The 135,265-nt window shown below is 54.8% G+C and overlaps 10 protein-coding genes and 1 long non-coding RNA gene across 36 annotated transcripts in view; 8 read left to right on the top strand and 3 right to left on the bottom strand.

Moving 5' to 3' along the window:
- The window catches only part of PGPEP1 (pyroglutamyl-peptidase I), a 27,650-nt gene extending 14,037 nt beyond the window's left edge, over positions 1-13,613 (bottom strand). Inside the window, exons 1-2 of one of the 3 annotated variants that reach the window (XM_032316088.1) lie at positions 13,491-13,613; positions 11,195-11,247 (exon numbers count right to left, since the gene is read on the bottom strand). In XM_032316088.1, the coding sequence (XP_032171979.1) occupies positions 11,195-11,247; positions 13,491-13,524 (87 nt within the window). In that variant the 5' untranslated portion in view covers positions 13,525-13,613. Of the gene's footprint in view, positions 1-8,569; positions 8,697-9,312; positions 9,409-11,194; positions 11,248-13,490 lie in introns of those variants that run through there. The other 2 variants (XM_032316103.1, XM_032316098.1) reach the window with 2 other exon arrangements.
- Positions 13,614-25,215: 11,602 nt separating this feature from the next.
- Positions 25,216-38,136, top strand: LSM4 (LSM4 homolog, U6 small nuclear RNA and mRNA degradation associated). 2 transcript variants are annotated; one of them, XM_032316047.1, is made up of 5 exons: positions 25,216-25,341; positions 30,058-30,099; positions 32,453-32,551; positions 35,549-35,732; positions 37,479-38,136. In XM_032316047.1, the coding sequence occupies exons 1-5, from the start codon at positions 25,339-25,341 to the stop codon at positions 37,568-37,570; spliced, it is 420 nt and encodes a 139-aa protein (XP_032171938.1). In that variant the 5' UTR covers positions 25,216-25,338; the 3' UTR covers positions 37,571-38,136. The 2 variants fall into 2 exon arrangements, with proteins under 2 accessions (XP_032171938.1, XP_032171947.1); XM_032316056.1 differs by lacking the exon at positions 25,216-25,341 and adding an exon at positions 29,677-29,747.
- Positions 29,049-35,553, bottom strand: LOC116575016. 2 transcript variants are annotated; one of them, XR_004279562.1, is made up of 4 exons: positions 35,065-35,553; positions 33,590-33,874; positions 30,199-30,273; positions 29,049-29,363 (listed from the first exon to the last, which is right to left on the bottom strand). It is a non-coding gene; the product is annotated as an uncharacterized LOC116575016 (long non-coding RNA). The 2 variants fall into 2 exon arrangements; XR_004279561.1 differs by having other exon boundaries at positions 33,590-35,553.
- Positions 38,137-53,643: 15,507 nt separating the features above from the next.
- JUND (JunD proto-oncogene, AP-1 transcription factor subunit) lies at positions 53,644-55,561 on the top strand. Its single transcript, XM_032316009.1, has one exon. It carries the CDS (start codon positions 53,801-53,803, stop codon positions 54,842-54,844), a length of 1,044 nt encoding a protein of 347 aa, XP_032171900.1. The 5' UTR covers positions 53,644-53,800; the 3' UTR covers positions 54,845-55,561.
- Positions 55,562-59,278: 3,717 nt separating this feature from the next.
- IQCN (IQ motif containing N) lies at positions 59,279-76,357 on the top strand. Of its 14 annotated transcripts, none has more exons than XM_032315675.1 (8): positions 59,279-60,078; positions 62,145-62,277; positions 63,409-69,852; positions 69,892-69,956; positions 70,113-70,385; positions 70,425-70,814; positions 70,932-71,360; positions 71,556-76,357. In XM_032315675.1, the coding sequence occupies exons 2-8, from the start codon at positions 62,265-62,267 to the stop codon at positions 76,263-76,265; spliced, it is 12,324 nt and encodes a 4,107-aa protein (XP_032171566.1). In that variant the 5' UTR covers positions 59,279-60,078; positions 62,145-62,264; the 3' UTR covers positions 76,266-76,357. The 14 variants fall into 14 exon arrangements, with proteins under 14 accessions (XP_032171566.1, XP_032171614.1, XP_032171596.1 ...); XM_032315723.1 differs by having other exon boundaries at positions 63,409-69,956; positions 70,932-71,048; positions 71,283-71,360; XM_032315705.1 differs by having other exon boundaries at positions 63,409-69,956; positions 70,932-71,048; positions 71,166-71,360.
- Positions 76,358-76,590: 233 nt separating this feature from the next.
- LOC116568487 (proline-rich receptor-like protein kinase PERK10) lies at positions 76,591-82,064 on the top strand. The gene is made up of 4 exons (XM_032303884.1): positions 76,591-76,685; positions 77,134-77,362; positions 80,241-80,559; positions 81,898-82,064. The coding sequence occupies exons 1-4, from the start codon at positions 76,591-76,593 to the stop codon at positions 82,035-82,037; spliced, it is 783 nt and encodes a 260-aa protein (XP_032159775.1). The 3' UTR covers positions 82,038-82,064.
- A 760-nt stretch (positions 82,065-82,824) lies between these two features.
- On the top strand, positions 82,825-88,578 carry LOC116568483 (proline-rich receptor-like protein kinase PERK10). Its single transcript, XM_032303868.1, has 5 exons — positions 82,825-82,979; positions 83,428-83,656; positions 86,521-86,839; positions 88,177-88,342; positions 88,432-88,578. Exons 1-4 carry the CDS (start codon positions 82,825-82,827, stop codon positions 88,314-88,316), a joined length of 843 nt encoding a protein of 280 aa, XP_032159759.1. The 3' UTR covers positions 88,317-88,342; positions 88,432-88,578.
- Positions 88,579-89,103: 525 nt separating this feature from the next.
- On the top strand, positions 89,104-94,862 carry LOC116568478 (proline-rich receptor-like protein kinase PERK10). Its single transcript, XM_032303853.1, has 5 exons — positions 89,104-89,258; positions 89,707-89,935; positions 92,802-93,120; positions 94,461-94,626; positions 94,716-94,862. Exons 1-4 carry the CDS (start codon positions 89,104-89,106, stop codon positions 94,598-94,600), a joined length of 843 nt encoding a protein of 280 aa, XP_032159744.1. The 3' UTR covers positions 94,601-94,626; positions 94,716-94,862.
- A 1,001-nt stretch (positions 94,863-95,863) lies between these two features.
- On the top strand, positions 95,864-122,613 carry PDE4C (phosphodiesterase 4C). 9 transcript variants are annotated; one of them, XM_032315970.1, is made up of 18 exons: positions 95,864-96,180; positions 97,046-97,106; positions 102,020-102,225; positions 113,242-113,433; positions 113,968-114,004; positions 114,095-114,168; positions 114,460-114,512; positions 114,867-114,979; positions 115,060-115,153; positions 115,682-115,845; positions 116,049-116,147; positions 116,579-116,743; positions 116,828-116,927; positions 117,791-117,945; positions 119,735-119,857; positions 120,112-120,294; positions 120,714-121,136; positions 122,416-122,613. In XM_032315970.1, the coding sequence occupies exons 1-17, from the start codon at positions 96,140-96,142 to the stop codon at positions 121,098-121,100; spliced, it is 2,247 nt and encodes a 748-aa protein (XP_032171861.1). In that variant the 5' UTR covers positions 95,864-96,139; the 3' UTR covers positions 121,101-121,136; positions 122,416-122,613. The 9 variants fall into 9 exon arrangements, 8 of the variants coding, with proteins under 8 accessions (XP_032171861.1, XP_032171850.1, XP_032171836.1 ...); XM_032315959.1 differs by having other exon boundaries at positions 95,865-96,180; positions 120,714-121,143; XR_004279552.1 differs by having other exon boundaries at positions 95,866-96,180; positions 120,714-122,047.
- Positions 122,614-126,459: 3,846 nt separating this feature from the next.
- RAB3A (RAB3A, member RAS oncogene family) lies at positions 126,460-131,639 on the top strand. The gene is made up of 5 exons (XM_032316022.1): positions 126,460-126,683; positions 127,808-128,035; positions 129,140-129,258; positions 129,767-129,891; positions 130,782-131,639. The coding sequence occupies exons 2-5, from the start codon at positions 127,808-127,810 to the stop codon at positions 130,970-130,972; spliced, it is 663 nt and encodes a 220-aa protein (XP_032171913.1). The 5' UTR covers positions 126,460-126,683; the 3' UTR covers positions 130,973-131,639.
- Positions 131,640-131,732: 93 nt separating this feature from the next.
- Positions 131,733-134,963, bottom strand: MPV17L2 (MPV17 mitochondrial inner membrane protein like 2). Its single transcript, XM_032316032.1, has 4 exons — positions 134,540-134,963; positions 133,747-133,917; positions 132,734-132,810; positions 131,733-132,625 (listed from the first exon to the last, which is right to left on the bottom strand). Exons 1-4 carry the CDS (start codon positions 134,724-134,726, stop codon positions 132,440-132,442), a joined length of 621 nt encoding a protein of 206 aa, XP_032171923.1. The 5' UTR covers positions 134,727-134,963; the 3' UTR covers positions 131,733-132,439.
- Positions 134,964-135,265: the final 302 nt, after the last annotated feature.

The following is a 135,265-nucleotide window of genomic DNA, read 5'->3' as shown; positions in this document are numbered from 1 at the left end:
TGAGGGTCTGAGAACTAATGGGCATATATAGGTGCGAGACCAGGGACAGAGCCACTTGAAAGCAGCAGAGGGGAAAACCCTCAGAGTTCACACAGGGTGTAAATACTTCCTGTTCCTCCCAGTCAGAGTGGAAAAACTTTTTAAGGAAGGGGGGAAAAATTAGCCCCAGAATAAAGGACTATTCTGGTCCTGCCTCGCAAAACTTAACAGCAAGGCTGGAAAGGATCAAACTATTTCCAGCAACTTTATTGTATCCCAGAACAAAGCTCAAGAACACGCAGAGGAAATTAAAAAGTATCCGGCGGGCCACAAGGTAAAATCCACTAGGTCTGGCATTAAACCAAAATTCACCAGAGAAGCAAAGAAGCAGAAAATTCAGACCCATAATGAGGAGAAAAATCAATTACTAGAAACATGCCCAGAAACAACAGAGATGCTAGAATTAATTAATATTTAAAGACATTAAAGCAGGGGTGCCTGGGTGGCTCAGTGGGTTAAAGCCTCTGCCTTCGGCTCAGGTCATGATCCCAGGGTCCTGGGATCAAGCCCCACATCGGGCTCTCTGCTCAGCGGGGAGCCTGCTTCCTCCTCTCTCTCTCTGCCTACTTGTGATCTCTCTCTGTCAAATAAATAAATAAAATCTTTAAAAAAAAAAAAAAAAAGCCTCTGCCTTCAGCTCAGGTCATGATCCCAGGGTCCTGGGATTGAGCCCCATAATGGGCTCTCTGCTCGGCAGGGAGCCTGCTTCCCCTGCCCCCTCTCTGCCTACTTGTGATCTCTATCAAATAAATAAATAAAATCTTAAAAAAAAAAAAGACATTAAAGCAGCATATTGAGGTGCCTGGGTAGCTCAGTGGGTTAAGCCTCTGCCTTCAGCTCGGGTCATGGTCTCAGGGTCCTGGGATCCAGCCCCACATCGGGCTCTCGGCTCAGTAGGGAGCCTGCTTCCTCTTCTCTCTCTGCCTGCTTCTCTGCCTACTTGTGATCTCTGTCTGTCAAATAAATAAATAAAATCTTTTTAAAAAAAAATGCAGCATAGGGGCACCTGGGTGGCTCAGTGGCTTAAACCTCTGCCTTCGGCTCAGGTCATGATCTCAGGGTCCTGGGATCAAGCCCGGCATCGGGCTCTCTGCTCAGCGGGGAGCCTGCTTCCTCCTCTCTCTCTCTCTCTGTCTGCCTCTCTGCCTACTTGTGATCTCTATCAAATAAATAAATAAATAAAATCTTTAAAAAAAATGCAGCATATTTAAAAAATCCATACAGATCAAGTCTGAGGAAACCCCGTCTAGATCTCATCCCCTGACTTCACCGGTAAGCACTGTAAACAGCACACACACCCGTTCAGACCTGAGAAAACACAGTATTCTTTGTACATCAACTGTATCCTTCAGCTTGTTTTCTCTACTCAGTCATTGTTGAAGAGGTCTAGCTAGATTGTTACAAGTAGATCTCTTTCCTTCCCTTTTCCCTGGAGCCCAGTACTCCATCTCAGACATGAGCTGCCGTGGATTTATATATTTTGCTACACTGGAATATTTAAGTGGTTTCCAAGTTTCCACAATTACAGGCCATGCCACCTCGAACATCCTGTGTACATTTCTTGCATCTGTGTGTGAGGCATCAATGCTAGTAAGAAGTGGCCTGGGGATGCCTGGGTGGCTCAGTCAGTTCAGCGTCTGCCTTTGGCTCGCATCATGATCCCAGGATCCTGGGATCGAGTCCCATGTCAGGCTCCCTGCTCTGTGGGGCCTGCTTCTCCCTCTGCTTCTGCCCCTCTCCCTCTCGCTCTCTCTGTCTCTCTTGAATAAATAAATAAAAATCTTTGGGGTTAAAAAAAAAATTGGAGGTTATCTGTGTAAACTCCAGGGTTTTGACACAGAAATGGGTACAGGTAAGGGTGTGTGTGTGTGTGTGTGTGTGTGTGTGAGTGTGAGTGGGTGTGTTTTCCACCTCTGCCCCCTGACAGAGCTCAAGAGGTAATGACACCCCAGTAGCAGTGAGCACACCCAGCCCCCAGCTCCTGGTTTTTAAATGTTATTACCGAAGACAAAAATGAAGGCTTTATGTCAAAATTGCTAATTTCAAGGCTGCAGCTGGGAAAGAACATGGGTGAACCTGGAGTTCCCATAGGACCTGTCCGTTCCCTTCCGACGCATATGTATACCCAAGAGAAATGAAAGCCTATGTCCATACAAAAATGTGTATGTGAATATCCACAGCAGCACCCTTCACAACAACCGGAAGGTGGAAAGAGCCCAAATATCCATCAGGGAATGAATGACTAGTCAAAATGCAGTACGTCCATAGAATGGAATATTACTCAGCCATAAAAAGGAATGAAGCTTGGACGTATACACACTACAGCATGGACAAGGCTTGAAAACATAACACTGAGTAAAAGAAGCCAGACATAAAAGGCTGCATGTCGTATGATTCCACATAAAATGTCCAGAACTCGCAAATCCATAGCGACAGAAAATAAATTAGTCATTACCAGGCATGGTGGAAAGGAGGAATGGGGAGTGACAGTTAATGGCATGGGGTTTCTTTCTGGAGCGATGAAAATGTTCTGGAATTAGATTAGTGGTGATGGTTATACAATTCTGTGAATATACTTAAAAAAACCCCACAAAAGTATTTATTTCAAAAGGGTGAATTTTATGGTATGTGATTATATTTCAATTAGATTATAGTTTGGTTTTTATTTAATTTTTAAAAAATTTTATTCATTCAAGAGAGAAGATAAGCCAGAAAGATTCTCAAGCAGACTCCATGCTGAGCAGGGAGCCTGGTTTCACAACCTTGAGGTCACACCCTGAGCCGTAACCAACAGTCAATGGCTTAATCCACTGAGCCACCCAGGCACCCCCTCGATCTTGTTTTTGTTTTTTTGTTTTGTTTTGTTTTGTTTTTAAAGATTTTATTTATTTATTTGACAGAGAGAGATCACAAGTAGATGGAGAGGCAGGTAGAGAGAGAGAGAGAGAGGGAAGCAGGCTCCCTGCTTAGCAGAGAGCCCGATGCGGGACTCGATCCCAGGACCCTGAGATCATGACCTGAGCCGAAGGCAGCAGCTTAACCCACTGAGCCACCCAGGCGCCCTTGTTTTTGTTTTTTAAATGACATGATGCACCTGATATCCAATACTTAGGTAGAAACCAGAAAGGAAAAAGGAAAGGGATGCCTGATAAATGCAGTGAAGAGACTGGATGAGATCATGGAACAGAAGAAGGACGTTGGTGGGAAAAATCCATGAAACCTGAATAAAGTCTAGACTTCAGTTTTAGTAATGGAGCAGCAGGGTTCTTCATTTTGCGAAATGTAGTAGTTAAAAGAGATGTTAACACCAGGGGAGATCAAGTGAGGCACAGACAAGAACTCTTTGTATTCTCTTTGTAATCTTTCTAAACTCCTAAATTAATCTCTAAAATTATTCTGAAATAAAGCTGATTTACAAAAAGTGAGCCTAGGACCAAAGAAAGAAAGATATGCACGGAAGAAGATAGGAACACAGCAAAAGGACACGGGAGCCAGCTGGAAGGGGCCGCCATGAGCCAAGTCTGGGACAATTTGAATATTAAAATAAGGACAGTAAGCAATTGTCACATATTGAGGACAGTAAGTATCCATGAGTCTACACGGATACAAATAGACTCCTACAGCAAAGGCCATAAAAAGTGTCAAAGGAAAGATGGAATTAGAGGCGCCTGGGTGGCTCAGTGGGTTAAAGCCTCTTCCTTTGGCTAGGTCATGATCTCAGGGTCCTGGGATGGAGCCCCGCATCTTAAAAAAAGAGAGAAAGAAAGAAAGAAAGAAAGAAAGATAGATGGATTAGAAAACCACCATTTGGTAATCATCAACTAAAATATAACAGATTCAGGGGTGCCTGGGTGGCTCAGTGGGTTAAAGCCTCTGCCTTTGGCTCAGGTCATGATCTTAAGGTCTTAGAATCGAGCCCCACATCGGGCTCTCTGCTCAGCAGGGAGCCTGCTTCCTCCTCTCTCTCTGCCTGCCTCTCTGCCTGCTTGTGATCTCTGTCTGTCAAATAAATAAATAAATAAAATCTTAAAAAAAAAAATAAAATATAACAGATTCAGGCAAGACTCAGCAAGAGATGCTAAAAGGAGTGTGGGGAAGTCTAAAGAAGTATTTGTATGGTACAAAGTATCATATGACAGGATACTTTTCAATTACAAAGCACAAGAAGAGAAAACTACCAGATCTCATCTTTTGTAGCAAGTGATCAAGGGCAACAACACCGCAATACTTCAAACTCTGATGCCTCCTGATACAATGCACCAAGAAAGACACAACACTTCTGTGGGATTCCTGCCAAAACCAACAGCCTCAGTACAATCACGAGGAAACAGCAAACCATCCATCCTGAAAGACACCACCAAGGAGTGAGCAGTTCCCAGCAAACCTCGTCATGTTTGACACAAAGACAGACTGAGGAAACTTCCAGATTACAGTGGATTAAAGAGGTAAACAACTGAACACAACATATGATAGAATTTTATCATTAATAAATCAATGATCAAGTGATGCATTAGTAATTAATCATTTATTAATAATTAAGTATTAATGATTTAGTAATAAATATTAAAAAGGTGTTGGTAAAATCTGAAGAAGACCTGTAGATTCTAGAATTGTATCTATGTTAAATGAGTCTGATTTTAATCACTGTGCTGAACCTGTGTTTTAGGAAAAACACAATGAATTATTTAGGGAGACAAGGGGTATCGTGTCTGTGGGGCGTCTGGTTGGCTCAGTCGTTGGGCGTCTGTGTTCGACTCAGGTCCTGATCCCAGCATCCTGGGATTAAGCCCCATGTTGGACTGCCTGCTCAGTGGGGAGCCTGCTTCTCCCTCTCCCTCTGCCCTTGCTTGTGTTCCCTCTCTCACTGTATCTCTGTCAAATAAATAAATAAATAAATAAATAAATAAATAAATAAAAAAAATCTTTAATTAAAAAAAAGGGGGGTATCATGTCTGCAATTGACCTTTAAGTGATTCAGAACAGGGGCGCCTGGCTGGCTCAGATGGTTAAGCCTCTGCCTTCAGCTCAGGTCATGATCTCAGGGTTCTAGAATCGAGCCCCACATCTGGCTCTTTGCTCGCAGGAAGCCTGCTTCTTCCTCACTCTCTGCCTGCAGCTCCCCTTGCTTATGCTCTCTCTTTCTCTCTCTCTCACTGTCAAATATATAAAATTAAAAAAAAAGAAGAAAAAAGAAATAAATGACTCAGAACAGGGGTGCCTGACTGTGGAGCATGTGGGTCTTGATCTTAGGGTCATGAGTTCAAGCCCCACACTGGGTGTAGAGACTGCATAAATAAATAAGCCTAAATAGATAGATAAATGAATGAATGAATGAATGAATGAATGAATGACTTGGAACAGGGCAATTCCTCAAACAATTAAACATTATTATAATATGATCCAGCAATTCCATTTCTGGGTGTATATTGAAAACAGCCTCTTGGGGCACCTGGGTGGCTCAGGGGGTTAAAGCTTCTGCCTTCCGCTCAGGTCATGATCTCAAGGTCCTGGGATCGAGCCCCGTATCGAATGGGGCTCTCTTCTCAGCAGGGAGCCTGCTTCCTCCTCTCTCTCTGCCTGCCTCTCTGCCTACTTGTGATCTCTGTCTGTCAAATAAATAAATAAAATCTTCAAAAAAAAAAAAAAAAGAAAGAAAGCAGCCTCTTAAATATTTGTATGCCCATGTTCGCAGCAGGGCTCGTCACTATAGCTAAGATATGGAAGCCACGCAGGTGTCTATCAGTGGATGCACGGGGATAAGCAAAAGGTGGTATAGCCACGCGGTGGCATATTATTCAGTCTTAAAAAAGGAAAAAAATTCTGACTGAGGCTACGTCATGGATGAACCTTGAGGACATTATGCTGCCTGAAATCAGCCAGTCGCAAGAGGACAAACCCTGTAATGTTCCACTGATAGGAGTCCCGAGAGTTGCCAGATTCATTACCGACAGGACACAGAAGGGAGGGGCTGGGGCTGAGGGAGGGCAACGGGGAAGTCAGCGTTTAATGGGGACCGAGCTTCAGTGTGGGAAGACGCGAAAGTTCTGGAGAGGGATCGTGGTGACGGTGGCACACCAGTGTGAATGTGTTTAATGCTGCCAAACTGTACGCTTAAAGATGGTTAAGATGGTAAATGTTATGTTATATATATTTTACCACAATAAAGTAAGATGACTTGGAAGTCAAAAAAAATTTTTTTTTACATTATACTTATCTATCTACCTCATTTATCCTTAGAGAAAGAGCAAATGTAATGTAATACGATGCTAACGTTTGAGGAAATCTGGTTACGGAAGGACTACTTCTCCGCCCTCTTCTATAACTGGTCAAAATTGTTCTTTCAGTGCAAGGAGAAGAGGGAAGGTTGCTTCTTCTGCCCCCAGGGCTGGGAGAGCCTCCAGCAAAGACTTTTATCTTGGTATGAGGTCGCTAATCTGTCTATCTTGACCTGCTCTCACCACGATTCCACTCTTTAGGACTCTCCCCCTCAACCCTTTTATTTTACTGTGGCTCTGGCAGACCTTTCAGGCAAGTGAAAATATGTTAAAAAGCCAGGAATTAAAAGAATCCATCTCTTGGACTTACACTGAGGACTTCAATGGATCACCTTTACTTGTTTGGGTCCAGCTGGGGAGCTGTCCCCAGTTAAGCCTGCTGTCCACGGACCAGGCTCCCCACAAGCCCAGGCACTGTACTTCGTGAAAACAAATCTGTGCACAGGGGGACTCAGGATGCCAACTCCATCAGTGACCAACCCAAGACACCTCTGGGGCACGGTAACCACACACGCCCCACTCCAGGTCACTATGACACGTGATGTGCTGGGGTCCCTGGGTGCTCAGTCATTAAGCGTCTGCCTTCAGCTCAGGTCATGATCCCAGGGTCCTGGGATCGAACCCCACATCGGGCTCTCTGCTCAGCGGGGAGCCTGCTTCTCCCTCTGTCTACCGCTCCCCCTGCTTGTGCTTACTCTCTCTCTCTGTCAATAAATAAATAAAATCTTAAAAAAAAAAAAAAAGACATGTGATATGCCAAGGCTGGATGCCTGGCTTGGAACAGCAAACCCTCCCACGGATCCTCTCTGCCTGGCAGAATGGGCAGTCCAATGGCGCTGAGCCACCTCCCTTGCCCGGAGTGACTTAACGGCTGTCCCCACTGGGTGATATTTCTTTGAGCATTAGTGGGATGGCCACACGCCCACATCAGTTCTCAGTAGTAGGAAATGAGCTGACATCACCAGGAGATCACAGACTGAGTCACCTTCTTTTTCCAACTTTTTTTTTTTTTAACGTAGGCTCCATGCCTCACTTGGGGCTTGAATTCCCGACTCTGAGATCAAGAGTCACGTCTCCTACTGACGAAGCCAGCCAGGTGCCCTGTGAGTCACCTTCTCATCCTAAACTTTGCTCCTCACGTCCTCTGGGCCCTCAGCTATGCTCCCCTCACCAGCGGAAAAAAAATCTAAACTAAGAAAACTGCCACCATAGGGGCGCCTGGGTGGTTCCGTGAGTTAAGCATCTGCCTTTCACTCAGATCATGATCCCAGGGGCTCCCTGCTCAGCGGGGAGCGTGTTTCCCCCCTCTTTCTCGCTTTCTCTGTTACTCTCTCTCTCAAATAAATAAATTAAAATTTTAAGAAAAAAACAAAATGAAACAGCCTCCAAAAATATATACCAGCACACCCACCCTGTGCTACCTCCCGCCCACAGCATCCCCACAGTGAGGCAAACCACCTGTTCATCAAACACCCGGAGAGGAGCATCTCTGTTCATTATGGAAGCCCCCCCCTGCCCGTGCCAATGGGAGTGGGAGTAGGGGGTCAGTAGGGAAAAGAGCCAGCTGCCCCCCCCACCCCAATTCAGGCTAAGCAAGTAGCAGCCGGCACCTGGGGGGGACACAGACTCCATGCCCGCCTGTCCACTGGCAGCTTGAGACCAGTCAAACTCCTCTAAGATGACGAGGTCAGGAGAGCAGCTGCCTCCCAGGCAGGGTGGGGAATGCTGGGGAAGGGGGGTGGGAGGGAACATTCCAGGTTGACGGAATCGTTCAGTATCCTCATTGAAGCAGAAGGGACTCTTCCCCGCAGTGACAGGGGTGCGGAGACCTGTCAGTATCACTTTATGCAAATTGCTTCCCAATTTTAAACCAGGCAACGGAGGGGAAGGAGCAAGCTATCCAAGTTCAGGGGGAGTTATCAGAAACGGGTGGTCTGTAATCTAGCTGAACTCTTGCCTCTGGACACTTTCTGATCCAAGAGAGCTGGGCGGTTCTCCTGCGGGAGGAGGCGGGTAGCAGCATCCCCCAAGTCCCACGACACGGCAGCGAGCGCACCGCAGCCAAGCACAGCCGCCCTGCACACATACCGTGAAAGGAACAGGGCTCACACGCCCCCAGACGGCGCATTGTCTATACTCCGGTCTACCTGACAAGACCCCGCCGCAAGGCAGCATCTGACCGATTCCCTTGACCCCACAACAAAGACCCCCTTTGTTCCCTGGTTAATATCCTTAGCAGGTCTGTCTAGACTCACTGTGGCAGTAATTGTCCCGTGATGTCACCAGGACCTGTGACCCAGCTCCTCCTCACTGTGCTTGGGCAGGGAACACTCCGGACGGCCAAACAAGGAGGTCCCGGCCCTTGACACCCACCTGAGCCTCCTAGGAAGAGAGAGACCTGTGGCCAGTGTCCCACATCCACCACCCTAGACCTAGAAGAAGACAGGACACTCCAAAAACGAAGTCCGTCCTGTGCGAGGTGCTTAGGGGCAGTGCCATGCTGGGGAACGAGGAAAAGGGGGTACCCTCTGTCTCTACACTCCCACCTCCCCAATGTAGCTGGTGGGAGACAGTTCATTCTGCACTAGAGCACAAGTTCACGCAAGGCGTTAAGAAGGAAGGTTAGATGAGAGAGGGACCAAGGAGGCGGGAGGGCCAGGGGAGAGAGGAGACAGTGACAGACAGAGACACAGAGAGATGGAGACATAAGGGGAGACAGACACGAAAAGAGAGAAACAGAGACCCACAGAAAGACCAAACGAAACTGAAAGAGGGGGACACAAGGGGAGAGAGACAGAGATGAAGAGTGCTACAGAGACATAAGGGGAGAGAGGGAGAGACCAGAGGGAGGCTCAGAGAGACAGAGACAGAAAGACAGATAGAGAAGGGGAGAAAAAAGAGAAATTAGTGGGTCCCTGAGAGAGGAGGTGTTCCTTCTACAGGGGACAGCTTGGGCTTCTGAAAAATCCATGGGGACAGGAAGTTAACTACTGCTCACTCTGGGAAACAAAACTCCCATCTTCAGCTTGAGGCGATCACCGTGAACTGCCACCTGATCTCACATCTGGATCCCACCAAGAACACTCCAAGCCATATTTTCCTGAGGGACAGATTGGACCCATCCAACTGGATGCCTTTTCATGCGCAAGTCTGTTTCATTCAGGTCAACTAAAACACACCAAGGGCAGCTCCTAGCAACCCCACAGACAGATCCCACAAACACTGTGCTTTGCTGAAGGCGACGGACCCAAGCACAAGTCCGCTGACGCCAAGTTCTAGAACAGGTGACACCCACGTGGCAGAAAAAAAAAAAGAGAGAAAGTCAGCAGAGATGTTTACACCTGGGGGGAAATAGCTAAGAAGGGCCACAAGGAGCTTCTGTGATGAGAAAGGGGCTAGGAATGTTCTAGATCTTGATCCAGATGCGGGTAGCACCGAGGTGCACATGCGTGAAATTTCATGGAGTTACATGAGGCAATCACTCAGCATATGTATGTGCAACTCTAGCTTTTGGTTTTGGTTTTAAGGGGAACAATCACATCTTGGGAAAGTTGGTGTCTTTTTTTTTTTTTTTTAAATCCATGGAATGGTAGAGAATCTTCTCTTATTGTTTCACAGGCTTGAGGTAGAAAATGGAAAGACTTCCAGAGGCAAGGTCTGGCAAGATGGGCAACCAAAATATCAGGGGCACTTCCCCTCCAGCAGCAGAATGAAAAAGCTGCCACCCTCCACCATCCGCATCCCAAAGCTCAGAGGGATTTCCAAAGATTGTTTAATTGATTTTTCTCCTATTTAGATGCAGATCGTAGTGTCTGGGGCCCAGGAATTCAGACACACGGCTTTGTGTCCACTCAGCCCCGTGAAGGCTCCTGTCTGAAACTCGCACAAAGCCAGACACACAACGTCTTCAGAAACACGCTGTTTCCTTTTTGTCTGGGGCTCCAGGGAGAGGGTACGACGAGCAGAGCCTGGGACACGCTCCCATCTGCAGGGTCCTGGGGACCCTGTCCCTCTGTCCTGCTCACAAAGTGGGGTGAAATGTTTTTTAATAGAAAAAGAAAAGCAGCCAAGATTTTGAGGTCTCTACTTGGGGTGATATAAAAAAGTGTGTGTTGGGGGGCAAAACTAGGGGTGGACACATGGAGGTTTCAACTTGGATTTTTCTCCAAATTCAGGGCTCTGGCATGAAAAGCAGGGGATGCTTTAAATCAAGCAGCTAATGGGCTAGGATTAACATGAGTTTGGCTCCGGTCTCTGCAGACCTGATTTATATAAGAAGAAAACGGTTCTCTCTTTCTCTCTCCCCATTGTTCCCGTCTGTCTCTCCAAATGCCCCATCTGACAAAGAAAGTGGAAGGCTCACAGGCTGACAACCTGCTCAGGACAGTGGGAAAGGCACCCCCTACCCCCCAGTCAGCAGCCTTCTCCTCCCACAACTGCTGGGAGGCAACAGTGAGGGTCACTATACCTTCTCTAAAAGGCTAATACAACCCCCCAACATCCCTGCCTGGTTTCCCCCAAAACCTGGCTGGGGCAGGGGACACTTTTGAGTCACTGCCACTCCCGTTTCCTGACTGTGTGACCTCAGATAACTCTCCGGGGACCCCTGGTTGCCCAATCAGGAACGTGGGCACAAGAATGAGTAAACCCAACCATGCAAAGGTTGTGAGGGAAATTCAGAGTGCTTTGTACACAGCAAGCCAACAAATGTGGTCATACTGGTCACCATCTGGAAAGGTGTGGATATCAGACTTAAATGTTTTGCTAGAAGCTTCAAGGGACCCGTTCTCTTTCATAGGCTCCTTCCTCTCTTTGGTGCCATATAAGTCCACGGGGAGCCCAGCCCTGAGTCTGATTCCTACCCTCCAGATCCAAGTTACCTGGACTGCAATCCAGCTGGCGTTCACGGTGTGTTCTCCGAAAGGGCCAAATCCTGAAAGAGAAAACAGGAGAAGCCACATATCACCATCCAGTGACCTCTTGTAGCCTGCCCAGGGTTGTGTTGCTGCCTCCACCCGGCGGAAAGGAACGGGGAACTTGGGCAGCAGCTGCCACCAGGGCCAATGTCAGAGGCCTGGTCCTGCTATCTGGGGCACACCCAGGGCCCTTCAGAGAGCCCCCCCATTTCTCACTCTTAACTGCTTTTATTATTATTTTTTAAAGATTTTATTTATTTATTTGACAGAGAGGGGGAGATCACAAGTAGGCAGAGCAGCAGGCAGAGAGAGGGAAAAGCAGGCTCCCTGCCAAGCAGAGAGCCCAATGCGGGACTTGATCTCAGGACTCTGAGATCATGACCTGAGCAGAAGGCAGAGGCTTAACACACTGAGCCACCCAGGCGCCCCTCTTAACTGCTTTTAACTGTCCCTTCTTATCTTCCCCTTTGCCCAACCCTCGTGCCTTCCAAGGGGCCAGTGGCCTCCTGTTGCCCCCAAAAGGGCTGGCCTTTTTCCCCCTTTAGATTTTTTCCACTATCCCTGATCCCCATCTATAATTATTTTACCACCGTCTTTGTGCAGGGCCTCTGTGCTCCGTGAATCACCACCAAGTGAGGAATGGCCCTTAAGGGATACATGTGGGTGTCTCCTAGGCCAGGCTGTCCAGACAACCTCCTGCCACCCTCTTCCCTGCTTGCTCGAACTCCAAGTCCCACTTACAAACTGAGGGAGTGGTCAGAGGATGCGTTAAGGGTTCTGCCTGCACTGTGGCCTTCAGCCTCCCTGAGTGCTTTTCAGGCAAGGCTGTTTCCTGCACCCCTTTTACAGGAGCAGGACTAAGGCACAGATAGGTGAAAACCACTGCCCAGGGTCACAGACCGAGAAGGCAGAAGAGCTGGGATTCGAAACCAGGCCCATGAGAGTTCACAACTCTTCTCTTCTAATCACCCTGTCCCCCTGCCTAGAAAGGAATATCTCCAAGAGAGGATGCCCTGGAACTGGGGGTCACTCCAGCTGTACTGAGGGTCCCAGGTGGTGTCGTGGCCTTGGGAGGGAAGCTGTACCTTGGAACAGCAGAGCCTCCCCCATAGTGGGGCAGGACCTCTCCACCCCTTATCTTCTCCTGTAGAGACTAAGTTTGAGTCCCAGCTCCACCACCTACAAACAGGGTGACCTCTGTAAGCCTCAGTTTCCTCTGTGCAAAATGGAGATGGTACAGATGTAATGAATTCATGCAAGGAAAATGCCCAGTCCAGTGGCTACCTACAGAGCCCAGCACTAGAGGAACAGATTACCAGATACAGGAGGGCTGGGGGGGGGGGGGGAGCAACTCTCCCTGCAATTACACACACCTGTTAAGTGAGTGCCTTCTTCCACCTTCCTGGGAATGCCAGGATCAGCCTCACCCTCCCCAGGCCAGAAAACACTTGTGGGAAGCTTAGCTGGATCTCCCACTCTGACCCCTCTAGAGAGCAGGCCAAAATGACCCCCCCCACCCCACTCCCCGCTCCAACCAGAGGCCAGCGGAAGTTGAGGTTCACGTGGCCCTGAGGCGGAGTCTTCCCCAGGAGGAACAGTTAGTTTCGGGGAGTTAGTGACAGCAGGCACGGGCTCACCCATAAACAGCTCGGGGCGGGGTGGGGGTGTGTGGAGATTTTTGACCCACACGGTCCTGGGGACAACAGAAACAGCAGCTGGCCACCCGAGGTTCCCCGACCTCCACCTGTTCTTGCCTCGGGAGAACAGCCCCCCCATTAGCACAGGGCTGGGGGAGCAGTGGCTGGCAGGAGGTTCATTTGTCACTGGGGCACTTCCTGCCCGCAAATCGGCCTTTGTCCCCTGGGGCCGTGGGTGGGGACAGAACCGACCTCGGGAGGGGCAGGGTGAAGTCCAGTCCTGCCCACCGGCTGGTCAGACGGAACAGACAGGTGCCCAGAGAACCACTGTCCTCACCCGGGCAAGGAAGGACGCCAGAGGGGCCTGTTCTGCGCGGGGCACTTGGCTGGACCCTCACACCCCTGCTTGCCCCGACCCCTGACAGTGGGGCCAGAGGGGCGCCCCTTCTCCACTTTCTACGTGTTGCGCGGAACGAGCTGGGCGATGACATCTTCCAAACCTGGGACGACTTCTAGCACCTGCCCCTGCCGGGCCACCGCGCCCCTACCAACCCCGCCGGCTCTGGAGCCGCCCAACCCGCCCCTGCCCGCGGTCGCTATCGCCGCGGCCGCCATCAGCGTACCCGTCACCACCACCGCCTTCCTGGGCTGCTCCATGGCGGGCTCGGGCGCCGCCTCTGACCCGCTCCAGTCGGGACTGGCAAGTCGGCCGCCGCAGCCGCCGGGACCCCGAGCCGCCCCGCCCCCGGGCCCGCCCCCAGCCCCGGCCCTGGCCCCGCCCCCAGCCGGGCCGCTCGGCGTGCGCGGGGGCGCGGCGTGCGCGCCCCGACTCCAACACGCGCCCTAGGGGCTCCGGACCCGCACCTTCCCCAAGTTCGGTTTCCCCCTTGTAAGATGGGGACAGTTTGTTTCGTACGATGTGGCCGCTTGAACTCACTTGAGTCAGGCGCTGCGACGAGCGCGTCATTTCATTCCGCGTGTTCACTGAGCGCCGCTGTCCGCCCACTCCTGGGGATAATCTGGCTCCCTCCCCCGCCACCTCCCGTAAGACTCGGTTATTCACTTCGTTTTGCAGAGGAAGAACCTGAAGCACGGTTCTAAGGGCTGCTCGACTAGAGCCTCCTGGAGTCAGAGAAGTGGCATGCATGAAGACCCGGAGGTTTAGAGGGGAACGGAATAAAGTGAAAACCCAACACCACAGTAAGATGTTGCCGGAGGTCCTCTGCAGGCTCCCATGTTGCAAAGAAGGAGGCTGATGTGGCGCCACAGACCTCGGCCTCCCCTCTCTCCATCTCCCCAACACTCAATTCACTTCTAGCCCCAACAGTACTTCAAGGGCCTAGCGGGGTCCCACCCCAGGGCCTTTGCACTTCCTGTTGCTTATGCCCGGAGCATGCCCTGCAGGTTATCTAGCTGCTTCTCTTCCTTCAAAGTTCAGCGGGACTTCACCTCTTCCTAGGGGTTCTACTTACCCTACCTGGCTGAGATCTCCCACCATACTTCTCATCCTCTGTGAACAGATCATCTCCTTTCCTTATTTCATCCTGTTTGTCACAGTGATCACACTCCATTATAGACACTGCTTTTCTGGTTTGTTTCCCATTTCTTCTGACATAGAGATTAGGACTTCCAGAGCAAGGATGTGTCTCCATTACAGCCATGTCAGTGCACCCAATATGTGCCTGGCATACAGTAAGTCAGCCACTAATGTTGATCAGATTTCTCCAAAACGGCCAGAAAAATAAGGCTGAGTGTCTGGCCACATCATCAGAAAACAGGGCTAGACCCTGGACTTGGGTCACTGACGTCTCATTCCAAGCAGCCTTGGCCCCGGATTAGCTAGGATGCCAACTCAAGAGCCATCTGCCTCTGGCCCTGGTCTCGGAATACCCAGGGCAGAGTTCAGTGGGCTGGCCTGGAGCCCTGGTCTGCGAGCACAGAACAGAGGTCACATACTCGGTGGCTATTTTGGTCTCTGGCAGCTTCAGGTAGAATTCAGAAAATCTGAGAGCCGGCCTGAACCAGCTGTGGGAGCAAGACCCAAGCCAAGTGGGAGAAGAGAACAGAACAAAAATCTCAGCAAGGATCAGGTTTCATAACTCCAACATGTAATAAGTGTCTGCACATGTTCCTGAAGCCAGGGTTGTGGAGGGAGGGAAGCCACATCATTTTCCCTCATCCTACCATACAAAAGGGAGGAAACCTATATAACATCCAGAGTGAGTGCTGATGGGGAGAAACTGAGTCGTACACTAGTGCTGAGACTGGATGGGAGAAAGGCTCAGATACACGGGTAGCCCACACCACACTCGGGCCCTGTCTGAGCACATCACTTGGGTTTTCTTTCTTAATCTCATAAACCCCTTCAAGGGAGGACTGTTCTGACCCCATTTTTCAAGTATGGAAACTGAAGCCCAGAGCAGCTCAGTCCTTTGTCCCAGGATCACATGTGCGAGGGACAGGGATTTGGAGCAGGAGTAAATAGGACTGTCCTTAGGGAGGACAAGCAGCCCCCAAAATATCCTGGCTGGTGCTTCCGAGGTCTGCACTCCAGGATCTGCTTTGCAACAGTGGCGGGCGGGATAGATGAAGAGATAGAGCGCACCTTAAAAAAATTTTTTTAAAAAGCAAGGTGGGGGGGCGCCTGGGTGGCTCAGTGGGTTAAAGCCTCTGCCTTCGGCTCGGGTCATGATCTCATGGGCCCGGGATCGAGCCCCACTTAGAACTCCGTGTTCAGCGGGAAATCTGCTTGAGGGTTCTCTCTCTTCCTCTTTCTTTGCCCAGCCCCCTGCTCATGTGCACTCTCTGTCTTTCTCAAATAAATAAGTCTTGAAAAAAAAAACAAGATGGTTATATTGGAAAGCCAAGTGCAATAAAGGGCTTCTGCTACATGGAAAAGCTTGGCAGTTCCTCAAGTTCAACATACTTACTGGACGACCAGCAATTCTACTCCTAGGCATAAACCCCAAATAATTGCAAAGAGGTTTTCAAACAAATACTTGTACGTGAGTGGTCATGACAATACTTAATTGTTGAAAGGTCAGTACCGGGACGCCTGGGTGACTCAGTGGGTTAAGCCTTTGCCTTCGGCTCAGGCCATGATCCCAGAGTCCTGGGATGGAGCCCCCACATCGGGCTCTTTGCTCAGCAGGGAGCCTGCTTCTCCCTCTCTCTCTGCCTGCCTCTCTGCCTACTTGTGATCTCTCTCTCTCACTGTCCAATAAATAAATAAATAAATAAAATATTTTAAAAAAGAAAAGGTCAGTACAAACAAACAAACGTCCATCGACAGATGAATGGGGAAGAAATAGGTCTATCCAGGAATGGAATATTACTCAGTTATACAAAGGGAGTTTTTTTTATACACGCATGGATGAACCTTGAAAACATCATGCCTAGTGAAGGAAGCCAGTTACAAAAGGCCACAGGGTGTAAGATTCCACTTACATGAATCCTCCAGAACAGGGAAGTCCGTAGACACAGAAGGGAGGTTAATGGTCACCAAGGGCTGGGGGAGGAGGGCAGGGAGTGACCATTCACGGGGATGGTGTTTGCTTTTAGGTGATGAAAATGTTCCAGAACTAGATAGAGGTGACAATTGCACAACACGGTGGATGTATTTAATGCCAATGAATTGTATACTTTAAAATGGTTTCAGTGTGGGGCGTCTGGGTGGCTCAGTGGGTTAAGCCTCTGCCTTTGGCTCCGGTCATGATCTCAGCGTCCTGGGATCAAGCCACGCATTGGGCTCTCTGCTCGGCAGGGGGCCTGCTTCCTCCTCTCTCTCTGCCTACTTGTGATCTCTCTCCTTGTCAAATAAATAAATAAAATCTTTAAAAAAGAAAAAAGAAAATTGGTTAAGTGTTAAATTTTATGTTATGTGAATTTTATAGAAAAAAAGAGGAAAGGAAGGAAGGAAAGAAAGGAAAAGAGAGAGAGAGAGAGAGAGAAAGGAAAGGAAAAAAAAGAAAGGAAAGGGGAGGAGAGGCTCCTGGCTGGCTCAGTGGGTAGAGTGTGGAACTCTTGATCTTGGGGTCCTAAGCTCAAGCTCCAAGTTTGGTGTAGTTTTACTTTAAAAATAAATAAATAAATAAATAAATAAAATATTTAAAAAGAAAAAGGAAAGCCAGCGTGGAAGCATTTACGGAATGAAAAGCTAATGTAAAGTTAGAAACACACACACAAATGTGTTTGCGAAGGCAGAAAATATCTCAGGAAGGAAAAGCAAGAAATTTGATAAGACTTTCCCGGAGAGAACCAGGATGAGGGAGGTGTGACAGTGGGGGCAGCAGAGGAGCCCTGCGAACGCTTCTTGCACGAGGTACATACACCCACTACAGGTGTCCGCTGCTGTCTGAAAGTAGAGCGTTTCTGTGAACCCTTATAGGAAGCAGAGATGGCGAGGAAGCAATTGCCGCTCATTTATATGGGAAACATTTTGAACATTCCCAGACACCCCCCGCCAAAATAACCTTTCTCAGGCTTTTCTGGTACCTGAGGGCACATTCTGTTAACAGATACACAAAATCAGTTAAAACGCAGACGCTCACAGCCACAGTTCAGTGCTCTGGTGGCTTGATGCCGGGATGCTGAGTGCAATTCTCAGAGAAGGACCTAGGCTAGCTCTATCAGGACTTGCTGAAGAATGAGCTCTGAAGGCTGTCTTTGCCCTTCACCCTTTCCTTAGAGCCAAAGCCCCTTCAGATGTTTTCCAATTAGGGAAAACAGATACTAATGTGTAGGTATTTTGTAAAAGCAAGTGACTTAACATGAACTTTCAAAAACTTGGGTATACCTGTGCTCATAAATAAATATAATTCAGAAACTTTTGCTTTTAAAAAATGCCACTAGGGAAGCCTGGGTGGCTCAGTAGGTTAAGCCTCTGCCTTCAGCTCAGGTCACGATCCCAGGGTCCTGGGATCGAGCCCTGCGTCAGGCTCTCTGCTCCACGGAGAGCCTGCTTCTCCCTCTCCTTCTGCTGCTTCCCTTGGTTGTGCTCTCTCGCTCTCTCTGTCAAATAAATAAATAAAATCTTTAAAAAAAAATGCCAGTAGACTTTTGGTGATATTGTTATTTTTAGGGGTAAAGGGAGAAAGAGAAACTTAAGCAGATTCCATGCCCAGTGCAGACCCTGATGTCAGCCTCGATCTCACAACCCTGAGATCATGACCTGAGTCAAAAATCAAGAGTCAGATGCCTAACTGACTGAGACACCCAGGTGCCCCAGTGTTTTTTCTTTAATTGTGGTAAAATACACATAAAATTTGTCATTTTTAAGTGTACCATTCAGTAGTGTGAAAAGTACATTCACGTTGTCATGCAACTTCAGAACTCTTTTCATCTTGTAAAATGAAAACTCTGTCCCCGTTAAACAGTAATTCCCCATTCCCTCTCCCCCAGCCCAGGCACCCACCATTCTACCTGACTACCTTAGGGACCTCATGTAAGTAGAATCATGCAGTCTTTGTCTATTTGTGACTGGCTTATTTCAGTTAGCAGCTTAAGGATGTGTTAAGGTTCATCCACGTTTTCACATCGGTCAGAATTTCCTTCCTGTTTAAGGCTGATAATAAACCCTTGCATGAATATACCACATTTAGTTTACCCACTCATCCACTCTTGGACACTTGGGTAGCTTCCCCCTTTTGGCCATCATGAATAGAGCTTCTAAGAACATGGGTGTACAAATATCTCTTCAAGACCCTGCTTTCAATTCTTTTGGCCACCTAGCTTTTATAACTTCTTATTACGAAATAGCTTAATAAGACTAATACAAAGTTGGAAAAATAGCATTTCCATGAACCTTTAACTCAGCTTCCCCCAGTGAACTGGTCTATCTTACTAAACTTTTGTCAAACAAGAAATTGACATTGGTATAATGTAATTGGCTCCGGAACCACACCTAATTTCCCAGAGTTGCTGGAAGATAAAAACAATTTCATTTGTAAATAATTGTTTCTTTTAAAATGTTTATGCAAGGGTGTGCCTGGGTGGCTCAGTGGTTTAAGCCTCTGCCTTTGGCTCAGGTCATGGTCTCAGGGTCCTGGGATCGAGCCCTGCATCGGGCCCTCTGCTCAGCAGGGAACCTGCTTCCCCCTCTCTCTCTGCCTGCTTCTCTGCCTACTTGTAATCTCTCGGTCAAATAAATAAATTAAATCTTTTAAAAAAACTAAAAAAAAATTCTATGCAAGGTGTGCCTGGGTGGCTCAGTCAATTAGTTAAACATGGCCTTTAGCTCAGGTGGTGATGACAGGGTACTGGGGTTGAGCCCCATATCAGGCTCCCTGCTTAACAGGGAACCTGCTTCTCCCTCTCCCCCTCCCATCACTAATGCCCTCTCTTGCTCTCTCTTGAATAAATAAATAAAATATTTTAAAAAATAAATAGAAGGGGCGCCTGGGTGCCTCAGTCCATAACCATCTGCCTTTGGCTCTGGGATCAAGCCCCGCACTGGGCTCCCTGCTTCTCCTTGTCCCATTCCCCTGCTTATATTACCTCTCTTGATGTCTCTCTCTCTCTGTCAAATAAATAAATAAGGGACGCCTGAGTGGTTCAGTTGGTTAAGGGACTGCCTTCAGCTCAGGTCATGATTCTAGGCTCCTGAGATGACATCCCACATTGAGCTCCTTGCTCAGCAGGGAACCTGCTTCTCTCTCTGCCTGCCACTCCCCCTGCTGTGTTCTCTCTCTCTCTGACAAATAAGTAAATAAAATCTTTAAAATAAATAAATAAATAAATAAATTCTTTTAAAAATAAATAAATAAAATGTTTATGCGATTTTCTTAGGGAGAGAATGGAAGACAGCAAGTGTGGTGGTTAGAGCCAGTTGGCTTGAGTTCAAATGCATGCCCTCAGATGAGCTACTTTCCCATTCCAAGCCTCAATTTCCTCTTCTGTAAAATGGGGATTACAGATTGTGGTGGGGGGGTACCTAGAGAGTACCGGGAGGGAAGGTAAAATCTAAAATAGGAATATTAGCATGGATAGCAATGTGGTCATACAGAATGGAGCATCTTTTTTTTTTTTTTTTAATAAAATGAAATTTGTATCTTTCCTTGCTGTTCATAACCTTAGCAGTTGTTTTGTTTTGTTTTGTTTTTTGGGTTTTTTTTTTAAAGGTTTTATTTATTTGGTAGAGAGAGAAAGAGCTCCCAAACAGGGGTGGGGGAGGAGACTCCCAATAGAGCAGGGAGCCCAACACAGGGCTCAAACCCAGGACCCTGAGATCATGACCTAAGCTGAAGGCAGATGCTTAACTGATTGAGGCAGCCAGGTGTCCCCTGCTTTTTTTAAACTAGACTCCATGCTGGGCTTGGAGGCTTGAACTCAAAAGCCCAAGATCAAGCCTGAGCTGAGATCAAGAGTCAGCTGCTTAACTGAGTGAGCTACCTAGGAACCCCATGACTTTAGCAGTCTTGAGGAAGCCTGGCCAGGTGTCCTGCGGGATGCCCCCGATCTGGGTCTGTTTGATGTTCTTGTTGTGATTGGAATGGGGCTTCGGGTGCTTGGGGAAGACCACAGAGGTGAGATGCCCCTTTTATCTCACCATATGAGGGGTTCTTGACATCCTCTCAATTTATCATAGTGGCGTAATCTGGATCCCTTGGTGCAGGTGGTGTATGAGTTTCCTGTGGCTTCTGTAACAAATGACCACAGACTTGGCTTAAAACAACATAAATTCATTCTCTTAGAGTTCAGGAGACCAGGAGTACAACATCAATGTGTCATCAGGGCCATATTCCCTCTGGAGGCTCCAGGGAGGAACCTTCTTTATATCTTCCAGGTTCTGCGGGTTCCTTAGCTTATATTAGCCTGGCTCCAACCCCTTGCCTCTGTTTTCTCCGTGTCTCAAATCTCCCTCTATGTTTCTCTTAGAAGGACATCAGTCATTTAGTTTTATTTCCAGCCTAAACTCCAGACAACCTCATCGCAGGATCCTTAACTTAAATCTGAAAGGACTCTTTCTCCAAATAAGGTCCCATTCACAGGTTCTGGAGCTAGGACGTGGGTATGTCTTTAGGGGCCTGCCCCTCAGCCCAATGCGTGTGGTAACTATCACAAGTCTCCGCTATCAAGTCACTATTTACCCCCTTTCTCTACTCTATTCGTTGAAAGTGAGTCACTGAGCCCAGCCCACCCTTGGTGATGGTGGTGAGGTTACATATAATTTTTAATGAATGGAAAATATTCTGTCTAGTGGGTAAACCATAGCTTACTCAACAAGTCCACTGCTGTTCTTTCTGCTCTTTTACAATTGGCAACATTGCTGCAAGGCCTTGACATCGAATGTTTCCCTTCATTTCCAAGACCTCCTTAGTATAAAATTTCAGAAATGGCTTACTGAGTTGAAGGGCATAACACTTTTATGGACTTTGAGACGTAATTGGCAGATCATGCCAATATTTTCCCCACTTAAAAAGAGATATATACGTCTACCAGTTTCACCACAAGTTTGACAACGTTGGGTCTTACACACACACACATACCTCCACATTTAGTGGAGGGTAGGGTGTTTTTGTTAATTTGATAGGTACATTGACCTTCACTCTTGAGGTTTCTGCTGTCAGAAATACACTTTATTTTATTTTTTAAAGATTTTATTTATTTATTTATAAATTTATTTATTAAATTTATTAATTATTTATAATTATAATCAATGATTATATTTATAATCAATTAATTATTTTATGATCATATTTATTATATATAATATATTATAATATTTTATAATTAATTAATAATTATAATTAATAATTAAATAAATAAAATTTAAAATAGATTTATTTATATCTCTCTCTCACAGAGAGAGATCACAAGTAGGCAAAGAGTCAGGCAGAAAGAGAAGGGGAAGCAGGCTCCCTGCTGAGCAGGGCTCGGTCCCAGGACACTAAGATCATGACCTAAGCCAAAGGCAGCGGCTTAATCCACTGAGCCACCCAGGCGCCCCCAGAAATACATTTTAAAGTGGATTTTTTAAATTGCACTATTCAAGGGATAAGGTAAGATGTGGATTTATGAAACATCAGGTACGGCTGGATCCAGGATTTAAAAGGGCCAAGATTCTGAAGAGACAGTATCTGTATCTGACTCACATTACTCCAGCTCTGCAGTTTCAAAAGAACCGGCCCAGGGAACCTCTCTGACTGGTTGATTCTGGGTCGTGTGTCCATAATGAGAGGGGGGAAGGAACTAGGCTGACAGCCACAAACTGGCCCATGCAAACTCTCATATTTGTAACACTGTTTCTACAAGTCAGAGTTGAGAAGGCTTAAACGTGCAAGCAATCAATGACAATGTGGCACAAACCAGGTAGCGATGAAAATCAGTGCAAGCTACTCAGGTTCGATGGATAAGAGAAGGAATGATTAGATTTGGGGGGCAGTCATTGAAGTGTTGTCAGAGCAGCTACGCTTTAGTGCACATTATGCCAATTGCCAGGGACAAAGTCCAGACTCCAAAATAATGAATAAAGGACAACTTCCTGGCCTCATGTAAATGGAATGCACGCCTACAGCTTCAGATATAGCTGGATCCGGGGGCTCACACCATGCCTCCTTTCCACAAAGCAGCTGTAATGTACGCTGGATTCACCCCGCAGAAAGCTTCATCCAGAAAATCAATCGGAGGCTTTCACTGCCTCAGTTCTAACAACCTCCTCAGCACCCTTTTCTACCGCCTCAGTATCCCTCCCAAGGGAGACCTAACTGCCCTTGGTTAGTTACAGGCTCCCCCTTTAACCAATCACTATGGCCAGGGGGATGGAAAACTCTGATTGGCCAGCCCTATGTTGAAAGAACTGACAAAAACTGCAGTGACCGCAGTCTGCCACATGGGGTCACCCAAGCAGAGTTTTCAAGGATGAATAGGAGTTTGCTAGCTCAGCGAAAGGAGAAAGAGGGCACCTAGAGAAGTCAAGAAAAGTCAGAAAGGAGTGTACCAGCACATGACGTTCTTCCTACTTCCACCACCATGTGGATGCTGAGACAGTTCGCTGTACCCCAGTTTCTGTAGTTTATAAATTAAGCTTCGCTGGTCCTTCCAATCCTTCTAACCCAGCTGGCATCACTATTTAGCCATCTACCAGGGTCCTGCACACATCCCAGATCTCACCAGCACCCCTAAGAGCAACCCAAAGCCAATGATAGATGGAACTTGAATAAATACCCCAGCTGCCCTGACCAGCTTTTATTCTGTCTCCATGAGGTCTCCAGTTGCCTACTGTGTTGCCTACTCATTGGTTCCCTCTGCAAAAATTCTTCCCTCCCTTTCTCAGGTGGAGATCTAGATTGTCCCCTTCCCCATCTCCAGTGGGGGCTTCTTAAGGTCACCCTCTGAATACTCTGTGCCCTTGAGTCTTCATTTCAGGGTTGGTTTCTGGGGGCAGGAAGACCCCAAACTAAGATATGAAGGACAATGGCCTGTTCAGGCCTACTGGGTACTTGGCACTTTATGTGAGTTCCACTTTTTTTTTTTTTTTTAAATGTGGGCTCCACATTTGATCAATTTGCATGGTAACCCTGGTTGGTAGAGACGATTCTTCCTGTTTTGGGGGAGGAGGAAAGGGAGAAACATGCCTGAGTCACTCAGCTCATTTATAGCAGAGCTGGGCATCCAGACCGCCCTCTCTTCACTAGATCCTGGAGGGGAAATATCAGTGCCTAAAACCTTTCTGGTGGGAAGCAGCTGTGGCCTGTGGGTTCTCATCTTCCTCTGCTTAGGTCTCTGAGGCCTGATGCAGGGGAATCTTTTACTGAGAAGGTGAGCATGAGGGCCTCCCCAAGCCAGCTCCAAGAAGCACAGGGTTTTTTCAGCTGGAAGAACTTGGCCCTGGTCTTGGTAAGGAAGGCTCTCTGGGCACCTGGGCGGCTCAGTCAGTTAACCGTCTGCCGTTGGCTCAGGTCATGATCCCAGGATCCTGGAATCAAGCTTCACAACAGGCTCCCTAAGCAGTGGAGAGTCTTCTTCTCTGCCTTCCCTGCTTGTGCATGCGCACGCTCTCTCTCTTGCTTTTTCTCTTGCTTTTTAATAAATAAAATATTTTTTTTTTAAAAAAAGGAAGGAGGAAGAAAGAGGGAGGGAAAGAAAGAAAGGCTCTCAAGCCAATGCTGACACTTGGGAGACCCGGAGGATAGCCACTGGTGGAGGGCACCTATTGCTTATTTGGGGGCTTGAAGGTCAAGGCAAAAGAAGGAACCCTTGATGGTCATCCAGTTGTTAATTACTTGATGTAATGGGTTGAGTAGTGTCCCCTAAAAAGATATGTTCTAACATAACATAGGTAAGCTCTAACCCCCATATCTGTGAATAGGACCTTTTTTGAAATAAAATCTTTGCAGATGTAATTAAGGATCTCAAGATGATTCTATCCTGGATTTAGGGTGGACATAATAAGATACTGTCCTTATAACAAAGTGAAACAAAGACTTGAGATAGGGAGACACACAAAGAAAACCATGTGAAGATAGTGGCAGAGATTTATGTTTCTGGGAGCCAAAGAACTGTGAGGACTGCTGACAGCCACCAGAAGCTAGGAGAGATGTGGAGGACACATTGTCCCTCAGAACCTTCAGAAGGAACCAACCCTGGCGATACCTTGATTTCAGACTCATGAATCAAGTTATATTGTTTTAAGCCATCCAATTTGTGGTAATTTGTTATGGCAGCCCAGGGAAACGAATACATTTGCCTATTTAGTTTGCTTACCATCTATCTCCCCACTGGGCTCCTAAGTCCCAGGAGGGCCCATTTTGTCTGGTTTACTGTTTCCAGGAACAGGCACATACCAGTTCCTCAATAACTATTGAACGCCTGGGTTCTAAGTGCTCCGTTTGTGCTAGACGCTTTTCTAAATGATTCTACCTGGCTTAACTCATTTCATCCTCACTACACCCTAGGACAGACACTATCATTAAACCAATTTTACAGAGGGGCAAACCGAGGCTCAGAGGGGCACAGTCAGTATTTCAACCCACCAAAAGGCATGCCCTGGATAAGGATCAACTACAATAATGAAAATCAGAAGTGAAGGAGCCCTAAGGGAGGCATTAAACACAACGCAATAACCACGGAGCCTCAATTCCTTCCTTTGCAAATTGTAGCAATATCCGGCTTTGCCCACAGTGTGGAGCCCAGGAGATCTGCGAGATTTTTCACCTGCGCATGCGTCTTTACCCACAAGGCCTCTAGGGCAGGCCCACTGGCTCCGCCCCCGCTTTTCAGCATTCACATCGACACTTTACGGCCCTTTCTCTTATTCCCTCCCGCGAGAACACAGCCAACCCTGCCCGTCGTGTCTAGTTGATCCCTCCCTACTCCGTGTGGATTGGTTGCTCTTCCCTCGAGCCCTGCTCTGACTGGCTCGTGTCGCTGCCACTTCATTTCAGCCTAAGTGGCGCGCGGCAGGGCGGCTACCGGCGGACGCGTGAGCGGCGGCGGCGGAAGTGGTCGGTGAGCCCGCTCCCCGCCGACAACATGGTGAGGGCAGGGAGGCGGCGAAGTCTCTCCGGGAGGCGGGGAACGTGGCCGCCGGGGACCCTCGCGGCGGGCGCTGAGGCAGGGGCGACGCGGAGTTGGCATGCAATCAGGGCCTCGGTTCTGCCCCCCGGCATGAGACGGGCATATTGAGGCCGGAGAGGGCATGGAGGTCTCCCAGAGCATCCAGCCTGTCAGTCCCGGAGGACTTAGAATCGGACGAACGTGTAATCATGTGTTAGCCTAGCTGCTGTCTTTCCACTTTGCAGATGGGGAACCGAGGCTTGAGAGTGGGGACCTGCCAAAGGGTCCGGTGAAAGCCGCAGAGTGAGTTCGGACAGGGGAGTGGCTCCGAGTGTATCCGTAGCGGTCTAACTTCATATTATTGAAAAGGGGCCGATTTGAGTTTTCAAATTAAACCAGGTTGAGAATTTCTTTTTTTTTTTTTTTTAAGATTTTATTTGTTTATTTGACAGACAGAGATCACAAGTAGGCAGAGAGTCAGGCAGAGAGAGAGAGAGGGAAGCAGGCTCCCCGCTGAGCAGAGAGCCCGATGCGGGACTCGATCCCAGGACCCCGAGATCATGACCTGAGCCGAAGGCAGCGGCTTAACCCACTGAGCCACCCAGGCGCCCCAGGTTGAGAATTTCAAGCCTTGCAAGGCACTTTAGAATGTTAGCACAATCTTCTCTGCCTCTCATTCTGAGGCTGAAAAAGCAGACCTAGAGAGGGGGTTTGGCTTCTCCCTGGATCACACTGGTTGTAGTTTCAGGAGAAGGGGCAGCATTTTGAGCCAGGAGTGGACTAACTGCATCCTTCCAGTTCAGTGAAGGAGAAATTGAGGCCCTGACGGGAGCCCTTTCCAGGACCATGCTGCTCTCCAATCTTGAAAGTTCTAGGTTTAGGTCAGAGAGTGCCTCGGTCTTCGGCGTTTAGGCAGGGAGTTGCGTCTGGCTGACTCAGTCGGTAGAGCCTGGAACTCTTGATCTCAACGTAGTGAGTTCAAGCCCCACGTTGGGCCTGGAGCGAGCTTAAGGAAAAAAAAAAATGTATGGAAGGGAAACAGGACCACACAAATTCAGAGCCAGGCCTCCTAGGAGAGATGCAGGAGAGTGCTTGGCCCATCAGCTCCAGAGTCACTCTGAAGGTCACTAACATGTTTTTCAGAGCTGAAGCTTAGTGGAGATTTGTTCTAAATACTGCTCTGCTGGCTGGCGCAGGAAATGAGAGAGGGGGTGGGTTCCTCTGTGCTGGAGGGGAGTTGGCCTGAGGGGATGGGTGGAACTGGAAGGTTCCTTCCTCCTTAAGCTCCTTGGAGACTGGACCTGTTATCTCTGATAAATTTCTGGAGTCTAGAACAGTGCTTGTGCAAAGAACAGACTCTGTCAGCCTGAAGAATAGCCAGGAAGGGACAAGGCATGGTACATTCCCAGTTCCCCAAGGTCATGATGGTGTCGGAAATAGGGGTCTGAGGGTGTGTATGGAGAGGAGATGGGTCTCCTTAACATCTTCTTGAATTGGGAGCCTCAGGAAGCCACATGGTCTAGATATAACAACCAGACCCCAGACATTCTGAAAAAGCCCAGAGAAAAGGCTGCTCTTTCCTGAAGCTTTTGATTTTCCCAACTCCAGATGGCCCTGTCTTCTCCTGAACAGTTTTCTAGCCAGTCCCATCTCAGCACCTTCAAGAACTTCCCCACCAAGTTTTTAAGTTCTTGGGGATCTTCCCCTTCTTCTCTCCTTCGTCTCCAACAGTTTGGGGGTGATGATCTGGAAAATGGCAAGATGTGAATGTTGCTCCAGACTGTTGCAGCCTTGGAGGACTGTCCCTCCCAAAACCACCTCTCCCCATCTGAGCCTCTCCTTTCTGATTCAATTTGATTTGATAGCCAGCACAAGCACGGAGAGGCAGGCAAAGGCAGAGGGAGAAGCAGGCTCCCTGCTGAGCAAGGACCCCCCCCCGCCCCCCCGCCGCCCCACACACTTGGGGCTCCATCCCAAGGCCCTGGGATCATGGGCTGAAGGCAGATGCTCAACTGACTGAGCCATCTAGGCGCCCCTGAGCCTCTCCTTTTCTTATCTGTGGGTTGGGGCAGGTTTCCCACCCATGCCATGTGCCTCCCTGGATGTTGTGTGCATTTTCTTGTGTATTTGTTCAACAAATATTTAGTGAGTCCCTCTCGAGTGCCTGGCCCCCGAGCTCGGCACTGGACAGAGTCCACACCCTCTTGAGTTTTCCAGTCTGGCGGGGAGACATAATAAACAAGATAATTAGAGACTGGTAGTGTCCTATAATGGAAGCAGCAGGGGGTGGCCCAGGTGGAAATCTCAACCCCTAGATGAGGTTATTATGAGGGCCTGGCCAAGCCAGTTAAGAGGTGACACGTGAGCAGCCACTGGCCTGGGGAAGGACAGCCCTTCTCCAGGCCGAGGGGACTGCAGGAACAAAGGTCAGAAGGCAGGATTGGGCGTGGCTAGTGAGAAACAGAAGGGGCTACTTCCTGGAGCTGGCTTGGCCTTGTGATTCTGTTGGGGGAGTGTTGGGAGCAGGTGTTGGTCACTTCTGTGTCTTAAACGTCCTTTCAGCTGTTTTGTGAATAGGGCGCTGCCAGTGACAATCAGGGAAGCCATGGGTTCTCCAGGGCAGGGAGAGGCCAGCACGGGCGCAGGAGCTGCACACACCACAAGAGGACCCCTGTGGGGCCCCTGCTGACATGCTTCAGCTTAATTTCGTGGGCTTTCTCAGGATCTTGCTGTGGTGTCCCTGGGAAGGTTCCTCCCACTCTGGCCATTGGTCCCTTGTCTAGAGGGGCCTTGGCTATACTTCTCTGCGGCTCACTGCTGAACCCATCCTCATTCTCACGTTCCAGGCCTTGTCCTGTCCCCTCTCAGGTGATCTGGAAGGACGACCCGTGTGTGTCATTGCCCTGGTCCACATTCCTGTCTTGGACACAAGAAAACAGGCTTGCTCAGGAAAGCCTGAGGCTTCGCAACAGTAAAAGGCGACTGAGGCTCATGGCCCCAGTGCGTGAGTGGGAGCCTCCTGGTTTTCCATGGCTCTCTGCTCGCAGGCACCCAGGTACCATCGCACAGATGATCTCCAAATGAGAGGGCTAGAGCCTCAGGTTGGTTAGGCTGGGGGCCCCAGCCTGCTTGCTGGTGGTCCTTTGAGCAGCCACCCCTTCTCCATGTTTCCCTTCTTCCTTTTTACCAGGAAGCCAGTGCAGGAAGTGGGCATGGGCCTGGCTTCCTGCAGCCACTGGACCTCCCCTAGGCAGCTCTTCTCAGGAAAGGCGGTGGGATGTGGGAATCCCCCTCGAGCCTTTCCTTGGCAGCTGTCCTGTGGGGGTTGAGGGCCATTTCTGGCCTTCAGTTCCCCCCATGTAGAGAAGCAGCCACCCTGCGTTGGGAGTGTGAGGGCAGGCTGAGACTGCCTTGTGGCGAGCTTCTGGGGGGATAGCTGACTGAGAATTCCAAAGCTGGGGCAAGGTGTGGTAAAGCTCCGTGCTCTCCGAGGCAGTGAGTGTCTCATCTGTGGGACCCTCAGACCAGAACCTTCATTTGACCTTGCTGGATGGGCTGTCATTGGATCCTGGACCTAAGCACTGCCACCCGAGTCATCTTCCTGGAGGCCGAGACGCAGGCCCCAGTGTTGTATGGACTGTGATTTGTGTTCCCAAAATGAAAAGAAAATTTTTTAGTATCTTGAAAGCTGACTTTATGTGGGTGAATTTTTAAAAATTGCATCTTTTATATGCCATCACATTTGTAGTAATGACAGATTTTTTCCCCCCTGGGATGTTTTTTCTCCTTTTCTGAAGAATTCTCTCTGAAAACCCAGCTCAGATGTAGCCACCATGGATCAAGGTTGATACTCCACTGCCTGGCAGAATCACTCTTGGTCCAGTCGGGGCTGCCCTTTGGGGCGTGGGCTTGGAATGAGCTGACTTCCAGCCAGTGGGGTTCTCTTTACTGACTGTAGTGCCGAGCGAGTTCCTCAGTCTCTTCAGCCTCGGTATCCCCATCTGTAAAGTAGGTGTGACAGTAACCGTATGAGGATGAAAATGAAAGCTGCATCTTAAAAAAAAAAAAAAAAAGATTTATTTATATGAGAGAGAGAGGGCCTGTGCATTGGAGCGGGGGGGCAAGGGATATGCAGACTGCCCATTGAGCACAGAGCCTGACTCGGGGCTCAATCCCAGTACCCCAAGATCACCACCTGAGCTGGAGTCCGATGCTTACCCTACTCAGCCACCCAGGCGTTCCAAAAAAGCTACATGTTTAATGTGGTTGCATCTCAGGGACATCAGTCGAACAAAAAAAGGAAGGCAGGAGAAGGACCCGTGTGCTGTGGTACTAATGACCAGCATGGAAGGCTAGGCCCTCTCCTGTCAAGGGTGTGGATATAGGTAGGTAACACGAGTTATAAGGAAACACCCAGAATGGGCAGCACCAAGACCAGATGACTGCTGCCTCTGAGATTGGGCACGGGGGAGTGTTCCAGGCTTTCTGTCCTAAACTGGGAGGCAGGTGTGTGTCTTGGGGCTGGGCCGAGTTAGGAGCGTGCGTTTTCTGTCAGGGGGTTAGGGCCATATGCCCCTGTATCCCCGCACAGCGATAAGGTGGCAGATTGGCGAGATTGGAGTCCCAGCCCCACCCTGGGGGCCGGCGTCCCTCAGTGCTGATCAGACAAGTTACGGGCCTCTGTTTCCCTTACAGCTTCCCTTGTCGCTGCTGAAGACGGCTCAGAATCATCCCATGGTGAGTACATGCCTGTCAAGGGCATCGAGTTTCAGTGGGGACCAGCCTCAGCGCAGGGACTGGAACACTGGGCCAAGGGTGAAGGGCCTCCAGCCATACCTGCGTCCCGCCTGCCCACAAAACAGCCGCTTGTCCTCTTCTCCCTCCTACGCGTGTCAGGACCTGTTTTTAGTTCTGCTTATAAAAGTAATACGTACTTATTAAAAATGTCAAACATTGGAGGTGCGTAGAAACTAGAAGCTCGTCATTACTCTTGCCAGCAAATTAACCACATCTTTGATATATGCTCGTTCCGGCTTTTTTTTTTTTCTTTTTCTTTTTAAAGTAAGCTCCGTGCCCAACATGGGGCTTGAACTCACAGAGCCAAGATCAAGAGTTGCACGCTTCACCAGCTGAGCCAGCCAGGTGCCTTGCACATCCAGGCTTAACATACGTGTAGAAATAGGAATCTGAGAGGGCGCCTGGCTGCCTCTGTTGTTAAGCGTCAGCCTTCGGCTCAGGTCATGGTCCCAGGGTCCTGGGATCGAACCCCACGTCAGGCTCCAGCAGGGAGCCTGCTTCTCCCTCTGCCTCTGCCCCTGCTTGTGTTTCCTCTCTCGCTGTTTCTCTCTTTGTCGAATAAATAAATAAAATCTTTAAAAAATAAATAAATAAAAAATAAAGATACGAATGTGACTTTTTAAAAACCCAAATGGGGGGCGCCTGGGTGGCTCAGTGGGTTAAAGCCTCTGCCTTCGGTTCAGGTCATGATCTCAGGGTCCTAAGATCGAGCCCCACATCGGGCTCTCTGCTCAGCAGGGAGCCTGCTTCCCCCCTCCTCTCTCTCTGCCTGCCTCTCTGCCTACTTGTGATCTCTATCTGTCAAATAAATAAATAAAATCTTTAAAAAAATAATAAAAAATAAAAATAAATAAATAAATAAATACCCAAATGGGATCACGTAACACACGTTATTCCCTAAATGACTTTTGCCATTAACGATAACAGTTTTTTTCTTCTGAAGTTCTTATTTATTCTTTTATTTAAGGCATCTCTGCACCCAACATGGGGCTTGAATTCATGATCCCAAGATCAAGATACACATGCTCTTCCCACTGAGCCCACCAGGCGCCTTTACAGTTCAGCCTTTTAACATATACAACTCAGGGGTATTTAGTACATTCACAGCATCATAAACCACCACCTCTGTGTAGTTCCAGAACATTCCATCACCCCAGAAGGAAACCCCATCCCTAGTAGCAGTCCCTATCCCCTTTCCCCAGTCCCTGGCAACCACTAATCTGCTTTTTGTCCATGGATTTGCTTGTTCTAAACATTGCCTGTAAATGGGATCATATAGTGTGTGGCCTTTTTTATGTGGCTTCTTCAACTCTGCATGTTTTTCGAGATTCAGCTACATTGTACCATGTGTCAGGGCTTCCTACCTGATGGCCTTGGCCAACGTACTGTGTGGACATACTACATTTTGTGTCTTCACTTGTCTGCTGGTGATGGACATTTGGGTGGTTTTTACTTCCTGTCTTTGAATATTTTGGTTGCCATGAACATTTGTGCACACATTTTTTTTTAAATTTTATTTTTCGTTTATTTCAAAGCGAAAAAGAGCACACAAGTGGGAGAAGGGGCAGAGGGAGAAGCAGACTCCCTGCTAAGCCAGGAGCCCAACCTGGGGCTCAATCCCTGGACCCCGGGATCATGACCTGAGCCCAAGGCAGATGCTTAACCAACTGAGCCCCCCAGGCGCCCTTTGTGCGCACATTTTTGCATGGATGTTTGCCTTTATTTCTCTTGGGGAGATACCTGAGTCGATTCTTTCTCAAGTCTCAGCGGAGCTTCAGATGATGAGCTACCTTTGTATTTTCCCAGAACACATTAGAATAGATGAGTATCTCTTGGACTGAAAAGGTGTTTCCGGACCACCAAGGCTTATACACATGCTGTCAGAGAACACCTGCCCCCAGGCCGCTGTCTGGACCAACTAAGACGTGTCGCCCTGGCTGTTCTGAGTCAGTGGCCACTGTTCCTCTAAACTCGCTCTTTCCTTTAAAGTTTTATAGAGGATATTTTTGTGGGTTTTTTTGCTTTTTTGTTTGCACAAAAAAATCTGGTTTCATCATAGAAGACCACAATGCCTAGCAAAATGTACAGAGGATGCCAAACATGTCGCCCGTAAGATGGCCCACTAGGGGCAGTAGAGGAGGAAGGGACAGTACTAGGCACCATGTGCTGTGGCCACACAGTCCCCTGAGGTCCCGTGTCTGGATGAGCCCCAGGTGGTAGTCACCCAGGACTTAGGGGTAGGGCTGCCCTTCCTTGGGACCCATGGCTGACTTGGGGTTCATTTCTCTTGCAGTTGGTGGAACTAAAAAATGGGGAGACATACAATGGGCATCTGGTGAGCTGTGATAACTGGATGAACATTAACCTTCGAGAGGTGATCTGCACATCCAGGGTAAGTGCCCTGTGCCCACCGCCTGAGGGCCCTCTGACCCACTAGGTCAGGCAGGGCCAGGCTGGCATAGGGACTGCGGGTGGTGTGGCCGCCAAGTGCAACCCAGACCCTCAGCATCCTCCGTGGAGTGAAGGCCCCTCCCTGCCCTTGTGGGAGGAGTGGGGAGGGGCATAGCTCAGCCAGGTCTTCCTACCACGGTGAGGCTTGATGGAATGGGTGGGGCTTAGGAGGGGCAGGGCCTGAGGGTCTGGGTGGGGGGTGCAGCCAGCAGAAGGACAGGGCTCCAAGTCCCTCTAGTGCCCTGGACTTTGTACCTGTGGGGATGCTGCCCCATGCCCCACTGCTGCTGCCAGTCCTAAACAAGAAGGACTTAGGCCTGGGGGGCACTTCTGGCTACAGATCCCTAGTGTACAGGTAGGAGTGGCCTCCAAGACAGGCCTGACCTTCCTTGTCAGCCCCTGCTGCCTTTGGTCGTGGCTGTGGACATCACCAGCCAACCAGGCCAGGGTGGTGTGGCCGTGGGATATCCAGGCCACCAGGGGGCGAGGGCAGCCCTGTGGCCCTGTGGACCAGGAGACTTGTTTACCTCCGGAGGCCTGAAATCAGGAAGTGTAGGGCCAGGAACACCACCTGGTGGGCCAGGGCTGGGGAACAGTTCTCAAGCTCAAGTTGCTTGGCTCTTGCCATGGAACACAGAGTAAGCTCTGGTTCCTGCAAACCCTCAGAGCAATGAGGACGAAGACCGTGGCAAAGGCAGGGCGCCCCCCTGTGAACCTGTGCTGGGGTGGGCTGGGGCTTGCCTCCTGCCTTGATTCCAGTCTCCAACCGCCTTGGCGACAGCCCCCTAGATTACAAGGGAGGAAAGTGCTCGCGGGCTCATCCAAGATGGGGCTGTCTTGAGCTCCTGGGCAGGTGTCCCTGAGGCTTGCCATACCAGAGTATAGCAGAGCCCTAGGAAGCCCATCTTGCCCCTGGTCTGTCCTCCTGGATGGCCCACATCCAGCAGGCAGACTGGTAAGTGTGACTGTCTCCCCTCACCTGTGAGGCTCTGTGCCCTGCATCTTGTGATGTATATTATGTGAGGTCTTCCACTAGAACCTTCCTCCTGGTTTGGCTACTGCACTTGTGGAGGCAGGGCTCTGGGCAGCTCCAGTGTGACTATAGCAGCCATTGCTGCAGTACGTAGCTGAGCGAGGGGCCAGTAGGTCTTTGTCCCTCTCTGGGACCCGGAAGCAACCACGGGTTTGCAGAGCAAGGTCGGCCGACCTTCATAGCCAGTGGAGACTGGACAGGTGGCTCATCTTGCGTAGTCCACCCTCTGACCTACTGGTTGCAAGGAGAGGCTGGTGTGAGGTTCAGTGTCACTTGGGCTGTCCGGCATCCTCCCCCATAAACGGGGTAGCAGCCTGTCCCCAGGGCAGCAGCCTGGGCAGGATGCAGACACGCAGGATTGAGAAAGCCCTGGAGAGCCAGGGTTGGTTGGAGAATGGTTAGCTCAAGTTACTTGGCTCTTGCCATGGAACACAGAGTAAGCTCTGGTTCCTGCAGGGAGTATGCTGGGCCCAGCTCGTCCTCGGCTAAGGGAGCGCCAAGCCCTGAGCTTCCCTGGAATCATTATGTATCTGTCAGGCTGTAAGTTTGCATCCCTGAGGACTTGGGCCTTTGCCTGCCCTTCCTGGGAAAGGAGTGCTCAAGACCTCATGGGGTTCCAGTGTAGGTTGGGGGCTTATGCACATTCCTGGGAAGAGTTGGCCTTTGAGCTTTCCCTTTGTCCTATTGAGTGTCTCTGCTGTGCCAGACCAGCCTGAGCCAGGCACTGCCAACGACTGTCATGCTTGAGGACTCTGGGCCTTTCAGGGTGGCTAGGAACAAGACCTATTGGGGGTCAGAGTTAGCCACACACAGAAAAGTGGGAACAGCATGTGCAAAGTGCTGGGGGCAAGATGCCCATTATATGCGTTCCAGAAATTTCCATCTGGAAAGCACGTCATGGAGAGCTGAGTGAGAGCAGCCAGGGTGGGGCTGGATCTTGGGCCCTTGGGAGCCACACTGAGGAGTTTGGACTTTGTCCTTGGGCCAAGGGGGCCCTGATTGGGTCCTAAGCAGGGAAATGTCTTGGTCTGATTTCTAGGGATGTGGAGAGCAGAGAGGGCTGCCAAGACTTCTGGCTCAGGGCACCAGGGGTGGGGCTGGAGAACGAAGAAGCCCTGGGCTCCTGCCCAAGGGCAGCAGGAGGGGCTGTGGAGGAAGGCCTTGTGCTGGTCACAGGGTACATGGCAGTGGGGGCTGGGGGGGGAGGTGATTGACGTCCTTGGACCTTCAGGGTTGGCATTGCTCCAGAATCTGTGACTTTGCAAGCCTCCTAATCTCTCTGGCCTTAATTAGCTCCCCTGAAAACTGGCATCATTGGTCACTGCCCCTGGCCAGCCATGGGCTCACCTCCCCACCCACCTCCCGCCCTCTTCACTGGTCACACATAGTCTCTATCCCACTTACCTGTGTCCCACACCCACCTCAGAGTCCATCAGGAGATAAGTGGATGAATGAATGAGTCAGGACACATAGAGAGGGTTCCAGAAGGTAGGTTCCAAAGGCTGGGGGCAGGAGGGTGGAGGAGCTGGGCTGTGGCTGGGCTGTTGCAGTACCTGGTGCGAAGGTCCCCAGCCTTTTCTCGGCTTTGGGCTGTAGGTAACAAACCTCATCCCACACTGGAGGACAGGCTGAGGATGAGGAAGCTAGCTGATGGGATTCTTTGCCCCTTCTTGGGTAACAGGGGACCACGAGTCTGGAGAGAGTCCCCTGGAAGACAGCTCCCCCACGCCCACATCAAGTCCGGGACTGAGAACTGTGCAGGGGGGATGCCAGGCACAGGCAGGCTAGGACAATGACCCAGGTGGGAACGGGGGCACGAAGGGACAGATGTGCCCTGGTTCTTGGCGCCCACCCTGCAGGGACCTCCCCCCACCCCCGATCCGAGACTCACCCCCTCTCACACAGGACGGGGACAAGTTTTGGCGGATGCCAGAGTGCTATATCCGCGGCAGCACCATCAAGTACCTGCGCATCCCCGACGAGATCATTGACATGGTCAAGGAGGAGGTGGTGGCCAAGGGCCGCGGCCGCGGTGGCCTGCAGCAGCAGAAGCAGCAGAAGGGCCGAGGCATGGGGGGCGCTGGGCGAGGTAGGTCCTTCTCTCCCCTCCTCTCCCTCCCCCCTACCCCACCCCTTGCCCAGCAGGCTAGGCCGAAGAGTCTGCCGGGGCCTTGCCGCTGAAGGGTGACTGCAGCACGTGGCAGCCATCCCGTCCCAGTGTTGACATTCCTGGGTGGTGCCGTCATGGTGCCACAGGCCTGGCTCTGAGCCCCCTCCACAGAGCTGGGGGTTATGACTCACAGGCCTCCTCTGGTGCGGGGCGGCCGTGCTGCTGCTCGCTGCCTGCCCCAGGCCCCGCAGCCCCAGCCCTGGAAGCCTCGTGTAGTCCCAGCGGGCAGTGCTGACTCCCCCCACTCCCCGGGCCCTGGTGCCCAGCAGCAGCCCTCCATGCTCCTGAGGCCTGGCTCTGGCCCAGCAGACAGACACTGGGCCCGTGCAGACTTGGGGCTTGAGCCCTCACCTGATGGCCGCCTGTGTCTCCTGGCAGGTGCTCGGAGAATGGCGTGCCACCTCCCCGGCTCGTTGCCCCTCTGCAGGGAGAGTCCGGTGGTCCCCGCCTCACCAAGGCTGCTGGCGGGGATCCTGGCTCAGGGCCTGGCACGAGCCCCTTCCCTGCTATCACTCCTTTTCACAAGGCCTAGTTCATGCCTTTTTGATAAACTCCCCTCACCCTACCCGCCCCCGCCCCGCACCACTGAGACTATAAATCTGGCATAAACTTGAGTTTATTGTGCAGTCAGCTGGGGATTGAGCCTAGAGGCCATCTGCAGACCCTCCTTCCCCCCTCACCCCCCTCCTCTTGGAGGGCCCCGGCTTTGTCTCTTCCATCTGGAGGAGCCTTCGGTGTGCCAGGCCCAGGCTCCCCCCTGGGGGCTCACAGGCAGGGCCAGGAAGGATACAAGAGCCGGCCCTGAGCTGAGGCTCACGTGACAGCCAGGAGGGCACTGCAGGTGGGGAGGTTGCCAAAAACTAGGGGTGAGCCAGGGCCCTTTCCATATCTAAGGGCCAGGCTCTTCATGCTGGGGGCCACCACTGTTGGGTGAGCTGCCCAGAGGAGCAGGGAGGGAGGGAGGAGTGATGGCTTGGGCCACTCTGAAGAGAGGCCATGGGGCCCTCGGCAGCAGGTGGAAATCTCACCCTGTGTGGCAGAGCTGCCCTTGGCTAAGCTGGGCTTGCCCCGGGGATGGCGAGGGCAGGCAGGGATGGGCCTCCCTTCTCGTGGGACCCACATCATGTTTGTGGTGGAAGGGCGACTGTGTGTGCCCTTCTGTGTCCCCATGCCACCCTGGTCCTCCTAGGACCTCCTGGGCTGGGGTGTGTTCTGTCCCTGATTACTCAGCCTCCCACACAGCTCCTACCTTGGGCTCCACGTATCTTAGAAGCACAGCTCCTTCACTGGCTGGCCGAGGTTAGAAGGCAGGGAGCTCCCCTGTCTCCACTCCTCGGCTGGACACACACAATCTCCCAGTTGTTTCTCTGTGGATGTGTACAGTGCTGGAGAAAGAGGGAAACCTTAGAGCTGGGGGCCTGTGGCTGGCCCCCTGGGCTCAGTCCTGCACCTATTCTGCCTCGTGCTCTCCTCTTCCGGGAAACCATCTGGCTTTGTCCTTTTGTTGACTGCCCCCTGACCTCTGTCCTCCCTGGCGTCCCTCATAGCCCTTCGGAGCTGGTCTTGTCCCTTGTTGACACTGAGAACTTTCTGGAGCACCACCCCCACGTTTTCAGCTGGGCTTCCAAACCCAGCTCTGCTGCAGCCCCCTCCTCTGTCTCACAGGTGTGTTTGGCGGCCGGGGCCGCGGTGGGATACCAGGCACAGGCAGAGGTCAGCCGGAAAAGAAGCCGGGCAGACAGGCGGGCAAACAGTGAGCCGCTCTCCGTTCCCCAGAGACTGAGCTGCCACACTGCTCGCCAAGGCTGTGTTTCTACTCTCTGGTTCACAAGTGTGTTCAGAACAAAAAGAAGCAGGTGTTGGGGAAGAGCCCCCATCTCCGCCTGTCATTCTGTGATCCTTTTTACGTAGAGTATCCCCCACCTTTTTTTTTAAGCCAGCAGTTCTGCAGTTGGATATGTTTGGTGTGTTTGGTTTTTCTGAAGCCGCAGCTGACTTGATTCCTGGAAGATTCCATGTTTAATGTGTCTTTAAAGCCCTCGCTCTTGTTTTAAGGGCGGGCACTTTCCAAGCAGGCTTGTTTTGCATTTTGAGTTGGATCCTCATGTGGTGAGCAGACCGGAGGTTTTTATTTTAAGCTCTTTGCACTGAGATTGACAGCCTTGGGAGTTCCCTGAAACACGGACCTCAGGATTGCCTTTTGAAAACAAACACATATGAACGTATGCCACAGAAGCTGCTCTGGGGACATTGCTGCGCCCTGCCCCTTTGCCTCCTCTCTCCCTGTTTGTGTTACAAAAATAAAAACACATACAACTACAAACTGCAAATTCTAATTCCTTTTGAGTCACTAGGCACATCTAAAGTGTGGTATCCTCAGGAAATCACAGCCCAGTAAGGGAAGTTTCCTTTCGAGGGTTGCTGTCTGTCTCGCCAAGGGGAAGTATTTCAACAGGACACTGGTTCCGTGTCCCTTGATGTCCTTTTAAGAACTATGAGGCTTTTGTCTGGGCAGTGGGAGTGGCCCTCCTGCACTAGGTTTGCCCGTAATCCCTGCGCCTTTGTAGAGAGAGTTGATGGGGGGCACGGGAGAGAAGGCCCAGGCAGGAGCCAGTGCAATACCCATGCAGCCCCTCCTTGTGACCAGTGTCCTGCCCGACATCCCTGCTTTGTAAGCAGCATTCACCCCAGAGTTCACAGAGAAGCTGTGACAAGCAGCTGCCTCAAGGAATGCACTGGAAGGCTCTTGCCGCCTCTCCGAGTTGGGTCACCGCCCGTACACACCATGATGATTTGCGAGGGATGTTGAGCCAGCACTTTTGTAAAATGTTTCTGTGACATTGTCCACGGGCTGCTTTTCCTCTTTTATTATAAGTGAGGGGCACTGCAGGATGGCCGGTTGTGGGGAGGTGAGATGGGGTGCCAGCAGGTTCTCATGGGAGCGGATTCTAATTGTCACTGTGTTGAGACCTGTTCTGAGGGGTGATCAGAATAAAAGGTGTTGCCCGAGAACTCCATTGTTGGAGCTGTCAAGCGCGCTAGCCGGGCGGTCTTACAGATACCCACATTTAAGACTCAGCCCGCCTCAAGAATGCGCTCTGCCCCTGGGCACCTCTCAGGGGACCTGCTGCAGCCAGAGGGCTTGCCTAGCGTCAGAGCAGCCCCCTGGCACAGGCTGGAGATAGGGCATGGGGTTTGAGTGGGACCTGGGAGCGTCTGAGAAGCCCCAGGCCTGGAGAAATCCCCTCTCAGAGATGCGGGCTGCTGGCCGGTATGGGTTTGAGGACCTGGGGGCAACAGGAGGGGCAGAAGCTAGAAGGGACCGGCGGCGGTGGCGGGGAGGGAGCTACCCGGGTCCTCAGCGCCCCTCCCCCAAGGCCCTGGACTCAACGGCCGGTAAAAGCCTCTGGGGCCCTGGTCTGACGAGGCTCTGATAAAAGCCGGGGTCAGGTGTCCAGCCCGGCGGCGGCGAACGGCCAGCCCTGGGGAGGCCCCGCCCCTTCCTGCTTCGGGCGGTTCGGGTTTTCCTCCCGGCTCCGCTGTGCTGGGAGATCGCCCGCGTCCTCCCGCCTTTCGCAGGCGTGGCCTTGGGCCCCCGCGGCGCCCGCCCTCCCTCCCTCCCTCCCTCGCCACCACTCCGGGCTGGGGCTCAGCTCCGGTCCCCGGTCCCCGGAGCCTGCGTGAGCCTGTGTGCGTAATCGCGGCTTCCCGCGTGTGTCGCCAGATACGCCAGCCGGCCCTGACCTTTCAGCCAGGCAGCCCGGGCTGGCGGTCCAGTCCCCTCCTCGCCTGCCGGTGACGTGAACCACCTCGCTGGCCCCTGGCTCCCAGGTGCAGTGGGCTTCCGGAAGGTTCTGTCCCTCTGAGCCAGCTGTCGGGACAACCCCGTTTTTCAGTCTTCTTCCTGGTTGGTTTCGAGAAACGAGGCCCAGCCCCCTCAACAAGAAAAGAAACCAAAATCACCCGTCTAGTTCCTAGACACTGGGCCTCGATCTTTCCACCCTTCTGATGGTTGTGCACTGGGGTCTGAGCCCTCATCAGCTGACTGGTGCGTGACTCGGGGCTGCAGGACCGCTCAAACGTAGGTGGTTCCCTGGAACCAGCAACCAGAGACCTCCTACCACCAGAGTTTGCTCCAGTTCCCTTCTGAGCAGAGGTGTGACTTAGCCTGGGGCCCAAGCTCTGCAGGGCCAGCCAGGACAGCCCCGGCCCCACTCTTGCCTGACCTGGAACCAAGAGCCCTTTTTGGAGACCCGGATGCAGCTGGCAAGCAGGAACAGCAGCCCCACTTGGTGGCAGTGGGAGGGCCTCTGGCTTGCCATCCTGCGTCATCCCTTCCTGCGCACATGTCCTCGGATTCCTCCTCTGCTGGGCCTCACCTGCTGCTCCCGGAGCAGCTCTGCCGGGAAGCCCTGTACCCACTGCGTCCACGTGGGCATGATGGCAGGTGTCCTCCCCACCCATCCATCTGGACCCCAGGGCCCAGCCTCTCCCGGTATCAGCAACATGGGTATCTTCAGTGGCTCAGTGCATGACCTGGTGTCCTCTGCTGTCCCTCAGGACAAAGGGCCACTTGGCCAGGGAGGGGTATAGGAGATGGCTTGATGTCCACTCAGACTACCTCTGTGGGAGAAGCCGCCCACCTCAGTGGAGCAGAGGGCTGGCCTCGAGGCGGAGGACCCGGGGCCGCAACCCAATTCCAGGGACTGGAGACTCAGCATGAATTAGGCAAAGAGCCCCAGCCCAGTGGCCCTTACCTTCCACAAGGTGACCTAGCAACAAACAAGCCCAGTGCATCAATGTGGAGAAAAAGAAAGCAAGGGTGGCAGAAAGGGGGGTCAGGGCAGGCAGAGGGTGACTGACATTTGAGGAAGGGGCTTGAGGAAGGCAAGGGAAGCAGCCATCTAGGAGAAGAGCATTTCAGATGAAGGGAACAGCCTGTGCAAGTGCCAAGGCCCTACACAGAGTGGTGACAGGAACAAAGGTTGGGAGGCGGGTAGGAAATGGGGCAGGTGCAGTCCCTGAGCAAGATGGGAAGCACAGAAGGTTCTGGAACAGATTAAGCTGCAAGATCAGGAGGAGGTGGGGCTGGGGGCTCAGCCCAGGGTAGAGGTCGAAGAGGTGGTGAAAGAAGAGGCAGGGGTGCCTTGAGGGCCTAGGCAGGAAGCCCAGGATGCTACGGATGGGAGCTTTCCAGAGTGGAAGGGGAGGCCTTGCCGAACGGGGCATGTTCAGACCAACTCCCAAGGTCAAGAAGTCATGGTCCGTGGGAAGAGAGCAGGAAACAGGTGGAGGGAACAGCAAATGAAAAGCCCCCGAGTTTCTGTGGCCTGCTCAGGTCAGGCAGAGATGGGGTCAGGAGTCCTCAGACCCAACATGATCCGAACAACAGCCTCATGTGTGCCTGGCAGCTCCTACGCTTGGGCACAGAGTGGGTGAGCCACCTGCCCAGGGTCACACAGCTTCAGAGGCCTCCTCAGAGCTCCTTCCTCTGATGCCTCCTTGAACTTGAAGGATCCATTTACCTTCTCTGGGTTCAGTTGTGTCAGGTGTAGAATCAGGAGTCAGGAGTCATGTGGGGTGGGGGCAGGTGAGGTCGTCATTGGTTTGAAAGTGTATTCCCCTGTTGAGGGACAAGGTTCGAGACACACAAAGTGCCTGGCAAGTTTTACCCCATTGTGCCTCAGTTTTCTTGCTGGTCAGAGGGGGCAGTAGCAGCCTCCACTTCACAGGGGTTGTTGGGAGGATTACTTGGGGTGGGGGAGGCTGGGTATACAGCAAGTGCTTCATACATACTTGCGCACCCCCTAAGAGCACTGCTTCATTCTTGGTTGATCACCTGTAGAGGGGCCGAAAACTCTCCTGGGAATCTCTCCATCTCTATCACTCTTGAGCTCAGCCCTAGCTACTCGCTTATTGTCTGGGAGGCTCCAGGCGACGGTGCCACAGGCTTGGCCTGCCCTGTGGTCAGTTGGCTGGGCCACTGTCCTCCATGCCCCAGAGGCCAGCCCTGGATGCCTTGCCCCAGCTGGTGAGTGGTCCCCTTGCAGGCCCCTGGTGCTGCCCTAAGAGCCCCCTGCCAGTCTGGGTCCAGACACCCAGCAGTGACTCACCCTTGCCTGCCCCGCCTCCACTGGAACCAGGCACCGAAATAGTCACCCTGCTCACCCTCGGGAGTGGCCGTGGAAATATTTTAGGGCTGCATTCAGTGCCTAAAAATACTCGGCGCGTCCTCCTGCGTCTTCCCCTCCCTCATTCCCTTCTCTGTTCCTTTGAAAACTGTCCCTGTAAGCACCCCTAGGGCCTTCCACCCTGTGTCCCTCCAGCCTGTTCAGTGTCCCTGGCAAGCAGGGCTCGGGGCTGTCCCCAAATGCCCAAGTGCGTGTGGATGAATGGTGAGGTGGCCTCCCTCCTCCCTCCTTCGCACCCTCCCGGTCACCATGGAGAGACTCAGACACAATTTCCCCCAGAACCTTCTAGAAAGGCTGTCTTTTCCAAAAACCCCCAGAAGACTCAGTTCCTGGGGCACAGTGATGCTGTCCAGGGAGATCTTCATTACTCAGCAATTTTCCTTAAAAATTTTTTTAAAAAATCCCTCTTGCTGTTTGTGTTCATGAGGCGGCTGGAAACAGAACATGGCCCCCAGCTGGACAGAATCCATTGCCTCTCCATTCCACTTGCTGCCGAACCCCACTAGCTTGTAGGGCTTTATCCCTCCCTGAGGGAGTGCAGACTGACCCTCCAAGGCACTCAAATGTCCTCAACATCATCTCTAAGCACCAAACACCTTGACCTTTCCTGCAATTGGAGGGGGCGGAGTGGGGTGAGCAAATGGAATCAGACTGCTGCTCAGCCCACCCAGGGTCTGATCCAGCTTTTCAGTTACCTGAAGCCTCAGCTCGATGGAGCAGCAGGTGCAAATGCCCAGGGGCAGGTGCATGCTGGCTTCTTGAAGACGCAGTAAGCTGATCGTTTTTGACTAAAGAGCACATTTTATTCAGATTGTCCTCAGGTTGTACCCACTGTGCTTTATTTTTTTTTTAAGATTTTATTTATTTATTTGATAGTGAGAGGGATCACAAGCAGGCAGAGAGGCAGGCAGAGGCGGGGGGAGGGGAAGCAGGCTCCCTGCTGAGCAGAGAGCCTGATGTGGGGCTTGATCCCAGGACCTCAAGATCATGACCTGAGCTGAAGGCAGAGGCTTAACCCACTGAGCCCACCAGGCGCCCCTGCAAAGTGCTTTTTATAAAATTATTATTGTGGTAAGATCCACTGACACAAAATTCACCATTTTATTTATTTTTATTTTAAAAAGATTTTATTTATTTATTTGACACAGAGAGAGAGAGACAGCAAGAGAGGTAACACAAGCAGGAGGAGTGAGAGAGAGAGAGAAGCAGGCTTCCCACTGAGTAGGGAGCCCAACATGGGGCTTGATCCCAGGACCCTAGGATCATGACCGGAGCCGAAGACAGACGCTTAACCACTGAGCCACCCAGGCGCCCCCAAATTCACCATCTTAAAGTGAACACTCCAGTGACTTTGATACCTTGCAGTGTTGTGAAACCAGCACTTGTGTTTAGTTCCAGAACATTTTCAGCACCCTAGAAAGAAACCCTGTTTTCCCCATGACCAGTCACCCTCCACCCTCTCCCTGAGACCCTGAACAACCATGAACTGGCTTTCTGTCTCTGTGGGTTTGCCTGCTCTGGACATTTCACATACATGGGATCCTACAACAGGTGGCCTCTTGGGTCTGGCTTCTTTCGCTTGGCGTGATATTTTCAAGGTTCATCCACGTAGTAGAGTGTGTCAGAGTTTTGTATAGCTCTGTGCTATTATGGCTGAGTACTATTCCACTGTACAGCCAGACCACATTTTATCCTTCATCGTTTGGACTCCTTGCCTTCCTCCCTCCTTCTCTTTCTTTCTTTTTAAAGAGATTTTATTTATTTATTTGACAGAGAGATACACAGTGAGAGATGGAACACAACCGGGCAGAGGGAGAGGGAGAAGCAGGCTTCCTGCTGAGCAGGGAGCCAGGATGCGGGCTGGATCCCAGGACCCTGGGATCATGACCTGAGTCCCAAAGTCAGAGGCTTAATGACTGAGCCAGCTGGGCGCCCCTGGACTATTTCTAAGAACGTGTTTGTTGAGCACTTACTCTGTGCCAGGGACATTTCTGAGGGCTTAATTCCTCCCCCCAACCCCTTCCGTAAAAGCCTTATTGTGAACACCATTCCCATCTGCCCATTTCACAGTGGGCGAAATGAAGGCAGAGATAGGCTAAGACAGGACACTAAAGGAACCGCAGGCCATCTCAGGTCTTTACACTCTGGAGATGGGGCTAGAGACAGATAATAAGGAAACCAAGAAATAAACAAGATAAATGGAGGTGAAAACCTTAAGGGTTTTCCAGATAGGGAGAGCAACATGTGCAAAGGCCCTGAGGTGCGAATGAGCTGATGTGTTAGTGGAAAAACACAGAGGCTTATGTGCCTGGAAGAGACAAATGAGGGGAAGAGAGGAAGGAGGCTACACAGTGGCTTTGGGGCCGGGGATAGAGGTGGGGAAGGGTCTGGGCTGTACTCAGAGATGGAGACAGACACTGAAATAGATACTGGGAGCAGGAGGGAGAGAAGGGACCTCAAGTTCTCAAGGTCGGGACTCAAGGGGACTCAGAGGCCTTGTCCTCCTCTGTATCCCTCCAGTCCAGATCCTCCATGGATACCATGACTGCTGGAGCAAGGGACAACTGTCCTGTGCTGAGAGCAAGGTGGGCGCACAGTGGGTACTCTATGACTAATGGATGAATGGGTAAATGGAGGGACGGACAGATTAGTGGGGGGTGGATGGATGGACCTATAAACAGATGAATGGGAAGATGGGTGTCCTGAAGGTGGGTGGGAGACGTGGCACCCAGCACCCGGGTAAGTGTGATAAAAGAGCATCTACCCCCTTCCAACAGGTGATTGGGTGGGTGAAGGAATTCATCCAGCCGCTCTGGGGTCTCACCCACCCCTCTCCAGTTTCAGAAGAGGTCCCCCAGAGTGGAGGCTGCAGGGTGGGTGTTGGGTGAGGTGCCAGGAGCACAGGGGTGGGCTGGCGGGGGCTAGATGCTGCTACCTGCCTCTGCCTCTGAGTCAGCATTGCCATGACAACGCAGGCCCTGCCGGATGCTCCTCCTGGCACATCCCCCGTCACCACAGCCACAGTCATGCCTCCTCCAAGGAGGCAGGTGTAGAGGGGCAGAGGGGACTGCGATTTTCCCCCCGGCTCAAGGACCGTGCTGCCCACCTTCCCCCATTCCCCCCAGCCCTGTCTCTTAAGCCAGCCCCCTCCTTGCCGAGGAGCCCGGGGCTGAGTGAGGGGCCCAGTGGGATTGGAGAGCTACCTGAGGGAGGGAAGGGGTTCCCACTGCCCCGAATGTCTCAGGAAGTGGATACTGCTGGTGAAGGAACATCACACCAATGTCAAGGGAGTCTGGATAATAGGACAGGCAGAGCTAGGGGGTAACGGGGAGCCACAGAGGGAGAGGGCAGTCCAGCGGGGCAACCACAGAGGGCAGAAGACAGGTCCCTATGACTCTGGGCAGCCCCAAGGCTCCCAAGACTCTGCTGTGCCCTCTGGAACATGGGCACTGGTGGGGAAACTGAGGCAGGGAGACACAGGGTCACAGGGTCCTCCTGGGCTGGCAAGGAGTCCAACTCCCACCCCCACCCCAGCTGCTGTTGGCCTGGGTGCCCCTGGGCTCCTTCTGCTCTTACCTTCCCTCCATGCCCCTTCACCTCACCCCACTTGGGCCTCCTCCTCGATTCCGCGCAGCACATCGTGCGTTCCTAGCTTGGGGCCTTAGCTCGTGCTATTCTGGCTCTCAGGAATCTACCCTTCCTGGTGCCCACTTTGTCTGCGGGTGTCGCTGGCCCTCTGCTCATCCCCCCCTCCCCATTCCTTCATAGCTCCTGCCAGGGCTTAACGTTAGAATACCTATTTTTCCAGTGGTTCCCACCCAAGAATGTTGGGTGCCTCTCAGATGTTCAGTTGGCCCAGCCCCACCACGGCAGGGGTCTGTGTGTGGAGGGAAGGGGGAGCCAGGCGGGGATAAGGGCTGTGTCTGGGTCCTCTCCACTTGACTCCACCTGACCCAGAGCTATAGATAGGCACGGGATGGAGACTTGGGGTGGCCTACAGCTGGCGCCTGGGCCTCGAATTACCCGTCCATCAAATGGGTTGTCCCAGGGCCCCGAGTCAGGGGCGGAGAGGAGCTGAGCGGCGTTGGCGCTTCCCTTCCTCAGCTCCGGGAAGCCCTCCAAGACCCGACGGGAAGGGGTTAACTGCGAGCCGCCCCCTCCCCCAGCTCTGCATTTAATTAGCGGACCCGCAGGGGCGCGGAGCTGGGCCAGTTGGGGGGATGGGAGAGGGAAAGGGGACTAGGGAATCGGGGAAAGTGGAGGGGTTAGACGCAGAGGGAGGGGGACGGGAGAGGGCGGAGGTAGGGAGGACAAAAGGAGGATCCGGAGCCAGCTGTGGATTCGAATCCCGTCTCGCTAGTGTTCCCCGACTCGTACCTCTCTCCTCTAGGCTGTCTCCCACGCCCCTCGGCGTGGGAATCCCCACCCACCCCACCGCTTCCCGAAGGCCGAGCAGTGCGCCGGCAGTGAAATGTCAGCTTGCCTTCATTGGTCCGTTTGAGGAAACTGAGGCCCACAAAGATGGAGTGATTTCCCAGGGCAGAGCTCTGGGACGCCCAGCGCTTAACTGGTAGGTTTTGTAGGGATTTGTCTACGTGCCGGGGGGGAAAACAAAACAAAACACAAAACACCAGTCTGACCCTGGGGCTATCACAGCGACGTAGGCCAACGTAAGCGAAAGAAAGGGAGAGGGCGACGGTGAGGGGAAAGAAGCGGCCTGAGGCTGAGGGCCGGGGACCTGGAGCCCTGGGGCCCAGCTTCGGTCTCGGCTAGGCCACTCGCCTCTCCGTGCCTCAGTTTCCCCTCTGCGCAGCGTCAGGACAGCTGGAGGGCGGACTCTGCCCACCACCACACCCACGACTTCCAGCGCTGCGTGGGGCACCGCCTGGGTGCCCGAATCCACGTGGCCCCGCCTCGCCTTGACGTCGGCGCTGACGCCACCCGCCTCCCTTGCCACCGAGTCTGGCCGCAGCGCGGGGTTAACTCCGCGGCTGCGGCTGGCGGCGCCGAGGCCCTCCAGATCCTTCCCCAACCCCCGCCGGAGGAGGGGCCAGGCTGGGGGGAGAGACAAGGGGCAGGTCCTGGGCAGGCCCAGCCGCCTGGCGAGGCGGGAGGTCCCGAGCAGCCGCCAGGCTTTGGCCTGCGCCGTTCCCTCCGCGTGGAATGCGCCTCCCGCCCCGGTCCAAGTCCATGTTTACAGCGACGTCTCTCCCTCCGGCGGGGCCCTGACCCCTCCGGGCCTGGGAGTGTCCTTATCGGGTTTGGTCTCCTTGGGCCTGGGGCGGAGTCCTTTCACCCAGCAACCCACTGTTTCAGGGTCGAGTTTCTTCCCCACCACGTTTCAGATGAGAACCATCGAAACTTAGGAGAATCGAACTTAGAGAGCTCACTCAACGAGGGTCCGCACCGCCCTGCCGGGCCCCAGCTGTTGGGGCTCCCAGCCCCCACTCCTGTCGGCACCCCCATCCTTGCGGCGGGGGGGGGACCCTGCAGGCCCCGCCCTGCCCCAGGGGAAGTGAGAATGGGGGGCCCTCCCCCGCACCCTCACCACTTCCTCCCGGGGAGAGGCGGTGGCGAAGGAAGGGGGGAAGCTGGCGGGCGAAGGAGTTCACGGTGGCGGCCTCAGGTTGCGAGTGTTGTGGGGCGGAGGGAATGTCTTTGGCTCCCCACGCCCAGGAGACGCAAGTCTGGTGTTTATGTGTCTCGCGTGCCGGGAGGCCCCCCAAACTCGCTCTTAACTTGGAGCCCCTTCCTAATCGACTGGGAGTCTGCCCGCTCCTCCCCGCTCCGGAGGCCCCGCCGCCACCGCTTCCCTGTCCTTGTCTGCTGCCCGCTTCGCCCCCGTTCAACCTACTCCCCCACTGGGGGGCCCGGCTCCTCTACTCGGCCCTCTGTCCTGCAGCTCACGGTGAGCGAGCGAGGCCACCTGTATTCCAGTCTGCGCTCTGAAAATGGGCATGGAGCCATGCTTGCTCAGAGCCTGTGTGTCCCTCTGAAAACCGTGGACAGATGTCCCTCTTAGCAGTGCTGGCGTGGGGCTATTAAGAAAAAATGTGGGGAGTGGGTTTCCCATCTTGGGGGCATGGATGCATCCTCTCATCCATTAATTAGCTCATCCATTCATTACTTCGCCAAATCATCCATTAACACCATTCACGCATTAATTCCTTTACTTATTTAATTCATACTTACTGATTCACACATTTTCCCCTCCCCAATCCCTGGGCAGCCTGGGCAGGACGTCAAGGGCCCACAGCTCATTGCAGAAGGCTGTCAGGGGACACAGGACCGTGGGTGGGGACACCCCCAAGGTCTTGAGGAGGAAGCAGGAGCTTCTACTTAACTGAATCAACCCGAAGTCTCCCCAGAGAGGCCCTGTGGGGGTTCCCCCCACAAGGAGCTGCTACCTGGCGCCACCACCATCATTTGTCCCAGAGAATAGGTCAGTAAACTTAAAGGCCCCCAGAAGCATGCTATGGGATGCAGGCAAACCCCATGTGTCGTAGGTGCTCACTGCCAAGGCTTGGCACATTACTGAGCACCTACTGTGTGCTGAGGCCCTTAGGGACAAAAACACCAGGTGGATCCCTGTGGCCCCTTCTTGGCTTGGCTTGGGGCTTCCCTGCCTTCAATGCTTTCTGGATATTTGGACATCCCAGAGCATCCCTTAGGAAGGAATTCCTGGGTTTTGCTCTCATTTCATCGTTTTTCAGTTTCTTTCTATTTATGGCAAGAGAAACTGGTTTTCCATTCTTGGTGGTGACATGGAAGTTTCCCTTTTGAAATATATTTGCTAAAGTAAAAACAGAAAAGGGGGTCGACCTAAAGGAGAAATAGTGACATCAGCCTAAAGCGTACTTCTTCATTTATGGTGGGTATTTCCTGTCTCATTCTGGACTATCAACTCAGGGGTTGATGAGGGATGGTGGAAAACCCTGGCCCAGCACACAGGGCAGGGCACACAGTAGGTACTCCGTAGAGGGTGGTGAACAGCTGAATGATGGTGCTGGAGGTTGGCTGAAAGATAAACAAAACCAAAGCAAATCAGCTTCTCAAGCTGGTTTAGCAAAGTCGAGCTCACCACCCTTGGATCCCCAAACCTTCAGGTTTCCCCGCGTCTGTCTGGGAAAGGGCCTAACGTGGGCCTGGGTACACAGCAGATGCACATTACATGTTCGCTGTATGAGCGCAGGAATCTTGCCCATCCTGGGGGTGGGGGAAGAAGGTGGTGGTGTGAAAAGTTGTTTTCTCCTTTGCCCGGGCGCCCTTCCGGGGTCACTGTGGCCCGTCGATCAATGAACACGGGGCTGGCCTGGGCCGCTCATCCGGGCCTGCGGGAGGCTGGGGACACTGCAGCCTCTGGGTGCAGTCATGAGGGCCACCGGTCGTAAAGCAGGCTGTCAGTCTGGTTCCATCCGGGCTGAAAGGAGCTGACGAAGCGTCAGTTTCCTCGTCGGTAAAATGGTCTCGTGAGACTGGAAAGCGCCAGTGCCGGCCCGGAGGACTGGGTGTGGGTACCCTCCCCCCCCCCCCCCGGCCGGCCAAGCACCTGCACAGGACGGGGGAGGTGACTGTGGTTCCTGCTCCCGGCGAGGGCGGAAGCGGGGCAGGAGGGGAGGGGAGGGGCCACCGCTTTGGCCGGTAACCCGATCCTTAGGAATGCGGGGAGGCCAGACGCGCCCCCGGCCCCAAGACTGCACCCCTTCCCCGGCCCCCTCGCGGGGTCCTGCCACCCGCGATGGTCCCCGCAAGCCCCACCCCCACCAGCCCATGGGTCCTAAGCGCCGGAGGACGTTCCCCATGAGCCCTACCCAGACCCGCGGGGTCGAGCGATCCCCCGCAAACCTCCCCCTTAAGAGGTTCCGCCGCCTTACCCCTTTCTGCTGCCCGCTTAACTCCTTTTTTTCTTTTTTTTCTCTTTCTTTGGGGCTTTGCATTTTTTCAAGTAAATTTGAGGTCCCTGGGTCTTCAAATAAAGACTAAACATGAAACCGACTTGCAGTTTGCTTTAAACAAGAAGCGTAACCTCGACGCTGGATCGAAAGACAGAGAGAGAGAGAGAGAGAGAAAGAGAGAGAAGAGAGAGGCCCCAGAGCGGAGGGGAGGAGATTCAAATCTCGCCTGGGGCGGGTGGTAGTTTCAGCTTTCCTTCGGAAGCTAGGATAGGGGTTGGGGACCGGGCTGAATTTTAGTTGGGCTGGTACTGTGCGACACCTCAGGGCAGGTTCCGCACCCTCCCTGGACTGCTCTGGAAAGTGAGATAATGTCGTGGAGCCGCTGGGAGAGTAAGGGTGGAAAAATCAGGGTCTAGGCTGAGGCCTGTGACCGATTTCTCCCTCAATCCCATCTTCCAGGGCCACTGCCACTACACTGGGCATACACTACCCAGGCTCCCATGGAAGCCTGCTTTCCTTTTCTCCATCTGGCTTCCCGGGGCTCACACAATCCAGCCCCACAGGCTGTCTCCATCAAAGTGGCCAGCCGCCCCAGGGCTTTTGCACTGGCTGTTCTGTCTGGGATGTTTGGCCTTCAAATTATCTCCAGCTCCTCCTTCATTCAGCATCACCTCTGGGGCACCCCACCCCAATTACCCAACTCTAAAACATACCCCCCCAGTCCACAGAGGGGGCACCATTCTCCTTGAAATTGTGTTTGAAGGTTCCTCCTTCAGAGCCTGTGCTGGGAAGGTGAGGGTCTTTGTGTCATTCCCATGTGTCCCCATCACTTGGCTCACAGTAGGAGCTCAGATAGTGTATACAGAATGAATGAATGAATGAATGAATGAATGGGAGTTATCCCTAATTCACTAGGTATGATTGGTTGGTGGATTTAGCTAGGCTCCCCTTGACCTGCCTGACTAGGTAGGGACAGGGTTGGTCCAAATGAAGAGCAGGTTAAGGTGTCCCAGAGCACTCCCTGGCTAGGAGGAAGGAGAAGGTAGGGAAAATTATTGGGTCAGAGGGAACAGCAAGTACACAGCAGTAGAGACTGAAGAAGCCAGGCCTTGAAAAGTAGCGCTGGCAGAGTCTGTCCAGGGCCACTCCTCATAGGAAGGGGCCAAGGCAGGTCCTCTCTATCCAGCCTCAAGAACCTTCCCCTCCCCCATCTGGGGTAAAAAGAGCCTGACAAAGATGGTGGGCAGGCTTAGCCAGATGGTTGGGGGTCACTTAGGGGATTCCTTGGGCGTCAGGTTAGGGAAGGCTTCTTGGAGGACAGGACATTGGGTTTGAAGCATGAGTAGGAATTTGCCTGGAGGGTAAGGAAGGGCACTTCAGCTAAGGGAACTCCAGACCAAACAACCATACACAATTAGGGTTGGCTTAATAATAATAATAATATTAATAGGGGCACCTGGGTGGCTCAGTGGGTTAAGCCTCTGCCTTTGGCTCAGGTTATGATCCCAGGGTCCTAGGATCAAGTCCCACATTGGGCTCTCTGCTCAGCAGGCAGCCTGTTTCCCCTCTCTCTATACCTACCTCTCTGCCTACTTGTAAACTCTGTCAAATAAAGTCTTTAAAAAAATAATAATAATGGAAAATACTTATAGAAAACATGGAGTTCTTACTATTTTTTCAAATCCAATGCAAATCACAATACTCCAGGCACCTGGCTGGGTTCATCAGTAGAGCATGCACTCTCTCGAATCTCAGGGTCCCCAGGTCCAGCCCCAGGATGGGGGTAGAGTTTACTTACTGAAAAAAAAAAAAAAAATCACAAGACTCCATGAGGTGGGTGAGATTATTCACTCCCATTTTCATGAGGAGGAAAACTTGAGTCAGAGAGACCTTGGACTCCTGGTGCCTCCATTTCCCAAGGCTTGTTTGCTGGTCAGTCTTTCAGCTCAGGCAGGTTCTGCCCATTGTTTACCAGACCATTCACCCACTTGTCAAGGTTAAGGCCCAAGGTCAGGGTGGAGGCTCCCTAAGCCACCCACTCACGTCCTGCCTTGGGGAGAAGCATGGCCCCATTTCCTCCAATCTAGCCCCATTGCATAGGCCTAGAGAGGGGGGGGGGTCTCAGAGCAGAGTTAGCAACAGGATGGAGGCTGGATCCCCTCTCATCAGGGGTCCCTTTGCTCAGGCTGGGACCTGAGAGGTCAGGTCTGGAGGACACAGAGACCACAGCAACCAGACCAGGCAGCGTTCTTCTTTAACACTGAGCCAGGTGCTCTACCAGATGTTGGAGACCCAGCAGGTTCAGGATAGACAAGGTCCTTGCCCTCCAGGAACTTTTGGTCACCCTGTCATTCTGAACTGCTTCCAAGGCTCTAATGGAAATAAGGTGAGTGGGAGGGGCCTCTCCAAGGATACAAGTTTGCCTTGGGGAAGGGAGCCTCACACAGAGGGCATAGCATATGCAAAGGGCCTGAGGCATCATGGGCTGAGAGGCCAAGGCTCAGAGAAGCTGAAAGGTTAGAGGGAGGTCTGTGGAGGAAGGGTCCTTAGCCTCTACCATCTGGCTGAGAAATTGTCTCTTATCCTGAGTGTGGTGGGAGGCAGGGAGGGGCTGTGTGAAGGAGCTGTCAGCCAGACCCAGATGTCCCGAGAATTCCTAGGGAGTGTTGGACAGGTTGTTCCCTCCCTCCTCCCTCATATTCCATCTCCAGCCAGCCTTTAGGGAGGCCCACTGAGCGCTGACTATAACCTAACAGTATTAAATAGTTAACAATTACCAGCTGGGATTCCGGCCTTAACAACAGGGAAGGGGAGGGACGCTAAGGAGGAAACTGGGGGGGGCCGGTAGTCAACCACCCTCACCTCAAGACCCACAGCAGGCCCTGTCAGATGCAGAGTAAAAAATACAGGTGGCCGCCCAGGAGCAGGAGGCCAGAGTTCTACCAGGTGAATGAGAGATCTGGCCGGGTCGCACCTTGCTGAGCCTCGGTTTCCTGCCTGTAAAGTCAGGAAGTCGGACTCGGTACTTTTATACTCCTCAGTGAGAAGTATCAGGCTCAAAGCGTTTCCAGCAACGTCTGGCAGCTCTCCTTTTCCCTCCCTCGTCTTTCTGGGGCAAACACATCACCGCAGATTTAGGGGTGAGGGTGAGACAGAGGTAGATCTGACCAAAACGCCCAGGAAGCCACCAGGATAAGCCCCCTCAGGCCTTCTGCCGCCAGCCCGTACCGAGCCAGGATGGAGGAACTCTAAGGAAGGCACTTGTAGGCGTAGTGGAGAGGGAGGTGCCTTGGAGTTATTTATCCATCCAGGCCCCATCCCCCGCCGGTCCCCGGAGGCCGGCACCGCCCCCGCCCCCGCCCCCGCCCCCGCCCAGCCGGGGCCCCACGCGCGGATACGGGGCGGGGCTTGGGGACCGGCAGGCGGCTGGTGGCCGGGCTCATCACGCCACCCGGGACGTGCCTTGGCGGGAGGCAGCACTGGGGGCATTGGTCGTACATCTCGCTCCCGGGGCGGGGTAACCGGGTTCGGCGTGGGACCCGCCCCCATGACGTCAACCCACAAGGCAGCGCGCTGTTGTGCGGTTTACCGCGCGTCACCCGGGCAACGGCAGCCAGGGGAGGGCGGTCGCGGCTTAGCCCCGCCCCACCATGCAAATGAGCGACGTCACCTACGCCCAATGGCGAGCGGGGGCAGTGAGCTCATCGCGCTGGGCCGAGGCTATAAGAGGGCGCGCGAAGTGCGCGGCGCAGGAGCCGCCGCCAGTGGAGGGCCGGGCGCAGCGGCCTCGGCCGGGGCGGGCGCACGGCCGAGCGGACGGGGGGGCGCAGGCCCCCCGGGCGGCCGCGGCCACTCCCCCCTCCCCCCCCACCCCAGGCCGGCGCGGCGGGGGAGGCGGAGGATGGAAACACCCTTCTACGGCGATGAGGCGCTGAGCGGCCTGGGCGGCGGCGTCAGTACCAGTGGCGGCGGTGGTAGCTTCGCGTCCCCGGGTCGCCTGTTCCCCGGGGCGCCCCCGACGGCGGCGACTGGCAGCATGATGAAGAAAGACGCGCTGACGCTGAGCCTGAGTGAGCAGGTGGCGGCGGCGCTCAAGCCCACGGCCGCGCCGCCCCCGGCCCCCCTGCGCACCGACGGCGCCCCAGGCACGGCGCCCCCCGACGGCCTGCTCGCGTCGCCCGACCTGGGGCTGCTCAAGCTCGCCTCGCCCGAGCTCGAGCGCCTCATCATCCAGTCCAACGGGCTGGTCACCACCACGCCGACGAGCACTCAGTTCCTCTACCCCAAGGTGGCGGCCAGCGAGGAGCAGGAGTTTGCCGAGGGCTTCGTCAAGGCCCTGGAGGACTTGCACAAGCAGAACCAGCTGGGCACGGGCGCGGCCTCCGCTGCTGCGGCCGCCGGGGGACCCTCGAGCACGGCTGCGGGCACCGCGCCTCCTGGCGAACTGGCCCCGGCGGCAGCCACGCCCGAGGCGCCCGTCTACGCGAACCTGAGCAGCTACGCGGGCGGCACCGGCGGGTCGGGGGGTGCTGCGACGGTCGCCTTCACCGCCGAGCCTGTACCCTTCCCTCCACCGCCTCCCCCAGGCGCGCTGGGGCCGCCCCGCCTGACCGCGCTCAAGGATGAGCCGCAGACGGTGCCCGACGTGCCAAGCTTCGGCGAGAGCCCGCCGTTGTCGCCCATCGACATGGACACGCAGGAGCGCATTAAGGCGGAGCGCAAGCGGCTGCGCAACCGCATCGCTGCCTCTAAGTGCCGCAAGCGCAAGCTGGAGCGCATCTCGCGCCTCGAGGAGAAAGTGAAGACGCTCAAGAGCCAGAACACGGAGCTGGCGTCCACAGCGAGTTTGCTGCGGGAGCAGGTGGCGCAGCTCAAGCAGAAGGTCCTCAGCCACGTCAACAGCGGCTGCCAGCTGCTGCCCCAGCACCAGGTGTCCGCGTACTGAGCCCGCGCGCGGGGCGCATGCGCGGCCCCCATCCCGGGGAGGCGGGCTCGAGTGGGGGGTGGACGTGGGCGCCCCGGACTCGAAGAGGGCGCGGCCCCGGGGACTCCCCCCCCCACACCCCGAGGGTGCCAGGATTCCGAGAGGGCGCGGTCCCTGAGGACCCCCCGAGGGTGCTCAGGACTCGAAGAGGGCGCCTCGGACTCGACAAGCTGGACCCCCTGCTCCTGGGGGCAAGCGCATGACACCCCCCCCCCCCGCCCTCGCGCTGCCTCTGTTCCCCGAGCGCGGCCACCCAGTGTTGCACAAACCCGCGCGCCCCGGCAGCCCCTTTGTACACACCACCGCAGAAGGGGGCTCCGTGGGGGCGCAGCCTCAAACCCTGCCTTTCCTTTTACTTTTTTTTTTTTTTTTTTTGCCTTTGGAAGAGAGAAGAACAGAGTGTTCGATTCTGCCCTATTTATGTTTCTACTTGGGAACAAACGTTGGTTGTGTGTGTGTGTTTTTTCTTGTGTTGGTTTTTTAAAGAAATGGGAAGAAGAAAAAAAAAAAAAACCTCCCTTCCCTTTCCTCGCTCTTGCTCACCCCCCCTTCCGTCCTTCCGACATCCCTCCTCCCGCCCTTTTTGTTCTGTTGTTTTGTTTTGCTACGAGTCCACATTCCTGTTTGTAATCCTTGGTTCGCCCGGTTTTCTGTTTTCAGTAAAGTCTCGTTACGCCAGCTCGGCTCTCTGCCTCCTTCTTCCCCCGCCGGGGCCTGATGGGCTGGGCAGGGCCTGGCTCACACGCTCCCCTCCCCCCTCCCGTGCCTCCTGGCCCCTCCTCCCTCTGCCTGTGCTCGGAGGAGGAGAGCGGGAGTACGGGAGGGGCCCCGAACATCTGGCGCTCAACGAGCGCCATCTAGGCGCTCCCGGGCTTGGGGCCCACCGGTGTCCAGGTTAGGTGAGGGATACTACGATCTCCAACCAGCATTTGGAACTAGCGAGCCCACGGGTGTCCCCTTTAGGACAGATAGACTACAAGATGGAAAGAGCACAGCCCAGCCCCAGGCGGGTAGGAAAAGGCAGAAACTTGAACCTCTGGGCATCACTTACCCTGTCTAAAATGGGCAGAACAGTTGTAAGCTTGCTCCGGAAAGTTGGAGGATTAACAGTTTGTTCCAGAGCCGCGCTTGGCCTATAGTTGGTGCTCAGCGTAAGCTTCTATTATTGTCGGGCGGATGGGGGTTGCTGAGTCTCAGGGCCGGAGGAACGTGGCGCAGGGTCGGACTGGAGCAGTCTTCCTCCAGTAGGGGTGGTGTAGCTACTCTCCATGATACTTCCCTAGCCATTCACTCGGAATCAGGATTTCCCAAGTACTCCCAGAAGACCTCTCCCTTCCCAACATCCTAGTATCCCATTTTGAGGAAACTCCTGTTCAGAGAGGTTGAGTGATGAGAGGTCACAGAGCCTGAAATTTTTAGGAGTTTGCAGGAATATCTGGACCTTGGGCTGTTCACCTCCAGAGCCTTGACCTCTGGGCTGCCTTCATCCCCTGCCTACCCTGACCCTTGCAGTTTTGTGGGCAAAAGACCCCAGGCCTTGGGTCTCTGTCTCACTTGGTGCCAGGAGGGACCTAAGCATCAGTGGTCAAGGACACGGGGCAAGTCGAACTGGTGCGCATGTGTTGAGCACCAGCTGTATACCCAGCCCTGTTAAGGAAGGCAGGTGAATTGTGCCTGTATACCCAGCCCTGTTAAGGCAGGTGAATTGTGCCTGTTTTACAGATGGGGGCACAGAGGTGCAAAGAAGGAACATGCCCACCGACCCTCTTGCCATTGAAAGGGTGGGGCCTCGCCATCTACCTGTTTCCTCTTCTTCCTGATCACCCTGGCTGCCTACTTTTCAAGGCTTCGAGAGCTGCTTTGGGGTTTGGTTTTTGACAGCATGACCTCACCTTGCACCGCTCTCACACTGGGAGGGACCCAGCAGTGCCCCGCCAAAGCTGAGGTGAGGGTGTCTTGACACAGGAGACCCTGAACCAGGCTTTGGGACCACAGCTTCACTCTTTAGAAGCCTGAGTCTCAGCTTGGGTGCCAATTTGCCCCTGTGTAACCTCAACCCAGCCCTCTCCCTATGCTATGAAATGGGTAAGTTCATGTCCAGGTAACAGCATCTCCCACAACAGTTTGGTGAATGAGTAATAATGATACTGAAGGGCTCTCCGTGCACCCCCAACCTACAGAGAAGGGGAGAGGCCCTGGAGGTCGGAAGATCTGCATCAGGCCCCCCAAACCGTTTTATTCATAATCCTGATGACAACTGTGTTGTGGGGGGGCGATTTCCCCACAGTCACCCGTTCTGAATTCTAGACATCACCCAGGTGTCCTATAATTCAGTTCTGACACTACCTGGAGTTTGCACAGACCCTACAGGCGGTGGGTTCTTAGTCCCACAACACCACCCCCATTTCAATGCCATTTGGAAGTCTCTGGTTGCCACCTGGATTTTGGGACAGTAAGCCCTAAACCAAGGATTTCCTCACCCCCCACGCCAGTCTTGATAATTTAGAACCGCTCACAGAAACTAGGAAAGTGTTTTATTTACTATTATTGGTTTATTTATTTACTTTCAAGATTTAATTAATTTATTTATTTGAGACAGGGAAAGAGAGCATGAGTGGTGGGAAGGGGCAGAGAGAGAGGGAGTAGTAGTCTGCCCGCTGAGCAGAGAGCCCGATGTGGATCTGAGCTGAAGGCAGACCCTTAACCAACTGAGCCACCCAGGTGCCCATATTACTGGCTTATAAAGGCTACAACTCAGGTACAGTTAGGTGGAGGAGACACAGAGGGAGGGCAAGGTACAGTGGAAGAGGCATTGGACTTTCATGCCCCGTGTGGGTGGGCCATGCTCCCAGTCTGTCCATGTTTTCATTAACTGAGAAGCTCTCCGACCCTAGCTGGTTTCATTCCATAGGTGTGATTGGTTAACTCACTGGCCTTTGGTGATTGGTTCAATCTCCAGTCCCTCTTCTCACTCAGGAGGTCTGGGAGGTGTGGCTGAAACCTCCAACCCTCTAATGCCTCTGTCTTTCTGGGGACCAGCCCCTATCCTGAAGCTATCTGCTGGTCCCCAGCCACCACTCATAGAAAAGATATTTACCAGGGCGCCTGGGTGGCTCAGTTGGTTAGGCATCCAGCTGGGTTTCGGCTCAGGTCATGATCTCAGGGCTGGGAGATGGAACCCCACACTGGGCTCTGGACTCAGAGTTTGCTTGGGAGTCTCTCTCCCTGTCCCCCTGTCCCTCCCACTTGTGCTAACTCTCACACGCGCTTCCTCTCAAATAAATCAATCTTCAGAAAGAAAGAAAAAAAAAGACCAGGAGACTTGGGTCTAAGTGGAGGCCCTATGTTTTCACTAGCATGTGACATGGGGCTTTTTGGAAACCACAGATATGACTCCCTACTTGAAACCTTTATGGAAAAAAGTCCTTGGGTGCATCTGGCCCTGGAAAGATCATTGTCGCTCCAGGCACCTCCCTACCCAAACTCTCCTTCCTTCCCCTTTGGCCTCAGGGCCTTTGCATGGCTACAACCCTGATAACACTTCTTCTCTCAACTACCCAGCTGATCTTCCTTCAAACTCAGGTGCTTTTGCCCTCCTGGTCCCCAGTAACCCCCCGGGCTGGGTCTTATTGCGTTCCAGTAGTACCCTGTGGTTCCATCATTACTGCCCTGACCCACTCTGGATTTGTGTTTAGCTCAAGGAGGGCATGGATGGGAGCTGTCCTGGTCGTTGCTGAAACCAAGGACATAAGTCCTGTCCAACTGTCATGTCTCTGATTTTGCCCAGAGCTACAGCCACAGCGTGGAGAAGATGAGGGGATCTCTGCCCCGTGAGGCTGGGTGTCTCCGCTTGCCGGCCTCCTGCTCTGGTGCCACCCAGTGGCTCCCCAGGGAAGCGAAGCTAAGGCTGCGGGCCAGGTGGTGTGGCTTTGGCAGGACCCTGCTGAACTGAGGCCAAGAAGTATGTCAGCTCCAGACTGGCCAGCAGTGATTCACCTCAGGCATCAGCCCAGCCCCAGGTGGTGGATGGGAATGGTGGCTTCACTTTCCCCTTAAGGACTGTGGCTCAGAGTTGATACCTACTGTTGCCAGGCCCATATGGGGATCCCAAGGGACTTTGGGCCCAGCCCTACCCTAAGGAGCCCCCATCCTCAGGGCCAGACACAGATACCCGCCTGGACTTCTAGGATGCGAATCAGAGTACAAACTATGCGTCTTTTTCTCTGGACCCTCTTGTGGCTCTGCCAGTGCCTTCTTGATAAAACCCACACTTTTTTTTTTTTTTTTTTTAGATTTTTATTTAGAAAACACAGCAGGGGGAGTGGCAGGCAGAGGGAGAGGGAGAAGCAGGCTCACCGTGCAGGGGGCCCGATGCGGGGCTCGATCCCAGGACTGTGGCTGGGATCATGACCTGAGCCCAAGGCAGGTGCTTAATGACAGAGCCACCCAGGAGCCACAAAACCCAAGCTCTTGGGACCTCTCTGAGGTCCCACCTATTCAGTACTCTGCCTCCTGGCCCTCTTGTCCCTTGCCTCCAACCACACCAGCCTCCACATTCCCTAATCGTGCCCAACTTGCTCTCACCTTGGGCCCTTTGCCCGTGCTGTGTCCTCCACCCGGGATGTCCCTCCCCTAGCTCTCCTGTGATTCTCCTTCTCCTCCTATGGAACTCAGCCCATCTACCCCTTCTTTGATTCCTGCCTAGCCATTTCACACCCCCAAATTATTTGAGTTGTGTGTGTCCCCAGGCCCAGATAAGGTCCCACTACCAAGTTAGGTGTTCAGAGGCACCCAGCAGGTTCGGTCAGCAGAGCACATGACTCTGCATTACGCAGCTGTAAGTTCGAGTCCCACGTTGAGCGTAGAGATTACTTAAAAGAAAAATCTTTAAAAAAAGACAAAAAGTGAGGTGTTCAACAAATACCTTGAGACACATGTAGGGGACGAATTTGGGGCCCCCTCTCTGCTCAGAGCTCTAATTTTCCGTTCAGGACAGGCAGGTAGTAGGAAGCAACAGCCATGACTGTCAGCGCTGATCTAGGCCCTGCCCCCCATGTTGGGTCAGCCTTCTAGAACCCCCTTCCCCCAGGAGCTGATAGGGATTGGCTGGAACTTGGCTGTGAGTCACAAAGCCATTGTGGCACCAGGGCCCCAAGGCTGGCCATTCGGGCTGGTGGGTTCAGCTTCAGGGGCAGGTGAGTGGGGCTGGTGGAGGGTTTGGTGGGGGGTACATGGAGACTGGGTTGTTCTCCTCTGGCCCCCAGCATCCTCAGAGCCCTTTTGGGACCTCCAGGCCACTTCAAGAAGTGGGTCAGCTTCTCAGCCCCTCAGAGCAGGGGCATTTGGGGATCCCCAAAACCTGATGGTGTGTTTGTCCATCTGGGATCCCAGTCTGGGGAGCCGAGGATGTTTCCTTGGGAGGCTGGGAAAGTGGTCTTAGCTTGTGTGACAAGGAAACTGAGACTCAGAGGGCTTTACTCAAAATTGCCAAGCCAGCCACTTGGCTTACATGTCTGGGGGCCCCTATTCCTTTTTCCTGTCCCCTGTAATCACATTCCTCTCACTCTGCTGTCTGTCTGTTCGCTCATTCTGGTTGAGTTCGTTTAAAGGGCTGAATCGGGGCGCCTGGGTGGCTCAGTGGGTTAAAGCCTCTGCCTTCGGCTCGGGTCATGATCCCAGGGTCCTGGGATCGAGCCCCACATGGGGCTCTCTGCTCAGCAGGGAGCCTGCTTCCTTTCCTCTCTCTCTGCCTGTCTCTCTGCCTACCTGTGATCACTGTCTGTCAAATAAATAAAATCTTAAAAAAAAAAAAATAAAGGGCGGAATCATGTGGTTGGTGAAACCGCAGAGTCTGGGATAGGCCACTTCAGATCCTGAAGCTGTTCTCTCTAAGATCTGAAGCTTGGATGGTACTCATCCAGCCAGCCAGCCATCCACCTGTCCACTCATCCATCTATCCATCCGTATGTCCATCTGTCCACTCATCCATTCACCCATGCATCTACCAATAAACATCTATTGAACATCTATTGTGTGTACTGTTCTAGGCACTGGAGATTCAACAGCAAACAAAAGAGACGGACATCCCTACCCATGTCCCACCATAGTTCAATGGGGGAGACAAATCAGAAATAACTTAAAGAAATAGGGGCATCTGGGTGGCTCAGAGGGTTAAAGTCTCTGCCTTCAGCTCAGGTCACGATCCCAGGGTTCTGGGATCAAGTCCCGCATTAGCCTCTCTGCTCAGTGAGGAACCTGCTTTTCCCCTCTCTCTCTGCCTGCTGCTCTGCCTACTTGTGATCTCTGTCAAATAAATAAAATCTTAAAAAAATGTAAGAAATATGATATGTGGCTTCTCTGGGCCTCAGGTTCCTCCTCTGTGATATGGGGACAATGACTGCCTACTTCCAGGAGAACCAGCCTCAGGCCCATTTGCTGTTACGATTCAGTTCACACTGATGCTTGTTCTGAATGAGCCCAGCCCATTTGGGGTTTGGGGTGAAGATGAGGCAGGGCAGGACATTCAGGCCATCACGTAGGTGAAGCTAGAACACTTATCGTGAAAGGAGGCAGCACATGGGTCTTTGAAAGCAAATCTATTTTGATCATCTTTGTCTTGAAGTGTTTAGTCTATTAGCACATCAGTCACTGATGTGGTTGAATTTAGATCTTCCGTCAGTGGGCATTTGGATGGTTTCTGGTTTGGGGTGAGTACCAACACTTGTACCTCTTGAATGTAAATATCAGGGTGGAATTAACAAGCTGCCTCTAAGATAGTGACAATTTCCCCAGGTGGCCATGATGTGTCCACTTTTCAATTTTAACCATTTTTGTGGATCTGGACACCATTTCTTTTTTTTTTTTTTTAAAGCTCAGTGGCTTTAACCCATTGAGCCACCCAGGCGCCCCTGGACACCATTTCTAATGGCTGGATAGTACACCACTGTATGAATGTTCTGTTTAATTTAAGCCACTGTGCATTTGAGTTGTTTTCAGTTTTAACTCTTCATAAACAGTACAGTGATGAACATCTTTGAACATCCTCCTTTAAACACTTATAACGGGTCCCCTAGCAATCACCTTTTTGGTTATTTCTAGTTGTTTTGCTTTTACATACAAAAGAACACAAGTGTAAACTTCTTTGTACATTCACCTTTGTGGACTTAAAAGTTTTTAGTTTCTGTTTTGAGATGTTAGGGTTCTTTTGTCCTTGTTTTTGTTTCTGTCTTAACATCTCTTCTCCCGTTGGTCTTGACGACAGAGTCAGCCAAGGGCAGTGTTGCTGCATGTTGCATAGGATGAAGGGCTGAATGAAGGCTGCATCCTCTTGCAAGCTGGCCTCTGAGATTGTACCTTCTCCTCCTGCTCCTCCTCCAACTCTATGGCCCTCCAAGGTATGAAGATGTCTGGGAAAGGAATCGGCTGTTTCAGCCAGAAAGAGGGTTGGGGTAGGGGTGGGGCTTCTGCCCAACAAGCACGTTATGCTCCAGGTGACGTATCAGGGCTGTTTGGCCGTATCCCAGTTCCCCCTGAACCGAGGTGCTTCTAGAAACCACAGTCACTCCCTCGTTCTTCTACCCATCCATCTGCCAGTGATGTACCCGTCGTCAGTCCTCCCCCGTCCATGCACAGGTCATCCAGCACACGTCAATCATGCACAGGTCATCCAGCACACGTCAATCATGCACAGATCATCCAGCACACGTCAATCATTCACTGATCTCTACACCAATTCCTTCAGCTCTCTCCATTCACATACTCCTTTATCGACTCAGATCTCATCCGTCCTCTACTCACTTGTCTGTCCGTCCATCCATTCCTCCCTCCATCCCCCTCCCTCCCCTTCATCCATCCACTCATTCATTCATTGATCCATCCCTCCATCCGTCCGTCCGTGTGTCCATTTCCTTATTCATTGATCTGCTCATCAATTCATTCATCAACCCCATCTCCCTACTTAGTCTTCCACACAGCCCTTTACCCATCTTTCCAACCCATCTAGCATTCCTTTAGCCAGATTTATCCATTCACTATCTAGTCATTCATCCTTCTATCCACCCAGCTCGGCCACACGTTTATGAAGTTAGCCGCCCACCCAGCACGCACCTGTTCCCAGCCCAGAACCAGGCCCTATGACTGAGCTGGGGACAAGGAAATGACTCAGACCTGGTTCCTGCCCTCTAGGAGATCACAGTAAATGGGGAGAGGCACTCACGCACACACAAATAGGAAATTTCCCAAATAGTGCGATCAGTGCTATAGTCACAAAGGAAATTCAAAAAGAAGGTGGTTGGCCATTCAGCTGAGAAGGCGCACTATTGCCAGTGTCAAAGTGGCCACAGGATCAAGAGGGAGACATAGGTGCCGAAGGCCACTTGGACAGGTGGCTGGGAGAGGGCGGGGCCTGTAAAGGTGAGGAGGAAGATTGTGAGGCGTCAGGAACGAGGAGCGCTTGCTCCAGCCAGGAGCCCTCTCGTCTGTACAATTCCCCTCTTTGTCCCTCTCTGTGCCACCCCTGCAAACAGAGCTGACTCGCCCAGAAACCAAGACAATGCAGGAAGCAGCACAGCTACCGTCGTCAACCGATGGGCAGAACGTCTACCAGCCCCAGTCTGTCTCCAGTCTCCAAGACAAAGCAGGGACACTGAGTCCGCAGCTTCAGCATGAGCCAGTTGAGTCCAGGGAGACCTTTCTGCAACAGCATGACAAGGATGTGACAGTACCTCGTCACATCCCACGTCTGCGGGCTGTGGTTGAGAGCCAGGCCTTCAAGAATGTGCTGGTGGATGAGATGGACATGATGCTGTCCCGGGCGGCCACCCTCATCCAAGCCAACTGGAGGGGCTACCGGCTCCGGCAGAAGCTGATCTCCCAGATGAAGGCAGCAAAGGCCATCCAGGAGGCCTGGCGACGCTTCAACACCAGGCGACTCCTCCGTTCTGGCAAGACCGTGGAAAAGAAAGTGAGTGTGGATGAGGGCGACATCCCTTACCACGCCCCCCAGCAGGTGCGGTTCCAGCCTCCAGGAGAGGTCAAGCCTCCCGTGGCCCAGCCGGTCATGGTGAGCAAGGAGACCCAGTTCCCTTCCTCCGACAACCTGGACACCTGCACCCACCAGCTGGCCCTGCTCCAGGCCCAGGGTGGTCCCCAGCCTGGCATGCAGGCACCTGGCTCCACTGGGGGACCCAGCGTCACCTTCCTGCCCCACCAGACCATTGCCATCAGACTGCCATGTCCGGTGAATCTAGACGCAAAGTGCCACCCGTGCCTGATGACGAGAACTGTCAGAAATGCTTGCCTTGTCCATGTAGAAGGGGACATGGTGAAGACCAAGCAAGTAACCACCAGAGCCAACAAGGCAGGAGCCCCGGGGCCGCCCCCATGTGGGAGGTATGCCCAGGCAGTTCACGGGTCCCTCAAGACCCAGACCCAGGGCCACGTGGAGACAGAGGTCCTCAAAGCCCCACCCCAGACAGGCCCAGCCCTTGTGATAAATAAGACCGCGCCCCAGATGTATCCGGTGACCACGATGACCAAGACCCCGCCCCAGCCATGCGCAGCAGCGCCCATGGTGACAATAGCCAAGACCCCACCCCAGGTATACCCAGCGGCCCGGATGACCAAAACCTCAACCCAGATGAACCCAGCGGCTGCCGTGACCAAGACCCCACCCCAGCCGTATCCTGCTGTTGCGATGCCCAAAAGCCCACTCCAGTCGTGCCTGGCGGCCATGATGAGCAAGACCCTGCCGCCGCCGTGTTCTGCGCCCACAGTAACGATAACCAAGGCCTCACCCCATACTTACCCGGTGGCCCCAATGGCCAAGAGCCCACCCCAGACGTGCCCGGTGGCTCCGATAGCCAAGGCTTCACCCCAGACATCCCAGCCAGCCACCATGATCAAGACCCCACTTCAGTCTGGCCTGGGGGGCATGGCGAACAAGACCCCAACCCAGCCATGCCCAGTAGCCCCGATGTCCAAGACCCCCACCCAGATGCGACCCACAGCCTCAATGACCAATGCTTCACCCCAGACACGACCAGCAGCCATGATGGCCAAGATCTCACCACATATATGCCTTTTGGCCTCTATGATCAAGCCCCAAACCCAGACACGGCCCATGGCCACCATGGGTAAGGCTCCACCCCAGACGTGCCCAGTGCCCACCATGGCCAAGACTCTGGCCCAGATGCGCCCGGCAGCCCCGATGACCAAGACCCCACTGCAGACATGTCCAGCCGCTGCCATGGCCAAGACTCCATCTCAGATGCTCCCGGGGACCTCCGTGACCAAGACCCCTCCCCAGACGCGTCTGGCAGCCATGGTCACCAAAACCCCAGCCCAATTTCGCTCCATGGCCGCCATCCTCAAGACCCTGTGCCTGCCACCTTCAGCAGCTGGAAATCTGAAGTCTTCTCCTCCGGCAACTGTGGCATCTGGGATTCCCAACGCCTCATCCCGCACGTGTCTGAACGGACCAAAGGCCAAGGCTATGGTGAACGCCAAGCAGACCACCGGGATGGTTCGGGTCTCTTCTCACTCCTACCTGGCTGAGGGAAAGGTCAAATACTTTAACGCACCACATCTGGGTGCTGGGACCCCCAAGGCTCCAGCCAGGCCTCCTTTGGAAGCTGAAAGAATGAAGGCCTTTTCCCAGAAGCAGGTGAAAATGGAAACAGTGTCCAGTTCCAGTGTGGCCATCGAAATGTCCCGGGCATCCCCCTGGGTGAAAATGGCCGAGGACAGGAACAAGTCCCTGTTACAGACATGCCCGAGGGCAGATGTTGTGAAGGTTCAGTCCCAGGTGTACGTGCCCATGGAAACGGCCGTGGTCCTGCCCCGGGCACAGCTGGCCCCATGTCCGACCAAGGTCCCACCCCAGACACATCTGGAGACCTGTCTGGCCAAAGGGCTGCCCCAGGAGCAGCTGGCCACCTGTACGACCACAGCCTCGTCCCAGGAGCAGCTGCTGGCCGAACTGACAGCAGCTCTGCCCCAGGCACACCCGGGCACGTGTCTGTCCAAGACCCTGTCCCAGGCCCATCCGCCCACCAAGCTGACCCCAACTCAGGCTCAGGCGCACCCGGGCACGTGTCTGTCCAAGGCCCTGTCCCAGGCCCATCCGCCCGCCAAGCTAACCAAGACCCCGTCCTTTGCACATCTGGGCACGTGTCTGACCAAGGTGCAGTCCCGGGCGCATCTGGCCAGCAGAGTGATAAAGGTCCAGTCCAAAGCACATCTGTCCACCGAGCTGACCAAGGCGCAGTCCCAGGCCCAGCTGGTCACAGAAACAGCCAAGTGCCTCTACACAGCCCAGCACTCGGCTGAGCTCAGCGGCAAGACCCAGTCGCAGCCACTCCTGGCCGGGTTCAAGGTCTCCACTCAGCCCTGCAAGCATACTGGTGCCCTTGGCAATCTGCCCCGAGCCAAGCCAGAGGACAGACTGACCCAGATCCAGCCCCACAGCTATGTGCAGGGCAAAGGCACCCAGGGCCCAAGCCAAGGGCCCTGCGAGACCAAGAGCATGCTGGTGCCTCTGGCGGCCTCTGCTGGACACCCCACCTGTAACGTTGAATCCTGGGGTGACAGTGGGGCCACCCGGGCCCAGTCACCGATGCCTGGCCCAGCCACACCCTGTCCAGAAGAGCTGGCTGCCTCCCAGCTCGCCTCCCTGTGCGCCGAGCTGGCCGCTGAGCTGGGATCCCAGGAGGACCTCCGCGCCCTATTGACCAAAGCCCTCTCCCAGGGGCAAGTGAGGGCAGCCCTGAACCAGGCCCTGTCCAAGAAAGCCCTGGGCTCCACGATGGCCAAGGCCCTGCCCCAGGGCAAGCTGGGAACGGCGCTGATGAAAGTGCTCTCCTGGGGCGAGCTGGGCCTTGCGTTGTCCCGCACCCTCTCCCCTGGTGAGCTGCGGGCAGAACTCACCAAGGCCAAGCAGGGTAAGCTGGCGGATGTGCTCAGCAAGGCCCTGACAGAGGAGGAGTGGGCCGCTCTGAGCCAGGCCCTGTGTCAGGGGGAGCTGGGTGCTGTCCTCAGCCAGTCTTTGTCTCAGGCAGCCCTGAGGACTGGCGTCGTCCTCCCCAAGGCCACCTCGAAAACAGCAGGAAGCAGGATGTCTGTGATTCCGGCCCCCGTGGAGGTGGACTGCAGGGGGAACCCAGCGGCCGCATGGGGGTCTGCCGTAGGCCCCGTGAGACCACAGCCCAGCAAGGTCAGGGTTCCCCAGGACGGGGCCTGGGAGGGCTTCTTCACAGGCTGGCCTGCCGGCTTCTTGGAAGAGATGGGGGATGGGGCCATGCTCGGGGGGTCACCCTGCTCGCCGGTGGTCTCTGTGGGTGCCTCCTTGGCCAGTAGAGTGATCTCTGCCATTCATCAGCATCCCCTGATCGCTGCCCTGGACCCCAGCAGGGGCGGCGGCTCAGACCTACATCTGAACCCTGCGGTCAGTGAGGAAAACGTGCGCCTGCCCCCAGGGGCCAGTGAATTAGCATCAGATCTCAACCCCGTGGAGAGTGACACGGGCCCCAGCTTACCTAAGCCACCCCACCTGCAGCCGCCCTCCAGTCTGTGGCAGCCGCTTATTGCCAATGGTGTGGGCCCAAGCACCAGCCAGCAGTCGGTGGTGGCTGGGGGCACAGCCCCGAGCTCCCATAGTCCACATGCGGTCAGCAGGGTGGCCCCGCGTCCGTGGGTGTCGTCAGGGGAGGGCCGGGCGGCCTCGGGTGTGCGCGTCGGGGCGGCGGGTAGGGGGAGCACTGCACACTCCCACCAGTGCGCCGCTGCCTATGGGGGATCTGTTTGTTGGTGTCAGTACCCTGGGGTCAACAAGGTGCCCTCCAGCATGTACCGAGCTTCAACCAAAGCTCGACGACAGCCATCTGTGCTCCAAGAGGAGACCATGCAGAAAACTCAGTCCCCAAATCACAAACGGGCCTCCGTAGACACTAGGGAGAGGATCAACAAGGCCACCCCAGGTGCACTGAGGGGTGCCAGTGGGAGCAAAGTGTCCCTAAGCCAACCCCAGACTCCCAAGACCGGTGACACAACCCTGGGTCTCTTGCCTAATTCCATGGCTCCTGGTCATCGCTGGGCACTCAAGACTCAGGCGGAGGCCGGCATGTTCCCAGCCTCCCCAGGGAGCAGGTCGGCACGCACCCTTTCCCGCACAGCCATCCCCAGGCAGGAGAGGACTCGAACCCTGGGTACCAATGCCGGGGTGCGCTGTGCTCCGGAGCAAGGGACTGGCCATATACTCAATGAAGTGGCCAGTTTGGCCCAGAGTCCCGACAATGACATGGCTGGAAGCCTCTCCCAGGGCTCCACAGACTATGGCCCAAATGTGAGTAATTCCCAGAGCTCGTTGCCTAGCGGCAGCTCACCCAGCCCCTCCACTATGTCTGTGGCCAGTCTGACGGCCGGGGACCTGGTGGAGGAGGAGTCCTGGGAGGCCAGCTTCGACACCGTCCTCTCTGGCGAGGCTGTGGGGAGTCCCCAGCGGCCTAGAGGCAGGGAAAAAACCAAGAGAGGAGGCCGGGGACATAGGTCTCCAAACCCCTACCCCCAGCCCTCTGCAGGCTCAGAGCTGATACCCATTCTGCACCATAGTTCAGTGTCTGGCCGCATGACCTTGAGTGTCCACTGGGGCTCAGATGACCAGGAGGAGAGGGATGAGTCCTCAGGCCAAAGCTCCATGGGTCTGACCGAAACATTGCCCCAGAAATCCTACAGGATGGGACTGACCAAAAGTTTGTCCTTGGATAATGTGGTCCCCACCATGTATCAGCAGCCATCTGCGGCCTCCAGGCTGACCTCAAGCCTATCCCAGCCACTGGTAGTCAGTAAGGTGGCCCCAAACCCAGGCCAGCCATCTGTGGTCAGTAAGGTCACCACCAGCCCATCTGAATTATCGATGGCTAGTAAGGTCATCCCCAGCCTAACTGAGCCATCTGTGTGTAATACAGTGAATCTCGGCCTGGACCAGAAATCCTGGACTAGTCAGATGAACCCCAGCCTCGCCCAGCCATATATGACCGGTGGGGTAGCCACAAACCTAGTCCAGCCATCTGTGACCGGTGAGGTAGCTCCCAGCCTAGCCCAGCCATCAGGGACCCATGGGTTAGCCCCCAACCTAGCCCAGACATCTATGACCAATGCTTTAGCCCCCAGCCTAACCCAGCCACCTGTGACTGGTAGGGTAGCTCCCAGTCTAGCCCAGGCCTCTGTGACCAGTGGGGTGGCTCCCAGCCTAGCATGGGGATCTGTGACTGGTGGGGTGGCCCCCAGCCTAGCCCAGGCATCTATGACTGATGGGGTGGCCCCTAGCCTAGCCCGGCCATCTGTGACCAGTGGGGTAGCCTCCAGCCTAGCCCAGGCATCTCTGACTGGTGTGGTGGCCCCCAGCCTAGCACGAGCATCGGTGACCAGTGGGGTGGCCCCCAGTCTAGCACGGGCATCTGTGACAGGTGGGGTAGCCCCCAGCCTAGTCCAGGCATCCATGACCAGTGGGGTGGCCCCTAGCCTAGCCAGGCCATCTGTGACAGGTGGAGTGGCCCCCAGCCTAGCCCAGGCATCCATGACCAGTGGGGTGGCCCCCAGCCTAGCCCGGCCATCTGTGACAGGTGGGGTGGCCCCCAGCCTACCCCAGGCATCTATGACTGGTGTGGTGGCCCCTAGTTTAGCCCGGCTATCTGTGACCAGTGGGGTGGCCCCCAACCTAGCACGGGCATCTATGACCAGTGGGGTGGCCTCCAACCTGGCCCAGGCATCTGTGACCGGTGGGGTGGCCCCTAGCCTAGCCCGGCTATCTGTGACCAGTGGGGTGGCCCCCAGCCTAGCCCAGCCACCTGTGACCAGTGTGGTGGCCCCCAGCCTAGATCAGGCATCTATGACCAGTGGGGTGGTCCCCAGCCTAGCACGGGTGTCTGTGACCAGTGGAGTTGCCCCCAGCCTAGCCTGGCCATCTGTAACAGGTGGGGTGGTCCCCAGCCTAGCCCAGGCATCTATGACTGGTGGGGTGGCCCCAAGTCTAGCCCAGGCATCTATGACCGGTGGGGTGTCCCCCAGCCTAGCCCAGGCATCTATGACCGGTGGGATGTCCCCCAGCCTAGCCCAGGCATCTATGACCGGTAGGGTGGCCCCCAGCCGAGCCCAGACATCTATGACCAGTGGGGTGGCTCCCAGCCTAGCCCGGCCATCAGTGACCAGCGTGGTGTCCCACAGCCTAGCCCAGCCATCTGTGACTGGTGGGGTGTCCCCCAGCCTAGCCCAGGCATCTATGACCGGTGGGGTGGCCCCCAGCCGAGCCCAGACATCTATGACCAGTGGGGTGGTTCCCAGCCTAGTCCGGCCATCAGTGACCGGTGGGGTGTCCCCCAGCCTAGCCCAGGCATCTGTGACCAGTGGGGTGTCCCCCAGCCTAGCCCAGGCATCTGTGACCGGTGGGGTGTCCCCCAGCCTAGCCCAGGCATCTGTGACCGGTGGGGGGTCCCCCAGCCTAGCCCAGGTGTCTGTGACCGGTGGGGTGGCCCCCAGCCTAGCCCAGGCATCTATGACCGGTAGGGTGGCCCCTAGCCGAGCCCAGACATCTATGACCGGTGGGGTGGTTCCCAGCCTAGCCCGGCCATCAGTGACCAGTGTGGTGTCCCCCAGCCTAGCCCAAGCATCTGTGACCGGTGGGGTGTCCCCCAGCCTAGCCCAGGCATCTATGACCGGTGGGGTGTCCCCCAGCCTAGCCCAGGTGTCTGTGACCGGTGGGGTGTCCCCCAGCCTAGCCCAGACATCTATGACCAGTGGGGTGTCCCCCAGCCTAGCCCAGGTGTCTGTGACCGGTGGGGTGTCCCCCAGCCTAGCCAAGGCATCTATGACCGGTGGGGTGTCCCCCAGCCTAGCCCAGGCATCTATGACCAGTGGGGTGGCCCCCAGCCTAGCCCAGGCATCTGTGACTGGTAGGGTGTCCCCCAGCCTAGCCCAGGCACCTATGACCGGTAGGATGTCCCCCAGCCTAGCCCAGGCATCTATGACTGGTGGGGTGTCTCCCAGCCTAGCCCAGGCATCTATGACCAGTGGGGTGTCCCCCAGCCTAGCCCAGGTGTCTGTGACCGGTGGGGTGGCCCCCAGCCTAGCCCAGGCATCTATGACCAGTGGGGTGTCCCCCAGCCTAGCCCAGGTGTCTGTGACCGGTGGGGTGGTTCCCAGCCTAGCCCGGCCATCAGTGACCAGTGTGGTGTCCCCCAACCTAGCCCAGGCATCTATGACCGGTGTGGTGTCCCCCAACCTAGCCCAGGCATCTATGACCGGTGGGGTGTCCCCCAGCCTAGCCCAGGCATCTGTGATCGGTAGGGTGTCCCCCAGCCTAGCCCAGACACCTATGACCGGTAGGGTGTCCCCCAGCCTAGTCCAGGCATCTATGACCGGTGGGGTGGCCCCCAGCCTAGCCCAGGCGTCTATGACCGGTGGGGTGGCCCCCAGCCTAGCCCAGGCATCTGTGACTGGTAGGGTGTCCACCAGCCTAGCCCAGGCACCTATGACCGGTGGGATGTCCCCCAGCCTAGCCCAGGCATCTATGACCGGTGGGGTGTCCCCCAGCCTAGCCCAGGCATCTGTGACTGGTAGGGTGTCCCCCAGCCTAGCCCAGGCATCTATGACCGGTGGGGTGTCCCCCAGCCTAGCCCAGGCATCTATGACCGGTGGGGTGGCCCCCAGCCTGGCTCGGACATCTGTGACCATTGGGGTGGCCCCCAGCCTAGCCCAGGCATCTATGACTGGTGGGGTGGCCCCCAGCTTAGCCCAGGCATCTATGACCGGTGGAGTGGCTCCCAGCTTGGCTCAGACATCTGTGACCGGTGGGGTGGCCCCCAGCCTAGCCCAGGCATCTGTGACTGGTGGGGTGGTTCCCAGCCTAGCCCGGTCATCGGTGACCAGTAGGGTGTCCCCCAGCCTAGCCCAGGCATCTATGACCCATGGGGTAGTCCCCAGCCTAGTCCAGGCATCTATGACCGGTGGGCTGGCCCCTCGCTTAGCCCGGCCATCAGTGACCAGTGTGGTGTCCCCCAGCCTAGCCCAGGCGTCTATGACCGGTGGGGTGTCCCCCAGCCTAACCCAGGCATCTGTGACCGGTAGGGTGTCCCCCAGCCTACCCCAGGCATCTGTGACCGGTGGGGTGGCCCCCAGACTTGCCCAGCCATCCGTGTCCAGTGGGGTAATGCCCAGCCTAGCTAAGCCATGTGTGGCCGATGCGATGACCCCCAGCTTAACCAAGCCATCTATGACTGATGGGGAGGGTCCCACTATAGCGCAGCCATCAGTGACTGGTGGGGTGACCCCCAGCCTAGCCCAAGCACCAGTGGCCTGTGTAGTGGCCCCCAGCCTACACCAGCCATCAGTGACCAGTGGAGAGGCTCCCAGCCTAGGCCAGTCATCAGTGGCCTGTGTGGTGGCTCCCAGTCTAGCCCCACCATCAGGGCCTTGTGTGGTGGTCTCCAGCCTAGGCCCGCCACCTATGACCGGTGGGGTGGCCCCCAGCCTAGCCCAGTCCTTTGTGGCCAATCGGGGGCCCCTCAGCCTCTTCCAGCCATCGGTAATTGCTGGTACCAATTGTGCAGCTGGTCAATCAGGTTGGGCCCCTAAGGTGGGTTCAAATCTACCCTCAAGGGTGAGTGCAGTGGCCCCCAGTCTGGGTCATCCGTCATTGGTCACTGAAGTCCCTTTGAGTTCATCATATTCTTATGCCGCTAGCAGCACGAGCCGAGACCTGAGCCAGTCACCTGTGGCCACCAGCATGGCCCCCTGTCAGGATCCCGTAATGGTTGATGGGGTAGCCCCGAACCCCCAGGCCCATGAGTTCAGCCAGGTGTCGCTAACGTTTCATCAGCCACTCGGAGTCAGCAGGGGGCACCCAAGCATCACTGAACATTCTGCTCTCCCTCTCTCAGCCCCAAATCTCTTCCAGGCATCTGGGGCTAGTGGTGAGGACTCTTGTCTAGACCAGGGAACCAATCCATGTCCTGGGTCTCTGTTCCCGGGTGTGCCTACAGGCATCGGTCTGGGCACTATGGCTGCTGGCATGTTCCCAAATATGTCTCGAGGGACCCTGGCTGCTGGTATGTTCCTGAGTATGTCTCCAGGGTCTCTGTCTCCGGGCATGACAGGGAGTGTGTGCCAGAGAAGTGTGGCGACTGGTATGGGCCCAAACCAGTTTCAGGAGGCCCGTGGCGTGGATCCCCGTGCATCTCTGGCCTCTGGGGCAGGTGCCCCTTTGATTCATGAGCAAGCCTCAGAGGTGGGCCCTGGTTTCTCTCGGGCTTCAGTGCCCAACAGACTGGGTACGAGTCCAATCAAGTTTTCTCAGGCCGACGCAGGCCCTAGCATGTCTCAGGTCAATGTTGATCTTCCAATATCTTTGAACCAGCAGCATCCTTCTGTGGCCACAATCGTGGCACCCGGTTATGAACAAGCAAAAGATTTCAATCAGGAGCCCGTAGTGGACACAGCTAGTGGCCTGGTACCAGGTTCTGTACCCAGTAGGATGACCACAGCCATGGCCCCAGGTACCGTGGCCAGTGGTACGGCCCCCAGCCTTGCCCCAGGGTCTGTGATCCGGGGCATGGGCCAGAGCCTGCCTCCGGGGTCTGTGATCAGTGGTGTGCCTCCCCACCTTCCGCCCGGTTTTGTGGTCAGTGGTGTGCCTCAGAACCTTCCCGAAGGGTCTGTGATCTATGGTATCAGCCACAGCCTTCCCCCAGGATCTGTGATCAGCGGCATGGGCCAGGGTCTTCCTCCAGATCCCGTGGCCAGTGCTGTGGCCCAGAACTTTCCTCCAGGTTCTGTGGCTAGTGGGATGCCCCCTAGTCTGATTGCAACATCTGGGGCTGGAGGGAAGGGACAAAGCTTTGTAAGACCCTCATTTAGTTTGACTGTTCCAAACCTGATCTCGGGTTCAGCGGCGGGTGGCATGGTCCCGGGTGTATCTGCCAGGCCTGTGACCTCTAGTGTGGTTCCAGCCATAGATTCTGGGGAACTGAATCAGGGCCTGATTCTGGAGTCCACGGATAATGTAGCTGGCCTGCCATCCACAGTGGGAAATGTGGCCCAGAGCCTTCCCCAGGGGTCCATGTTGATCGGGATCACTCCCCGTCCTTACCATGGAGCCCCGGCTAGGGAAGGGTCTACAGCCCCCTTCCAAGGATCCCATGTCACTGGCCTGGCTCAGCTGCATCCCCAGGCCTTGGAAGCTAGCAGCACAACCAGGAGAGTACACCGGGCGCCCACGGTTCTACAAAGGGCCACCCAGTTGAGCCACGCTCTTGAGATGATGTCATTTGAGACCACAGATGACCAGGTCATAAGGAAGCCAGACGACCTGAGCCAGGCTGTGTCCCGGGCGTCCGTATCCAGCGCGGAGTCCATGGTCCTTGATGCAACTCCATGGATGCCCCAGAATCCCCCGTCAGCTGACGTCAGCCACAGCCACAGCCACAGCCAGCAATTCTTTCCCGATGTCCAAAGGCCATTGTTGGAGATGGTTCCCAGCCAGACCAAGTCTCTGACCAGTGGCATGGCTCCTGTCCCGCCCCAGTCCCTGAGTTTTGCCAAGCCCTCGATGGCTGGGAACATCACCCCAACTCTGCTGCCGAGGTCAGCAACAAGCTGGGGGGCTCCCAGTTCCCACTTTGTGACTGCTAGCACAGCTTCCAGTGTGCACATAGAGTCTGTCAAGGCTGTTGGGGCCCCCTTGGCTCGACGGGCATCGGTGGCTCACATTGTGCCCCAGAGTCCCTCGGTGACTCACGTGGTGCCTCAGGGCCATCCCCACAAGATGGGGGCTTCTCCTGTAGCCTCAGCATCCCCCAAGCTGGCCCAAAGCCGTTCTAGGACCTTCAGTGTTCACCCAGGGTCTGTAGTGGGGGTAGGGACCCCAACCACTTCCCAGAAGTCCGGGACCACCTACAAGGCCTCTCAGGTGCTGTATCCACCCACGGCTGGTGGGGTGGGATCTGATGGCTTCCAGGTAGACGTGGTCCCCAGGGCCCACAAGAAGCCAGCACCTGAGGACCTGGCTCAGAGCAGCCACAAATCTCTTGGCTCCAGAAAATCCTATAGGTCCGTGCATGATTATCTTGTCTCAGACATGCTAGACAGTAATGTTGCCAGGGTGGTGCCCCTGTACGACGTGCAGGAGCAGGTCCCCAGGTCCTCTCAGGAGAGTCCCGGGCACGCTGAGAGCACCCCACCAGCCGTTACACCCATCATCCGCACCATGGATATGGCCCCCAATGTGGCTGCCCCTAGGCTGCACCAGGGGTTTCGGAGGGTGTCTCTGGGCTATGAGTCTTCACCTGACGGTTCCCGGAGGCCCCTTTTTACCCCGGAGTCAACGCCAGGCTCCTGGGATTTCCAGAGCGCTGTGGTTCCCTCAGGCTGTCGGAGGGTGTCCCTGACTCCCACTGTACTCCAGGGCCCTGTGGACGCTGGCATAGCTGGTGGCCAAGCGTGGAACTCTGCCGCCATCCCCAGTGGAGCGGCCGGGCCCACGACCAGCGCCATGGCCCCTGGCGGTGCGTGGGATCTGGCCAGGGCTTCGGAGCCCTGGGACACCGTGGGCAGAGAGACAGCAGTGGACTCCAAACAGTCGGGGGAACAGGTGGCGTCGCTGCAGGCTGTGGAGAAGGTCGTCACCCGTGCCGTGGTCACCATCCAGGCGTGCGCCCGCGGCTACCTCGTGCGCCGAACCATCAGGGTGTGGCACCAGTGGGCTGTCATCATCCAGGCCGCCTGGCGCGGCTACCGTGTGCGGCGGGACTTGGCCCGGCTCTCTCAAGCGGCCACCACCATCCAGGCCACATGGCGAGGCTTCCGCGCCCGCCGGATAGAGACCCAGCTGCAGTTGCTCCCCGGTGGATGGACCAAGGCGGACGACAGGACCAAGTCCACATCAGACCACCGCTGTTTCCAGTCCTGCCAGCCGCGCGTCTGTCCCTTCTGCCAGTCCCTGAGCCCCAGCCTGGGGAGCCCGCCCAGCGTGGTGATGCTCGTGGGCTCCAGCCCCCGCACCTGCCACATGTGCGGCCACACCCTGCCCACTCGGGTGGTGCACGGCATGGGTCGGGGCTCCAGGGTCCAGGCCAGCATGCCAGGGGGCTGCGACTCCCCAATGGCCTCCCAGAGCTCCCAACAGTCCCATCTCCAGAATAAGGCAGCCACGACCATCCAGTCAGCCTGGAGGGGCTTTGCCGTGCGCCGCCAGCTGAGGCAGCAGCAGATGGCCGCGAAGATGCTTCAGGCCAACTGGCGCGGCCACCACACCCGGGTCGGTCTCACTCCAGATGCACTTTTGGGAGCAGCAGCGTGGGACAACCCAGAGGACATGCAGTGGCCGGGCGTCTAGGACATTGGCTGGCTGGTGGGCGGCAGGGGGACGCCCAGGGAGGGGCAGTGTGGCTCTCTGGGTCTAACGAATAAAACCCTCCACAGCCTGGATCTTGGTCCAACTGTGCTCATGGGGATGTCTTGGGCCTGGTTTGGGGAGCGTGGGGTGGAATTTGGGAGGGTCTGGAACAGCCTGGATGGGAGCCTCCAACCAGGCACTTGATACATGGGGTCTGTGGCTGGGATGGGGACCCTAAGCCCTTTTCCGGAGGTCAGGGCCGAACATGGGACCCCACCTAGGTTGCTGTGTCTATCCACCGCTAGTAGGGTCCTGTCAGTTCCAGATGGAAGTTGTCCCCAGCACATTCCAGAAGCCAGTGTCTGGGGACCTGGCCTGGAATGGCTACTGTGAGTTCGTTGGCTCTGGAAAATCCTACAGGTGCATGCCTTGTTCAGGAAATGCTAGGGGGTCCCAGCCACTTCCTCATTTGGGAGGTGTACCCTACCTTTCTCTCTCACCGCCCACCACCCCACTCCGATCTAGGGGAGATCAAGGCAGATACAGATATACCCAGCCTGTAGGGGCAGGAACAGGGCAGAGAGGGAGGGAGGGAGAGGAGGGGGGAAGAAATGGGTGGCGGCATGGGTTTGGGGCAGCTGTGGAGGGGGCCACAGAGTGGAGGGGAAGGGGAACTGGGTGGGGGCAGGAAGTGTCTTGAAGGGAAAGGGCGAGTTTGAGGGCTTCAGAGTCATGGTCTAGGTGAGGTTTTTAGGAGAGGTGGGGGTTCCAGGTGGAGAGGGCGGCAGGAGAAGGCATCAGGGGCACCAAGGTGAGCACTAAGTAGCAGTGCCCCACCCCCACCCCCACCTCGCTTCCCCGCCCTCAGGGCCTCAGTCTGGAGGCCCCACCAGGGCGTAGTCCCACCGGCCCCCAGCAGGGTGTGCCTGCACCTGCGCCTGCAGATGCGGACGGCAGGCACCTGGCCGCACACCTGTGCAGAGCCCGCCTTCAGCCCTCCCTGTCCCAGAATGGCAGCCTCCCAGCTCCCCCCGCCACTTCTGCTGCTGGCTCTGGTGCTGCTGTCCGGGAATTTCTCTTCACTGCTGCATGTAAAGGTAAGAACAGGTCAGGAGGAGGCCTGGCTTCCAGGGAGCTGGAGCAGGGCCCATGGCTGAGCTCCACACCTGGCTTCTGGACCCCTCTCTCAGGCCACACTGGTCAGCCTGCCCCTCCTCTCGTCTTCCCTGCCCCCCCCCCCAAACCCGGAGGGCCGCTCCTCTCTGAAGCAAGGTGGGGCACTGGTGACAAGAGCTGGAGGGCCACCACAGCTGTAGCCCTCAGCCCCACCCAGCCCCGAAACTGCCCGTTCTGCCATCCCAGCGGGAGCTGGACCAGCCAGAGGCTAGAAGGGCCTCCATACCCAGTCCGAGGTTTTGTTTCAAACTTCAGTTTCTTGGAGCCCACCCCCACAGGGAGAGGAGTGAGGACACACACCCCCCCTGCCCCGGCCCTGGTGGAGTGGGGGTGTGGGGGGGAGACACCAGGGCTCACTTCCTGGTCACTTATGCTATTTATGGCTCCCAGGAGACATTCTTGGCACCTGAAATAATTTCCGTTTGCCGCCCTGTAAGACAGTTCCCAGACTGCAGAAGAGTTGAACTTGGATCCTTCTCCCCCAGTTCTCCGTCTCCCACCAAGTCATTGCTCTCTCTGAGCCCATCCCCCAGCCCCAAACCTGGACTCTCCTGAGTTGGGGGCCACCATGCATGGGACTCCTCCTGCGGGCAAGACCTGCGTTCCAAAGACCCCACACTTACCCTCTTCGAGGAGCTCAGGAAACAGCCTTAGGCAAGACGAGTCCCCCAGCTGTGCCAGCCCCAGATTGGAACCCGTTGATTTGGTTCTTGCCAGCCTCCTGGTCTAGGACTCTCGGGGCAAAGCGAACTCCCGGTACAGTGCATGGAAAGGACCCCACTTCACCTTCTGGTCGAGTCTCCCACACCCATAAGCACCTGCCTACTGGCAACCCTCAGAGATGGTGTCCCCCACACCCCCCACTCCTCAAGACCCACTGCTATTCTTCAGTTCACTTTAAAAGTTTGGCTCCCCGAGGGTCCTGAATTGGCTGGGGGTCCACCATGGCCCTGAGTCAACTTCTGATTTCAGCAGAAATTCCTCAGTGATGGGAAGCAGTTTGGGGAGGCTGGCCTCTTTGTCCCTGACTCCTCGGGGGTCCTCAGGGGCCCTCTTCCCACCTTCCCAGTCACCTGGGGCCAGACTCCCTACCCTCCTGAGCCTCAGTTCCCCATCTGAAAAATGAAAATGACATCACGCCAGCGCACGATGCCTCTTCAAGCCTTCCCTGGTCATCGCCACAGAGCCTAGGAGACCGGACAGAGAAATGGGGTGGGGCGAGCCCTGGATTTACTTCCTCATTTTTGCTACCTGGGATTAGGCAAGAGGGTCAGCAGACTTTTGCCCAGGCCAAAGTGGATGGGGTGGGGCAGGGAGCGGTTGACGAACAAACTGGCAAACTGTTAAAGAACTCGGGAGCCCAGAACTGGGAAGTCATTGTGGGAGGTGGCCCACAAAACCTTCACCCACTCTGTCTTGCTCCAGGGCTCAGTGCCTGGGGTGGGGTAGGAGCCAGGGAGCAGCTGGAACAAAGCAGGGTAGATTTCCAGAGGCCCAATCCACTGATTCTTCCTTCCCAGAGCCCAGGACTCTAAGCCAGGCCCTTATTTAAGGCTCTGAGTTTAGCCCTGGGGACCTTCCAGGTACCTAGCAAAGAAAATTAGGGGCTGATTCTCCCTGGGAGCTCAGAACTGCATCTGTACAGCTGAGCGTCACTGGGCACCCACGGGGCACCAGACCCGTGTGAGTGCTCAGAGGCCCTGACTTAACGTGATGTCCATTTTACAGGCAAACAGAGCCCCCAAAGGTTTAAAAGAGTTCCCCAGGGGGGGTGCGGCTGACTGGTTCAGTTGGTGGAGGTTGGGAATCTTGATCTTAGGGTCATGCGTTTAAGCCCCACATGGAGGGTAGAGTTTGCTGAATTGGAAGAAAGAAAGAAAGAAAGAAAGAAAGAAAGAAAGAAAGAAAAGAAAGAAAAGAAAAAGAGCGAGCTCCCCAGCATGCTGCCTGGGTTCAGAGGGCCTCTAGAATCCTAAAGCAAGGTTGGGGGCTGGAGAATCTGACCTGGCCTGGAACTCTGGCTGTGGGACTTCAGACAGGATGCCTTGCTTTCCCACTGAGCACTCAAGGTGATGCACTAAATTTTCCCTGTCTTGCTGAGCGGCAGGTGTTTACTATCTGGGATAATAAGGAAATTGACATCCAGAGAGACGCTGGGGCTGGGGCCTCCCACCTCGTCCCTAACCATCCCCTCCCCTCCAGGTCAGTGGCATTTTCCTTCCAAGCGTTATTTTTTGGGGGGGCTCTTGGAGAGCAGGATAGAGAAGCCAGCTTCGGCGCTACAGCCCTCCCTCGCCCAAGTTCAGTGGAAACCTCCACCAACCACTTCAGCCCCCTGAGTTCAGAGACAGGCTTTACCATCCACCCCAGAACCCTGAGTTTAGAGGCAGTCTTATTAAAACACAAAATCTAATGGAGTAAATTTGAAGATCTAAATGGCTTTATTCAATAATTCACAAATTGGGCAGGGGCCCATCTTAGCAGATAGAAAGGAGCTCCGAGGAACTGTACAAAATGGAAGCCTTTTATAGGCAGAGGGGGGAAGGGAAAGGAAGTTTCTGGCAAACGGTGGATTGTTTCAAGCAGGTGTACCTTCCTAGCGGGAAAAGTGGAGGAGAGGGAGTCTACCAGGCAGATTATCTCCCAAATCCTGACTGGGTCATTCCAGATTGACAGGGTAGAGGTCACACTTCAGTGAGAGGGGTGGACACTGCAATTAGATCAGGTAGTAAGTCTTGGTTTGGTGATGTGGGGCTTAGCACAAGTGACTCCATTTTGAACCTGTTTCTTTTTTAACAGACTCAACTGACCAGAGCCCATAGGTCAGGGGAAAACTACTTGAACCCCCACAACTCTTTAAATTCAGAGACATCGCCCTGCACCCAACCCAACCCCAGCCCCAACCCCCCAAATTCAGGGCTGGCGTCCGCCTCCTCACAACCCACTCACCCGAGTCCTGTCTCCCCTGGTTCAGAGCTTACCCCTTTCTCCCACTCCAGTCCCCCAAGTTCCTCCACCCTGACCCTACCTTGGAGCCCCACCTCTCTCAGCCCCAGAACAGAGCTCTCCTCCGTGCCCTCAGCCACCAGTGATGAGACATCTGTGACCACCTGCCCTGGTGAGTACCAAGAGGTTTGGGGGTTGGAGAAATGGATGGGGGTACCAGGCTGCAGTTCTGGGATTGACCACTAGGGAGAGACACAGACCTGAGAATATGTGGAGAAGGGCTTCTCCCCAGTCTCTACCAGGTCTCATCTTAGCCTTTCAGACCTTCCTTCTATGCACATTTATTAAGCACCTAGTGTGTATCACCAGGTACTGTGAAGGATAGCTTTGTCAGAAGACAGATTATAAGTAAATTATGTATTTTTTTATACAAGAACAAAATAGACAGGATAAGGGGCCAGAATGCCAATATAAGTGGATTGAATTTAAAAAAAATTTTTTTAAACCTTTTTTACTAAGTAATCTCTACCTGCATGTGGGGCTTGAACTCACAGCCCCGAGATCAAGAGCTGCATGGTAGGACTGACTTTTTTTTGTTTTGTTTTGTTTTTGAAAGATGTTTATTTATTTGTCGGGAGAGAGAGAAAGAGCACAAGCAGAGGGAGAAGCAGGCTCCCTGTTGAGCGAGGACCCTGATGCGGGACTAGATCTCAGGACCCTGGGTTCATGACCTGAGCCAAAGGCAGATGCTTCACTGACTGAGCTACCTGGGCGCCCCTAGGATTGAAATTTTTAAAGAATGGTCAGCAAATGTCTCCGTTTAAGGAGGTGAAGGAGGGAATCACCCAGGTATCTAGCAGGAGAGCAGTCCAGGCACAGCCTGCCAAAAGGTCTTGAGGTCAGACTGTGCCTGGTAGATCTTGGGGAGGGCGAAGTGGCTGGAATGGTTGGTTGGGGTGGATGAGTGGGTTGCGAGTGGATGGGGGGCAGCCAGGGTAGAGTAGTTGCAGAATGTGACCATACAGGGCCCCAGGGGTTCTGTAGAAGCCAAGTATTGTTAGGGAGTTTAGAAAAATCTGTCCTTCTAAATAATACGTCATCTCCAAAATGTTCAAAGAACGGTGTGAACACAAGTCACAGGATGCAAACCGCCTTCCCGAAGTGTCCATTTTTTTTTTCCGAAGTGTCAATTTTTATGTATATCCTCAGAGCATTTCTGCATTTGGAAATAGAATTCTAGATTCGATTTTTCTCACTTTGCAAGAACCCCCGCGAGTGGCCAGTGAGGGCAGTGAAAACACAGAGAACTGAACGAATTCCTTACAGATGGATGATATTCGCAAGGAAAAGGACAAAGCTGCTTTAAAAAAAAAAAAATTCACAGCACCAGCAGGAGGGGAAGGCAAGCACAGCTTCCTGGGAAAGGACTCAAAAAAGCTCCAGGCCCTGGTGGGTGTTTCAGCCTTGGGAGGGGTGGGGTCCACTGCTGACTCAGGCTTCCTCCCTTCAGCTCCAGGTGACTCTGGGGCCCCCGAGTTGCACAGGAACCCAGGCGTGGTGGTGGCTGTGTGTCTGGTGGTGTCTGTTTTGCTCATCGGGTCTGTGCTGATGGCTGTGAAGTGCCACCACCAGGGTGTGTCTGAGTTCTAGAAGCTGGATGACGTCTCCACGATGAGGTGGGGGCTGGGCTGGAGGGATGGCCTTCCCAAGTCCCTGCTGTAAACCCTGCTGGTGCCTGAATGTCTTTTGTGTGTCCCTCCTCCAGGGAGCTGTGAACCGAATGTCATCTTCAGCCCATTGCCTACCGGAGTGATCTCCACGGGGCTGAGAGAGAAGGGGGCTTGGATGGGGCAGAAGCACCTGTGGAGGGGCTATGCTTGCCAGAATAAAGCCCGTACCTTTCCTCTGTGTCCTCCTGAGTCATGGGCTTCTGTGACAAACGTTTCTGGGTGTCTACTTTGTGTTGGCGTCATAGTGGGGACCATTTCTCCACCCTCATGGGGCCCACAGTCTCAAAGGTGGGGATGGACAATAGCCAGGGGACCAAATGACATAATTTCGGGTGGAACGGAGGGTCATGGAGTCACAGATTGGGGCTGTGGCCATCTATCTGCCTAGGGGGGTACAGCGTGGTGACCAACTTTCCTGGAGCCTCCAGGGACCCCAGATGGCCACCCCTGAACTCCTGAGGCCACACCGCATGGGCTGTCCTATGAAGCACCTGGCTCTCTGGGTCTAAAGAATAAAACCCTCCACAGCCTGGATCTTGGTCCAACTGTGCTCATGGGGATGTCTTGGGCCTGGTTTGGGGAGCGTGGGGTGGAATTTGGGAGGGTCTGGAACAGCCTGGATGGGAGCCTCCAACCAGGCACTTGATACATGGGGTCTGTGGCTGGGATGGGGACCCTAAGCCCTTTTCCGGAGGTCAGGGCCGAACATGGGACCCCACCTAGGTTGCTGTGTCTATCCACCGCTAGTAGGGTCCCGTCAGTTCCAGATGGAAGTTGTCCCCAGCACATTCCAGAAGCCAGTGTCTGGGGACCTGGCCTGGAATGGCTACCGTGAGTTCGTTGGCTCTGGAAAATCCTACAGGTGCATGCCTTGTTCAGGAAATGCTAGGGGGTCCCAGCCACTTCCTCATTTGGGAGGTGTACCCTGCCTTTCTCTCTCACCGCCCACCACCCCACTCCGATCTAGGGGAGATCAAGGCAGATACAGATATACCCAGCCTGTAGGGGCAGGAACAGGGCAGAGAGGGAGGGAGGGAGAGGAGGGGGGAAGAAATGGGTGGCGGCATGGGTTTGGGGCAGCTGTGGAGGGGGCCACAGAGTGGAGGGGAAGGGGAACTGGGTGGGGGCAGGAAGTGTCTTGAAGGGAAAGGGCGAGTTTGAGGGCTTCAGAGTCATGGTCTAGGTGAGGTTTTTAGGAGAGGTGGGGGTTCCAGGTGGAGAGGGCGGCAGGAGAAGGCATCAGGGGCACCAAGGTGAGCACTAAGTAGCAGTGCCCCACCCCCACCCCCACCTCGCTTCCCCGCCCTCAGGGCCTCAGTCTGGAGGCCCCACCAGGGCGTAGTCCCACCGGCCCCCAGCAGGGTGTGCCTGCACCTGCGCCTGCAGATGCGGACGGCAGGCACCTGGCCGCACACCTGTGCAGAGCCCGCCTTCAGCCCTCCCTGTCCCAGAATGGCAGCCTCCCAGCTCCCCCCGCCACTTCTGCTGCTGGCTCTGGTGCTGCTGTCCGGGAATTTCTCTTCACTGCTGCATGTAAAGGTAAGAACAGGTCAGGAGGAGGCCTGGCTTCCAGGGAGCTGGAGCAGGGCCCATGGCTGAGCTCCACACCTGGCTTCTGGACCCCTCTCTCAGGCCACACTGGTCAGCCTGCCCCTCCTCTGGTCTTCCCTGCCCCCCCCCCAAACCCGGAGGGCTGCTCCTCTCTGAAGCAAGGTGGGGCACTGGTGACAAGAGCTGGAGGGCCACCACAGCTGTAGCCCTCAGCCCCACCCAGCCCCGAAACTGCCCGTTCTGCCATCCCAGCGGGAGCTGGACCAGCCAGAGGCTAGAAGGGCCTCCATACCCAGTCCGAGGTTTTGTTTCAAACTTCAGTTTCTTGGAGCCCACCCCCACAGGGAGAGGAGTGAGGACACCCCCCCCCCGCCCCGGCCCTGGTGGAGTGGGGGTGTGGGGGGGAGACACCAGGGCTCACTTCCTGGTCACTTATGCTATTTATGGCTCCCAGGAGACATTCTTGGCACCTGACTTAATTTCCGTTTGCCGCCCTGTAAGACAGTTCCCAGACTGCAGAAGAGTTGAACTTGGATCCTTCTCCCCCAGTTCTCCGTCTCCCACCAAGTCATTGCTCTCTCTGAGCCCATCCCCCAGCCCCAAACCTGGACTCTCCTGAGTTGGGGGCCACCATGCATGGGACTCCTCCTGCGGGCAAGACCTGCGTTCCAAAGACCCCACACTTACCCTCTTCGAGGAGCTCAGGAAACAGCCTTAGGCAAGACGAGTCCCCCAGCTGTGCCAGCCCCAGATTGGAACCCGTTGATTTGGTTCTCGCCAGCCTCCTGGTCTAGGACTCTCGGGGCAAAGCGAACTCCCGGTACAGTGCATGGAAAGGACCCCACTTCACCTTCTGGTCGAGTCTCCCACACCCATAAGCACCTGCCTACTGGCAACCCTCAGAGATGGTGTCCCCCACACCCCCCACTCCTCAAGACCCACTGCTATTCTTCAGTTCACTTTAAAAGTTTGGCTCCCCGAGGGTCCTGAATTGGCTGGGGGTCCACCATGGCCCTGAGTCAACTTCTGATTTCAGCAGAAATTCCTCAGTGATGGGAAGCAGTTTGGGGAGGCTGGCCTCTTTGTCCCTGACTCCTCGGGGGCCCTCAGGGGCCCTCTTCCCACCTTCCCAGTCACCTGGGGCCAGACTCCCTACCCTCCTGAGCCTCAGTTCCCCATCTGAAAAATGAAAATGACATCACGCCAGCGCACGATGCCTCTTCAAGCCTTCCCTGGTCATCGCCACAGAGCCTAGGAGACCGGACAGAGAAATGGGGTGGGGCGAGCCCTGGATTTACTTCCTCATTTTTGCTACCTGGGATTAGGCAAGAGGGTCAGCAGACTTTTGCCCAGGCCAAAGTGGATGGGGTGGGGCAGGGAGCGGTTGACGAACAAACTGGCAAACTGTTAAAGAACTCGGGAGCCCAGAACTGGGAAGTCATTGTGGGAGGTGGCCCACAAAACCTTCACCCACTCTGTCTTGCTCCAGGGCTCAGTGCCTGGGGTGGGGTAGGAGCCAGGGAGCAGCTGGAACAAAGCAGGGTAGATTTCCAGAGGCCCAATCCACTGATTCTTCCTTCCCAGAGCCCAGGACTCTAAGCCAGGCCCTTATTTAAGGCTCTGAGTTTAGCCCTGGGGACCTTCCAGGTACCTAGCAAAGAAAATTAGGGGCTGATTCTCCCTGGGAGCTCAGAACTGCATCTGTACAGCTGAGCGTCACTGGGCACCCACGGGGCACCAGACCTGTGTGAGTGCTCAGAGGCCCTGACTTAACGTGATGTCCATTTTACAGGCAAACAGAGCCCCCAAAGGTTTAAAAGAGTTCCCCAGGGGGGTGCGGCTGACTGGTTCAGTTGGTGGAGGTTGGGAATCTTGATCTTAGGGTCATGCGTTTAAGCCCCACATGGAGGGTAGAGTTTGCTGAATTGGAAGAAAGAAAGAAAGAAAGAAAAGAAAAGAAAAGAAAGAAAAGAAAAAGAGCGAGCTCCCCAGCATGCTGCCTGGGTTCAGAGGGCCTCTAGAATCCTAAAGCAAGGTTGGGGGCTGGAGAATCTGACCTGGCCTGGAACTCTGGCTGTGGGACTTCAGACAGGATGCCTTGCTTTCCCACTGAGCACTCAAGGTGATGCACTAAATTTTCCCTGTCTTGCTGAGCGGCAGGTGTTTACTATCTGGGATAATAAGGAAATTGACATCCAGAGAGACGCTGGGGCTGGGGCCTCCCACCTCGTCCCTAACCATCCCCTCCCCTCCAGGTCAGTGGCATTTTCCTTCCAAGCGTTATTTTTTGGGGGGGCTCTTGGAGAGCAGGATAGAGAAGCCAGCTTCGGCGCTACAGCCCTCCCTCGCCCAAGTTCAGTGGAAACCTCCACCAACCACTTCAGCCCCCTGAGTTCAGAGACAGGCTTTACCATCCACCCCAGAACCCTGAGTTTAGAGGCAGTCTTATTAAAACACAAAATCCAATGGAGTAAATTTGAAGATCTAAATGGCTTTATTCAATAATTCACAAATTGGGCAGGGGCCCATCTTAGCAGATAGAAAGGAGCTCCGAGGAACTGTACAAAATGGAAGCCTTTTATAGGCAGAGGGGGGAAGGGAAAGGAAGTTTCTGGCAAACGGTGGATTGTTTCAAGCAGGTGTACCTTCCTAGCGGGAAAAGTGGAGGAGAGGGAGTCTACCAGGCAGATTATCTCCCAAATCCTGACTGGGTCATTCCAGATTGACAGGGTAGAGGTCACACTTCAGTGAGAGGGGTGGACACTGCAATTAGATCAGGTAGTAAGTCTTGGTTTGGTGATGTGGGGCTTAGCACAAGTGACTCCATTTTGAACCTGTTTCTTTTTTAACAGACTCAACTGACCAGAGCCCATAGGTCAGGGGAAAACTACTTGAACCCCCACAACTCTTTAAATTCAGAGACATCGCCCTGCACCCAACCCAACCCCAGCCCCAACCCCCCAAATTCAGGGCTGGCGTCCGCCTCCTCACAACCCACTCACCCGAGTCCTGTCTCCCCTGGTTCAGAGCTTACCCCTTTCTCCCACTCCAGTCCCCCAAGTTCCTCCACCCTGACCCTACCTTGGAGCCCCACCTCTCTCAGCCCCAGAACAGAGCTCTCCTCCGTGCCCTCAGCCACCAGTGATGAGACATCTGTGACCACCTGCCCTGGTGAGTACCAAGAGGTTTGGGGGTTGGAGAAATGGATGGGGGTACCAGGCTGCAGTTCTGGGATTGACCACTAGGGAGAGACACAGACCTGAGAATATGTGGAGAAGGGCTTCTCCCCAGTCTCTACCAGGTCTCATCTTAGCCTTTCAGACCTTCCTTCTATGCACATTTATTAAGCACCTAGTGTGTATCACCAGGTACTGTGAAGGATAGCTTTGTCAGAAGACAGATTATAAGTAAATTATGTATTTTTTTATACAAGAACAAAATAGACAGGATAAGGGGCCAGAATGCCAATATAAGTGGATTGAATTTAAAAAAAATTTTTTTAAACCTTTTTTACTAAGTAATCTCTACCTGCATGTGGGGCTTGAACTCACAGCCCCGAGATCAAGAGCTGCATGGTAGGACTGACTTTTTTTTGTTTTGTTTTGTTTTTGAAAGATGTTTATTTATTTGTCGGGAGAGAGAGAAAGAGCACAAGCAGAGGGAGAAGCAGGCTCCCTGTTGAGCGAGGACCCTGATGCGGGACTAGATCTCAGGACCCTGGGTTCATGACCTGAGCCAAAGGCAGATGCTTCACTGACTGAGCTACCTGGGCGCCCCTAGGATTGAAATTTTTAAAGAATGGTCAGCAAATGTCTCCGTTTAAGGAGGTGAAGGAGGGAATCACCCAGGTATCTAGCAGGAGAGCAGTCCAGGCACAGCCTGCCAAAAGGTCTTGAGGTCAGACTGTGCCTGGTAGATCTTGGGGAGGGCGAAGTGGCTGGAATGGTTGGTTGGGGTGGATGAGTGGGTTGCGAGTGGATGGGGGGCAGCCAGGGTAGAGTAGTTGCAGAATGTGACCATACAGGGCCCCAGGGGTTCTGTAGAAGCCAAGTATTGTTAGGGAGTTTAGAAAAATCTGTCCTTCTAAATAATACGTCATCTCCAAAATGTTCAAAGAACGGTGTGAACACAAGTCACAGGATGCAAACCGCCTTCCCGAAGTGTCCATTTTTTTTTTCCGAAGTGTCAATTTTTATGTATATCCTCAGAGCATTTCTGCATTTGGAAATAGAATTCTAGATTCGATTTTTCTCACTTTGCAAGAACCCCCGCGAGTGGCCAGTGAGGGCAGTGAAAACACAGAGAACTGAACGAATTCCTTACAGATGGATGATATTCGCAAGGAAAAGGACAAAGCTGCTTTAAAAAAAAAAAATTCACAGCACCAGCAGGAGGGGAAGGCAAGCACAGCTTCCTGGGAAAGGACTCAAAAAAGCTCCAGGCCCTGGTGGGTGTTTCAGCCTTGGGAGGGGTGGGGTCCACTGCTGACTCAGGCTTCCTCCCTTCAGCTCCAGGTGACTCTGGGGCCCCCGAGTTGCACAGGAACCCAGGCGTGGTGGTGGCTGTGTGTCTGGTGGTGTCTGTTTTGCTCATCGGGTCTGTGCTGATGGCTGTGAAGTGCCACCACCAGGGTGTGTCTGAGTTCTAGAAGCTGGATGACGTCTCCACGATGAGGTGGGGGCTGGGCTGGAGGGATGGCCTTCCCAAGTCCCTGCTGTAAACCCTGCTGGTGCCTGAATGTCTTTTGTGTGTCCCTCCTCCAGGGAGCTGTGAACCGAATGTCATCTTCAGCCCATTGCCTACCGGAGTGATCTCCACGGGGCTGAGAGAGAAGGGGGCTTGGATGGGGCAGAAGCACCTGTGGAGGGGCTATGCTTGCCAGAATAAAGCCCGTACCTTTCCTCTGTGTCCTCCTGAGTCATGGGCTTCTGTGACAAACGTTTCTGGGTGTCTACTTTGTGCTGGCGTCATAGTGGGGACCATTTCTCCACCCTCATGGGGCCCACAGTCTCAAAGGTGGGGATGGACAATAGCCAGGGGACCAAATGACATAATTTCGGGTGGAACAGAGGGTCATGGAGTCACAGATTGGGGCTGTGGCCATCTATCTGCCTAGGGGGGTACAGCGTGGTGACCAACTTTCCTGGAGCCTCCAGGGACCCCAGACGGCCACCCCTGAACTCCTGAGGCCACACCGCATGGGCTGTCCTATGAAGCACCTGGCTCTCTGGGTCTAAAGAATAAAACCCTCCACAGCCTGGATCTTGGTCCAACTGTGCTCATGGGGATGTCTTGGGCCTGGTTTGGGGAGCGTGGGGTGGAATTTGGGAGGGTCTGGAACAGCCTGGATGGGAGCCTCCAACCAGGCACTTGATACATGGGGTCTGTGGCTGGGATGGGGACCCTAAGCCCTTTTCCGGAGGTCAGGGCCGAACATGGGACCCCACCTAGGTTGCTGTGTCTATCCACCGCTAGTAGGGTCCCGTCAGTTCCAGATGGAAGTTGTCCCCAGCACATTCCAGAAGCCAGTGTCTGGGGACCTGGCCTGGAATGGCTACCGTGAGTTCGTTGGCTCTGGAAAATCCTACAGGTGCATGCCTTGTTCAGGAAATGCTAGGGGGTCCCAGCCACTTCCTCATTTGGGAGGTGTACCCTGCCTTTCTCTCTCACCGCCCACCACCCCACTCCGATCTAGGGGAGATCAAGGCAGATACAGATATACCCAGCCTGTAGGGGCAGGAACAGGGCAGAGAGGGAGGGAGGGAGAGGAGGGGGGAAGAAATGGGTGGCGGCATGGGTTTGGGGCAGCTGTGGAGGGGGCCACAGAGTGGAGGGGAAGGGGAACTGGGTGGGGGCAGGAAGTGTCTTGAAGGGAAAGGGCGAGTTTGAGGGCTTCAGAGTCATGGTCTAGGTGAGGTTTTTAGGAGAGGTGGGGGTTCCAGGTGGAGAGGGCGGCAGGAGAAGGCATCAGGGGCACCAAGGTGAGCACTAAGTAGCAGTGCCCCACCCCCACCCCCACCTCGCTTCCCCGCCCTCAGGGCCTCAGTCTGGAGGCCCCACCAGGGCGTAGTCCCACCGGCCCCCAGCAGGGTGTGCCTGCACCTGCGCCTGCAGATGCGGACGGCAGGCACCTGGCCGCACACCTGTGCAGAGCCCGCCTTCAGCCCTCCCTGTCCCAGAATGGCAGCCTCCCAGCTCCCCCCGCCACTTCTGCTGCTGGCTCTGGTGCTGCTGTCCGGGAATTTCTCTTCACTGCTGCATGTAAAGGTAAGAACAGGTCAGGAGGAGGCCTGGCTTCCAGGGAGCTGGAGCAGGGCCCATGGCTGAGCTCCACACCTGGCTTCTGGACCCCTCTCTCAGGCCACACTGGTCAGCCTGCCCCTCCTCTCGTCTTCCCTGCCCCCCCCCCCAAACCCGGAGGGCTGCTCCTCTCTGAAGCAAGGTGGGGCACTGGTGACAAGAGCTGGAGGGCCACCACAGCTGTAGCCCTCAGCCCCACCCAGCCCCGAAACTGCCCGTTCTGCCATCCCAGCGGGAGCTGGACCAGCCAGAGGCTAGAAGGGCCTCCATACCCAGTCCGAGGTTTTGTTTCAAACTTCAGTTTCTTGGAGCCCACCCCCACAGGGAGAGGAGTGAGGACACACACCCCCCCTGCCCCGGCCCTGGTGGAGTGGGGGTGTGGGGGGGAGACACCAGGGCTCACTTCCTGGTCACTTATGCTATTTATGGCTCCCAGGAGACATTCTTGGCACCTGACTTAATTTCCGTTTGCCGCCCTGTAAGACAGTTCCCAGACTGCAGAAGAGTTGAACTTGGATCCTTCTCCCCCAGTTCTCCGTCTCCCACCAAGTCATTGCTCTCTCTGAGCCCATCCCCCAGCCCCAAACCTGGACTCTCCTGAGTTGGGGGCCACCATGCATGGGACTCCTCCTGCGGGCAAGACCTGCGTTCCAAAGACCCCACACTTACCCTCTTCGAGGTGCTCAGGAAACAGCCTTAGGCAAGACGAGTCCCCCAGCTGTGCCAGCCCCGATTGGAACCCATTGATTTGGCTCTCGCCAGCCTCCTGGTCTAGGACTCTCGGGGCAAAGCGAACTCCCGGTACAGTGCATGGAAAGGACCCCACTTCACCTTCTGGTCGAGTCTCCCACACCCATAAGCACCTGCCTACTGGCAACCCTCAGAGATGGTGTCCCCCACACCCCCCACTCCTCAAGACCCACTGCTATTCTTCAGTTCACTTTAAAAGTTTGGCTCCCCGAGGGTCCTGAATTGGCTGGGGGTCCACCATGGCCCTGAGTCAACTTCTGATTTCAGCAGAAATTCCTCAGTGATGGGAAGCAGTTTGGGGAGGCTGGCCTCTTTGTCCCTGACTCCTCGGGGGCCCTCAGGGGCCCTCTTCCCACCTTCCCAGTCACCTGGGGCCAGACTCCCTACCCTCCTGAGCCTCAGTTCCCCATCTGAAAAATGAAAATGACATCACGCCAGCGCACGATGCCTCTTCAAGCCTTCCCTGGTCATCGCCACAGAGCCTAGGAGACCGGACAGAGAAATGGGGTGGGGCGAGCCCTGGATTTACTTCCTCATTTTTGCTACCTGGGATTAGGCAAGAGGGTCAGCAGACTTTTGCCCAGGCCAAAGTGGATGGGGTGGGGCAGGGAGCGGTTGACGAACAAACTGGCAAACTGTTAAAGAACTCGGGAGCCCAGAACTGGGAAGTCATTGTGGGAGGTGGCCCACAAAACCTTCACCCACTCTGTCTTGCTCCAGGGCTCAGTGCCTGGGGTGGGGTAGGAGCCAGGGAGCAGCTGGAACAAAGCAGGGTAGATTTCCAGAGGCCCAATCCACTGATTCTTCCTTCCCAGAGCCCAGGACTCTAAGCCAGGCCCTTATTTAAGGCTCTGAGTTTAGCCCTGGGGACCTTCCAGGTACCTAGCAAAGAAAATTAGGGGCTGATTCTCCCTGGGAGCTCAGAACTGCATCTGTACAGCTGAGCGTCACTGGGCACCCACGGGGCACCAGACCTGTGTGAGTGCTCAGAGGCCCTGACTTAACGTGATGTCCATTTTACAGGCAAACAGAGCCCCCAAAGGTTTAAAAGAGTTCCCCAGGGGGGTGCGGCTGACTGGTTCAGTTGGTGGAGGTTGGGAATCTTGATCTTAGGGTCATGCGTTTAAGCCCCACATGGAGGGTAGAGTTTGCTGAATTGGAAGAAAGAAAGAAAGAAAGAAAAGAAAAGAAAAGAAAGAAAAGAAAAAGAGCGAGCTCCCCAGCATGCTGCCTGGGTTCAGAGGGCCTCTAGAATCCTAAAGCAAGGTTGGGGGCTGGAGAATCTGACCTGGCCTGGAACTCTGGCTGTGGGACTTCAGACAGGATGCCTTGCTTTCCCACTGAGCACTCAAGGTGATGCACTAAATTTTCCCTGTCTTGCTGAGCGGCAGGTGTTTACTATCTGGGATAATAAGGAAATTGACATCCAGAGAGACGCTGGGGCTGGGGCCTCCCACCTCGTCCCTAACCATCCCCTCCCCTCCAGGTCAGTGGCATTTTCCTTCCAAGCGTTATTTTTTGGGGGGGCTCTTGGAGAGCAGGATAGAGAAGCCAGCTTCGGCGCTACAGCCCTCCCTCGCCCAAGTTCAGTGGAAACCTCCACCAACCACTTCAGCCCCCTGAGTTCAGAGACAGGCTTTACCATCCACCCCAGAACCCTGAGTTTAGAGGCAGTCTTATTAAAACACAAAATCCAATGGAGTAAATTTGAAGATCTAAATGGCTTTATTCAATAATTCACAAATTGGGCAGGGGCCCATCTTAGCAGATAGAAAGGAGCTCCGAGGAACTGTACAAAATGGAAGCCTTTTATAGGCAGAGGGGGGAAGGGAAAGGAAGTTTCTGGCAAACGGTGGATTGTTTCAAGCAGGTGTACCTTCCTAGCGGGAAAAGTGGAGGAGAGGGAGTCTACCAGGCAGATTATCTCCCAAATCCTGACTGGGTCATTCCAGATTGACAGGGTAGAGGTCACACTTCAGTGAGAGGGGTGGACACTGCAATTAGATCAGGTAGTAAGTCTTGGTTTGGTGATGTGGGGCTTAGCACAAGTGACTCCATTTTGAACCTGTTTCTTTTTTAACAGACTCAACTGACCAGAGCCCATAGGTCAGGGGAAAACTACTTGAACCCCCACAACTCTTTAAATTCAGAGACATCGCCCTGCACCCAACCCAACCCCAGCCCCAACCCCCCAAATTCAGGGCTGGCGTCCGCCTCCTCACAACCCACTCACCCGAGTCCTGTCTCCCCTGGTTCAGAGCTTACCCCTTTCTCCCACTCCAGTCCCCCAAGTTCCTCCACCCTGACCCTACCTTGGAGCCCCACCTCTCTCAGCCCCAGAACAGAGCTCTCCTCCGTGCCCTCAGCCACCAGTGATGAGACATCTGTGACCACCTGCCCTGGTGAGTACCAAGAGGTTTGGGGGTTGGAGAAATGGATGGGGGTACCAGGCTGCAGTTCTGGGATTGACCACTAGGGAGAGACACAGACCTGAGAATATGTGGAGAAGGGCTTCTCCCCAGTCTCTACCAGGTTTCATCTTAGCCTTTCAGACCTTCCTTCTATGCACATTTATTAAGCACCTAGTGTGTATCACCAGGTACTGTGAAGGATAGCTTTGTCAGAAGACAGATTATAAGTAAATTATGTATTTTTTTATACAAGAACAAAATAGACAGGATAAGGGGCCAGAATGCCAATATAAGTGGATTGAATTTAAAAAAAAATTTTTTTTAAACCTTTTTTACTAAGTAATCTCTACCTGCATGTGGGGCTTGAACTCACAGCCCCGAGATCAAGAGCTGCATGGTAGGACTGACTTTTTTTTGTTTTGTTTTGTTTTTGAAAGATGTTTATTTATTTGTCGGGAGAGAGAGAAAGAGCACAAGCAGAGGGAGAAGCAGGCTCCCTGTTGAGCGAGGACCCTGATGCGGGACTAGATCTCAGGACCCTGGGTTCATGACCTGAGCCAAAGGCAGATGCTTCACTGACTGAGCTACCTGGGCGCCCCTAGGATTGAAATTTTTAAAGAATGGCCAGCAAATGTCTCCGTTTAAGGAGGTGAAGGAGGGAATCACCCAGGTATCTAGCAGGAGAGCAGTCCAGGCACAGCCTGCCAAAAGGTCTTGAGGTCAGACTGTGCCTGGTAGATCTTGGGGAGGGCGAAGTGGCTGGAATGGTTGGTTGGGGTGGATGAGTGGGTTGCGAGTGGATGGGGGGCAGCCAGGGTAGAGTAGTTGCAGAATGTGACCATACAGGGCCCCAGGGGTTCTGTAGAAGCCAAGTATTGTTAGGGAGTTTAGAAAAATCTGTCCTTCTAAATAATACGTCATCTCCAAAATGTTCAAAGAACGGTGTGAACACAAGTCACAGGATGCAAACCGCCTTCCCGAAGTGTCCATTTTTTTTTTCCGAAGTGTCAATTTTTATGTATATCCTCAGAGCATTTCTGCATTTGGAAATAGAATTCTAGATTCGATTTTTCTCACTTTGCAAGAACCCCCGCGAGTGGCCAGTGAGGGCAGTGAAAACACAGAGAACTGAACGAATTCCTTACAGATGGATGATATTCGCAAGGAAAAGGACAAAGCTGCTTTAAAAAGAAAAAAAATTCACAGCACCAGCAGGAGGGGAAGGCAGCACAGCTTCCTGGGAAAGGACTCAAAAAAGCTCCAGGCCCTGGTGGGTGTTTCAGCCTTGGGAGGGGTGGGGTCCACTGCTGACTCAGGCTTCCTCCCTTCAGCTCCAGGTGACTCTGGGGCCCCCGAGTTGCACAGGAACCCAGGCGTGGTGGTGGCTGTGTGTCTGGTGGTGTCTGTTTTGCTCATCGGGTCTGTGCTGATGGCTGTGAAGTGCCACCACCAGGGTGTGTCTGAGTTCTAGAAGCTGGATGACGTCTCCACGATGAGGTGGGGGCTGGGCTGGAGGGATGGCCTTCCCAAGTCCCTGCTGTAAACCCTGCTGGTGCCTGAATGTCTTTTGTGTGTCCCTCCTCCAGGGAGCTGTGAACCGAATGTCATCTTCAGCCCATTGCCTACCGGAGTGATCTCCACGGGGCTGAGAGAGAAGGGGGCTTGGATGGGGCAGAAGCACCTGTGGAGGGGCTATGCTTGCCAGAATAAAGCCCGTACCTTTCCTCTGTGTCCTCCTGAGTCATGGGCTTCTGTGACAAATGTTTCTGGGTGTCTACTTTGTGCTGGCGTCATAGTGGGGACCATTTCTCCACCCTCATGGGGCCCACAGTCTCAAAGGTGGGGATGGACAATAGCCAGGGGACCAAATGACATCATTTCGGGTGGAACGGAGGGTCATGGAGTCACAGATTGGGGCTGTGGCCAAATCCCAAGGGCCCACGTGTCCAGGTTTTCTGAGACGGCAGGGAGGTCTCTCTGGGAAGGTAATATTTGAACTAAGACCTGAAAGGTGGGAAGGAGCCACCCTGGAGAAAGCTAGGAGGGTGTCGCAGGAAGCAGGCACAGCAAGTGTAAAGGCTCTGTGGTAGGAAGAACTTGAGATGTTTGGGAAACAACAAATAAATGAGTGGCGTCAGAGTAGGGTGAGCGATTGGTGACTGTGGGGGCTGCACTGACTGTGAGCAAGAGTGTGGGTTTTAGCTCAAACATCAAAGGGTAGTGTCCAGCCAGCAAATTCCACAATCTAGTAGATCTTCCTTCAAGTGTTCAGGAGGGCAAATCAGCAGGGGGAGAAGGCAGTCCAGGAGGCAAGGAAAGCACCAGAAATGGCTCCCCCATCTTGTCTCAGTCCTGTTTCCCAGAGTCTGAGCCCGGTCCCCCACCTTCTCCCCCTCATCGCATAGGAATGAAAATAGTGCAGGGAGGGGCAGGCCTTTGCCTGGGAACCTTTGGTGGGTTAGCGGGTTCTTCCTGCGTCACACCCACCCTGTGCCCACCCCCCGCACCCCGCCCCGCCGAAACTTCCAGGCTTCTCCAGTGGAGTGGGACGTGGAGGCTCCAGGCTGTGCCTTGGCCAGGACTCTGGCCTGGAACCCCCTTCAAAGCTGGGTTTACCCTTCCGTGAAATGGGTGGTGACAGAGGTGGGGGGTCAAGGTCACACAGCACATGGGGATGAAGCCTGTTGGGCAGGGATGGGGGAGGTCATGCTCTAATGATTTTCGGGGGCAGAGGGATGGCGGGGCCTCCTGGGCAGGCAGCCATTCCAGTGAAACATTAACTTTCAGTAGCTCCCAAGGGTTCAGAGCCACATAGCCCCTTTCCTCTGGTTACAGGACCACCCCCCCCATGCCCCCCACCCCCTGTGGTTCCAGTCGCGGCTGTTTGTGAGGACTGCATTGAGCAGAGAGGGTCATCTACCTGCCTAGGGGGGTACAGCGTGGTGACCAACTTTCCTGGAGCCTCCAGGGACCCCAGACGGCCACCCCTGAACTCCTGAGGCCACACCGCATGGGCTGTCCTATGAAGCACCTGTCTCAGACCCTGAGCTGGTAAAATCTTTCCATTCTTAACCTCAAATCTGCACCTCCTTCTGTCTCCCTCTCTCTCTCTTCGTGTCTCTCCAGGTCTCTCCCTTTCTCTCTCTTTCTCTTTGGCTCTTCGTGTTTCCACCTCTCTCTTACAAGCGCACGAATATTTAAACTTAACACCCGCTCACCCTGAGCCTCCCTCCCCACTCACACACACTCCCTGCCGCTCTCCCACCCGTGTAGGGGACATGCTCCCCCCCTCCCCTCACTCAGAACTAGGTGTGCTATGTGGGTGTGTCCCGTCCATCTGAGCCTGGCACTCAGGTAGTTAAGGGGCTCTGCGGGGTGGGGGGGCGGGGGGGAGCAGCTGGGGGGGACTTTGGGCCACCCACTTGGGCAGGTCCAGTCCTCCCCTCCTCTGCTCCCAGGGAGGTCACGGGACTCAGACCTGAGGGCCTCAGCGGTGGCAGGGAGTTCCAGGCCTGCCTGAGTCCAGCCGATCCTGTATGAGTTGGGGGCAGAGGAGGAGGTTCTGAGGCACTGGGCCCAGAATCCACCGGGAACTGTGCTGGAAGGTGAATGGAGTCCCCGAAGGGGCCCAGGGCCAGGGGATTTCTTCCTGAAGGTCCTGATGCTCCAAGGCTGCGGACCCTGGCATGGAGGGGGCAGGAGGCTTGGGTAGGGTGCCTAGGCTCCAGGAGCCCCTGCAGAGCTCCGGGGGCTGTCCCACAGCGGTGCCTGTGGTATGGCCCGGGATCCCTTGATTGAGCATCTGTGGGCACCAGGAGAGGGTACAGGGTGTGGGATGAGCTCCTTGTCTAGGGGGAGTCTCATGGGAGCACAGCTGGATTCCAGGGCCTGAGGGGTCTCACATCTGTCCCCACAGGCTCAGAGATGCCTGCAGCATGCGGCGCAGTGGGACAGCCCTCTCCTTCCTGCTAAGCGAGGTGAGTGGGGGTGGGGCTGGGCTGTCCAGGCCATGGGGGTGGGGCTCACAGTACCTCTCCTAGTGGAAAAATCCAGAGCTGTCTGGGGACCTATTTACAGACAGGGAAACTGAGTCCCAGAATGGTTACTGGGAGTCTGGGACTCAATCCCACTCCACTGTCCAGCCCAGGGCTGCAGCCTTGGCTTTTAGGGGCAGGAGTGGGCAGTGGAGGAGGAGGGAGCAGAGGGACCCTTTGGGCTCTAGATGCAAGGTTTTGATGGCCCAATGAGAGGAGGCTTGGATGCCCCCAGTCCAGGGAGCGCATGTGAGGTCACACCTTTGGGGCAGAGCCAATGACCTCATTCTGGGGAACTGAGATAGTGAGCAGAGAACCCAGCAGGAGCTGACTTTAATTGGAGCCCAGCCTGGTCACCAATGCCGGAGTGACTGATAACCTCTCTGGGGCCCTGTTTGCTCAGATAAAGAAAAGGGGCTAACATTGTGTGGGTTAAGGGAGGTCTGGATGCGCTAGTACCTGTAGTCAGCAAGGTCCCACATGCGTTGGTTGACTCATTGATCCACACCTCAGCTGTCTATGCAAGGAGAATAAAGATGAGGGTAGTCCCAGTTTACAGATGAGGAAACTGAGGCACAGAGAGGCTAGCCCGCCCTCAAAGTGAGGGGCCAATGGAGATTTGAGCCTGGGCCTTCAGGACCCTTGTCTGTGCTCTGAACCCCACTGCTGAGCTCCCCCAACTGCTTCAACCACCCAAGATCCTTCCTGTTCCTCCTTTTTTTTCCCCTAAGATTTTATTCATTTATTTGACAGAGAGAGAGTGCAAGCAGGCAGAGAGGCAGGCAGAGGGAGAGGGAGAAGCAGGCTCCCTGCTGAGCCAGAGCCCAATATGGGGCTCAATCCCAGGACCATGGGATCATGACCTAAGGCAAAAGCATATGCTTAACTGAGCCACCCAGGTGCCCCCCGTTCCTCCTTTTTAACATGGTGTGTTGTGAGGCCCTGGTCAGGCAGCCCTGATGAGCCCTGGCAGCCAGCATCTTCTCTGAGCCATAACTTCTTCCTCGGTAAAGTGGGGACCCCTTAGAGCTCCCCTCAAATACTCAATTTACAGCATCAGTCATTCTACTTGTCCATGGAACGCCCACTAAGTTTGGGGCCCAGCTTTGGGCATGGGGGCCATGGAGGCTCATAGGCTGTGGTGACAGATGTTCAACTAAGGAAAAGGATAAAATCTGGGGATGAATGAGACTGCCCAAGCTGGGCAGGAAGGTGACATTTAAAGTTTTTTTTTTTTTTTTGGACAGAGATCACAAGTAGGCAGAGAGGCAGGCAGAGAGAGAAGGGTGGGGGGGAGGAAGCAGGCTCCCCGCTGAACAGAGAGCCCAATGCAGGACTTGATCCCAGGACCCTGGGATCATGACCTGAGCCGAAACAAAGCCAGAGGCTTTAACTGAGCCACCCAGGTGCCCCGGAATATGACTTTTAAAAGAGTAGATGAAAACAGGCAGCCACTTAGGGGGAAGAGCTGGGGGCAGGGCTTTCCCTGTAGAGGGCCTAGCTCCTGCAAAGGCCCTGAGGCAGGTATAGTTGGGGCTGGGGCTGGGGAGGTGGAGCTAGGGAAGATGGAGGAAGGTGAGAGGCAGCTGTGGGCGGGGACTCGGCAGTTAGGGTTGGTCCTAGAGGCTGGACTTGGTTGCACCCAGGGCTAGCACACATGAAGATCTTGGGGACAGGCAAGATGGACAAATCAAAAGGCAGCTGCTCAGTGTCCCTCCAAGCCCTTCCCCCTCCTCCCCTCCTGCCCCCACCCCCACTCCTGGGCTTTCTGTCCCCACTCCAACCTCTCAACAGGGAAAGCAATCAGTCTGGAGTGGCAGATTGATTAACGCTGCCGCTGAGAGGCGTGGGGGTGGGGGGTGACCCTCCGCTCTCCCGCCTGCAGCTCTCAGAGTGCCGCATCCTTACCCCAGCCTCAGTCCAGATGGGGGAGGGTCAGTCAACTGCTCCCCACAGGGCCTGTCTTACCTGTTTCACCCTAAAACCAGCCTGGCCCCCCACAAGCCCAGACCCAAACATCCAGCTGCCTCCGCTGGCTCTGTTGGGGGGGGGGGTCACATGATGATTAAACCAAGCCCTAATTTTTTAAAAAGATTTTATTTATTTGTGGGGGGAGAGATAGAGGGAGAGGGAGAAGCAGACTCTCCGCTGAGCAGGGAGCCCGATGCGGGGCTTGACCCCAGGACTCTGGGGTGCCTAGGTGGCTCATTTGGTTAAGCGTCTGCTTTTGGCTCAGGTCATGATCCCAGGATCCTGGAATCGAGCCCTGCATCAGGCTCCTTGCTCAGCGGGGAGTCTGCTTCTCTCTCTCCCTCTGCCTGCTGTTACACCTGCTTGTGCTCTCGCTCTCTCTGCCAAATACATAAATAAAATTTATTAAAGAAAAACAAGGGGCGCCTGGGTGGCTCAGGGGTTAAGCCTCTGCCTTCAGCTCAGGTCATGATCTCAGGGTCCTGGGATGGAGCCCCACATCGGGCTCTGTGCTCCGCAGGGAGCCTGCTTCCCCCTCTCTCTCTGCTTGCCTCTCTGCCTACGTGTGATCTCTGTCTGTCAAATAAATAAATAAAATCTTAAAAAAAAAAAAAGAAAAGAGAAACAAAAACAAAAAACCAAAGTTACCTCTTCAGAAAGGCCCCTACCTCTGCCGTGACAACATTATCAGTGGCCCTTCCATCACCGGCCAGGCTCCTACACGGTTTAATTTTCTTTCTAGTACGATGTGCTTGACCTATCATTTTGTATCTGTATCTGAATAAACAAGTGAGTAGGAACGTAGGGAAGTGGTTTCCCCATCTGGAACTCACCTTCCGCAAGAAGACAGCCGGCAGTTGATAGCTCAGGGGGGCCTCCTGTTCTGGGAGGGGCCCCCTGTAGCCACACACTCCACCTTCTGCTTTCCTGCACATCCTCCCAGCTGCCAGGAACCCTCCCAGGGGAGGCCTAGTGTTGAACACTTAGATTTCTACATTAGAACTCAGCTACTCCTGGAAGAGGGTTATGTTCCTATGAGGCTGGGAGTGGGAGGACCGGTTAAGCATCCTGGGTCCTAGAAGGATCAGATCCGTGCAAAGAGCTAAGTGGGGTTGCGGGGAACTGAGTGGTTCCCAGTTGTGTGACTCTCAGCAGAGCATTTCCTCTTCTCCTGTGAAGAAATGCCCTGTAGAAATACGCCCCTCGGAGCCTGAACTGACATGTGTTCCTCATACCTTCTTTGCGGAACCCCCTTGCCTTAGCTCTGACCCTAATTAGCCATATTTTCTTGGACCTTGGTTTTCCCATCTGAATGATCTGATTACTGAGACAGATTAATCTATAAGGTTCAGTGGCAGAGCAAGAGAAGGCGGGCCTGCCCCTCTGAGATCCACCTCTCCCACAGCCCATTTGCTCCTTTGACACTCCCCCAGCACAGCCCCGCGTCCCCTCCCCAACGTAGTGAATTTTAAGTCCTAGGGTCAGCACCACTGACAGCTCTCAGCCTGGGACTGGAACATCTAGGGGTCTGTCCTTATATTACTAACAACCCCAAGTAGTTGGTACCATTTTCATCCCATTTCATAGACAGGAAAACTGAGGTGGGCTTTTCCTACACCACACGGCATGGGCTGAACCCAGTTCTGCTGGGCTGGAAAGGTCATGTTGCTGACTCATCAATTCATCCCGATTCTATCTGATTTTCAAATGTCTCAAGTGTTTACTCAGGGCGCGATTGCCAGCATCATCTTATTTAATGTCTCCTGCTCAGTTCTTCCTTCAAGAATTGAGGCAGTAGGGGCACCTGGGTGGCTCAGTGGGTTAAGCCTCTGCCTTTGGCTCAGGTCATGATCCCAGGGTCCTGGGATCGAGCCCTGCATCAGGCTCTCTGCCCAGCAGGGAGCCTGCTTCCTCCCTCTCTCTCTGCCTGCCTCTCTGCCTACTTGTGGTCTCTATCTGTCAAATAAATAAATTTTAAAAATTTTTGATAAAATGAGGATAATGGTATAAAATAGCCTTATTGTGCCCTTATGACCTGATCTATGAGGGATTCCCTAGAACAGTGCCGATGGAGCGTCCATGTGCAAGAAGGGTTAGCTGTTGGTACTGCTGTTATTATCCACTTGTTTACTTATTGCATATTTTATTTTTATATTTTTAAAAGATTTTACTTATTTATTTGACAGACAGATCACAAGTAGGCAGAGAAGGAGGCAGAGAGAGAGGGGGAAGCAGGCTCCCCGCTGAGCACAGAGTCACCCAGGTGTCCCTTATTTTTATATTTTAATACAAATATAATATGATACAATACTGTCAGAGGGAGTGTTATTATAATAAATAGCAGTATATATCATAATGTTATAAATATGAATATACAATGTACTAACTGATTAATAAATATTTCTGCAATGCCTACTGTGGACCAGGCACTGTTCATATCCTGCAAGTTTGAGATCCACATCCCCATTTCTTAGATGAGGAAGCTGAGGCTCAGAAAGGTAAATTCATTCAGGGAGAAAGAAGCACTCAGGGTTTCCTGGGAGGTTCAGTTGGTTAAGCATCTGCCTTTGGCTCAAGTCATGGTCTCAATGGTCCTGGGATAGAGCCCCAAGGGCCCCACTGAGCCCCACGTGGGTCTCCCTGCTCAGCAGGGACTTTGTTTCTCCTTTTCCCTCTGCCCTGCCACCACTCATGCTCCCTCTCTCTCTCTCAAATAAATAAATAAATGAAATCTAAAGAAAGACACACAGACAGACAGACTCAGATACTCCGGTCCAGACTAGGAATCTGGGTGAGGGAATCTTGGAGCTTCCCCCTGGTCCCCCATGTCCCAGAGAGGCTCCCTGCCTGGAACTTGCTTATGTCTCGCCACTGTCTCTCCTCAGAGGGTCCGGGAGCCAGTGGATTCTGGTTTGGTCCCCATGAGCCCACTTGGCAGTGGTGTCATCCGGAGAAGATTTTCAGGGACTCCATTGCTGCCACCGCTGTCAAGCCGCCTTGGAACCCCTGGAGAGGTTGAGCCCAGTGCCTGTGTGGTGTTCACTATCGAGTCTCAAGGGGCAGAGCAAAGCCACAATCCATACCCAGGAAGGTGAGGAGGCAGATTGGGATCAAGGGGACCAGTCTTAGGTGAGAGAGCATGCCCTGTCTAGCTGAACTTTTCTCTAACTTGTTCAGAAAACGTTTATTAAATGCCTACTGTGTGCTGGGCCCTGTACTAGAATCACAGCCATGGGCAAGCAGGTGCTCAGAGGCTGATGAGGGAAAGAGACTCATATCAGGTGGAGAGATCAAGGTGTCTTGGGAACCCAGAGGGGACTTCTGGCCCAGCGTTGGGGAGTATAAGGTGAGGAAAGGACCACTTGGAAGAGGTGGCATCTAAGATTAGCTTGAAGGATGAAGATAAGTCAACCATAGACGTTCAGGGACGCCTATGCCAATTAGAAGGAACAGATTGTACAAAGCCTTGGACGCAAGAAGATCAGGTATATGAAGAATTTAACACAGATCAGTGTGACTGGAGAGGAGCCTGGGGATGTGGGCAGGAGCTGGACCACACAAGACCTTATGGGATACAATGGGAAGCCATGGAGAGGTTTTCAAGAGAGTGAGTTGATCAGATTGGCATTAGAAAAATTCTCTGTGATGACTGGGATTGTCAAGGCTTGGGCAGTTCTGGGCAGGAGATGGATGGATCAAGGTGGAGAGAAGTAGGCAGATTTAGAAGTTATTTATGAGGTAGACACAGCAGGTATTGGTGGGCACGAGCAGGGGGTAAAAGAGAGGGGGTACTGGTGTGGACAGCTCCTGGTCTTTGAGTCTTCGGCTGTGACACCCCTTTTCATCCTTCCAACAATGCCAAGATGTGGGACACCATCATTATCCCCATTTTTCAGAATAGAAAACAGGCTTAGAAGGGGGGAGCGACAGCCAGCCAGTGGCATAACCCATGTTCCCCACCAGTGTACCAAGTGGTCTCCCACATCTTTGGAGGGTAGGGGGCTAAGAGGAAGGGCAGTGACTGAGCCATGAAAGTAAAGGATAGAGCAAGAGTCATTTGTTTTCCATCACCCAGCAAGATGTGGCAGTCCTTGTTGAGCAAGATGAGCGCAGTCAGCCTGACCCAAACATTTCCCATTTCTCCAACCTGGGGACACAACTAGGGTAGAGGGTGGATAATCTCCATGAGAAATAGTCTTGAAATATCCTTCTGAGATCGTGGCTCTTCCTGCCCCCAAACCTACTGCACCAAGTGTCTCCAAATGCCTCCCTGCCCCAGCCCAGAGCCCACACCCACCCACCCAGCCCTGCTCCTATGCATATCTGCTTCTGTTAACCATAATAGAGAATGTTCTCACCCTCCCTTTGCCACCTACCAGGAAATTACCCCTGAGATTAGGATGCCTGGTGGGCAGGGCCTTGAGTTTCTAGAACTGGAGAAGGGAGGGGCAGGTCCGGGATTTGAGGGCAGGAATCGTGCCTGTGAGGTGGGGCCCAAGGCATAATGGGACGAATGAGATCCCGCCATTTCCGCTGAGGGTCTGGGCGTTGGTATGGCTATAAAAGCGTGCCCCTCTCTACCCACCCCCACCGTTGGCAGCCCCGACTAGACGCAGATTCTCTGTGCCCACCCTAGGGATGCGAAGACCCTGTTACAGCCCTCCCCATTTCTCTGCCCTTCTTGGATCCCTGCTCTGTGCGAGTGGGGGTTTTAGGGCTCCAAAGAGACCCCATCTGGGGCTGAATCGCTAAGCCTACCTTCCTCAGCTTGGCAGAGAAACACCATCCGTGCCTACCTCTGAAGATCAGAGCCCTTGACTCTGCTTCCAGACTCCTTGCTACGGTCACTGGGGAGGGTTGAGGACCCGCCGCTGCTCAGCTTTCAGCACCTCCTGGGCAGACGACGCTCTGGTGTGGAGGTGCTCCCGAACCCCTGTCTCTCCGTGCTTCCTGCAGCTAGCTTCTCGCGTCTCATCCACCCGGAGCCCCTGAATCTACCTGCTTCCCTTTCAGCACCAGGAGAAGGGACAGAGTCTTAGAGCTGGGGGGTCTTCAGAGTCCCTTCCTCCCTGGTCTTCATTCGGCATCAACAGGGAGGACAATTTCTGTCGTCTCCCCTCCAAGCTCGTGTCTTGACCCTCCTTCATCCAGCACTACAGGGGACAGCAAACCATTCTCTCCTCTGGGGTTGTCCCTAGCCCCGGTTTCCAACATCTACCCCAAGTTCTTTTTCCCTTGCTACCCTTCTGCACCATCTGGCACGGACAGCTCTCGGTGTCAGCCCCACCTTGAGCCCCTGTTTCTACCTTCTCCCGCCTCAGCACCTCCGGCGCGGACAGCTCCTCGCTGTCGCCTCCACCCCCGGTCCTGGCCGGACCCCGGCGCAGATACTCTTGGTTCCCAGGGACGGCTCCCGCGCCCTGTTCTCTTTGCTCCCTGCTCTCCCCGCTCCCTTCTTCTGGCGCATGGAGACCTCAGGGGTCCAAGAAGGGGCGGAGGCATCCAGCGAGCTGAGTCGCGCTCGCAGCCGGCAAGGCATAGCCAGACCCCCGAAGCACTTGTGGCGTCAGCCCCGGCGCCCCATCCGCATCCAGCAGCGCTTCTACTCGGACCCGGACAAGTCCGCGGGCCGCAGTGAGCGGGACCGGAGCCCGCGGTTGGGGCTCGAGAAGTCTCGGCGCTCCTGGCCCACCTCCTACAGGCGGTAGGTGGGCGGGGGCAGGGCACTCCCGAGCCGTGGGGGAGGGGCGCGCGGGGCCTGGCGGGAGTGGGGGAGGGTCCTCGCTTCTCCCAGGGCGGAGGGTCTCTGCCGCTTGGCTGGAAGGCGGTTCTTTGGAGGAAGAGAGCTGTTTTCATGTGGGGTGGAGCTGGCGGGTGGTGGTGTCATGATGGCTTATGTGATTGGGTGTGCTGAGGTGCTGTCGCTTCTGAGTGTGTGTGAGTCTGAGCAGCTGCCGGCCGTGTGTGCTCCGACCCGTGGTGTGAGTGCCCACAGCCAGCTGTGTCTCTGCGTGACTGGATGTGTCTGGGTGTGTGTACACCAGTTGTGTACGTCCCTTTGTGTTTCCGCTTGTGGTGCCCATGGGCTTGTGACTGGGCGTTACTTCACTCTGACCCAGTTAGGTGTCCAAGGGTCTTCCAGATCTTGGAATGTCCTGGGATGTTTGCGGGGTTTGTGGCCATCATGAGTATCTGAGGGCACCTTGCAGAGGATGTATGAGGACCAGGGCGGGCCAGCCACAGCACTGGGGAAGGAGCCTTCTCTGTGGTCCGTCTGGGCCCATGTCACTTGGGGAGGAGTGGAAGCCTCTTGGGGAGCCTGAGCACAGGATGTTTTTTCCACATCAGAAGAGATGGAATGGAGAAGGGGGGAGTCGGGGTGGGGAGGGCTGCGCCTCCTTTTTCATATAAACCCAGGAGGGCAGACAGGAGAATAAGAGACCAAAAAGAAACACAGAGAGAGAAAACAGGGGACTTAGAGGGACCAGAGATGGGAGTCCCAGGGCTGGAAGACTGGATCTAGGAGTCCCAGGCCCTCCTTGGAGAGGAGGGGGAGCCATCTAGGCGAGATCTGGAGTCTGGGGTTTGAGGTTAGGCTGGTTGACGTCAGGGAAGTTCCTTTCCTCTCTGGATCTTGGTTTTCATTTTCTCCCACCTTGGTCCGTGGACCTTTTGGGGCCAGTGACTTCTTACTTAATCAACAACCCTGACCTAACACTCCCAGCCTGGTCCTCAGCGCCCTCCCCCCCATTCCTCATCTCCTCCTGCCCCCACTCCCAGTGACTCATGATTTTCCATCTTCAAGAAAGAACAAACAGACAGGTTTGCGCCCGTCTTAGGAGGAGACCCCAAGTGACTCTGGAAGGCAGGAGATCGTGTTCCTGTGAGTGTGCACACATGTGTGTGTGCATGTATATGCTGGTGTGGGGGGAGGGACTCAGCCCTCAGAGAAGCCGGGTTTAAGGACAGCCTACTGTGTGGTCCCGAAAAAGTGACAGTGCTTCTCTGAACATCAGTGTTGACAGTGAGATGCAAACATGAATCTGGTATTTTCTACATTTTGTCTTGAACTTTCTATGTGGAAGCCTGGTTCCCAGATCTGGCTTCCCTCCCCACTGGCCCAGGCAGATCATGTGGTCTGGGATCCTAGCATTTTGTTCAGCAAGCACTTATTAAGCATCTACTCTGTGCCAGGCCCTGTACTGGAGACCCAGCAGTGGACAAGCAGGTGTGGACAGGCTCATGGTGGAGACACTTATAGCAGGTGGAGATAGCACAGTGTGATCTGTGTTTTGATGGGGAGAACTTAGAGAACCAGGGGAGCCCAGAGGAGGTTTCTGATCCAGCACTGGGCGAGGAGGAGGTGGGAAAAGATGGGAAAAGATGGCTTGAAAGAGGTGACATCTAAGCTTAAACTGAAGGATTTTTTTATTTATTATTTTTAAAGATTTTATTTATTCATTTGACAGAGACATAGCAAGAGAGGCAACACAAGCAGGGGGAGTGGGAGAGGGAGAAGCAGGCTTCCTGCTGAGCAGGGAGCCCAATGTGGGGCTTGATCCCAGGACCTTGGGATCATGACCTGAGCCGAAGATGGACACTTACAGACTGAGCCACCCAGGCGCCCCAAACAGAAAGATTTAAACTGAAGAAAATTTAGCCAGGAGGACTGAAGGGAAGGGTGTACCGAGCAGAATGAACAGAATGTGCAAAGACTCAGAGTCAAGAGGATCAGGTGTACAAACAGCTGACTACAGATCACTGTGGCTGAAGGGTGGGAGGAGGAGGCTCTCTATTGACTTCCAAGGGTTTATTGAGCACCTACAAGTGTCAGACACTGAGGGCGCAGCTGTGAGCAAACGCAGGTCCTGCCTTAGAGGGCCTGGTGGGCCAGGCAGATCCAGATCAGGTGGTCATGACAAGGAAATGTGAAATTGTGCCCATGAGAGAAGGGTGCTCTGAGAATATTTACCCAGCTGGTCAGGGAGGGCTTCCTGGAGGGGTCATGCTCCAGCTGTGACCTGAAACATGAAGAGTCAGCAGGAGAAGAACATATGGGCAAGGGCAGGGGATGGCATGAACCTGGCTGGTTCAAAGAAAAGTAAGGAGGGGGCTGAGTCTGGAGCAGAGTGAGCAAAGAGGAAGGGGTCAGGGAGGGTCAGACCTCAAAACCTCAGAGAGGTATGGATTGAGAAGGAAGGCAAAAGAGGGCCATGGGAAGGGCCTGGAGCAGAGGAGGGTGAGATCTGACCCATGTGAGCATCTATACATTAACTCAGCCCCTGCTCTCCTCTCGGTCTAGATTCTCCATGGGGGCGGGGCCGGGGGGAGGCACGCCTGGGTGGCTCAGTCAGTTAAGCGTTTGCCTTCAGTTCAAGTCATGATCCCAGGGTCCTAGGATCCAGTCCCTGCTCAACAGGAAGCCTGCTTCTTCTCCCTCTCCGTTTACACCTTCCTGCTGCTCATGCTCTCTGTTTCTCCCTCTCAAACAAATAAACTCTTTTCGAAAAATAGACTCTCCATGGGGACTTGGGCAAGTCATCTCTCCTCTCCAGACCTGTTTACTTGTCTGTAAAATGGGCATAACAACACCCACCTCCCACCTCATTGGGGCCACTTGGTGGCAGAGGAGGAAAGCATCTGCCAAAAGAAGAACTGTTTCAATGGAAATTCGAGACAGTGCTAAGGACACTAGACTGCTGGGCACTTCCTCAGGTCAGGCAGGACACAGGGATAAAGTTGGGATGAGGGTCCTCTTTCCACCCCTCCTTCAGCCTTAGCCCCTTCCCGGGCTGGGTTTGGGGCCTCCCAGAGTCAAGCAGACCAGGCTTCAAATGCTGAGTCTTGGCTCTGTGGCTCATTTTCTCCATCCCAAAAGTTATTAATAGAACATTACTGTTAAAACTTTTAATAAAATATTTAAAGTTGAATCTATTAATGTTTCAAACCATTAAACTATTAAAACTCTTGATAAAACATTAATGTCAGAGTAGCCTCTGGGACTTCAGAGGGGATGGAGTCAGTTAAGCATTAAGTGGGAGAGGGGTCAGGCTAGGGAGCCCTCTAGGCTGGGCTTGAATGACCCTGGCACTGCCACTCAGGGCTATGTGACCCCGAGCGAGTGACCATCACCTCCCTGTGCCTCAATTTCCCCATCCACAAAATGAGCGTGATAGTCCCCATTTTGCAGAGTTGCTCTGAAAATCAAATTACTTTTACATGCTCTGCCCTGGGCTCAGCTCCAGGCAAGTAGGAAGCTGTCTGTATTGATGCATTTTGTCTTAGTTTTCCATTTCATGTCTGTGACTTCCGGGGAGCAACTGAATCTCTCCGTACCTCAGTTTCTCCTTGAGGACATGGGACCCTTACAAGCCCCTCCCATGGGGCTGAGGTGGTATGGAGGCTCCTCTGACCCTGTCCCCAGTGCCTCCACCAGACGGATCCTGGCAGCCTCTATCCCCTGGGGACTGGCTATAATTAGGTCCAGCCACAGCAACTAGAGATGGTATTTTTGACTTTGGGACAGCGAGTCTGGTTCCCACCAGGTGTCCGGTTGCAGGGCCATGGGGGCAGAAGAAGGTTCCCAGCCAGGTCCTTGAAACTGTCTGCACTCCTGGGCCCCAATGTGCCCCTTCTCTGAGCCTCCATTTTCTTACCTGTACAATGGGGACAATGGGATGGTTGGGAGTCAGGAGAGAGTCAGAGTCTCCTCCCTGTGGCATCTCAGGTTCCCCCACTGAAGCTCTAATCACCCCCATTGTATATCACATTCCCCTCAGAGTGGCAGAAGTGTGGGTGCCATTTGCCTAGGGACCCCCAAAAATGCATGAAGTCCCCTGGGATAAAGTCCAGGCTGGGGAGGGGGTGTCATCCCACAGCAGGGACATAGTTGGACTTAGAGCTTCTGTGTGGCCTCAGCTGAGAGGCCCAGCCTCCTTGGTCCTCGGCTGCCTCTGCCTAAGACATAGGCATTCAAGGTCCTGCCCTCAGGTGTGACATCCTGAGACTTGCTATCCTTTTCTGTGGCATGGGGCAGGGCCACCCCAAAGCCATTCAGAGGATAGAGCACCTGCTACAAACCCCAGAAAACCCTCCAGAATCTCCCTTTCCAGGCCCCCTGTGTCCTTCCCGAGGCAGGGGGAGAGGCGGCTGATGCTTCACAGACGGAAGAGCTGGCGGGAGTGGAGTGCGGATGTTTGTTCAGTAGAGACAGCGGGAGAAGGAAAAGGATCCAGAGACAGGGCCTGGGGAATGTCAGAGCGGGTGGGGGTCACGTTAGGACTTGTGGAGGGGGACTGGGAAAGGGGAAGCTGGGTTCAAACCCCTGCTGTCCTGCAGCAAAGCCACGTGCCTGTTACTGCCTCTCTCCCAGCCTCAGTTTCCCCACCTGGTAAAGGGTTAAGGGTTTGTAGTTTGAGGAGCAGCCCCTGGTGGCTTCAGGCCTCATTTTCTCCATATGGAAAATGGGCAAAGCGATATTGGAAACACTGCGTGGGATCTGGGCAGCCCCTCAGCAAACTCCGTGCCTCGGTGACCCTCTCGCAATGGAGGCCACTTCCCTTTCTGACTTCCGCATTTCACTCTCCAGCCAAGTTGTCAACCCAACAAGCTGCCCTAATTAGGGCGATGTTGACAGAGAGAAGTGTCTAAGATCCGGGTTCTGGGACCCACAGGGCCACCCTCAAAGGGAGGGAGCAAAGAGTCGCGTCCAGCCCAGTGCCTCAGTTTCCCCATTTGTCCCGGTAGGGGCATCCAGGAGAGGTCCAGCGGCGAGGCGGAGCCGGTGCGCCCTCTGCCCCCTCCCCGCCGGGCCCCGCCCCCGCGGCCGTCCAGAAAAGGTCCCGCGCAGCCTGCGCTGGGTTCAGCCTCCACGCGGTCTTGGCGATGCAGGGACCCCCCGCGCCCGCCCCGGCCCCGGGGCCCAGCTCCCCTCGGGGATCCCCGCGCGGCTCCCCCGGGCTCTTCAGGAAACTCCTGGTGAACCAGAGCATCCGCCTGCAGCGGCGCTTCACTGTGGCCCATCCGCTGTGGTGAGGCGAGACGGAGGGCCTGCCGGGGGTCACCAGAACGGCTAGGCTGGAGGTGGGAAGGGCAAAGTCAGGGACAGCTGGAGCCGGGTCGCGAATCAGGGTAGGGACGCTCTGCCCTGCCCTCTCTTTCTCGGTATCTCTCTCCTCCAGCCCTATCTCCGTCTCCCGTACTTGGAGACTCTGTCTTTCTCTATCTCTGTCTCCCTCCACCCCTCCACCGCCCTCCACCCGCTGCTCGTACAAATGCCCGGGGGACCAGCGTCTGTCCCTTTCCAGCTGTATGGCCCAGAGCAGGACGGGCTGAGGCTCACGTCTCCTCCTGACCCTTTGCCTGCCAGGGGCAGGCGGGCTGAACGCCCTGCGAGTGAGGGGAGGAGGGAGTGACTCCTCCCCTTGTTGTCGCTCCCCAATCAATCCCGGAGCCCGCAAGGAGATGGCCCCGGGGGTCAAACACTAAGCCTCCGGTGTCCACAGGGGAGGACCGGATTTGACTGGGGGCCTTCGAAGTAGGCTGTTCGCAGTGTAAGAGCGCGAGTTGCGTGTCCCACGCAGAAAGTGGACCCGCGTTGACTGGGAGCCGGTTCCTCGCAGCCCCACGCGGTTGCGTCCTAGAAAGACTGCATCCATCGTTCTGGGTTCTAATCCCGACCCCTTCAGGAAGCTGTGACCTCGTGGGGCGCGGGGGCGAGGCTGGGGTCGGAGGTGTGGCCTTGTGGGCGCCGACCACTGTCTGGCGCTTTGCTCTGGATTCGTGCCACATTGGCATCCACTTGATAATTTGGCACCTGCCGGCTCAGGGACTGAAGGTCCCTTCGCCAAGGTCACACGGCCAGTGACAGCTGGCAGGGTGGAGGCAGTCGTGACGGTGGTCCTTGAAGGCGCCCTTTCAGTCCGAGAGGGGCGCGGTGTCCCAGGTCCCAGAGAGCGCCGGCAGGGCACCAGACACCTGCGAAGAGGGGTCCCTGCGCGGAGGGTTCCGGACAGAGTTCAGGGGCGTCGGTGGTGAGCCCTCGGTCCCAGAAGGTGAGGCTGGAAGAGGGTGGGTCCCTCTGAGGCCCCCTTGCCTCAGTTTACCTATCCAGTCGGAAGACAGACGCACGGTTCCCACAGTGCGCGCGACCTCGTCCCGCGCCGCCCGCGTCATGGAACCACGGTCTGACCCCACCGCTCCCGGCTAAGTTTAGAGCAGAAAGAAAAACAGCTTTTCTCGCGGCGCGAAAATCCCTGCCTGGCCCTTAAGCCTCCGCACCCATTACCTGGATTCTAATCCAGCACCCTGTTGCCTCTCCTCAGTTTCCCTATTGATCCATATGTTTGCTCTTCCAGAAACTTTGGGGAGAGGCAAGGGAGGTGTAGGGAGTCGCCACTCCCAGGGCTCCCCCTCCGAGCAGGTTTGGGTATCCGCTGCCGCTAGCCCTCCTGGGCGTCTCTTTGCTAGCTTCCGAGCCCCGGCCTGGGCAGGGTAGGGTTAAGAGGCACCCGCTCTTCAGGGTGACGTCAGGAAGCGGGCTCGGAAGCCCCAGCTGTCAGGGGATTCTCTGGGAAGCGCCGAATTCGAAAAGGCTCGAGAGCAGCCGGACATAGCCGACTATTTCCGAAAATACCCGAGTGAGACCGGAAGAAGCCGAATATGCCCGATTCGTGCCGAGGACTACACGGGCTTGCTCCGAAACCTAGCGCAGCGGGATTTCGGCGAAGATGCCCGTATGCATCCGAACCTGCCTGAGCACCGTCGGGCGACGTAGCCGGACCTTACCGAATTCGCGAGACCAAACCTGTCAGGATCAGGGCAAACATGTGTGATGAGACCCAACTCAGGTCAAACGTGGCTCTACGTGACCGGGACGGACCGAATCCAGTCGAACTGGGCAGAATCCTGTCGGAATTCCCCACTCCCACTGCCATCTGACCGAATCCCCTGCCCCGAGTCTTCTGGCAGGTGCCAATCCCGGCCGGTGGACTGGGATGGGGTCGCTTGACAGGGGACCAGGGGTACACTGGCCCTTGGCCAGGAGCCCTGTGTCTTGGGCGGTCCCAGGTGTCTTGCTGGTTTCGCCTCTCCTGTCTATCCCCTTCTCCCTTCTCAAAAGCCAATGACTCCCACACAGGCAGCTCCTCTCCCCGGTTGCTAAGTCTTCTCTCTCCTACTAACTCCTCTCCTGAACTTCTGTTTCCTCCCGCCCCTCCCACTTTTTCTCTGATCTGTAATCCCAGAGGATAGGGGTATAGTTCCCCCTTACCCAGTTCGGGCGTGGTGTGGCCTGACAGAGACACCGGGCTGAGAGTTGGGAAGGGGTGTCGGGGTTTATGGCAACAAGGGGCACTGGGGGGAGGATAGCGCTGCGGGCAGAGGGCACAGCCTGTGAAAGGCCCGGAGGTAAAAGATAATAGGCAGATCCTTTGGGCCTAAAATGAAGCAGTGGTGGGGAAACTGAGGACAAGACCAAGTGAGCTTGGAGCGTAGTGACACAATTGGGACAGGGCCATACAGAATGAGTGTGGGGGCCTGGAAGCTGGGGGAGAGGACAAGTGATCCGGAACATGGCCAAAGAGGGCTGGGAGAGGCTTGGAACATGTCAGATCCAAGCTGGACCCAGGCCCCCTCTAGAAAGGAAAGCCCAGGAAGTCGTTTCCAGTCCCAGTGAATTTATCATGTGATACAGATCTTAGTTTACTCAGTAGTACAGGCCCACAGCCGCAGTCTGCTCGTCTAAAAACACTCTCGGAGAAGGAGTATGCCACATCTATATTAGAGAGCAAGTGGTTGATGTCCAGAGAAAGGCCTAAACCTACCCGTGGTCACACAGCCACTTGGGGACAGACCTGAAACTCATGTTCTGGGGTCCAGATTGGTCCCAGGGGGAAGGGCTCTGGGGTACAGATGTGGAGACAGAGGAATGACGGGCACAGGGTCCCTGGGGGGCGGGGTGCGACTGTGGGGCAGGTGGACAACCTGGAGGCTACTTCTGTCCAACCCACCAAAGCTCCAGGGAGGATGTGACACAACGGGTGTGGGCCACAGCCAGGCATCTGCACGCCTGGACCCGCGGCTCTGACCAAGCCTAATCTGCCTTCAGCTTTGACCTGGAAAATGGATTCTCATGCGGCAGAAGCACCCTGGACCCTCAGGCTGGGCCTGGTCTTGGCCGGGTCATCCAGGCCGCTGCTCAGCACAGCCAGAGGCGAGAGTCCTTCCTGTACCGATCCGACAGTGACTACGAACTCTCGCCCAAGGCCATGTCCCGGAACTCCTCTGCAGCTAGCGATCTGTGAGTCCAAGCCTGGCGGGATGACACCTCCCGTTTCCTCCCTCCTTCCTTAATTCCTCCACTCTGCACACCTCCTTCAAATGGTCATTTGAACTGGGCTTTGAGGTTTAAGGAGGTGTTTTCCAGACAGCTCACTCATGCCGTGGAATATGGGGAGAATGATATCCGAGAATTATCTGTGTGACTTGCCTCTGGGGTTGGGTGGCAATCTGGAGACATTAAACCCAGTTAGAGGCAACCGAAAAACATCTTGGTCTGAGATCCTTGGTAGCCATAATGAAAAGAGAAATACAATAATTTCCGCTCTGCCTCTATTAAGATCTCTGCCGCCCCTGGAGATGGGAATTGGCCAGAGGAGATGCTTTCAGAGAAGAGTTAGATGAGGGGAGCTTAGGGACTAAAAGGACACCCAAAGGAGAGTCATGAGGGGAGGATGCGCTCAGCGGAGGTCATAGTATGGGTAAAAGCTGGAAGATGGGAACCAGCGTGAGGGTTTCTCCTGGCCGCCCTTCCTGATGTCCCGTCTCCCTTCAGACACGGAGAAGACATGATTGTGACGCCCTTTGCCCAGGTGGGTGCCCACCCTTTGTCCCTCCTCCCGTGAGCCAAGCTGGCAGAGCCGACCCCTGCTTTCCATCGCTGATCGCGACCCTTCCGACAGGTCCTAGCCAGTCTGAGGACCGTTCGGAGCAACGTCGCAGCCCTCGCCCACCTGCAAGGCCGCGGGGCAGTCAAGTACGCAGGGAGCGGGGTGGGGGCGGGGCCTGGCGGAGAGAGGTGGGGCCGACGGGCACAGGCATCGGGGCGGGGCCTGCATTAGAGATGGGCGGGGCTGGCGGAGGGGTGGAACCAGGCCTAGAAGGGCGGGGCCTGAAGACAAGGGGAGGCAGGCTGAGGCGGGGCCCGACCCGAAAGAACGCGGCCAGCAACCCTGGGGTGGAAGGGATGGGGTATGCTGGGTGGGGGCGGGGCCTCGGAGACTTGAAGGCGGGGCTGTATGAGTGACGTAGGCCACCTCTACCGCAGGCAGGCATCGGTTGAGAACCCCCCAACTGGCAGTCAGCCCCCTCCACCTACAGGTAATGTGCCTGCTCCCACTCCCTCCTCCCACTGCTGGACAGCTGTGAACCTCCTCTCCATGGTGACCTACTCCGCGCATGAGTCCTTAGGCTTTGCTAATTGTAGTCCCCAAAACACCCTTGGGGATGGAGTCTTCCACGCCCATATTACAGATGGGGAGGCCGAGGCCCAGGGCGGGCAGAGACCTGCTCACAGTCACACAGCTACTTGGGGATAGATCTATCACTCAGATCTTGGGGTCCTTAATGGCCTTATTGGGAAGGGCTCCAGGGTCCAGATGTAGAGATAGAGGCATGAGGGGCGCAGGGACCCCCAGGGGGGTTGAGGCAGCCCCTGACCAGCTTGGCCCCCAGAGGACACTGGGCAGAAGCTGGCTTTGGAGACACTGGACGAGCTGGACTGGTGTCTGGATCAGCTGGAGACACTGCAGACACGGCACTCAGTGGGGGAAATGGCCTCCAACAAGGTGAGGAGGACCAGATAGCCGAGATCATTTGCCTCTGCCCACAGTGTCCCCATCATCACTGCCCTCACCTTCCCCTGCAGTTCAAGCGGATGCTGAACCGGGAGTTAACTCACCTGTCCGAAACCAGCCGCTCTGGGAACCAGGTGTCCGAGTACATCTCTCAAACCTTCCTGGGTGAGCTGTGGTGGGTCACTGCTTGGGCAAGATTATAGAGGTAGGAAGGAGGAAGAAAAAGAAAGATTTGTAATACAGATCTCAATCTGAGGAAGACAGAGCCAGACATGAACACCTCTGACCCCACGGGTCAGAGACGGACCGCAGGGAAGAACAGAGGGAACTTTCAGGAGGAGGAGGAGATTAAAGCTAGGGTAGAAGTTTTCCAAGGGGGACATGGAGTGAACATGGAGACAGCTAGGTCTCCAGTTTGGGAGATGGAAAGAACATTTGGCTGTTTGGGGGAACTACTGAATCCCAGGTACCCAAGGGCAATGTCAAACAGAAGGGGGTCCCTGAAGTCAGCCATGAATGGAGGAGAAAGGTAGTTACAGGCGAGAGAGACTTTACTTCAAGCTTACTTTGATCTAGGTAAAAAGGCAATAGGTTGACCCTGAGGCTTGGCAAGGTCCGGGACCTGACTCTAGGCAGGATGAGCCCAGCAGGTCTCAATCAGTTTCCCTGAGCCCTACTCTTTTCTGTCTACAGACCAGCAGACTGAGATGGAGTTGCCTAGGGTGACTCCCATGGAGAGCCCAAGGCCCATGTCCCAGATCAGCAGCCTCCGTGGGCTCCCCCACAGGGCCAGCCTCTCTGCAGCCACCGTCCCACGCTTTGGGGTCCAGACTGACCAGGAGGGGCAGTTGGCCAAGGTGGGTCTCCAGCTGGAATCTTGAGACTCGAGTCTGAGTCATGACTCTGCTTGTTTGGGTGCCCTGTCTTGGGCCTCAGTTTGCCCGCTTGTCTACTGGGCAGGTGGGGCTCAGTGTAGGACCTGGGGCATGCTGGGGAGTGTCTGTGGTCCAGGGGCTGAGGAAGGGGAGCTGGAGTTAAGCTCCAGTTCTGCACATTCTAGGAACTGGAAGACACCAACAAGTGGGGGCTTGATGTGTTCAAGGTGGCAGAGCTAAGTGGAAACCGTCCCCTCACAACCGTCATGTTCAGCATCTTCCAGGTACCTACCTGCCCTTGGCTTCCAGGGCATCTGGAGTTTCTTTCCTTCTCATCTTCCTACCCCAAGACCTCCGGAGACACTCATTTTCAAATCCTCCCTGATACCTCTGAATGGCATAATTTAAGCTGCATATTGAAGGTCAGATAGGAGATCACTGGGTTGAAAAATTCATTGTCAACAAACCTCAGCCCCAAGCCTGGCCCTGAAGAGACCCAGTCTTGGAGGAAACAGCTGGATACCCTCAGCCTTGTGAGGTCAGGGCTAGACCAGAGGGGAAGGACAGGGACCAAGGGAGTTCAGAGGGAGAGATGGGAGGGCATCTTGGAAGAGGGGGTATTTGAAGGTTGGAGAGGAGTTCAGAAGAAGAGAACGCATAGTGCGTGCTGCTGCCCAGAGGCCAAGGCCTTGACTGGAGGCCTGTGATGGACCAGGAACGGGACCTACTCAAGACATTTCAGATCCCAGCGGACACACTTGTCACCTACCTTCTGACCTTGGAGAGTCACTATCATGCCGACGTGGCCTACCACAACAGCCTCCACGCCGCTGATGTGGCCCAGTCCACGCACGTGCTGCTGGCCACACCCGCCCTCGAGGTACTACCCTGAGGCTAGAGGCAGCCAGGGTGGGTGCTGGGGGCAGAGCCCACCCCTTACCTCTTATGCCACGTGCCTGCGCAGGCTGTTTTCACAGACCTGGAAATCCTGGCTGCCATCTTTGCAAGTGCCATCCATGATGTGGACCATCCTGGGGTCTCCAACCAGTTTCTCATCAACACCAGTGAGTCATGGGGTGGGGCCCTATCTCCCCTGTCAGTCATGTGATCTCGGGCCCACCCATTCCTGTTGTGAGCCCAGTTTCCCTGTTTGTTGAAAGGGCTGAGACCATCCCTCGCTTAGGTGCTCAGAGTGGTTCCAGGTACACAGTAGGTGCTCAATAAATGAGAAAATAACCAATGTGGGAGAACGGACCTGGGGCCACAAAGATTTTAAAGCTCAGAGTCCTTTGAGGTCTCTGAAGAACTCAGTCGAATAATTATTGGGTGTCTCAGGTATACATCCTTGGAGAGCTGGGGACAAAAGTAGAGACTTCTTACTCGACAACCCCAGAGTCTAATAAGATGACGACTTAGTTGTTCAATCAACCAGAGCTCAGTACACACTGTCTCCTTGGCCATGCCAACCAAGTTCTTGAGGAGTCCCCAGTCTTTTTTTTTTTTTTTTTTTAAAGATTTTATTTATTTATTTGACAGAGAGAAATCACAAGTAGATGGAGAGGCAGGCAGAGAGAGAGAGAGGGAAGCAGGCTCCCCGCTGAGCAGAGAGCCCGACGCGGGACTCGATCTCAGGGCTGCGAGATCATGACCTGAGCCGAAGGCAGTGGCCCAACCCACTGAGCCACCCAGGCGCCCAAGGAGTCCCCAGTCTTAAGGAAGCAGAGCCGAACACAGATGCTCCCAGCCCTGCAGGCAGGATTGGGCTAGCTAAGGGGAAAGACAGAATTCTAGAAGATTTCCCAGTGTAGAAAGGCATTAGAGGCAGGGCCTCCACGGATGAGTAGGAGTTTGCCGAGGGCTTGCGAAACCTACCATTGGGTGGAGTGGGCAGGTGGACAGGTCTTGATGCTGTCCGCCTCCCCCGAAGACTCAGAGCTTGCCCTTATGTACAACGATGCCTCCGTGCTGGAGAACCACCACCTGGCCGTGGGCTTCAAGCTTCTGCAAGCCGAGAACTGCGACATCTTCCAGAACCTCAGTGCCAAGCAGCGGCTGAGTCTGCGCAGGATGGTCATCGACATGGTGAGGCCATAGCTAGGAACGGAGCAGGGTGATCTTGGGCTGGCGCGGGTTCAGCTGGACCTGGCCATGTCTCCTCTCTGAACCTGAGCTTCCTCCTCTGTAAGATGGGGTAATGACCAGCTAAGCCCGGGGCGAGGCTCACCAGAATTAAGTCCAGGCTGCCCTTCATACACCAAGTTTCTGGGGTCTCAGGTACTGTTTTTTCTGAAACATAAGTCTGCCCATTTGATATTTTTCAGATTCGAAGGCAAGAGTAAGTTTTGGTGTTTTGTGCCTCAATTCATTAATAATAATAATAATAACATATAGTTATTATTATATATTTATTATGTATTATTATGTTATTATTATATAATAGTATAGAATATTATTACTATGTTTTAAAAGATTTTATTTATTTATTTGACAGAGAGAGATCACAAGTAGGCAGAGAGGCAGACAGAGGGGAAGGGGGAAGCAGGCCCCCTGCTGAGCAGACAGCCTGATGCGGGGCTCGATCCCAGAACCCTGAGATCATGACCTGAGCTGAAAGCAGAGGCTTAACCCACTGAGCCACCCAGGCACTCCAGAATATTATTATTATTTTAATTAAGCAGGCTCCACACCCAACATTGGGCTTAAACTAACGACCCTGAGATCAAGAGTCACATGCTCTAGCAACTGAGCCAGCCAGGTGCCCCTCATTTATTAACCTAACATGCATTTACTGGACCCCTATTGTGTGCTTGCTGTGCATCAATGACCAGTAGAGTTCTGGCCTTTATAAGACTCACGGACTATGGGGGAGATGGAACCCCAGGCGAAGTCATGATGGGAGACCTGGAGACAGAGTTGGGGGAGGGGCTGTTCATAGCTGGGGAGGGGTCCTCCCCACTCCATGGAGGGAACACCGCAGTCAGTGGGGTGCATGGTGTGGAGGGCCATGAAGTAGGGAGTAGTGTTCCCAGCAGAGGGAACAGCACGTGGAGTTAGCTCAGAGGAAACCAAAGGTCTGAGTGCTGAGGAATTAAAGATTTGAGGAGGTGGAGTTAGGGACTTGGGCAAGAGATACCCCCAGTGGGCGCAACGTTGAGGCAAATGGGAGATTTGGGGGGAATTTTTGAGATTTTTATCTGATTCACAGAGCCTTTGGGCTGCCTGTGGGATCGTTCCTGCGCTGGCTCTGCTTGGGTGTGCCCAGTTAATTTTTTTTTTTTCAGTTGAGTTTTAAATAGTGTTTAGAGCTAAATTTCCTTCCAAATGGCTGAAAACAGCCCTTTTGATCACACTGTGGCCACAGGAAGGTGGTTGGAGAGCACCAAGGCAGGTCCTTTCTGACTTTAGATCCATCTGTGGCTCCCATGGCCCTCTGGATAAGCCCCCCAGTCCCCTCTGAGACCCACTGCACTCCTCACCGACTGTTACTACTATGCACTCACTTGCTCCAGCTACAACTGCCTCCTTTCTGTTCCTCAGCTCATCCAGCCCCAGGGCCTTTGCATAGGCCGTACCCTCTGCTGGGCCTCACCCCTGCTATCAGGCACAACTCACCTCAGTCCCCAGTTTAATCTCCCTCTCCCTTGCCCTGTCCCATATGTGGGATGCTCCTCGTGATCCCAACAACCCCAGAGAAGGGACCAGTAACTCAGTCTCCCTTGTGAATCTTGTGACATCCCCCCATTTCAGAGATGAGGAAACTGAGGCTCAGAGGACTAAGGGTCAGAGTAGGTGTGGTGTCTGGAAGGTGGGGAGTGAGGGGTGGAGCAGGCGCAGTCCTCATACTTGTCATCCTCCCTTGTCTTCCCTCCAGGTCCTGGCCACAGACATGTCCAAACACATGAACCTCCTGGCTGACCTCAAGACCATGGTGGAGACCAAGAAGGTGACAAGCCTTGGAGTCCTGCTATTGGACAACTACTCCGACCGCATCCAGGTGTGTGGCCAGGTGGGCCCCAGGAACACCACCCCCTGCCCCCCCCCGCCCTGGTGCCCGTGGCTCTCACTTCATTTATTTCTGAAACACCAACTGTGCACCAAGCTTGAAGAAACAGAGGCACCTAGAGTCCCATGCCTGTGCCTTAGCCATGACTTCCCCAGCCCCAGTTGTAAGATGGGTATGTTCATGGTCCCAGTCTCTTGGGGATGGGGTGCTATGACCAGAGCCCTCCTGAACCTTGGTCTCCCCAGGTCTTGCAGAACCTGGTGCACTGTGCAGACCTCAGCAACCCCACCAAGCCGCTGGAGTTGTACCGCCGGTGGACGGACCGCATCATGGCCGAATTCTTCCAGCAGGGCGACCGGGAGCGCGAATCAGGCCTGGATATCAGCCCCATGTGTGATAAGCACACCGCCTCGGTGGAGAAATCCCAGGTCTGGTGGGCGAACCAACTCCCAGGAGTCCTGGCTTGACCACAGCTGGCCAGGGAAGGGGAGTGGCCTCAGCATGAGGTCTGCCCTGGACTGGGCGGAGTCAGGCCTGGGACCCTTTCTCTCTGGGATGCTGGGGGAGGGATCTGCCCTCAAGGAGTTTGGAAATGTCTGTTTTGGGTGATGTGAGGGTCAGGGCTGGAATACAAGGAAAGATTTAGTAGTTAGGGGAGTCCAGAAGGGGCCGGGGACGTTCCCTAGAGGAAGGATTGTTTGAAGAGGGTTTTGAGAGATGAGTAGGAGTTGGGAAATGGGATTCCAGACAGAGGGAACAAGCTGGGCAAAGGCCTGGAGGCTGTTCTAGGTCTAGATTCCATGGTGACTCACCACACAGCTACCCCCTCCCTCATATCAACCCGTAGGTGGGTTTCATTGACTACATTGCACACCCACTGTGGGAGACGTGGGCTGATCTGGTGCACCCAGATGCACAGGACCTGCTGGACACGCTGGAGGACAACCGTGAGTGGTACCAGAGCAAGATCCCCCGCAGTCCTGTGGATCTCACCAGCCCCGAGCAGGGGAGCCCTGACCGATTCCGCTTTGAGCTGACTCTGGAGGAGGCGGAAGAAGAGGAGGAGGAGGAAGGAGCTTTAGACACAGAGGTCTCGGAGTCACCTGACACTGAGCTTCCGGCCCCAGAAGCCAGCCCAGAGCCTGGGGCCCTACTCCTGGACAACCAGAGGACTGGGGGCAAGCCCTGCGTGGACCATGAGGCCAATGTGATGGCCAAGCCCTTTGGCACCTAATGGCTCCTGGTGGATGAGTGGACCTTCCAGAAAGAGGTCCCAGGTGGCCCTTGCCTTGCCTCCCCCACTTCCACCCCCCTCTGCACCAAGGGAGACAACCAGGCTTTTAGTTAGAGGCAGACCTTAGGATCAAATTGGAGGCACTTGGCTGGGGTCCATTCTGACCCCGGGCTTTGCCAAGAGAGTTCTCCAAGGGGCTGGACTGCAGGCAGCCTCTTCCAGCGCCCTTGGGATCTCCTTCCTGGGCTTCCATGCTCAGTGTGGAAAGAGGGTGTCTACCAGGCCCCTTGTCCACCTTCTCCAGTGGTCATTCTGGAGGCACAGCCATCACTTTATCTTTTCAGTCTTGATCCCGTATTTATTGAGCATCTACTATGTGCCAGGCTCGCGCCTGTCGTGTGCTTCTAGGGTTGCCCTGCATTAGGTGGTGGCAAGTCAGCCCCCAGGAGACCTACCTGTCCCCCACCCCAGGTACCTCCCCTTCATCTGCCAGGCAGCTCCATGCAAGAGAATGGAAACTTGAATCAGAGAATTTTTAGCACCAAAGCTTTGTCCAGAGCCGAACCTGGCTCAAGAGCTCTGATGCGGAGCGGGAAGGGGCAGGAAAGACAGAGCTCTGTGTCCGGAACTGTCTCTCAAGACTGACTTAGCTTGTGGCTGCCTGTGTACGGGTTCTTGCTCTAAGTCAGTGTAGTTTCTGTCTTGGGGTCTCTGGGTCTGTTCTCCTGAGCCCCAGGACCCCCTGCTGGGTCCCCCTTCCACTTTCTCCCTCTTTTAGAACAGCAACAAAAGCACAGCCTTCTCTCCACACCTCCCCCCGCAGGTCTCTGTTTCTGAGGCTGCCCCCAGACTCCCAATAGGGGGAAGGAGACCTCGGAGGCTTTCTTCCCAGTCATAGCCCCTTCTGGGCCTCAGTTTCTCCTCTACGGCCTGATCCTTGTACTTGGGTAAATTGTGGTTGGAGGGTGGTGTCTGTGACCTTTCTGAAATACCTTAGAAACGTGGGGTCATTGGACGTGTCTCTGGGGTTAAATAAACCCTATTACCCAAAATTAATACCATCCCCACTGGGGATGGGGAAACTGAGTGCCAGTAGGCGGTGTTGCCTGGTCAAGGCCATGCGGCTAGGAGCAGGACATTAGCCAGCAGCGCCCCCTGGCGGAGGGAGGTGCGGAGGGGAGGCAGGGTGAACCTGGGGATTCTCCTTGCCTCACTCGCTGTTCCTCAGGCTCCCGACTCGCGCTGGAGGGGCTTTCCTAGCTCGCAGCAAAAGAGGCGCCTCTGCTTAAGTATGCCGTTCTATTCCCGCTTCCAGAAGCCTCAATATCTCCCCCATCGTCCTCTCCTCCCGTGCCTGAAGAATTATAATGGGACTCAAGTCATGGAGCAGACCCTCGCTTCAAGAACAGCCGGCTTCATTCCTGAATAATTCCATTCCACTGATAATTCAGCATCATCACAAGTAATGATCAAATTCCACAGAAGGAGAATTAAAATTCATCTGGGTCACAAACTTAGTGCATTTCCTTCCAGACTTTTAAAAGGCAAAGATTTAGGGGCGTCTGGGTGGCTTATTCGCTTAAGCGTGGGACTCTTGGTTTTGGTTCAGGTCCTGATCTAAGGGTCCTAGGACTAAGCCCCGCATCGGGCTCACGCTCAGTATGGAGTCAGCTTGACATTCTCTCTCTCCCTCTGCCTCTGCCCCGCCTCCCCACTGTGCGCACACACACCCCTCTCTCAAAATAAATAACAAAAGCTTAAAAAAAAAAAAAGGCAGAGATTTAGGGGATTTTTACTTATAATTTTTCTCCCTCCCCCTTTTGTTGCAAGTAATACATGTTTACTATAGAGAATTTGGAAATAATGCAAACAGATTAAAAAAAAAGGAAAGAAAATTCTGCTATAACCTTCCTGTAGGTCATCTGCCTTCAGCATTTCACCTTATTTCCCTGTTTCTTTCTTATGTGCCCCTTTAATTTGGGCCACAGGCATCTGTCCATCTCCTTCTTATTGACTGCACTCCACCCATGCTGGTGGTTTTCCATTTCCCAAGCTGTGGCACCAACTCAGGGCCTTTGCACATGCTGTCCCCACCTCCTGGATTGCTCTTCCTCCCCCCTCATCCTCACCCGTTGGGTCTCAGCTCAGCATCTGCTCCCCTGCAAAGTCCTCTTTGACCCCCACCTCCATACCAGGCTGGAACTAGTAGAAGTTCTCGGGGATTCTTTTAATTCATCCTTCAGGTTCCTGCTCAATGTAACTTCTCCAGGGAGCTCTGTCCTAACCTCCCTAACCAAAGTTACCCTCTCTCCAATCATTCATTCATACATATCATACCATCACAGGGCACTTACTGGGTCCACGGGTCTAGGTGTTAGGGACACCAATTCCTAACTCTCAGAGGTCTTAGATGGCTAATGGATAAATAAGTCAAATAATTATTTCTTTTCCTTTCTCTCTCTCTCTCTCTCTCTCTCTCTCTCTCTCTTTCTAATTAGACTCCACATCCAACGTGGAGCCCAATGCAAGGCTTAAACTCATGACTCTGAGATCAAGACCTGAGCTGAGGTCAAGTGGGACTCTTAACTGATGGAGCAACCCAGGCTCCCCTCAAATAATTATTTCTGATACAGGATGTGCCAGGAAGGAAAAATATGGTGATGTGATAGGAGGTGACATGAAATTGGAACCTCTGAAAGGAGGTGGGTGTCCATCAGAGATCTGAAGGGGATGAGAGAGCCAGGTTTGGAAGGAGGTTGGGGAACAGTGCTCCAGGCAGCGGGAACAACAGGTAGAAAGGTCCTGAGGCAGGATTGCCCCCTGGAACCAAAGGGAGCATCTAACTGGAGGAGAAAGATGAGATGGGGAGGTGGCTGGTGGGAAGTACGGGGCTAGGGGGCCTGGGCTGTGAGGTGGAGTCTGGGCTTTACTCTAAGTGGGATGGGTTAACCCTTAGAAGGGTTTAATCCCTTTCTCTTACCAGCTCTGGCGTCCACCCCTGCGCAACAGTCCCCCATGCAACCGTCCTTAATTCTGGAGTGGAATGTTGATTCTTAACAATAAAGGCCTTTTATTATTTTTACTTTAAAATACAAATCCCGGGGTGTCTGGGTTACTCAGTGGGTTACAGCCTCTGCCTTTGGCTCAGGTCGTGATCCCAGGGTCCTGGGATGGAGCCCCGCTTCAGGCTCTCTGCTCAGCGGGGAGCCTGGTCACCACCACCCCCCCTCTGCCTACTTGTGATCTCTGTCTGTCAAATTAATAAAAAAGTCTTAAAAAAATAAAATTTAAATTAAAAAAAAAAAAAACCAAATCCAAGGGCTCCTGGGTGGCTCAGGTGGTTTAGGGTCTGCCTTTGGCTCAGGCCATAATTCCAGGGTCCTGGGATTGGTCCCCGTGTGGGGCTCCATGCTCAGTGGGGAGTCTGCTTCTCCCTCTGCCCCTTCCCCTGCTTGTGCTCTGTCTCTCAAATACATTAAAAAAAAAAAAAATCCCTCTGTTCAGCAACGACGTGCCTTGTTGTAGGCCTTTTCTCCTTGGGCGGGGGGGGGGGGGGGGGGGGCACCAAAACAGGTATTTCTGTTCAGGTGCCACCCACGTACAAATCCCAAAACAAGCATTTGGGAAGTGAGGAAGCTGAGCAGCCTTAGGCATCCTCACCTCCACCGGGATGCGGCCTGTTCCTGGGCCAGCCGTGTTTAGGGCGCCACCGACTGCCAGTCTCCCTGGAGGGGGAGATCGGGGGTGAATTTATTTTTGTTTATTTTTCTTTCCTTTTTTTTTTTTAAGATTTTATTTATTTATTTGACAGAGATCACAAGTAGGCAGAGAGGCAGGCAGAGAGAGGAGGAAGCAGGCTCCCCGCTGAGCAGAGAGCCCGACGCGATCCCAGGACCCTGGGATCATGACCTGAGCCGAAGGCAGAGGCTTTAACCCACTGAGCCACCCAGTCGCCCCTATTTTTGTTTATTTTTCATGTTTTTCTCAATTTTCCAATTCTCCGCAGTAGGTTCTTAATACTTTTATAGTCTCGAGTGGAGGAGAGGGACAAAAATGTTGCCCTTAATAAAAATAGGTTTCCCAAACGCTTGCGGAAAAAGTGAGGGACGTCCCGCACTTCCAGGGGGCGAGGGGAGGAGGCGGGCTCGAGGCGCTAAGTTATTCTGGTCTCTAGGCGCCTCCGCAGCTGGCGAGCTTTTTATAAACAGGACGAACACAGCCCGCCCTTCCCGCCCCGCGCCTGGGGAGGAAGCAAGGAGATCAGGATTCTCTGGGGGCCACGCTCCTCCTGGTCTGGGTACCGGAGTTGAGGGGGAGGGATCCAAAAACGGGGTAAGGATCTCATTCTCCCGCCCCCCTCCGCCATTCTGACATTTTCCCCCTCAAGATTTGGGGAAATAAACGCCTGAGCCCCTCAGTCCCCAAAGTCTCCACTCTCTGAGTCTTGTTTACCCAGGATAAACCAGGGGGAATGGGTTCCCTGTCATTTAAGTCAGGAACCAGGATCGGTTAAGCATCTCCCAGCCCCATCTTTATTTTGGGGTCTTTGAACCTCGCTAAGACCCTCCCCATTTTCCGTTGTTGTTTCCTGCAGGTTTGCGGGGATTTAGGAGGTGAGCCGTTTCTTTGCCCTGCTTCAGCATTATCTTCGAATTTTTCTCCGGAAAGTGGGGCTCAGGGAGAGGTGGGGTTCTTGTGTCGGTTAGCCCTTTCCTTCTTTTCTAGAAATTAGTTCCCTTGATCCCAATTTTTTCTTTTTTTTTTTTTTTTTCATCTCAGAAACAGGATCGGGCATCTACCAACCCGGTCCTCTTTGGAGATCTTAAACCTCAGAAGTTGCAAGGAGTCCCTCTTGACCCCTACTGTCGCTTTTTCTTCATTTATCCTTATTTTGAACCCGTAGTTAGGGAGCATGGAGCGACTCTCAGCTGCCTCCTCCTCTTTTCTGAGATTGGGAATTGGGAACGCTTTTAACCAGAGGTCTTTGCACCCAAAACAGGGCGGGGACCACGGAAGTCCCAAACCAAAGGTGGGAGGGGGCGGGGAAAGGGAACGCCCCCTGAAGACCCAGGCTCGGTGAAGGCCTCAACCCTTTATCCCCGCAACCACTTGGGAGCCATCATTGGACCAGAACAGAAAGGTGGTGATCTCTGATTGGTACTCAGTCCGTCGCTCGGAAGTTTAAGCCAGTGAGAGGTTGGCACTCAGTCCCGCCTCCCTGACACAGGCAGGAGGCGGAGCAAGTAGACACCTCCCCCGCGCGCTACTGGATAAGCACACTGGCTCCCGCCCCATTCGTGCGTCAATCTGCGCAGGAGCCCCGCCCCTCCTGGCTTCTACGTGCGTCAGCGGGCTACTTCTCCAGGCGCGGCTCCGCCCCAGGATGGCGTCACGGCTGTATCTGCATGTGAGGCCCCGCCTCACTCTTTGCAGGACGTCACCGCGGACTGCAGGGGCCTGAGCCGCTGCTGCCGCCGCCGCTGCCCCTGTCGCGCAGCCCCACATCAACGCAGGGGGCCCCGGCACCACCGCCACCAAAAAGTCGCTGCCGCTAGGGTCACGACCGCATCGGTGCAGGGCAAGGTGAGTTGCGGGGCGGCCTGGGTCGCCGCCTCTCCGAACACCTACATAACCTTCATTTGACTGATGGGCTTGCGCGAGTAGGGGACGAGGTTGGCTAGGGTTAAATCGGGGAAGGATGCGGCGGTCACAGCCCTAGTATGGGTAGGGCCCTGGCTCCCCCTAACTGCCCGCTCCTCACCCCCACCCCCCCACCCCTGGCCTCTGCGGCGGAGGGGGAGGGGAGGCTAGTGCCTTGCGGGAAGCTGTGCGCGCGGGAGGCTCTGTGCGTGCGCGTGCGTGTGGTGTGAACACGCGTGTGCGCGCCCGCCTGTGCCAGCGGATCTGTGTGCATACCCTTTTGCTTATGTACCGGGGTATGCTTGTGTGACCCTGTGGGTGTCCCGACCCCGGAGAGTCCATGCCGCACGCGGGTGGAAGGAGACGCATGGACTGTGCGTGTGCGTGCACGGGAATGCGTGTCCGCGTGGGTGTCGTGTACACGCCTGCATAGGTGGAGGCGGCTTTGAGCACGGGTGGGTTTGTACATTTGCATATGTGTGTTGGTGTGCGCACAAGTGTTTGTGTCTCTTTCCTGTGCACCGAGTGTATTCGACTCTGATGTGCACACGCGTGAACGGGTGTGTTCCTACTGCGTGCACGTTAGCGTGTGCACGCCCCGCCCCTATCACACGACCAGCTGTCTCAGCCCGATCTTTCCCTGCTTGCGAGCTGCGACGCACATCCCCGCGGGAACGTACACGCGTGTGCACTTGCGTCCGTTCTGAGCAACATAAATGATTGATGGGGGGCGGGGCCGGCCGCAGCTGCCCCTACCTGCTCAGCCTTAGAGTGTAGAATTACAGACCGACCTGGGGGGAAAGGCGTGCTGGAGGGGTTTACAGGGGTGTCCCCATCCCCATCTCTCTGAGCTCCTCCCTTGACACTTCCGGCCTTTCAAGGTCATGGCCCACCCTTTGCCGTGAGCCCCACCATTGGTACTGGGGCTCCTGACCAGATGAGGGTAATCTCTATAAACACTAGTCCCTCTCAAGAGCTCTGGAGTTCTCTTCACCCTGTGCCTGGGACTTGGGCAGTTGGGGTCTGGAATGGGACTCCTCGGGCTTACCTACACCTTGCACACCCAGATGGCATCCGCCACAGACTCACGCTATGGGCAGAAGGAGTCCTCGGACCAGAACTTTGACTACATGTTCAAGATCCTCATCATTGGCAACAGCAGCGTGGGCAAGACCTCATTCCTATTCCGCTATGCAGACGACTCCTTCACGCCTGCTTTCGTCAGCACTGTGGGCATCGACTTCAAGGTCAAGACCATCTACCGCAACGACAAGAGGATCAAGCTGCAGATCTGGGTGGGTCCAGCTGGAGAGCTCCTGTCTCTTACCAGTTTACCTTTCCAGAAAAGCAGCCCCTGCTTTGCCTCTTCCCTGTCTCAATTCATTCATTCACACCCTGGGCATTTATTGGGTGCCTACTGTGTATCAGGGGCTAGAAGCCCAGAAGACAGTAACCTATTCTCCAATGGGTGCCTCATCACTGCTCTCCAGGAGTGAGGAAGGAGCCAAGGCTGGGTCCCCTCCTCTGCCTGCTGTTATGGAGAGCATCACTTAGCTCGGTACCTCAGTTTCCCCCTTTATGTTCTTTCTTGTGAGTCTTCATGAGGTTTCATCAGGATCTTGGCCCCAACCTCATCCTCTGGGACAGGAGCAAGCACCTTCTGTAGGGTCTACTGGCCACCTCCCTTAACCCCATGGAGGCCTGAAGGAACCTGTTAAATCCCAAGCTGGAACTGTCCCTTCTGTGCTGTGTTCCCATGGCTCCAACTTCACCCGTCCCCTGGCCTGGGAGACCTTGCCTGGTCTGTCTCCTTCTACCTACACTTCCTCACTGTTTCTCAGATGCACCCGGCACAGACCCACTCCAGCGCCTTGGCCCCTGCTGTGCCCTTGGCCTGGATTCTTTCCCCAAATCTCCACATGGTTCCCTCCTCACTCCCTTCAGCTTCTAAAATCATACCCTCACCCACTGCCCGGCCATCTCTGTCCAACTTTCTTTTTCTCCTCTGTCTACATCACCCTCTGATACGGGATACATTTTCTTCCTTTTTACGTGTTTATCTTCTGTTTTCTGTACTGGGTAGTTGGTTCCACGAGGCAGTGATTCTTGTCCATTTTGTTAACAGCTGTGTCCCCGGTGCCCAGCACGGGGTGTGGCACACACAGGTGAATGCACGGGTATGTTGAATGAATGACGGAATGATTCTGTAGGTACCTGCCTCAAGAGGGTGGTTGAACCCCATGTTCTCCATGTAGGTGACCAGTCAGCTCCGTGTAGGAGCAGTCAGCTGCTCCTCTCCAGTTCTCACCGGGGCTGGACTGGACAATTTCAGAGTTGGTTTCCACTCTTAGTTGTTCACGTGTGGGGCCTCTCTGACCCCCGTCTTTTCTTCCTCCCAGGACACAGCAGGGCAAGAACGGTACAGGACCATCACCACTGCCTACTACCGGGGAGCCATGGGTTTTATCCTCATGTATGACATTACCAATGAAGAGTCCTTCAACGCCGTGCAGGACTGGTGAGCACAGCCTCACGCCCTCCCAGACGGTCTTTGGAGCTGGATTCTGACCTGCTCTGTAATAAAAACATGGTGGCACTGGCTCCAACTAAGGGGAATAAAGGAGCTCGTTGTAAATATATAGGTTAAGAAGAAAAAAAAATCAGGGAAGGGGCAGAAAATATAAGGTCAGTTTGTATTGGATGAAAGGACAGAAACGTTTACATTTCTGCCCAAAGTAATGATACATTTTAGGGAAATTTCTGAATTAGCAGAGGGAGAAGGTCTTGTGTCTGGGGGTGGGGCCCTGGGAAGGGCAGGCAAACCTGCGCGAAAGGGATTTTTGAAGATCAGGGAGCTGTGGGACCGCGTTCCTGGCAGGACAGAGGCCAGGAGGAAGGACCAAGCCTGCCAAGTTCAAGCAATAATCGGGAGGTGGGGGGCTAGAGGGTGGCGAGGGAGGGGGAGACAGAGGTCAGTGGAGCTTGAATCTTCCCAGGCCTAACCCACTCATCGCTGCTTCCCCCAGGTCGACCCAGATCAAGACGTACTCATGGGACAATGCCCAGGTGCTGCTAGTGGGGAACAAGTGCGACATGGAGGACGAGCGGGTGGTATCATCCGAGCGTGGCCGACAGTTGGCTGACCACCTCGGTGAGTGCCTAGCGGGGCTGCACACCAACAGGCTACGAAAGGGACCCTGAGGCCCTGTAAGGGGAGGGGACACCCCTAAGACCTCCTAGCAAAGTCAGGACAGGGCCTGGATTTGAATCCAGCCAATTCACACTTTCTGCAAATGGCCTGGAGCCAGGAGCTGGATCCTGAAGGATGCATAGGAGTTCGCTGTGCAGTTAAGTTACTGACTCACTCTGACACCCTCACTGCCAGCCTCGTGTTGGTTTGCTAGGCCCAAGAGGCCTCATTTTGCGGGGTGGAGGGAGAGACCCGGGCTGGGGCAATGCACTGATGGGGGCGGCGAGCTGCTCTGCCTGGTGGAGGTAAGACCTGGAGGAAGGTGCTAGATCTGGAGTTCAGGCACAGGGTGGTCTCTCAGACAAAGGAAACTGTAGGTAAAGGCCGGAGCTGGGGAAGATCCTGGGTGCTCTGGCAAGTAATTTTCTATGGCTGGAATACAAGGGACACTTGGGGGAAACCTGGCTGATCACGCAGGGCCTGAACGATACGGCAAAGATCTGGGACTCCTGTGAGGGCGACAGGGAGCCACAGGGTGTGTAAGCAAGGGAGGGCCCAGGTGGTTGGGAGTTTCAGATGCTGCCAGGGGCCAGTGCACAAGTTACAGCTGGTGGCAGGAGCAAGGAAATAGGTCGGGGGGGGGGGTGCCTGGAGACGACAAGGGGACAGTTTTAGAGCAAAGGAAAGAGTATGAGAAACAGGGCTGAGCAGCCTCCCTGCAGGACTTGTTGGCGCTTCTAACAAGTGGTCAGCACCAGGAATCTCCAGATGTTCCCTGCCCTCTGAGAAGCGTCTCTGGGATGGGGTGGGGGTGGGGCCGGGGTCCTCACCCCTCCCCTCCCCACCCACAGGCTTTGAGTTCTTTGAGGCAAGCGCCAAGGACAACATTAATGTCAAGCAGACCTTTGAGCGCCTGGTGGATGTCATCTGTGAGAAGATGTCCGAGTCTCTGGACACGGCCGACCCCGCAGTCACAGGCGCCAAGCAGGGCCCACAGCTCACGGACCAGCAGGCGCCCCCACACCAGGACTGCGCCTGCTGAGAGCTGCCCTTGCCCCCTCCCGGCCCCACCCCTGCCCACCCCCTGGGCCCGATCCAGCCCCGCACCGGCCCAGGGCGTGAGACCCCCACCCCCAACTTAGCCCCTCACCCTTATTTATTATCGTAGTTATTTATTTATTTATTTATTGGAGAGGTCCCCCAGGGGCTCAGGCTCCCTGCCCACCCCCTCCCCCTCCCGCCCTGTACATACAGCCCTGTCCCCACTCTGCCGTGGCGTGTCGTGGCCCTGTGAACTCACCGCTCCCCCTCCTCTCAAGACCCCACCTTTTTTAAAAATTCACCCCTATCAACAGTTACCAGTTTTGCAGAGGGGGCCCGATGACCCCCCCCCAGGGCAGGCTGATTGGGTGAGGGGACGTAGTCAGGTCAGCAAGCCTGTCAGCTGTGACTTGGTGGGCCAAGGCCACTGTGGGGGGGATCTCAGCATGGACCACGGGGTGGACCAGAGCCAGGTAACGGCCTGCCTGGCTCCTCACCCCCTACGTTTTACCCTTATTTGGAGGTGAGGGCTGCTGTGGGTACTCGCCACCCTGGGACTCCCCCACAACACCAGACCTGTTCTGATGTCATGAGTGTCAAACCTGCCCCCCAAATCCCCAGGAGATGTCATGACAACACTACACACACCCAATAAAGCGAATGGATGATGCTGTGTCCCTATGAGTGCCAGCCTGCCACGGTGGCCTTGGTCACCCACAGGAATTGCAATGATGAGAGAATTTAATAGAATTTCTACAGTCTGTGACCTGAGTATGAGACAGAGGCCACCAGGCCTTGCCTTAGGCTCCGGATTCTGGGGGCTAACTCCAGGCTGTGTCCCCGCCTTGTGCCCAACGCCCAGCTCATAACCGTGTTGAGGGGCTGGGGCTTGGGACTGCCTGGCTTGGGCCACGTGCTGCAGATGGGAACACGTGTGTCACTGGTTCACGGAGGGCCTGTGGTGAGAGGGGCTCCCGGATGACCATCTTCACGGTTGTCTTCCAGATGGGGAAACAGGTCTTATACTGGGCTTGGAAGAGGCAGCCCAGCCAGATGCCCAGGGGTTGGGGAGGGGCCGGGACCAGGCCTGTTGTGCTCAGAGTCAGTCTCGCCCTGTCTGGCACCCAGCTGGGAGGGCTGGGGCAGCTCAGTCTGCACAGTGCCCAGGGCCACACAGCCAGGAGTGGATGGCCCCGGATCTGTCCGTGCAAGAGGCGTCTGGTCACACAGCCCGTCCACCCCTGTGGACTCCTCTTCACCCAAGCGAGTCCTCACCCACCTGTCTTCTCGCTAGGCTCAGTCTTGTGGGACAGACACAGCAGGAACCCGGCCAAGGTCATCCAACAGCAGAGAGGCTGGGTGTTCACCCTGCTGGGGATCAGCTCCGCGCCCACCTGCTGTGCTTGGCAGATTATCACAGGCCCAGGAGGACCTCACCCTAGAGCACAGCGGAACTGCCACTTGGAGTTTACACATGTGGCCCCTGAGGAGCCCCCTGGGTGTCTGGTCCGCCCACTGAGCTCACCCTGTACTTCAGGTAGGAGAGGTACGTGTCCCAGCCCAGCGTCAGGCCGTTGATGTAGGTGACTCGGAACTGCGGGGGCACGAAGAGGAAGTTCACCAGCTGGGCTGCCGGCCAAACGCACCAGTCGGCCTGCGGGGAGGGGTGGGAGTGTGGTGAGGGGTGGGGCCTTGGCACAGGGGTGGAGGTGGGGGGCTGCGAAGGGCAGGGCAAGGGAATGAAGGGGTGGGCAGGGCCCACCTTGTAGAATTCCCAGAACTTGTCCCGCAGCTCCTGGCAGCTCTCATCCAGGGTTTGGCCCTCCAGGCAGCCCAGGCCTGGGAAGGAGACCAAGAAATTAAGAGTGTCAGAGGCTGGGGAGTACCGGTGATGGAGCAGATGGGGCAGGGACAGTGGTGTCCCAGGCAGACAGACCAAGAAATTTAAAAGCTTTGAGGTGGGAAGGGCCACACACAGCAGAATGGCTGGTGTGGAGGAACACAGCAGAACAAGTTGGTTCCAGTGAGGGAGAGGTCAGAAATAAACACACACTCCCTTAGGGGCACTTGGATGGTTTAGTAGTTTAAGCAACTGGTCCTTGGTTTTTGGCTCAGGTCATGATCTCAGGGTCCTGGGACTGAGCCCAAGTTGGGCTCTGCAATGGGCATGGAGCCTGTTTAGGATTCTCTCTCTCCTTCTCCCTTTTGCCCCTGCCACTTCCCTTACTCTAAAAACAAACAAACAAACAGACAAACAGACACACAGGCACCCCAAGGTAGATGCACCCTTCCTGAGGCTGAGGCTGTTTTATTTCCTTTCTTTCACAAAGGAGGAAACTAAGCTCAAGAGGGCGGGGCTGACACTCTTCTCAGAGCCAAGGGCTGGATGATTATACCCCATCAACCCTAGCCTCAGCAACTCTTCTTTCAGCCTCAGGGCCTTTGCATGGGCCATTCTTCATGCCTGCTGGCACCTTCTTCAAGTCTCAGCGGAGTGGCCTCTCCTCTGGGCAGTCCTCCCAACCACTGCCCAGGGCAGCCCCACCCAACACCGCTTCATCCCTCCTACACAAAGTACTGCTGTCCCACTCTGCCGTTCATACCTGCCCCCCGTGGGTCTGTCCTGGCGCTACTGTGACCCAGCACCCAGTCCAGAGCCACACACAGAAGAGGCCCATCAGAAACGCCAACTCAGCACCCCTCTTAACACAAAGCTGGCTCTGCCCCTCCTGACATGGGGGGGGGGGCAGAGCCCAAGCTCACAAGGCTCCTTACCCAAGAAGTACCAGACGCCTAGCATGGGAGAGGCCACCAGCTGGTCGATGAGGACCTTCCTGAGGACGTTTGGGAGGCCACGGAGGCCAGACGCTGGGAGCAAGTGGTCCAGCCAGAGGTACCAGTAGTGCAGGAAGGGACCCATACTGCAGCCCACTGCAAACATGCTCGCTGAGAGCAGTTCAAGAGTCAGGCCAGGCCAGCAAGTCCCCAGTCCATGGTACCCTCCCTCCCTGATAAACCTGAAGCCCTCCCCGAGCCCACCTGTAAGTTCTTCCATTACAAGCCCCACTGCCAGGCACCGTTCCAGTGGCTCCTCTCCCGTTTTCTCTCCTCATCCCCTTCACTACCCTGAGAGCGGGTTCTACCACTGCTCTGCTTTCCGGAGGAGGAAACAGGCATAACAGGTTGGGAAGTGTGGGGCCAAGGCACAATCCGAGGCTGGCTGGGTCCAGACGCTGAGCCCTTGACTATCCTTGGTGTAGTTTCCAGTGCTCAGTGTTTGGTCTCAGTGTTGGAGTAAGGGAAGCGGACGAGGGGGTGAGCGGAAACTGGGGCCGGGAGGGGACAGGGACCAGGAAGTAGGAGATGGAGACCTGAGGTGGGGAGCGGACTGAGACCCCGGGGTGAGGAGGAGGGACGGAGACCCGAGCGTGGGCTATGAGGGTCTTGGATGCACACCATGGTCAAGGGTCCCGCCGGGAATTGAGGCCACAGGTCAGGGGTCTCCGATTCTGAGATTGGGCTCATAGGTCCCCCGGGGTCAAGGGCCAGTGGCTCCAGACTTGCTCACCTGAGCGCCGGGGGTTGAACTTCTGGCCAGGCCGGGCGCGGACCTCCCAGGATTGGCGCACACCGTCCCCGACCGCCATGAGAACACCACAGCCCAGCGTGTTGGTGACGAGCAGCGCACGGCCTTGGAACAGGGGCTGCCCCACGGCCCGCAGGGCGCGCAGCCAGCGCCAGCCGCCGGAAGCCATAGCCCACCGAGCCGCAGGACCCCGCACCGGGGATGCCCTCCCGGCGCTGACCAATCGCACGCGGTCTTCGCGGTCTGCACGCCCGCTCCAGCCCTCGCCAGCCGATCGCTGACCGCTCGGCGCTCCACTTTGCCGGGCTCGAGACGTAGTAGCCAATAAAAGGCCGGCATCCCATTCCCAGGCCAATCGCTGAACGAGGCCAAACGCTGCCTTCCCCACTTGCGGGCCAATCGCAAATAAGCGTCTCACCCCAGCGCACGGATCATGGCCGCCTCGCCACCTTGTTTCCCCGCCCCTTTCCGCGCCAGCCTATGGACAAGCGCCGCCGGACTCTAACCAACCAGCCCGATACTGCACTGACCAATCGCAGGCTAGTCTTACGCCAGCGGAGGCCTGTTGTCCCGCCTCCCCTGTGGAGGTGGCCAATCTTGCTCCCTCCAGATTCTCCGATTCTTCCGGAATTCTAGAGAAGGGATCTTAGCTGGGGCCTTGGCGGCTCGACCTGGGCGGAAGTCTAATCTCGCAAAGATTCACGGAAG

The sequence above is a fragment of the Mustela erminea genome, chromosome 1 (genome assembly GCF_009829155.1).
Source record: "Mustela erminea isolate mMusErm1 chromosome 1, mMusErm1.Pri, whole genome shotgun sequence".
NCBI classification, from domain to species: domain Eukaryota; kingdom Metazoa; phylum Chordata; class Mammalia; order Carnivora; family Mustelidae; genus Mustela; species Mustela erminea.
This window is presented reverse-complemented; position numbering and strand designations above follow the sequence as displayed.

What these genes read in the sequence shown, in the direction of transcription:
- JUND (XM_032316009.1), top strand. Translation starts at nt 53,801, where the DNA reads ATGGAAACACCCTTCTACGGCGATGAGGCGCTGAGCGGCCTGGGCGGC.
- RAB3A (XM_032316022.1), top strand. Translation starts at nt 127,808, where the DNA reads ATGGCATCCGCCACAGACTCACGCTATGGGCAGAAGGAGTCCTCGGAC. An exon ending in GGATCAAGCTGCAGATCTGG is followed by an intron (nt 128,036 to 129,139) that starts GTGGGTCCAGCT and finishes TCTTCCTCCCAG; the next exon opens with GACACAGCAGGGCAAGAACG. An exon ending in TTCAACGCCGTGCAGGACTG is followed by an intron (nt 129,259 to 129,766) that starts GTGAGCACAGCC and finishes TGCTTCCCCCAG; the next exon opens with GTCGACCCAGATCAAGACGT.
- LOC116568487 (XM_032303884.1), top strand. Translation starts at nt 76,591, where the DNA reads ATGGAAGTTGTCCCCAGCACATTCCAGAAGCCAGTGTCTGGGGACCTG. An exon ending in CTTCACTGCTGCATGTAAAG is followed by an intron (nt 77,363 to 80,240) that starts GTAAGAACAGGT and finishes CTTTTTTAACAG; the next exon opens with ACTCAACTGACCAGAGCCCA. An exon ending in ATCTGTGACCACCTGCCCTG is followed by an intron (nt 80,560 to 81,897) that starts GTGAGTACCAAG and finishes TCCTCCCTTCAG; the next exon opens with CTCCAGGTGACTCTGGGGCC.
- LSM4 (XM_032316047.1), top strand. An exon ending in CGGCTCAGAATCATCCCATG is followed by an intron (nt 30,100 to 32,452) that starts GTGAGTACATGC and finishes TTTCTCTTGCAG; the next exon opens with TTGGTGGAACTAAAAAATGG. An exon ending in AGGTGATCTGCACATCCAGG is followed by an intron (nt 32,552 to 35,548) that starts GTAAGTGCCCTG and finishes CCTCTCACACAG; the next exon opens with GACGGGGACAAGTTTTGGCG.
- LOC116568478 (XM_032303853.1), top strand. Translation starts at nt 89,104, where the DNA reads ATGGGACCCCACCTAGGTTGCTGTGTCTATCCACCGCTAGTAGGGTCC. An exon ending in GGCTCTGGAAAATCCTACAG is followed by an intron (nt 89,259 to 89,706) that starts GTGCATGCCTTG and finishes CCCCGCCCTCAG; the next exon opens with GGCCTCAGTCTGGAGGCCCC. An exon ending in CTTCACTGCTGCATGTAAAG is followed by an intron (nt 89,936 to 92,801) that starts GTAAGAACAGGT and finishes CTTTTTTAACAG; the next exon opens with ACTCAACTGACCAGAGCCCA.
- PDE4C (XM_032315970.1), top strand. Translation starts at nt 96,140, where the DNA reads ATGGGCTGTCCTATGAAGCACCTGTCTCAGACCCTGAGCTG. An exon ending in CATCTCTCAAACCTTCCTGG is followed by an intron (nt 115,154 to 115,681) that starts GTGAGCTGTGGT and finishes TTCTGTCTACAG; the next exon opens with ACCAGCAGACTGAGATGGAG. An exon ending in TGGCCACACCCGCCCTCGAG is followed by an intron (nt 116,744 to 116,827) that starts GTACTACCCTGA and finishes GTGCCTGCGCAG; the next exon opens with GCTGTTTTCACAGACCTGGA.
- MPV17L2 (XM_032316032.1), bottom strand. Translation starts at nt 134,726, where the DNA reads ATGGCTTCCGGCGGCTGGCGCTGGCTGCGCGCCCTGCGGGCCGTGGGG. An exon ending in GTTCAACCCCCGGCGCTCAG is followed by an intron (nt 133,918 to 134,539) that starts GTGAGCAAGTCT and finishes AACTGCTCTCAG; the next exon opens with CGAGCATGTTTGCAGTGGGC. An exon ending in AGTTCTGGGAATTCTACAAG is followed by an intron (nt 132,626 to 132,733) that starts GTGGGCCCTGCC and finishes CCCTCCCCGCAG; the next exon opens with GCCGACTGGTGCGTTTGGCC.
- IQCN (XM_032315657.1), top strand. An exon ending in GGTCCCCCAGCCTAGCCCAG is followed by an intron (nt 70,386 to 70,424) that starts GTGTCTGTGACC and finishes AGCCTAGCCCAG; the next exon opens with GCATCTATGACCGGTAGGGT. An exon ending in TGGCCCCCAGCCTAGCCCAG is followed by an intron (nt 71,361 to 71,555) that starts GCATCTGTGACT and finishes AGCCTAGCCCAG; the next exon opens with GCATCTATGACCGGTGGGGT.
- LOC116568483 (XM_032303868.1), top strand. Translation starts at nt 82,825, where the DNA reads ATGGGACCCCACCTAGGTTGCTGTGTCTATCCACCGCTAGTAGGGTCC. An exon ending in GGCTCTGGAAAATCCTACAG is followed by an intron (nt 82,980 to 83,427) that starts GTGCATGCCTTG and finishes CCCCGCCCTCAG; the next exon opens with GGCCTCAGTCTGGAGGCCCC. An exon ending in ATCTGTGACCACCTGCCCTG is followed by an intron (nt 86,840 to 88,176) that starts GTGAGTACCAAG and finishes TCCTCCCTTCAG; the next exon opens with CTCCAGGTGACTCTGGGGCC.